The 114863-nt window shown below is 36.4% G+C and overlaps 1 protein-coding gene across 2 annotated transcripts; it reads right to left on the bottom strand.

Annotated features, from left to right (window-relative positions):
- Nucleotides 1-12115: 12115 nt before the first annotated feature.
- ARSJ (arylsulfatase family, member J) lies at nt 12116-89825 on the bottom strand. 2 transcript variants are annotated; one of them, XM_011980157.1, is made up of 3 exons: nt 88131-89825; nt 13289-14658; nt 12965-13192 (listed from the first exon to the last, which is right to left on the bottom strand). In XM_011980157.1, the coding sequence occupies exons 1-3, from the start codon at nt 88526-88528 to the stop codon at nt 13167-13169; spliced, it is 1794 nt and encodes a 597-aa protein (XP_011835547.1). In that variant the 5' UTR covers nt 88529-89825; the 3' UTR covers nt 12965-13166. The 2 variants fall into 2 exon arrangements, with proteins under 2 accessions (XP_011835546.1, XP_011835547.1); XM_011980156.1 differs by having other exon boundaries at nt 12116-14658.
- Nucleotides 89826-114863: the final 25038 nt, after the last annotated feature.

Raw genomic sequence — 114863 nt, forward strand, 5'->3', positions numbered from 1 at the left:
AAAAAAAAAAAAAAGAAGACATCTATGCAGCCAACAGACACATGAAAAAATGCTCACCATCACTGGTCATCAGAGAAATGCAAATCAAAACCTCAATGAGATACCATCTCATGCCAGTTAGAATGGCAATCATTAAAAAGTCGGGAAACAACAGATGCCGGAGAGGATGTGGAGAAATAGGAACACTTTTACACTGTTGGTGGGAGTGTAAATTGGTTCAACCATTGTGGAAGACAGTGTGGCAATTCCTCAAGGATCTAGACCTAGAATTACCATTTGACCCAGCAATCCTATTACCGTGCATATACCCAAAGGATTATAAATCATGCTGCCATAAAGACACATGCACACTTATGTTTATTGTGGCATTATTCACAATAGCAAAGACTTGGAACCAACCCAAATGTCCATCAATGATAGATTGGGTTAAGAAAATGTGGCACATATATACCATGGAATACTATGCAGCTATAAAAAATGATGAGTTCATGTCCTTTGCAGGGACATGGATGAAGCTGGAAACCACCATTCTCAGCAAACTATTAGAAAGACAGAAAACCAAACACCATATGTTGTCACTCATAGGTGGGAATTGAATAATGAGAACATGTGGACACAGGGCAGGGAACATCACACACTGGGTCCTGTCATGGAGTTGGGGACTGGAGGAGGGATAGCATTAGGAGAAATACCTAATGTAAATGACGAGTTGATGGGTGCAGCAAACCAACATGGCACATGTGTACATAGGTAACAAACCTGCACATGGTGCACATGTATCCTAGAACGTAAAGTATAATTAAAAAAAAAAAAAAAAAAATTCCAAGCAAAAAAAAAAAAAAAGAAAAAATTCACACACACACGCACATACACACACATACACACTGGTTAGAATGCTCATGTGTGTTTCCAGTGTTTATATAAATATGCAATATATTGAACAATCTAAATTATTTGAGACATACACTAAAGTTTTGATCAATTATAGATACTTTATAGAAGTCAATTTCTCTTTTTTAATGGAGATTATAATTTTGACACAGACATATGTAAACGATGAGAAAAATACCTGACTTTCAAGGTGAGAGTTATATTTGAATTAGTTAAGAAAAATAAAATGTCAGCAAACTGAAGGAAAAGAGGATAGATTTACAACACCTTGTAAAAAATAGGCAAAATAAGATGATGGAAGCTTCAGAATGCTTACATTTTATAAGCACAAAATCTCACAAAAGTGAGATTATCTGAGAATATAGAGTTAATTTGACCAGGTAGAGTTAGGTTTTGAGGAAGTGAATTGTACATTTAGGTTGCCCTGGCAACAGGGGTATCTTCTTATGCTGACATTATAATTGGAAAAACCATTTGAAAATTAAGTAAACTGTAATTAGAGTGGCCTGATCTCCCTTGGAGGTACAATTGGAAAAGGGTTTGGGGCAGGTTTATGCCATCCACAAAAATGAAGTCATGAGAGAGAACAGTTGAGTTGTGCTTAGAAGAGAGAAATTGGGCCTTATACTCAAGAGTATCTGAGTATGGCACAAATCTTTTGCTTTTTTCCCACTGATTTCAGTTGAAGTTGGGGAAAATAAATAGATTGCATAGATGTATGTTTACATTGTCTCAATTGCTGTATATTAGTTAGAATCACTGCTGGAATGGAACTTTGGACTTGGAAACAGTGGGAACTCATTGTTTTCTGGATGCTTGTGAAAGGCGGCTTTTGACTCAAGGTCTCACAGCAGTCTGTGCTCTGGATGCTTCTCTAGCTCTTATTAGCACGTGGAGACTGGATATATTCCAGGCTTACAATGATTCTACTTCTATTACATTTCTTTCAGTATGAGGAAACACATTGTCTTCAGAGGCCACAACATTCCACTAAAAGCTGCACTTTTGCTAGAAAGTTCTTTCTTATTCTGAGCTAAAATTTACCTCCCAGTAACTTTAATTGATTAGAGTCACCTATAGCAGTTTTAAAAACATTTTAATCTACTCATGAGCTTTAATGACTTTAAGCTAATGCCTCTTATACAGTAACGTGTTTAACATGATGTTTAAATATGTCTGTTAGCAATTGTGCTTTTATTAACTATCATAAATAAGAATAATATATTCCTATTATTAGCAATAATATTCTATCATTACTTGCACTTACGTACTTACCACTTTATATTTTTATAAACACATAGGTACAGCAATTTCCCTGCCTACGAGTCTCTCCAGGCTGGAGAATAAGTGTGAGGTACTGAGAGGAGAGGAGAAGTAAGGTTGAACTCATCATTTGATTGATTTCAGGCTTTTTATTCTTTGTTGCTCTGTTAACCACCTACAGCCAAAGGATGAGGTTAGTCTCAGGTGGTACTCAGATGGGATGCATCAAGCTTGAGGGGATCAGTGACATCTATTTTTAAACATTATGATTTGTGAAAAATCAATTTTGCCTTTTGCTCCCTTGTTTTGATTTAGTCCAATTCTCTCTTTTTGTAGAAAACTAAGCCACTGTACAAATGGCTGGTCTAAGAGCATCACAGCTTTCCTACAAAGTTGTCGTTTTTCTCATCTTAAAAAAACCCCGAAAAATCTGGTCTGACTGGTAAAACATTGGTGTTTTGTTGTTGTTGTTTTTCTCTGTAGAGGATACACACCAGCAACGTGAAGCCTCTAGCTACCTATTTTGGTTTCTCTTATATATCAAGATTGCCTGTTTGATCCAGAGAAAGGGAGCACAATAAATGAAATGAAGTCATTGATGTTTTTATGTAATTGGCATTTTCTCTCTTTTCACACACAATTAGATGGAGTTCGTTCTGTAATACTGGCTTAATCCCTGCTACTAGAGAATTTCAAAGACAACTCATGCTGTGCATGTGAGGTGAGAGCTAGGTGAATGATTAAAATAGGGCAAATTTGACCCTATTGCTATTATTTCTAAGAGCTATGGTAGAATTGTATCTTGAAGGATACTTCAAAGTTCTCTAAAGAAAAAATAAATAATAATAGGAACACTACTAACAGTACATTTTCTAGGATAAAGGCACGTTAGATCATTTGAGAATAGTTAATTGAAATGACAGACTTTAGAAGTCAGGTTTCAGAAATGTATATTTTGCATGCAAATAGTATAGACAATACTTTTTAGCGTAAGAGAAAAGACAGCAACTACTGGGTAAATTTTCAAGGATTTATTTGGCAGTATTTCATGAGCATGTACAGCATCCAAATAAGCTAATAAAATGCTTCAACTCAGTAAACAGCTGCTTACAAAAGGATTTTAAAGATAAATATCAAAAGAGAAAGATGCTTTAAAGGTTAAATAAATTATGGAGTAAATTAGCATTAATAACAAGTTATAAGGAAATTAGAATATTTTTCATAATGTTCACTGTTTCATAATGAATTGTTCACAACAAATAAATCTTGATGAAAAGCAAGATTTGTTTATGAATTGTAAAGAAAATGAAATAATTTATAGTAGAAATAATGGTCAAAAGGTGGTTAGAGGGAAAAGGAGAAATACAGTATATTAATAACCTGAAGTTTATTAAAATTTTTACTTTGTTTTTAGTAAGAATGAGTAGGTGAAATTTACAAGTGAAGTTAGATAACAAAAGAGCTATTGTTTCTTCAAATTCAGTTATCTTAAGACAATTGAAAGTAATTCAAAATATATGCTACAAAAATTCTCCCATAACACAGTGTTAATTAGGTTATATGACAAACGCATCAACACCTTAAAATTAATGGAATATGATTTAATAAACTACTTTTTGCTTGAGAGGATTAGTGTAGTTTAATAGAAAACAGTGCTACATCTCTTTATTCACAAGTATTCAAATTAAATTTTATATTAATTTTATTACAAAAATAATCATGTATATAAAATAGGAAAAATGCAGGCAATCAGAAAATGATATTCACTAATATAACTCACAATTCACAAAGCACAGCCTTGTATATTATTTTATTGTGCAGGGTAGTAACATGAATTCACTTAAACTGACATCCTGTCAGTATTTGCCTTTTTCCACTAGGAAACATAACAAGACAAATGTTTGAGCTGCAAACACATTTTCTCATTTAATAGCCACTAACAGCCATAATTAATTCTTGGAAACTGTAATTCAATCAAGTGTGATTATAATTAAACATATACACACAAAGATGATTATGAGTCTTTCTGGCAATAGTAAATAAAGTTATCTATTGTTGAAATATGATCACTATTTTTGACTATCGGTAAAAGTATTAATTTCTGGTCAATAGTCATTTTCAGTCTTAGATTAGGCTGGAATATAAGTGGCTATGTGGAAATATGCATCCTAGTATAAAAGTTTGCCTAAATATTTTTTTAAAGATAGGTACACAGACTCTAATTTATTAAATTTCAACATATGAGTTTGGTTAGTTTTTAAAAATATTAAAGAGATTATAATTACAAAGAGGGAGAAGGGAAAATAAAGATGACAAAGAGAAAAGAGCTAGAGAAGGAGGAGAGTTGAATAGGCAGAGGAAATAGTGGTGGGGTGGAGTGGAGCAATGCAGAGAAATACAAGGATAGTCACTACAAAGATAAGAACAATAGAGAAGAATTCAAGGGGAATCATGTTACCTCAGTAGAAGACTCTATAATCAGAAAGCCATAAATATGGGACCCACTATTTTTTAACTTAAATTATTTGATAGGAATTGAGGTTAGACTGTAATATTGGACAGGACTCAATTGTGAATTCAACGCATATGTAGATTTTATTGCACTTACCATTCAATATGATTATTCACATCACCTTTGTTTCATAATTTAATTTTAAAAAACTGGATTTAAACTATTAAAAATTATAAAATTAATTACATTCAGCCTCAACCTGTTGAAACAAACCTGCTAGCATGACCCCTGGTGGTAGTCATCTGTAATATGTATTAGGGCTGGATATTTAGGTCCCAGAAATTTCTGCATGCTGGTTAATATGATTAAAAAAAAATAGGGTGGGTAAATTAGGCCTTTCTGTTCTGTGTTTCATGTTAATTGAATATTACAGTGTGCAAGACACTCTGCTAGGCATGTATTAGTTTTATTCCTGGATTTGGGCAAATATCTGGGAGTGGAATTGCTATGATATATACATATATATCTCATATAAATATATATATATCGTAGACTCCAGTAGTGGTGAGAAGTATAACAAACACAGGGAAGTACATAAACTCTAGTTATATAGATTAATGAATTTTAGAAAACTGAACATATAACCACAAGCAGCACAGAGACAAAAATATTAGCAGAACCCCAGAAGTCCCTCTTGTGCCCCTTCTAGTAACCCCTCAACACGTCCCCCTCAATAGAATAACATTCCATTATATGAGAATATCACAATTTGTTTACTCATTCTCTTGCTGATGAATAATTAAGTGTGCTTTTCAGTGTTAGGATACTATAAAGAGTGCTTCTATGAATTATATCTTTACATGATTTTTGGTGAATATCTATACACGCATTTCTCCAGGGTATATTCCTAGGAATAAAATTGCTGGGTTATAGGGATATAAATGTTAAACTTTCACTGATACAGCCAAAACGTTTTCTGATGTGGTTATATTAGTTTACACTCTCACCAACACTTACACTCAGTTGTTCCATATACTTAACAACACCTGGTACTATCTTTTTCATTTTAGCCTTTCTGATACAAATGTACTGGCATAGCATTATGATTTTAATTTACACTTCTCTAATGCCTAATGATTTTTAGCACATTTTCATATATTGACTGTGCATTTGTGTGTCATCTTTTGTGAGGACTCTTTCCATTATTTTCTTTTATTGATTTGTAGGAGTTCATTATATATTCTGGAGACTTTTTGTTGTTATATTTATTGTGAATAATTATTCTAGCTACTGGCTTGCATTTAGCAGCTTTTTTGAGGAATAATTTACATGTCATACAGTTGCCCATTGTAACTATACAGTTCAGTGATTTTTTTTAGTACATCATGCAGATGTACAATCATCCCTACGATTCAGTTTTAAGGTACCTCCTTCACCCTGAAGTTTCCCTCATACCTGTTTTCTGTCAGTCCCTGCTTCAACTTCCATCTGCAACCACTGATCTATGTCAGAAAGTGAATATTCTCATGTTTCTGCATAGTTAGGACTTTCTGACAAATGTTACTGGCACCTGGGTCAAAGGACAAGCTCGGACGTTGAAGTGTCTTACACGGGGAATTATCTGCTCTTAAAGAGTAATAAAACTTATTTCTGTCAGAGCCAACTGTTTGCATTTTGGGGTACTTTCCCCTCTCTTTTCTTCAGAACATTTATTTACAGTCCAAAGGACTCTAAAAGACCAGGGAGCAAATGTTTCTCTCTCAGGAAGGGAGGGGGGGGCATTTTATTTATATTTTTATATGTATACACACACACACACACACACACATATATGTGTGTGCATATATATATATTTCCAGATTCATAATTTTAGGCTTCCTCTCCTATGATGCGACCCCTGTACATGTAGTGCTAAACATGTGGCTTTCCTTGCATCACCTATGTGACACTGCTGCCCTTGCTGTAATGAACAATGATGACTCTGAGTTCCAGAAACTTCATGGTTGCATTCAGGATAACAAGGAATAAATACAGATCATAAAAACTTACCAAGTTTACTGACAAGAATGGGATCCTGTTTGAAACGTGGTTTTCTGAAAGAGATAGAGGATGGCCCCCAGGCTAACTAACAGGATTTGAAAGAAGACAGCAAGAGCCAATAGCAGACAGATTGAAAGGACTGGAAGACAACTGTTGGTCGAAGGCTGGGGGTAGGTTGGAACAAGCAGCCCAAATGGTTTTAGGTTTTAGAGAAGGCTTTTAGTTTTTGCCTTCTCCTAGCAAGAGAAGAAAGGGTCCAGGAATTCCCAACGTTGGGCTTTTGGTGGGTGGGTAGAGAATGTTAGAAATCTATGTTGTTCGCTCCTCTATGTAAGAAGAGAAGAAATACCCAAGGTAGGCTTTGGATAGGTTCCAAATAGAAGTTAGAAGTTACCTTATTCACTGCTCTCTCTTCTGGGCAGAAAGAGAAAGCATTAATTAATTCCCAAAGCTGAAGCGGCTTTGGACATTGCAGCTGCTAAACTGCTTGGACCTGAAGGGAGAGGTCGCTCACTTACTCAGGTGGGAACAATTTGTTGGCTTCCTGATTGCTCACTCCCACTCTGATCTCAGCTCCTTGAAGATTTAGGGGTGGGGCTCAGGTCTTCTTGTCACCAGAAGGCTGAGATAGCTCTACACATTCATCCCTTTATGCTGGGAGAACTTTGGAAGGGAGGAATTCACTTGTTGATACCTCTGTTGTGTTGGACATAGCTATAATGTGCCTAGTTCTGTGGCAGAAACGGATGTGGGACTTGGGTATGGAGAAGGGTGCCAAGAAAGGAAAATGCGGAGTTATGGTTGCATGTGAGTTCAGAAAGAAATAGCCCTAGCACAGCCGGGATGCTGAGAAGTGCAGAGGCAAGGGGCCAAATAAAAAGGTAAGGGGAAAAACCTCTCCACCCACCTCACCTAGTCTCCACTGCCACTGCAGCCGCCATGGCTCCCAGCTGGGAGAGAGCAGGATTCCTCAGAAGCTGTTACCTTAATCTCTGAAACACTATGTTAACTGTTAGGATCTTGAGCAAAACTTGAAGAAAAGAAAAAAAAAGTTTAATAAAACACTGTATTGTTTTGTTGCTATTATGTCTGACTGTATAGTAGAAATAATTGCAGGACTTTTTATGCTTGTAATTCCCCACCTCATAGGTGCTAGAGGAGATTATTTAATCAGGAATAACTAAAAATAGAGAAGTTTTAGTGGTATCTGCCTTAGAGACAGAATAACTCGCTGACTGAGGACTTAACGCTGTTTGCCCAAAGGAAGCCTCTGGAAATTCTGGTGATGATGACATAAAAAATATGATTTCAGATACTAAATTAAATCAAGACTTTTTAAAAACCTTGGTTATAAAAAGTTTTTTTTCTCACAGTTGTTTAGGATTTAGAAGGTCAGCTGAAGGTATTCCCTCTTCATCCTCCATTTTCAACCCTGGAGTTGAAGGACTTTAATTCTTAAAGCATTGTTTCTAGAAAGATTAATATGATGGAAGTGATATTAAAAATTATTTTTGGATTTTTATACTGAAAGACAAATTTTACTTTTGTTTGTGCAATAAGATGCTCTCTATTTACAATTATCTGCTGAATAATTTCTACAAAGAGTGGATGGGTAGACATTTCTAATATGCCTTTGCTATTCTGTTGTTTGTTTTTCAATTATTGGGATTGATTTTACCTGAAATTGCATAAACCAACTGGCAAAAAATGTTACAGGATTGCAGTAAATTTGAATATAAGGAAATTTCAAATCATAGATATGAAATTGAAAGTTAGGTAAATACGTTCAAATCTACCTAATCCCCAAAGGCAACATTCAGGTTCTGTGCTTTAAATAATACCATGTTTAACCAATGAATCAACCAAATTCATAGAGATGCTATGACTAGTAAAATATTTAAGAAAAATATATCTTTAAAAAAGCAGAATTTCTGCTTTGCCATATTGGAGAGGTTTGTAATAGAATACCCAAGGATGTGAGGTATATTCCATTTGGCTTTATAATTCTATGAAGACATAGAGGTTTATTTGCTAATTATATTTTTTTCCTTTCATGATTTGGTACAAAAAGTTATTGACAATTTAAGCCCTCATCTCTTCTTTCTGGGAACTCATTTAAGCTAATGTATTCTGTAATATTCCAAGTAGCGTTAGAATAATCATGTTCTATCCTGTTATGTAATAAAGATGGTAGATAAAATTTGCTCTCAATTTTGTATAATTTTTGCTTTGCTTTTGCTGTAACAGCATGTTCCTATAACTATACAATATTAGAGTTAGTTTTTTATAGTGTTAGAAATTTCTGCATTTCATATCATTGCTGCTAAAGGTATTAAGGATGATTAGTTCTATTTTTCAACAATGAAATCCCTGTACCAGAAATAGAAGGTGGAAACTTAGGCAAATGTGGCTGAACATATGGATAAATGTGATTATCTTATTTATTCACTCAAAAACATTGAGTGCTAAGTATGAGTAGGACACCATTTTATATACTGGCCATGCACATGTAAACAGAACTTATAGAAATCACTTTTCTTAAGAAGCTTATATTCTAGGGGAATGAAACAGACAATAAGGAAAACTTGTGAGTAAAATCTGAAGCATATTAAATGCTAACGAGGAAGATCAAGCTGGAAAGTGGGATAGCCATGGTGGCAGGATGGCAGGGATGAGGTGTTTGGTTATTGGGTTCATGGCTGCATCTTCTAGGAGAATGTACACTAAAAAGGCAGGGGCACACCCGAAGGCAAGGACTCTGCGTGATGTCACTTGCCATCACATCCCATGCACACCATTACACGGGGCACTTGACAAATGCTGAATGAATGGATGGATAAACTTGGTGTAGAGTGAATCCTCCCGTTATGCTGATCTACTCTTTTTTCACACTACTTTATATAGTATATAATGTTATAATTAGTTGTGTTTATTATTTATTGTCTGCTTCACTCAGCTGGAAGATAACCTGCCCAAGGGTAAGAATTTTTATTCATTTCATACACTTATATATCCCAAGATCCTAGAACATTGCCTGAGAGAGTAACATTCAGCATGCATTTTGAGTGAATGGATTCTATGAAGTCATTGCATGAGGAAATAAAGTAGCTATTAGTTTACCATAGAGGAATTGTGCTGCTTTTGGCAAGGAAACTTTTTCCTGCCAACATCACACATTCTGCTACTGACAAATTCACAATTTGTATGTTCAAAAATGGTATGAATAAAATGCTTAGGAAGCTAATCCTGATGCGAAATTCATGTGCCTTAGAAAGTCAAGAAACACCTGCACATGAAAATACATAGCATTTTTAGTTATATTAGCCTTAAGCTGGAAACAACCCAAGTGTCCATTAACATGTGAAAGGATAAATAATGGCATATCTATATAATAAAATACTGTTCAGTAATATAAAGAAATAATGTGGAGACATGCACACTAATATGGTATATTCTCACAGAGGAATGTTGAAAGTACAAAAAAGTATAATTATTCAACTATCAATGACAGTGATCCTCTGTGCTTAAAAATTTTAAAAGGGGCCTGGTCAAGAAAACAAAAATATCCATTCAATTTTTAGAAAAATGAAGAAAGAGTATGTAAAAACAGATGAAACAAGTTCTTTAGTTAGACCTGACAGTTGACAGACCTGGGGTAGATGTTTTCCCTGGCTGAAAGGTACTACAAATATTTTCGTTGTTGATGTTCTCATTGGAAGAAAATGTTTTTATATCCGCTCTCAACCCAGAAACACAGCCATATTCAAAAATTATTTTCTGACAAAGCTAATGAAGTTTCTTTTGAAGCCCTAAGAAAGATCAGAGGTTTGAAAGAGGTGCAGTTTACACTTGAAAGAACCACAGGCAGCCTAGAAACGCATCTTGAAGATCACAGTTTAGGAAACTAACACCTGAGAATGAATTCCCCGTATTAACATGGCATCAGTGATTAGGGCACAAAACTCAAGGACACAGTGTTTTCCTTCCTGTCCATCTTGAAATTCCTAGTGATTTGCCAACAGCATTTTTAGAAACATTTTTGTTCATGACTTATATATGACTATTAGAAAGGATTTTAATTTCTTGAGGGCAAGACACTGAGACTTCTTGTAAACCACATCCTGCCTAGAGCCCTGGGCAGGTGGCAGGTACTCTTTAAAACAGCAATCAACATCCATGAAGCCATTTCCAGTAGAACCCTGTGGGCTAAATTATTTTCACTGAGAAGATTATAATCATTTATAGAGAACTTAGAATTACACCACAATAGGTGATACCTACTGGTATTTCATAATCCTAATTTGCCTCTTTGCTTCTTTTTTTGTCTTTCTAGGAACTTCTAGAAGATTCTATTTTTACACTGTGTTTCCAATAACAGTATAGTTCCTCAGAATGCTAGTCCTGTGCATTGTGCCACAGAGAACAGTTTTGTGGTGAAATTATGAAATACTGTATAACATTTTCCTTCTGTCAGGGTTACAATGCAAGCTAAGATTTAAAAAATTCTAACAAACATCTGCATTAAAGTGACTCCTTTGACTTTCTTTAACCCAACATCTCCGAAACTTACTTTCTTCAGAATTCTTTTTTAGTGTAAAGATGTCTATTTTTTAAAAGTGTATAAGATACCATCTATTTTAAGACATGTTATTTATGTGCCACTGGGAAAGGAAAACATGAACAATATGCCTTTATTTTTAAGACTCATTTAAAGGATACTGTCGACAAAACACAAACTTTAGGAAATACAACTTTACACTATAAAATAAACTGGAGCCATATATTCTAGAAATAAAACATTAAAATTAAAATCCTTTAAATCATCTTATCCAATTTAGTAATTTCAGTACTAGATTACAGATTCTTTAATACATTTTCAGAAATTGTGAGTTGTGATATAAATGTATTATATCAGTCCTTTGAGCTGTGATATAAATGTGTTTAATGGTATGCTGTCATACCACCACACACATTTTCTTGTCACAGTTATAACTTCAAAGCTCACAATTCTAGCTATCTGTGACTTTTCAAGTGTATACCGCGAGGCTTCGAGGCCTCTGTATTAGGAGAGGGCACTTCAAAGAACACACCAGGGTCTACAGGAACCACACCAATCTATGCTCATTGGTGACCCATGATAAACTTCATTACTGATAATACTCCTTTATCCTCATGACGTTTGCATGTGTGGTTTCCAAACAAGATAACTTACTCCAGGCAGGATCCATATATTCCATTTCTCTGTATCTCCCCACAGCGTCCACTTTGTATAAGAGTAAGGTTATTACTCTTAATGGCAAAAACTGCAACTACTTTTGCACCAACCTAATATAAATGTTAGGTTTTTATATTTTATAATAATTAATAATATTATTAATATGGGAACATCTTTCTCCATGTCATAGCCAAGTGGAAGCATCTATCTGTAAAATCATATTACTGTGATTGTTAGCAAACCATTCCTTCAACTGCCTATTAGTAAAGATCTTTATTTTTTAGGATGAGTGATACAATTTTATCTAGAAGTTAGATCAGAAAAGCCACAGTAAATTTTCTAGTGCCATAAAATAAATCATTTTAATAATTAAGATACATAAATAGTTTATGATAGAAACAATAAAGTTGTCTCAACTCTGCACAAACATTGAATTTCCAAGTAATTTTTAAGGAATATATTCATCTTATTACATTCAAAATCATGGTTGAACAATGATGATTATAATGTTTTCTGAATGATGTTTTTATAGTCTATGAATTCGCACAGTATTACAGTAATTCATAGTATTACAGTGCTTGGTAATTTGAAGAAATGAAATAAAACTCTTCTAATGGTATGCAGGAAATAAAAATAAAATAATTAAAGTCATTTGCATAACTTTTTATGACAACAAAATAGTATTTTTCTGTAAAAATAAATTAGGTTTTTTTATACTGAAATGTTCTTCTATTAAAGTGTTTAGAAAATAGTTACATTCATTGTGGGCAGTGTGCTCAAACATTCTTATTTGCCATTCCCTCATGCATGATAAAATGAGGTGCAAACTGTTCACATGTGTAAAAACAGCTTTTCACAGGAAAAGAAACATATATATATATATATGAAATAGAATTAATTTAGAAACCCAAGTGTCATACGACAGAGATACAAAAATTCAAAAAGAAAATATATTCTTCAAGGCCTTTGAGGTGACACATCTTTGACTATAATTTATCAAAGGTAGTTTTAATCATGCTACCCTGTAACTTCCATCAAATTAGCATGCTTGCGGATGGTAGGTTATTGTACTCCTCCTATAATTTAAAGCAGTGTTTGGTCAGTTGACTGAAGCACAGCAGTCGAACTCAGGACTCACCACGTTTTCTAAAGGAGCAAGAGAAACAAACATCTCCACTCTAAGCGTGGTTTGCAAGAGTAGCACCTTTGGCACTGAGCAGAACAGTTTTCGGTGTGGCGGCCAGGTGACAGAAGTCTCTGGAGTGGCACAGCATGAAAACAAGCCTGACGCTTAGGGCAGCGATATTATCGAGCCAAATTTGCTGGTTTACCTAGGAAACAGATGAAAGATAAGAACTGATTAAAGTTTAACCAAACAGGAAATATTTGCGCTTATCCACAAGTAACACCTGAAAGGCAAGTTGAACCTGAGACTGTTTTCTGTTGTTTCCTCTTCTTCTTTATTTTGCTTTTCTTTTGCTTTTTCTCAGCCCGATTTTTGTTTGACTTCTTTTTCTTGGTTTCCTCTTTATACCATGGCCCCCAGACCCCTCCATTGAGCCGAGGGTTACTTCTGGGGTCTTTGGGGGGATACCTGACCGGCACTGCAGTTTTGTTGAACTGTGAGAGCCTCCGTAGGAGCTTCTTCACGATTCCTGGATACCTGTTAGATAGGTCCACCCTCTCATATGGGTCGGCTGTGATGTTGAAAAGCCATACACTTTTGCCAGTTGACAAGGTAATCCGTTCATTGTGCCACCGGTTCGGTCCCAGGTTGCTGAAAGACTGAGGGGGCACCCAGTCGCTGTAGCCAGGATTTCCTGTGAGCAATTTCCAGTGCTGCACTCTGATGGCTGACTGGATTGCAGTGTTCCAGATCCCATAGCCTGCTGCCCAGGAGCCATTTTTTGCCTTGGTGTATATGGGGTCAATGTTATGCAAAATATCTACTCGGGGTGAGCGAAGACCCTCACTTATGGTCTCCCAGATATCATAGCCATCTAGTTGAATATCCTCATCAATCTGTCCTTCAGCCAGTGAAATCAGAGTAGGGTACCAGTCAGTGATGTGCACAAGTTCCTTACACACTGTTCCCTTGTTTTTCAGAAGTGGGCTATGCACAAAGCCTACAGCCCGGATCCCTCCTTCCCAATATGTTCCTTTGCTACCTCTGAGAGGCCAGTTACTCCCTCCTGCTGTAGGCTGGCCACCATTATCTGAAGAGTAAATGATGATGCTGTTGTTATAGAAACCATAAGTCTTTAGAGCCAATGTCACGTTGTTGATTGCTTCATCTAAGCAGGAAAGCATGGCAGCATATCTCCTCCTGTTTATGTTGATAATGGATCGGTAGTGTTCAAAATACCTGCCAGGAGCTTGCAGTGGTGAATGAACAGCTTGATAGGCAATATATAAAAATATAGGCTTTGTGGGGTTATGGGAAGCTAAGATTTGCTGTACTCTCTGAGTGTACATCTGTGTGGAGTATATGCCATTGTCATAGTCCCAGGCAGCATTGTCGTTTTCATACAAGTCATAGCCACACATCCCAGGACTGTCACATTTGTAGTGTGTATAGTAATCCCCACTTCCCAAAAGGGAACCAAAAAAGGTATCAAATCCTCTTTTGGTGGGCATGCATTCTTTTCTGTAAAAACCCAAGTGCCATTTGCCGACCATATGCGTTGAATATCCAACCTCCTTCAGTTTCTGAGGTAGGGTGGCATTGTCCAGAGGTAAACAGTTGGGTTGAGTAGGTCTTATGATAGAATGTTGAAGTCCGGTGTGTATCTGATACCTTAAGAAAAGAGAAAAATTTTATCAGGGCAGGATAAAAGAGATATTGTACATAAAACAGTGATCCCTAAATTAAATAATGTTTCTATGGGGATCATTGTGAAATTATAATTGACCCCAATGATAAATGACCAATTCAGCGTTTCTACTCTTTACTCACAACTCTTACTCTAATTAACATCCTATTTAACATTTGAAATACATTTCAATCTAAACCAGTACTTTTGAAACTAAGTTTTTGCCACTTATCTCAAAGTCTTTTTGAGACGGAATCTTGGTTTTCACCTAGGGTGGAGTGCAGTGGCGTGATCTCGGCTCACTGCAACCTTCACCTCCCAGGTTCAAGCAATTCTCCTGCCTCAGTCTCCACAGTAGCTGGGATTACAGGCATGTACCGCCACACCCAGGTAACTTTTTTGTGTGTTTAGTAGAGACGGGGTTTTACCATGTTGGCCAGTCTGGTCTCAAACTCCTGACCTCAGGTGATCTACCTGCCTTGGCCTCCCAAAGTGCTGGGATTACAGGCGCAAAGCCACGGTGCCCAGCCTCAAAGTCTTTTAAAGTTCTTATAATGGAATTAATTTGAATAAACTTTAATCTCTTAATTATATGACTGAAAACTGACAAGATAGGAGAAAAGATATATAGAATCAGAGTATTATTATTATTATTGCTTTTAACCTAGGAGCCTTCTAAATCATTAGCTCCTGAATAGTTTCCTGAAATCATTTATTTCAAGCTAACTATGAATTATTAAAAATACATGGAAAAATTGTAGAAAAATCTCCTATTTGATTGTCAAACAATAGTTCATTCTTAATAGCTAATTTGTTAGATCTGTGAAATGAGAAAGAGGTTTTTGACTACACAATACATTATTGTTTAAAAATCATTTTAGAATAAATGTTTTAGCTAGTGCTACAAATTATATTTTTCAAAAAATAACAGGTAATAAGTCCTTATGTATGTTTCCCACAGTGTCTCTTTTTAAAAAATTATAATCACTTATAGTCTAAGAAAGCATAACACTTTCTACTATGTTAAAAATTAAGTGAATGTTAATTTCTTGCATTTTTCTCTTTCCAGTGGTATTTTGCAAAGGGGGTTTTCCAAGAAGGGGTTATTATTACACAAGTGTATGAATTTTCACTTGGGCCAAGACATACCAGTTCGTTTCTGACATTTTGAAACTGATTGATTCTATAGTTATAAGTACAAGAACACTTTTAAAATAGAATATATAAAAATGAAAATAAAATTAAGGTTGTAGAAAATTGTCAGGGTAAATATGTAGATATTCTTGGAATCAAATTAAAAAAAAAATTGAGGTCAAAAGCGACCTTTTTCACAGGTATTTCACCTGAAAGGCCAACATGTTATACATGCCTTGGATGAATAGTTCTATTTATTTTTAATGTTTTAATAATAGCATGATGAAACTATGAGCTTTTTGAAGTGTTAATTGCAACACACACTGATGTTTCTGTGGGTGCTGGAGTGATATCTGATCACTATTGCAAAGCAGCATTCACGTGGACCCTATTTACTCTGCTGATCATTTAGCTGTCAGTTTTGCAATAGTCATGGTCATGGTAATTTAAAATGTAAGAAACTCCCAAAGAAATAGTCATTTCATAAACATCATAAGTACCAAGTTTAGAAGGCATTGTTACTGTTCTTGATCTTTTTTTTTTTTTTTTTTCCAGACAGAGTCTCGCTCTATCGCCCAGGCTGGAGTGCAGTGGCATGGTCTTGGCTCACTGCAACCTCCGCTTCCTGGGTTCAAACGATTCTCCTGCCTCAGCTACTCGAGTGGCTGGGATTACAGGTGTACACCACCACACCTGGCTAATTTTTGTAGTTTTAGTAGAGATACTGTTTCACTATGTTGGCCAGGCTGGTTTCGAACTTCTGACCTCAGGTGATCCACCTGCCCCGGCCTCCCAAAGTACTGCCACTGCAGCTGGCCTGTTCTTGAAAATTTTTAGTCCAGTCCGGGATCCAAAACATTCACTTGTGAAAAAACTAATTTTAGACACAAATGGATGTTTTCTAAAATTAGAAAAGACTAATTTTTCACACAAGTACATGATAAATTAGTAAATACCCATTAATGGAAACTTGGAGGAAATTAAAAAGGAAGACATCTATATGGGTAAAATTTTTGGGAATCATTTATGGGGATGAGTTATTAACAAAATAATTATGTTATGCAGAAAATGGATTTGACTGGGATGGCTATTCAATTCATCAAATGGTAAACCAATTAAGCATTTCTAATTATATTGGTCATTGTCTCACCTATTGACAAAGGCAACAAGAAAAGAGGCTTATGAAAAACATAAAATACAGGAAACGTTTGCAGAAAATAAAAGAGAAGGCAAGAAGAGGTTTGCTGCTTTCAGAAAATGGTGTAGCATTCGCAGATAAATAGGAGTTCAGAGCTATTAATCAACTATGAGTTTTCTGTCTTCTGTAGAAAGTAGAATGGTTTTTAAATTGGAAAATGTGGAACCAGCAACATAAAAGTTTGACAGCAGCTTATAACAGGGAAGAGGTATTCAGGGCAGCTCCTGTTTCAATGAGTTCCAGCCTCTATGGTGGAATAGGAGGAAGTTTCACGTAATTTGGGGTGTGAGTTAAGGGTGTAGGTTTTGGAATCAAACAGACCTGGGTTTGAATTTGCTCCACTGCTTATTATCTTTGTGGTTTTGGGAAGTACTTAATCCCTCTGATCCTCAGTTTCCTCATCTGTAAAATAGGGATAATAATACATATTGGGTTGCTGCAAGCATTGGAAGGGAGCAGAGTCTAGTAAGGAGGGTACATTTCATCAGTGATAGCTTTAACAATCATCCCAGAGTGCTGAATTGGGTGTCACTAACATTTGCATAATGCTTTTTTAATTTATAGATTTTTATTCATATGCATTATTGCATTTAAGTTTCATTACAACAGTGAGAAGTCAGATTACTTAAGTTCATTTTATAGATGGGAAAATAGAGATGTAGAGAAGTTGTGGTTTTCTCCCCAACACCTCAACTTGCCCCACCCAGTTGTGAAACTGATTCTTGATCAGCAGTGGCAAAGTCCGATGTTCTCTCTGTTCTTGTTAAGAGTTAATATCAGTACTTTTTGAAAAATCAAGGAGCAGAGGAAAGATGCCAGGAGTCTTGAGAAGCAAATCTGTTCTAACTTTCCAATTAAAGAAAGGAAGGATTTGTAAACTGGATAGTGAGACTTACGTTGATCCCAGAAAAATTTGAGAATGATTTTTTTTAAAGTACATGATTTGTGAGCACTTCAAAAATAACAAATGAGACAAAGTCAAAAAAGAATAGTCCTGCCAAGTTAGCTTCATTGTCTTTTTAAAAAAAGATCAGCATTAGGTAAATAGCTTAGGAATGATTTAGCATTTGAAAGGGCTGCCCATTATTCTTTTTTAAAATAAAATAATGAAAAATCAACTGTATGTTAGCACTTTAGTTGGAGATAAGAATGATAATCTTACACTTTAATGAAAGTCAATGTAATATGATTTTTTTTTTTACTGATATACTCTCCTCTGGCCCCCACAACTCTGTGGAGCAGGTAGGAGTGTTTCATTTAACAGAAAAAAAGAAAAGAAAGAAAAACAACTCAGAAAATAAGCCCTCACAGCACTACTCAAAATAGCAAGACTTGAAATCAACCTAAATCCCCATAAATAGGAGATTGGATAAAGAAAATATGGTACTTATAACCGACAGAATACTATGCAGCCATAACAAAGAACAAAATCATGTCCTTTGCAGTAACATGGATGTTGCTGGAGGCCATTATCCTAAGTGAATTAACACAGGAACATAAAGCTAAATACCACATGTTCTCACTTGTAAGTGAGTGCTAAACTTTGATTGCACATGAACACAAAAAAGGGAACAAAAGACACCAGGACTCACTTGACAATGGAGGGTAGGAGACAGGTGAGGATTGGAAAACTACCCATTGGGTACTATGCTCACTACCTGGGTGATGAAATAATCCGTACACCAAACCTCCGTGACATGCAATTTACCCATGTAACAAAACTGCACATGAACCCCTAGAACCTAAAATAAAAACTGTAAGGAATTAAAAGAACGAGACTAAAGAGACATGACAATTAAATGCAATATGTGGTTTTGAATTGGAATAGTTTCAATAAAGAACATATTTAGAGAACTGGCAAAACTTAAATGGGGTCTTGGGATTAAAATGAAATAACAATGTTTTCTGATTTTGGTGGTTTTGTGGCTAACATAGGAGAATACTCTTGTTTGTAGGAAATACTAAAGTATTGAAGGTGATAGGACATCATGTTGGCTCTTAACTCTCAATTCAGGAAAAATGCTATTTGTGCTGTACTTGCAATTTTTCTATAAGATTGTCTCAAAATTTAAAACAAGTTGTAAGAAAATCTAACAGGGATAAATAAAAGATATTTTATTTAAAAATCAATTTTTTACATGTTAGCTGTATAAGACTATATCAATGGATCTGAGAAGTTAAATATATCAGACTACAAATTTAATAAAAAGCAAAAGAGAAAAATGAGAGCTATAATTGTAATTAATCTTTACATTATATAAAGGCAGTGTGTAAATTCTGATGAGTAATAATCTCATTATGTTAATTAGAACACATCTGAAAAATAGTATTCAATGTTTAAGCATGTACTCCAATATATGTACATTTACTTATTTATAAATTACACTCAAGCATATTGTATTAATTTAGGAACATTATAAAACTTACACAGAATAGAAATTAAAAGGGATGAGATAAAAATAAATGTAAGTAGAATTTCTTATATTTCTTTTTGCATCCTAATGAATCATCTTGCATTACCCTTTGGTGTATGTACTCCAATTTGGAGACCACTGGTATAGAAAGTAGATTTTAGAAAGATGAGAGTTGAGACACAGATGGTTTAGAGAAGAATTTTTCTAAACAATTCTTCTAATTGTTTAGAAGAGATTGTTTAGAGATTGTTTAGATTTGTCTAGATCAAAGATGATGGTGGCTTGGACTACCATCTAGTGGCAGTAAAAATGGAAAGAGGTGGATGGATGAAACGTATATTTGGATTTAGAACTGATAGGACTAAATCAGTAAGAGAAGGATAGAAGGAGTGGAAAAGAAAAGAATTAGGAATGATTTCTAGATTTGTTTTTATAACCTGGAGAGTGGTAGATAGTTCAACTCCTCTCTGTTTTATTTCAAAGTATAGAATTAGGACTAATGGTCAATATTATAAAGAGGCTGATTTCAACTCAATGTGAAAAATAACATTCTAAAAAAGAAAATAAACAAAAAAATTGTAAACAGGCTAGATAAGCATTTGCCAAGGATTCTGTAAAAGAGATTCCTGAATTAGAAATGAAGTCCTAGATGACCTCTGATATGGTTTGGCTGTGCCCCCACCCAAATCTCATTTGAACTGTAGTTCCCATAATCCCCACATGTCGTGAGAGGGACGTGGTGAGAGGTAATTGAATCATGGGGGCAGTTTTCCTCATGCTATTCTCGTGATAGTGCATAACTTCTCAGGAGATCCTATGGTTTCATAAGGAGCTTCCCCCTTCGCTTGGCTCTCATTTCTGTCTCCTACCGCCATGTGAAGAAGGGTGTGTTTGCTTTCCCTTCTGCCATGTTTGTAAGTTTTCTCAGGCCTCCTCAGCGTTGTGAAACTGTGAGTCAATTAAACATATTTTCTTTATAAATTACCCAGCCTCAGGTATATCCTTATAGCAGCATGAGAACAGAGTACTACACCTCTAAGTTTGTTTCTAACTATAAGAATCCATGAGTCAAAGACTATTGCTCAATGTGTCAATAAAAGGTCTCCATTTAACATCAGAACAGCTTCACAATACCAAGTTTATAATATAATTTACAGATATTTCATAGGGAAGATTCCACAAATATCAATGATATATTTAACATTTATTTGTATAAGATGAAATTAGTTTAAAAATAGAATTTTTATATAATACATTTCAAATGTTTGCATTACCTTTGCTAAAAAATAAAATAATTTTGAAATTTAGTAGATTTTTTTACAGTCTGTCTACCTTGTGAAGAAAATTCCATATGAATAATAGTAAACCTAGAGTTGTTGCCAAATCTGTTAAAAGCAATCGCCATCATTTTAACTTTACTGCCAACTTAAAAGAAAAATGCTAAGTAGACATTTCAGCTTGGCATTAGAATATGTGAAGGTTTATAATTTTTTATATTAACTTGTATTACTGGGTGCTGGATACTACAGTCTATGAATTCTCCTTTGACTGAAAATATTGTCTAAGGTAACGCTATTGTTTTAACCTAATTACATATTTAATGTACTCTTGTAAGTGGGATAAAATATGAATACTAATAGTTTTATGCAGACTTTAAAGTCCAGAATAGTTAGCAAGTAAAAAATAGGCCAATAGTGGAGTAGAAATTCGTATTTTGAAGGGAAGGAAATAAGTGCAAGAGACTGTACTTTACAAATCAAATATCACTCAGATATTTATGTAGGAAGAATATAACTAATTTTCCGTATTCTGAAAGGTGTTTGCTTATGGCTGCCTTCCAAAAGACTCTCTTGTCTATAAATACGTTCTATTTATGGGCCTTAATTTTATCTTTCAGTTAATTATATCATCTGGAAAGGGGTGAAAGAGGGGCAGGCTGTGGCAACAAATCTATGCCTAGTTGTTTAATCTCATGAATGAGTGAGTTAATTGCTTGTTTAACACTCCTTCTATACTGTGCTAGCTTTGGGGATTATAACAGGTGAATAGGATGGTCTCTGCTCTCAAGGAACTCAGTGTAATTGGAACAGACAAACCATTAGGGCATTATTATGATAGGACTAAGTGTTACAGTAGAGAACCACAGCATTTTATGGGTGCTCATAGTAGAGTCAGGAAACCTCTCAGAAGAGGCCATGTTTCATTTGAGTTTCAGTGCATTCAGGAGTATTTGGGTGAGTGTGGAATGAAAGCAGGTAGTGCGAGCAGCTGAAACAACTTAGACAAAAGAGCATTCACAAGGGAAGGTAAATCTGATATGATATTTGCAGGAGGAGCCATCCAGGTGAAGAGTTGAAGGGAAGACAAAGAAAGTGTTTCAGTAAGTGTAGAATGTTTGAATGCAAAAAGTGAGAGAGAATTTGGGTCTCTGTAGATCAACAATTTATAATATTAGAATATAAGGGTAGAGATTCAGACATCTTGATGGGAGACTAGTCTATAGAGGTAAGTAGGTGTTCAATGACGGGTGCTGTATTAGAGGATAGAGCTGTACTAAGGTTTTCTTAGTTAATGTGAAGGTCACAGGAAGTCACAGAATACTTTTGAAATGAGAATGACACAATTGAAGCTTTGCTTTGGAAAAATCAACTCTGGTTGTAGTGTGAAGAATAGATTGGAGTGCAACAAGACCTAGGCAGGAAGATGTGCCCTGATCTAAGAGATAAAGGGTGACATCCAAGACTGAGATTCGTTACAGTGAGGATGCAGTAAAGGGAAGATTAGATATTATAAAGAGAGACATTTGATAGGGTTACAGACTATATGTGGGAAGTGTGGGAGAAAGAAATGTTAAAGATGAGTCCAAACTGTCTGGTCTGGGTGGCCGGGTGAAAGGAAATCTTTGCATTGAGTTAAGAAATCCAGAAAAAAGGGACAGGAATAAATAGGAAGACAATGATTCCTGCCCTGCATTTAGTAAGAGGCACCTGTCAGATATCCACTTGGAGATGTATAGGATAAAGTAAAATAAATAATTGATGAATACATTTTAGCTGCTCCTGCCACACACATGCACAAAAGGGTAACTATGTGAGATGATGAATGTGTTAATTTGCTTCACCATAGTAACTAATTTAGTAGTTATGGATAGCCCATTATATCATACTGTATACATTAAATATACACAATAAAATTTATTTAAAAGAAAATAGTGGTATGCTACCCAAATTAGGTACCATAATGTTTTTCACCGGCATTAAAGTTAAGATGATATGTATTTCTTAATGAAAAATAGTGGAAAGCAATGTTACAATAAAAATGCAGTTAATTTAATTATGAAATAGAGATCTGAGACTCATTAACTTTTAGGTGGTAGGTGAATTCATGGGAACTCATGTCATCATCTAAAGACAAAATGCAGAAGGCCATACATGGAGCCCAGGCGATACCATCATTTAGAAGAAAAGCAAGGAGCAGCATTAAAAGAGTCTGAGGTAAATCAGCTACCCTGTGAGCTAGAGCAGTGGAGAAGAGTTTTAGAGTCAACTGCATCACTTACTATAGAGAAGCCAGGGAAAGTGAGAATTGCACAGCATCAACTGGATTTGGCAATAAGCATGCAGACCTTATAAGCTGTTCTCTAGTAGAATGGTGTGGGAAGAAACCGGATTATAGTGGATTGAGACATGAATGGAAAGTGAAAACGTATAGATGGTAAGCATACACTATTTCAAGATACGTAGATGAAAAAATAAAAGAATATGGTGGGACGATAAGTGCTGATGTAGAAAAGTGTTTATGATGTATTATTAAGTAAAAGGCCATCTGGCTATGGCAGAATATCTATTGTATTATTACATTTTTACAATAATGTATACATTTTAAAAAATGTATAGGTTCCATGAGGGCAGGAAGTTTGTTCACTGGTATATCCATATCACCTGAAACAATACATGGCTCATAACAACACATCAATTGTTGAATGAATAAATGAGAATGTGTATGTGTGTGTTCATAAAGAGATAAAGATGAAGAAAAATGTAAACATATATAGCAAACTGTTGAACATGATTATTTCTGGGAACATAATAATTGTGGGAGGAGAGAAGCTTTCAACTTGTTATGTAAATTTATAAATAAATAAAATTTAGATGATTAGGTTTCAAAAACAATAGCTTATTATACTCAGACAAATTGTATCAAGGCAACTAATTAATTTGAAATAAAAAAGATTAAATCTAAATGCCAAATGAATGAATACACTCACTCATCTCCTGTTCTGCCTAGCAGGGACATCTGCTCAGGAGATTACCTTCGGTCTAGACAATAGGGGATGGAATGAGCGAAATAAATTCTGTAATTACCCCTGAAATCCAGAAAAAAATGTCTCCTTTCACTACACAAGCAGATGAGGAAACGTGTCAAGTAACTTTTAAAATTTCTGCCTTTGGATAATCTTTCCTAGTCTCTGCTATTTGTCCTTGTAATTGCCTTACTCATCCATTGTCGGTGAACCTTCAGGACACCAAAGCTTTTTCTACATTGATTATAATTTTCCTGGTCTCTTTGGAAACATAGCTACAAATAACACGCTATGTGATTGTTTTCTGGAAATAGTTTTCATCCAAAAATAAGTTTCTTTCCTACTAAATGGTCTTTTCTTTGACTCTTATTATCTCATGTTCTTTTCTCTTTTTTGGAATTATTTATTTGAAGACCCATGCTTCAAAAATTAAGATTTAATATATAAGTTACAGACTACCAAATACCTATTGACACGAATATTCACTGATGTAATTAATGAATCTCTCATTTATAAAATTACTTACAGAATAAAATTTAAGAGTGAACTCCAGGGGTACATTTTAGAATTATCTAATTTACAGAGACTGTTTCAAGGATACATACACTCCATAAAGCAAGTGGACTCACACTGTCAAAATAATATTTATATTTTTCTTGCTATTTTCAATATGTTCACAGAATAATATAAAATTAATTTTTAAAGAAATGTACTAGTTTTTATCTCCTGTATTGTAAGCAGAAATTGCACTTAGATGAACAGACTGGGGAGTAACTTAAATACAAAACTATTCCTGATACTACTAACTTTGCCCTATAGACAGAATGTGTTAAGGAAGATATCCTTAAGAAATATCATAGTAATATTAGTTAGAATCCTCAATGTAAGGTATAGATTGCTTAAAGAGAATTTAAAATCCTTTCATTTTAAAATATTTATTTATTTAGTTTTTGAGATGGAGTCTTGCTCTCTTGCCTAGGCTGGAGTGCAATGGCGTGGTCTCAGCTCACTGCAACCTCCACCTCCCAGGTTCAAGCGATTCTCCTGCCTCAGCCTCCCGAGTAGCTAGGACTACAGGTGCCCGCCACCATGCCTGGCTAATTTTTGTATTTTTAGTAGAGATGGGGTTTCACCATGTTGGCCAGGCTGGTCTCGAACTCCTGACCTCGTAATCCACCAGCCTTAGCCTCCTAAAGTGCTGGGACTACAGGCGTGAGCCACCGCACCCGGCCTAAAACCTTTTAAATATTTTGAAAATATGATCTCTCACTCTGCTTTATATGAATTGGTCCATTAATATTTAGTTATTCTCATATGGGCAGGACTGCCATATTTAAGAAGTTTAACATTTTCTTTGTGCCTTTGACTTTGAAGAAAGAAACATTATCGAAATTTTCGTATTTATGTTCACCAGGTGGCTTTTCCAGAAAACAGCCCAGCAAAAAAGTGATAATGTTCTTCCATTCTTGAGGAGAATTGCTTTCTTTTAGCCATGGTTAGGAAATATCTGGCAAATAACTGAGTGTCTTTGCACCTGCAGTTAGCCACATATAGATGAAAGTATTTAATGTCAAACTCATATGGACATATCGGTGTCTTAGTTGCAAGCCATGTGACAACAAACTGAAATTCAGCATAACTTAGTAGAGAAAATGGTGTAGTCTCCAGAAAAAAAATCACAAATTTATTAAGTACCCACACTATTCCAGGCACTGTATTGTGGAGAAACATAAAGAATAGTGAGAGTTTATAAGAAATAACTCTGTAAGAAACATTGTAACATACTATATATCCAAAGTAGACAAGAAATTTTATGATTTAGAGAAAGTTGAGAAGATAATATATTTGCTTATTCTTCAAAACAGTTGAGTTTGTTGTACTGTCCGTTGATTATTTATAAAGGACATTTATAATTCTGTGTTATAAAGCAGTTTCAGCTGAAAATAAAGAGAATTATTGAGTAAACACTGCATTACTTTGGTATGACCAGACTCTCAAGGCTAGAGGCATCTGGGTATCATTGTAGGCTACAGTGATACCTGATTAATACTATCAATGTAGGCTACAGGTATCATTAAAAATAGTATATATGCTTAATTAACAGATATTAGATATTTTCCCTAAAATATAAATCTCTGAACTTGTAATCTATCTGTGACTTTGCCCTTTTATTAGCATCTTTTCTAAATTCAATAGTAATGGTTATTGGCTCTGTCTCTAATACAGATATTGAGCTATTTTGAATAGTTGAGGATTTATTATTATGGCAGTATTATTAAGCAATTAGTCCTGGCAGATCAAGATATGGAATTAACATTTTATATTCTGAAGTGAACTTTATAAGTAGCTTTAAATGAGAGTAAGAAAATTAGCAAATTAAAATGGACTCCTTGCCCTGATATTTATTATAGATCATCTTTCCTCCTCTATTACATGTACAGTAGCATGGTTATAGCTGACTTAATTTTATATCATTCTTTTCATTTAATTTTCTTCTTTATGTAGAAAACTATGCAGAGTTTTTGTTTGAAATATATTGTAGGGATAATAATTTTTAAAACCAGAAATAAAAAGAAAAAATAAATACACCCTGAAGATCTCTAATAAATAAAACTTGTTGCCTCCAGGATGAAATTCTCCCCACTCTACCTCTGGATCAGAACATCTTTATCATAGTTATCCTTCATCTGCTGCAGGTAAAATACTTGCCTCATTCCTCTCATCACTGCATATGAAAAGCAGATGGTCTACACTCTTTCTACAACAATAGAGATCATATTTTTGTTCCCAGAAAAGACATCCCAAAGTTACAAGTGAGAAGTGATCACTGCCTAGGCAGACCGTTTTCCTCCAGTGAGGGTTCACTGCTTATAGACTGGAAAGGACACTAACTGGAAAACTCGCAGTTTTAATCTCACATGCCCTCTGGAAACTCTTTTATTTTCTGCCAAAAGTGTGCCCCTCATGGTCAGGGTTGAATCCATAGCCCAATGTCTCCCAGGGTATTTCCTGGGTGGTATGTGAGAAAATGAATATTCTATATTTATTATAAATCTGGTGGGTGGAGAGATTGTTAGAGGGCTCACTTTATCTCTGGACATCTGCTTAATGACTTGACATCATAGGAATTTCTCCAGCATGTATTGTGGAAACAATCCGGCCTACCTTTTCTATTGAGAGAACCCACAATATTAGAAATCAGAATGCCTGGATTTGAATTCTGCCCTACAGGCTGTGTAACCTTGAGCATGTCGTTCAACCTGAACCTCAGTTTTCTCATCTATAAGGGAGATATTAATGACAGCAGCACACCAATGCCACAGGATTCTCTTTTTCTTTTTTTTTTTTTGGTTGGTGAGGTATATAATAAAATGAAATAAAATATATTAAACGTATTGCAAATTGCAAAATTTTATAAAAATGCTAGTTATAACTAATTGTTACTACATGTTCTCTCTTTTTTTTTTTTTTTTTTTTTTGTCCTCTGGTCCATCATCTCTTCAACTCCATGTCTTCCTCCCCCTTCTGCTCTATTGTGTGCAAGTGGTGAAACCAAAACCAAACCAAAGCAAAACATGATACCATTGCTTGGGTCTCATGAAATACTATCTTGCCCACTCTCTTTCTTTTTCCTGGTAGTCAGATTGGAATTTCCAATTGTCAAACTGAAGTTCAACCCATGAAGTTGCTTTCTGTTTTTCCTTTTATTTGACTAATGTGTCAGTTATTTCAATATCTATGGAGGAATGCAAATAAATAATTCACAGTGCTCTAGAGGGAGACACAAGTTAACTTGCCAATTAACTTTATTTTTACAAAATAATAAGTATGTGGAACAGAAACATTTTGTAATAAGGAGGATAGGTGCTGAACCTAAAGGAATATTCATGGTATGCTGAGTTGTAATTACTTATACTCAAAAACCAACTGATGGATACATCTCAGCTGGGATACTCCATCCAATTTTTTTCTTATTCTTTACTCATATCATAACAGATACGTTTCCAAAACATTATCCAAATACTGCATCTATTACCCTGGGAAAGCCTCCCCATTTTCGACCACAGGTTTCTCAGCTGATTGTATTCTGGGAAGCACCCAGAAAGTACCATTAAAATTCACTGCAGTCAAAGCTGTTTTTCACAGTGTTGCTTCTCTTAGTGCCCATTGCCCCCTTTCCTGTACCAATGAGAGGAATCATGTGTCCTCATGCTATGCCTTGCCTGCCACCTCCTTTCAAAATTTGTGTTATAACATCCAAAACTATCACCTTCATATTATTGAGCTTTTGCAATCCTGGAAAGCAAAATGTTGTTTTAGCTGTCTTTTTACCAAGATACGAGACACAGATTCTCAAAGTTAATTAAAGGGTATTTTATAATAATATAAGTGAAAATGCATGTAAAAGTGCAATGATTAGCTAAAAATTATGTTCAGAAGCCATATTAATGAAGTTCTTATATGTCACATTCAGAAAAAATTGTATTAGAACAGAAGCTAAAAATAAATCATTCATCACAATATAGTTAGAGGAATATTAAGAGAATAATAAGTGATTTGACCTACTAAAAGAGAATTACATTATTTCCCTTTGAAATTTACCAGCATATTATTAGAATCTTCAATATGATTCTTATGAATCTTCAGTATGATTCTTCAATATGAATACTTACCAATAACTCTGAAGTTCTATTATGCATCCTTTATATTAGGTTTATTTTACTTTGAATTGTTATCCTGTAAAACAATATAACTGAAAATCAAAATGGCAAAACCATTTCAAAGAATTTCTATGTCTCAGTTTCCTAATTTGCATGAAATGGGATTAATAATAACACTTTTCTCACTGAGTTACCATGAGGATTAAATGAGCTAATAAATGTGAGGTATGCAGAATAATGCCTAACACATAGAAACATAGTATTTAAAAAATTACAGAGTTCCATATGGTGGTTAGAATTTTATCAACCTTACATTTCCCAACCTATTGGTTATTATCTGCTCTCACCTAACCAATGAGTAATAAGAATCTCTAATAAACCACCACTTGTCAACTTTTGGTGCAGTAACAAAGAAGAATATCACAATTATCAGAAAACATGACTCAGGCACACCTTCCTTTTCCAACTACATATCTCCACAAGGCTGAATTGTCCTCATATACTTCAACAGAAACAACAAATAGCAATGAGAAATCCAGCTATCTTCTATTAGAGTAGACATTAAAGAGATTTGAAAAAATGACAAATAATGCTACTTTTCAGTACTCATCTTTTATAGAATATCTTTATATTATAAAATATTTATGTGTAAAAGACTTGTTATTACTTTTGAATGAATAAATAATTTTCAAAATTTTTCAGTTTTAGTTTATATTATGGTAAAAATCAATAGATGTAACTCAGATAAACGAAAGTTGTTTGGGGTCTTTAGAGATTTGTAAGAATACAAATGGGTCCTAATGCCAAAAAGTTTGAGAACTGCTAACGTCTAAAATTTCTTTAAATTATTTTATGGTTAAAATTTTCTGAATAGATATATTAATGCCAATTTATGTCAAACATTCTTTCTTTAGATTTTAAAAATCTCACATTATAAAATCTAAATAACATGATTTTATGATACAGTGTTTTGCAGTAAAAAGAATATGAGATTTGGATTTTCAATTCTAATACTGAATCCGTTACTAATGCTGTAGTAAGATAAAAAATGTTATTATTATTTTGAGACAGGGTCTCATTCTGTCACCCAGGCTGGAGTGCAGTGGCATGATCACAGTTCAGTGCAACCTCAACCTCCCAGGTTTAAGTGATCCTCCCACCTCTGCCTCCTGAGTAGCTGGTACTACAGGCACATGTCACCATGCCTAGAACATTTTTTCTTTAAATTATCTTTAATGCCAAAATATTAGGCTGATCCTGGCATCATTGATGTCAGTGGTGAAATTTTTCCATATTGCTTTCTTCAACTTTTAGAGTATTTGGCTCTGGTTTTTACAAAAAGTTACAAATAAATAACTATATTAATACCATTTTTTTCCTATCTAGGTTGCCCTGAAGCTGAGATATGCGTAGTCCTAGACTAGAAGATGAGATTCAGCTGAGACCAAGGGCTCAGTTGCAGAAATAAGTGATCATGAGGCTGTGAAATCCTAATAACAAACTGAAATCCTTGAAAGACTACTGGACTACTAGAAATAGAAACCAGTCTTACATAGTGAAATCTCAAAGAAAAGGCCAAACCAAGGTGACAGCAAAGTTACACCATAGACTTAGGTAAGTCAATTCTCTATGTATTCACATCTGATTCTGTAAAGTGGATCAATACTATTTATCTCACAGGCTTGTTTTAAAAGATTACATGTGTTAATGTAAATGAAATATCTACATAAATTACAACGTGCTCAACAAACTGTTATTGTTGATATTGTGAAAGTAACCAAAGGAGCCCCGAATGTAGTCAGACCACATGACTTTCAGGTCACGTTCCATCATTTGGCTCTTTCGCTTATCCTTTCTAAACCTAGATTTCTCTATCCATATGAAGTAGAAGGGACATGTGTGATGGTGTGGGCTTTGGGAAGGGGCAGTGTGTGAGGTGGGGAGCCAAAGAGATGGCAGAAGCTTGTTGCTATGCAACACAACCCCATGTTTTTAGAAAAATTAGTAATGCCTTAGAAAAGCACTGCGAATCTTGTGGAGAAAGGAGCTCATGACTCAGCATGACAAGGAGAGGAACTTGAAAGATAGGTAAATGCAGGAGGGCAGCCTGAAAAAGGGTAAGAAATGTTGGGTGTTGAAGTAGTTTTGTACCTAGCAGGAACCCTGCTTGTAAAGTGAGTATGGTCAAGTTTTATTAAAGATTTTTTTTTTTTTTTTGGCAGGAGCTAGAAACAAGCTGCTTCTATAGAAATAAAGCACTTCCTTCTTGTGTATTGGGTAGACCATGCTGTCTACCCCTTCACATTTTAATGAAAGAGAGGATCAATTAATATTCTTTCATATATTTGTTGGAGTAGGAACTTAGAGTTGACAGTTACAGTTTCTGAGAGTTAAAAAAATTAAAAACACTGTTTTGCCAAAGATCATAATTGTTTTCTAACTCTTATACAAGATGATTTTGGTGAGGATAAAAAGGTTTCCACAGAGTATTCATGTTTGCATGAGTGTTCAAATGTAAAATATTCTATAGAAAAGCATCAATAGGTAATAGATGCAGATGAGCAGATTCAAAACACACATTCATAAAACACAACAAAAATCATCCAGATCACTTTGCAACATCCCTGTACATTGTGGACAATAATATGTTTTCAGAAACAAGTCCAAATAACTATTGGTGATACCCTAAAGAAGCATCCTAGTCAACATTAAGAAAACTCTTCAAAACACTAACAAAATTTCTTCTATCAAATAAGGAGTCTGAAATTAGGGAGCCTCAAGGGGGTTTCAGTTCTAACATTCTGTAAGTCAATGACTTTTACTAGCCACTAAAAGCTGAAATATAGACTAAATTCTCCTAAAATTAAACATTTGTTTAAAAAGACAAATCATAAAGAATTCAGAAGGCTGTAAGTCTCTTTGGAGGCTGACAGAAGTGTGGCATGTAGTTATTATCGAAGTCCATGAGGGGACAAGAGTTCTGAGCATTGTCTATTTTGAGTGTCAACTATGAGAAAGTCAATCTGGCAAGCATTTTATATACATCATCCTATTTTAGAGTAAAAATGAAGTTTTAGAAGTTTTAAGTATTAATGAGGCTCAGGAAACCACAAATGTCACATTCATATTCTCGAACAATTTAATCTGAAGCACTGACAAGCATTAGAAGACATTAAATAAAGAGAAGTGGCATTAATAATAACAGCCTGGAATATTAAAGCTGAGCTTGCTACGTGACCTGAGATAGCTGGACTGTATAGGTGCTGCATGGAGTTGATTTAGATTCATCCAACAAAGACAGAGTGAAGTATATTGTTTGTAATTCCCTGAAACACACACACACACACATACACACACTTCAAATAATTGTAATTGTGAAACCAAAATAAAGAACTAAAAATCATAAGCTTCAAACTTAAATAAAACCATGGGCCATAAAAAATTGATTACAAGCCTTGAGAGAAAAGAATCTTGCTGACATATGTGCTTTGTAACTTCCATAAACTGTGCTGAGTATTACTCATTTCAGTAACAGAAGGAAGTGTACAAAGAACATGTCTGTTAGGACTTTGGGGTGGGATGTGTGTTAGTAAAAGACTTAGTTAAGTTTCCTTAGTTAAGATTCTTTTTGCTTATATAAGCTCTTTTTCTTACTATCTTGGATGATAGCTTTTCCGTTTTAACGTTGACTGAGAAGGGGCAAAGGCTCTCAAAGTTATTCACCTGAAACTACAAAATGTATTTAAAAGCATAAGGAATGTAACTTTTAACCAAGGCTCTGGGCTCTAGATATCACAAAGCCAGTTAGATTCAATGGCTTGTTATGGTGAATTTTATCTACCCAGGCTGTAAACAAAGCCACCAGGTTAGTGAATATTAATCCATTACTTTAGGAATAATCTCGCTAGCCTTGTGTTAATTCAACTTGTCACATAGCCTAGTTTCTCTTCTTAGTCAGATTGCTACTGCATTTTGAGGTCAGCTTTTTTTTTTTTTTTTTTTTTTTTTTTTTTTTTTTTTTTTTTTTTTGCAAACTACTGAAATAAAGACTACATCTAGCAGTTTCTCAGCCAAATATGACATACAATTTCATCTTTCACAATAGCCACATGCAGGCAACCTGGGTACAACAACCAAGAATGGAATACCTTGGTGAAAACTTCAGGTGGCCAGTGAGTCTAAATAAATGGGCAAATAGTTTAGACTATATGTAAGGAATTCTCAAATAGTTCTAAGAAGAAATCAAATAATAGCCATCATGCTTGAATGACATGGACAGGGCAGTTGTTTCTTTCTCTTGTGATCCAGCTTCCCCATACAAATGTGAAAGAAAGCAGTATCAACATCATAGTTTGTGAGGAAGGTGAAGTAATGTCTACTACAAGAAAGAACATTTTAAAAATCAAGGAAGTATCTCTGTCTCTAATTCTCTTCCCAAGGGACATTTTCTGATTAAGTAAAATCTCATGCCTTAGTGAAAGATAATATGTTAGAAAAGTGCTGTGCTGAAATTCATGGTGTGAAATTACAGACCAGCCCAAATCAAATATTGTTATTCAATTTTAAATAGCTTCAATTACTAAGAGTTTGTAATCAACAAAGATATATAATTTAACACTTAATTTTCATATTTGATATGTGAATAGGAGGATTACTAACAAATATTCTAATTATTCTTTATGATTTACTATTGGTCCATGTTTAATTATGAAATGTGTAACAAGATATCATCCCATCAGCTCTATTGCTATGCACTATATTTCCTGCAAATATATTAGACATGTTCTATAGTTGATGGACATAATGGTAGATTCAACTCTGATCAATCACTATTATATTTTCACTACCTGGAAAATGACAATATTTACAGCTGTCTTCATGCTTTTACTTATACATTATAGAAAACAAGAAAGTGCTATTTGATAATAATTAGATAGCATCAAACAGATTTTAGAGTAATACGAAACAGTGTAACAATTTAGAATGCTCTATCTGGTGATTTGTTAAACATGCCAATTTTGCTTGGTTATATGAAAGCAATTTTCTTTAGTATGAGTCAGATTCTTTCCAGGGTACTCCATGGAACAGTGCAATTTGTTGTACTACATACAGAAATGTTAAATGACCTATGTAAAGTTTAATTTTGTATGTCAACTTGGCTAGGATATGGTAACCAGATAGTGTTCTAGATGTTTCTGTAAAAGTATATTTAAAGATGAGATTATAATTTAAGTCAGTTGACTTTGAGTGAAACAGATTACCCTCATAATGTGGATGGGCCTCTCTGAATTAGTGGAAGGCCTTAATAAAAAAAGACTGATGTCTCCTGAGGAAGATGGAATTCTGCCGGCAGGTTGCCTTAGGACTTGAACTGCTGCATTGGGTCTTCCTCCCCTGGGTCTCCAGCCTGCTGGCCTATCCTGTAGATTTTGGGCTTGCTAGTCTCCATGGCTGCATGAGCCAATTCCTTAAAATAAATTTATTTCTGTCTGTTTATATACATCCTACTGTTCTCTTTCTCTATAGAAGGCTAATGCAAACTATTTCTTGGAATAATAAAAGATACCTTTAAAGTGTCTTAGAAATACATTATTCTTGAATGCCTTTGATATTTCTTGAACTTTCAGGGAATAAAAAATAATATAGAAGCAAAATTTTGAGGAAAATAGCTCTTAGATTTCAGCCTATGTAGATCAGAGTAAACTGAATTCTACTTGTTCTTCAGAAGAAAATATGAGACAAAAATTAAGAAAGAGGAAAAAAGTTTTATTTCACACTGAAAATTGTAAACAAGTTTCTCTAAATTAGCATTAGATTTTCTCTATTGCTCAATAAAATGGTAAACAGGAAAGTTTTTGTTCTTTAGTTTCTTTTAAAATTTTCTTAGTAAACAAATATTGTCAATGGTGTATACATTTCCAGCATCCTTTCCAGCATCCTATTTGCACTGCCATTGTCCATGTTTAAAATTAAGGGAGGTGGTAGAATGCAGTGATTTAGAATTAGGCTGCAGATCTGCACTGTTGAACATGGGAGGCACTACCTACAAGCAGCTATTTACATTAAAAGTAATTTAACTAAATAAAATGAAAATTCAGTTTCTTAGTTATATTAGCCATATTTCAGATGTTCAATAGCCATTTGTGGCTAGTGGGTACTGTATTGAAGAGTGAAAATGTAGAACATTCCTACAAAAATAAAATGATCCTTTAAAATAAAATTTCCATAAAAATAAAATTGCTATAAAATAAAAGTTCTGTTGGATCATATTTCTCTAGTGTAAGACTGCATAGGTTCAAGTTTAGTTCTGGAGCTAATTATCAAAGTGAATTTGTCTTCTCTGTGCTTTGTTTTCTCATAGATAATATACTAATAATAGAACCTATTACCTTGGATTATCTTGAGAATTAAATATTATAATGTTTGTAATGCACTTGACATTTTATAAGTGTATTAGAGTTTTCCAGTGGGACAGAGCTAATAGGAGATATATATATATATGTATATGTGTATACATATATATATGTTAAGTATTAACTTACACAATCACAAGGTTCCACAATAGGCTGTCTGCGATCTGAGGAGCAGGGAGTGCCAGTCAGAGTCCCAAAACTGAAGAACTTGGAGTCCAATGTTCAAGGGCAGGAAGCATCCAGCATGGAAGAAAGATTTAGGCTGGGAGGCTAGGCCAGTCTCTCCTTTTCACGTTTTTCTGCCTGCTTTGTATTCACCGGCAAGTGATTAGATGGTGCCCACCAGATTAAGGGTGGGTCCGTCTTTCCCAGCCCACTGACTGAAATGTTAATCTATTTAGGCAACACCCTCACAGACACACCCAGGATCAATACTTTGTATCCTTCAATCCAATCAAGTTGACACTCAGTATTAACCATCACAAGTCCACCCCTTGTCAACTTGAACCCATACACATCTCCTGATAATCTTCAAATAAGACAATAATAAGGTCATAATTACACCTAACATAATACAACTATCCTTCATACAACCAGAAGTGCATCAATCCCCACTCAAACACTATTACATAAAGTTTTAACAATACTTAAATTACATAAAGTTGCAATGTAATTATACTTTATACAATTACACTATTACATAAAGTTTTAACAATACTTAAAAGCTTAAAAAACAATACTTAAAAGTCAATAAATCTTATGACACATGATAAAGGAAAAGAAAAGAAAATGAAGATATTTTCTTAGCATAAGTGTTATACATGCACAAACATGTTCTTAACAAAAGAGGGAGGAAGTACTCATGACAGTTACAGTCCTTGTTTCTGCAGCTGGTCACGTGGTCCTAGCTGATATTGACTACCTTCTTCTACTACACATTCTGCATTACCTTTGCCCTCTGCAAGCACTTCAGCAGGTTGTGTTTTTTGTTTTTTTTTTTTTTTTTTTTTTTCTGGTGGACTGACCCAAACCTTCATTCCTGAGGGGTCTGGAACATTTGTAGTTCTGCCTGGATTGGGCTGTTGTAGTTTCCCATTGACCTTAATCACAGGGCGTGGTAATACTAAGAGACAACCTAATGGACCTCCTGTATCCATGCATACTCTTCCTTACCTCCATTATGGAGTAGTAGACTAATTTCATCTTGATAGTCCGGGTCAATCACCCCAGCCAACATTAATTCCTTTCTTAGCCTGTTGACTTAAAGGTAGGAGGAACCCAAAGTGTCCAGGTGACACTCTTAACTTCCAGTTTAATAGAATCTTTAAGTCTCCTGGTGGCAGTGTTCCTCCCTCTAGAAGTAAGATCTCTAGGCCAGCAGAAGGTAATGTCGCAGGAACAGGGAGCAAAAATTTTGCTAGTGGATCACTAGGGGTGATGGCGAATGGTACCTATTCCACTCCCACCCCTTGATTCCTGGACCCGTGAATCCTGGCTATGGGAGACACAGTACCATATATTGGACACTGATTCAGAGCATACATGGCCTTCTGGAGAACTTTGCCCCAGCCCTGCAAAGTATTGTCACCTAGTTAGCGTTGTAAAGGTGATTTCAAAAGGCCATTCCACCATTCCATCAATCTAGCTGCTTCAGGATGATAGGGAACAGGGTAAGACCAGTGAATTCCATGAGCGTGAGTCCACTGCCACACTGCTTTAGCTGTAAAGTGAGTGCCTTTGTCAGAGGCAATACTGTATGGAATACCATGATGGTGGATGAGGCATCCCACCAACCTACAGATGGTAGTCTTGGCAGAAGCATTGTGTGCAGGATAGGCAATCTGGAATAAATGTCTATTCCAGTGAGGACAAACCTCTGCCCTTTACATGATGCAAGAGGTCCAATATAATCAACCTGCCACCATGTAGCTGGCTGATCAGCATATCGAGGGCTCAGTGTTGGTCTCTGCTGCTGGCAAACTGGGCACTCAACAGTGGCTGTAGCCAGGTCAGCCTTGGTGCATGGAAGTCCATGTTGCTGAGCCCATACATAACCTCCATCCCTGCCACCATGGCCACTTTGTTCATGGGCCCATTCGGCAATGACAGGGATGGCTGGGGAAAGAGACTGAGTGGTGTCTACAGAATGGGTTACCCTATCCACTTGATTATTAAAATCCTCCTCTGCTGAGGTCACCTGTTGGTGAGCACTCACATGGGATACAAATATCTTCACAGTTTTTGACCACTCAGAGAGGTCCATCCACAAACCTATTCCCCAAATTTCTGTGTCACCAATTTTCCAGTCATGCTTCTTCCAAGTCCCTGACCATCCATCCAAACCATTGGCGACAACCCATGAAACAGTATATAATTACACATCCAGCCATTTCTCCTTCCATGCAAAGTGCACAACCAGGTGCACTCCTCAAATTTCTGCCCACTAGAAGATTTCCCTTCACCTCTGTCCTTTGGGGATGTCCTAGAAAGGAGCTAGAGTGCTGCAGCTGTCCACTTTTGGGTGGTTTCTGCATATTGTGCAGAACTACTACGAACCAGACCCTAGTCTTCTCTTCCTTTATCAAGTGATCATAGGGAACTCCCCATAAGGCCATTGGTGCATGCTGGGGAGAGAAGACAGGGTGGCAGGAGTGGAGACCACTGGTATTTGAGCCACTTCCTCATGTAACTTACTTGTGCCTTCAGGACCTACTAGAGCTAGATCATGTACATACCACTTCCATTCGATGATGGAATGCTGCTGTGCACAACCCACTTTATGGGTAGATGGGTCAGAAAGCACCCAGTTCATGATAGGCACTTCAGGTCACATGGTGACTTGATGACCCATAGTCAAATGTTCAGTTTCCACCAAAGCCAAGTAACAGGTCAAGAGCTGTCTCTCAAAACAAGAGTAGTTATCTGCAGAAGATGGCAGGGTCCTGCTCCAAAATCTTAGAGGCTTCTGCTGTGATTCACTTACGGGAGCCTGACAAAGGCTCCAAACAGCATTCCTATCTACCACTGCCACCTCAAACTCCATTGAATCTGCTGGGTCATATGGTCCAAGTGGCAGAGCAGCTTGCACAGCAGCCTGGACCTGTTGCAGAGCGTTCTCTTGTTCTGGACCCCACTCAAAACTCGTAGCCTTTTGGGTCATTCAATAAAAGGGTCAGAGTAACACACCTAAATGAGGAATGTGTTGCCTCAAAAATCCATTAGCCGTGGTTGTAGGAGGGGCCAAATGCGGCAACTTATCCTTCACCTTAGAAGAAATATCATGACAGACCTCACTCCACTGGAGCCCACACCACTGGACTCATAGAAATTTTACTGAGGTAGAAGGTCCCTGAATTTTAGTTGGATTTATTTCTCATCGTCTGACACACAACTGTCTCACCAATAAGTTTAGTGTGTTTGCTACTTCTTATTCACTGGATCCAATCAGAATAATGTCATCAATGTAATGGACCAGGGTGATATCTTGCAGAAACAAGAAGTGATCAAGTTCTCTCTGAATAAGATTATCACACAAAGCTGGAGAGTTGATATACCCCTGACATAGGACAGTAAAGGTATATTGTTGGCCTTACAAGCTGAAGGAAAATTGCTTCTGGGGGACCTTATGGACAGGAATGGAGAAAAGGGCATTTGGCAAGTCAGTGGTTGCATACCAGGTACCAGGAGATGTATTAATTTTGTCAAGCAGTGAAACCACATCTGGTACAGCAGCTACAGTTGGAATCAGCTACCTGCTTATGCTTAGGAGAATCCATTGTCATTCTCCAAGATCCATCTGTCTTCTACACAGGCCAAATGGAAGAGTTCAATGGGGATGTGGTGGGAATCACCACCCCTGCACCTTTCGAGTCCTTGATGGTGACACTAATCTCTGCAATCCATCCAGGGACACAATATTATTTTTGACTCACTATTTTTCTAGGTAGAGGTAGCTTTAATGGATCCCATTTGGCCTTTCCCACCATAATAGCCCTTACCCTATCAGTCAGGAAGCCAATGTGTGGGTTCTGCCAGCTGCTAAGTATGTCTATGCCAGTTATGCATTCTGGTACTGGGGAAATGACCACAGAATGAGTCTGGGGACACATTGTACCTGCTGTGAGTCAGACCTGAGCTAAAATCCCATTAATTATCTGACCTTCATAAGCCCCTACTTTAACTGGAGGACCACAGGATGTTTTGGGTTCCCCGGAATTAATGTCAGCTCAGAGCCAGTGTCCAGTAGTCCCAGAAATGTCTGATTATTTCCCTTTCCTCAATGCTCAGTTACCCTTGTAAAAGGCCGGAAGTCTCCTTAGGGAAGGATGGGAGAAAGATTCATTGCATAAAATGTCTGTAATGTAGTGGGGTCCTTGCTCAAGAGGAACCAGCCTCCCCTTCATTCAAGGGGTTTGGGGTGTGTAAACTGGATAAAGTCTGGAAATTGATTGAGGAGCTGTGATTCTCTGTTTTTAGAATTCAAAATAGTCTTTTGTCCATTCGACCCAGAAGTTTCTCATTATATAAATTAAGTAGGAATGCAGTAGGCTTCCTATCAATTTCACTTCTAGGAACACTGTGATTAATTAGCCAGTGCTAGAGGTCTACACGAGTCAGGCCATTCTGATTGCAGCTTTGTCTCTGCTGTCCATTATGGTGGCTACACCCACCTTGCCTTTGATGGTTGAGTGCTGCCACTTGGCCCCTGCCACCTCAGGATCCAATTATTCCCATTATGTTCACATTTTGTAGTTGAGTGACTGTGGTTCCCACTGTTAGATCTGACATACAGAGAAGAGCAATTACAGGGCTCTTCAAAGATGCAGGTACTGCCCTCACAAATCTGTTTTGCAAGGCATTGATCAAGGGTATGTCTTCTAGACCCTCCCAGCTGGGATGAATAGGTTTAAAGTGACAAATCCACTCCACCATCCCAATCTCCCTAAGCCTTTGGATCCCTTCCTCTACATTAAACCAGGGGAGATCAGGCATTTCCACTTCGCTCACAGTGGACCATCTTTAAATTCATATTTAGCTAACCAAACAAATAAACAATAAAAACCTTTTTTGACTCCTTGAGCTGTAATATTCAAAGCAGAGTCCCTACTTAGTGGGCCCAAATCAAGAAATTTAGCCTGATCCAACTCTATGTTTCTTCTACCATTATCCAGTACCCTTAATATCCATTCCCATGCCTCTTCTCCAGATTGCTGTTTATATAAATTAGAGAATTCAAAACATACTTTTCGAGTGTAGCACATCTCCTCATGGGTTACTCTCTGAAACTCACCTCTATGGGCCCACTGGGACTTTAGTCTAGTTATAGGTCTAGAAAGAAACAGGGGTGTTGGGGTGACTCTTGAGGAGAATCATTATCTTGCCTGGCAACTGCCTCAGAGGAGGCCATCACTGTTGCCTCAGGCAGCACAGGGTTTATCTCCTCAGACAAAGGTGGAAAGGCTGATGGCAGCATGGGTTGGGGCGGGGGGGATGTTGCCACTACTGGGGATGGGGAAGTTGTCCCTTTCGGCAAAAAAGGTTCATCAGAGTTTACAAACTCAGTGTCCCCAGCTTTATCAGGGTCCACACACACGTCCCCATTCCAAGTTGTAGGGTCCCATTCTTTTCCAATCAATGCCCTCACTTTAACAGTAGACACCTGGTGAGGCTCTGCATGCACCTTTTTTGGCATGTCAGCCACTCTCATGATAAGAGTTTGTGTCTGTTTTTCCACAATTTCAGCTCTTTCTCTACAGGAGATAAGACTCTCACTCAGGGCAATCTTAGCAGAGTTGAGGCTCAGTATCTACTTCTGAAGCCATGGGACAGAATCTCTTAGTTCATCATTTTCTTTCATCAGTTTGTCAACTGAACTTAGAAACAACCAACCAGCTTAATTATGTTCCTTGGTTCTCCACATATGGTCAAAGGTATTATGTATAAAGTCACTAAACTCCTTGCCTCTCACAAGTAGTGAGTGAATCAGGAGTGTCAAATGCATTGTTTTTGCACAACTGTCTAAACAGTTCATGTCAAGGGCTATCAGTGTTCTCTATGCTATTAGAAGTAGAGTCCTTAGCATTTTGGGGTCTAATCAAATTAAGGAGCCAACTCCAGAAACCCCAAAACCAATGAAAGAACTCTATCCTTAATATTCTACTCATCTAGAGCCATCCCTGGTACCCAAATCTGTATTAGTCAGGGTTCTCTAGAGGGACAGAACTAATAGAAATGGGAGTTTAGTAAGTATTAACTTACCCAATCACAAGGTCCCACAATAGGCTGTCTGCAAGCTAAGGAGCAAGGAGAGTCAGTCAGAGTCCCAAAACTGAAGGACTTGGAGTCTGATATTTGAGCACAGGAAGTATGCAGCATGGGAGAATGATGTAGGCTTGCAGGCTAGGCCAGTCTCACCTTTCCATGTTTTTCTGCCTGCTTTATATTTGCTGCCAGCTGATTAGATTGTGCCCACCAGATTAAGGGTGGATTGCCAGACTCAAATGTTAATCTCCTTTAGCAACGCCCTCACAGACATACTCAGGATTAATATTTTGTATCCTTCAATCCAATCAAACTGACATCCCATATTAACCATCACAATAAGCATTCAATAATTGGTAGTTTTTATTATTAGTAAATTATTACAGCCCCCAGTTTGAAAGTGAACTTTTTTTTTATAACTTAATTCTAAAATTTTGAAGTATAAATAAATGTACATAAAAGGCTACCCTTTTACTTTGGTTGACATTCTACATTTTAAGCAAGAAGAAAAACAAGAATAGAATATTCCTCTTCATTAACAACTTTACTCTCCTCTTGGACCTACTGTGATCCAAGATTAAGTGAAAAGAAGAAGGAAAAGGAATTAATGAGATAACCACAACATAAAGGGTACAGAAGAAGGAGGCTATTTGAGCTATGAAAGGAGCAGCCATTGTTTCCATCTGCTTACAGTAGAGTAACGCCACCCTTAACAAAGAAGATGTAATCTCCCATACTCCATGCCTCATTTTATGTTAGTAGTATTTCTATAAAAGTGAATGTCTTCAGTAAACTAATTTTACCAGTTATGATTAAAAATACATTTTAAATTATTTTGGAATCTGGAGAGGTTAAATATGTTTCTCCTCTAAGCAAGCAAGCCTTACATGCAGGCAGGACCTCATGTCAAGGGGCTCAGGGTATTTGCAAGAAAAAGGTAATAATTGCAAGACCAAATAAATAATAGATATAAAAAATAATAATAACAATTAGAATCGAATGGAAACACAAGAAATAGCTCGATCCAGGAGACACTAAAATGTAATTTTAATACCTGAATCAAAATAAACCAAAATGTAAACATAGGTGTAATGAAATAATTAATCCCAATCAGTAGAGAATGATGAGAATTCATAACAAATAAACAAACTATGGCTGGAACTGTATACTTCCATGCTGCTTGCAAGAAACCAAGACTTCAACTATAATGACCCACATAAACTGAAAGCAAAGGAATGGAAAAAGATAGTCCATGCAACTAGAAACTTAAAAAGACCAGGAGTAGCTATACTTTGTACACTTATATCAGATAAAAATAGACTACAAATCAAAGACAGTAAAAACTGACAAAAAAGGTCACCGTGTAATGATAAAGTGGCCAATTTAGCAAGAGACTACGACTGTAAATATCTATGCACTGAACACCAGAGCTCCCATGTATATAAAGCAAATATTAGTAGATCTAAAGGTAGTGATGAACTGTAATGTAATCACAGTAGGGAACTTCAACACCCCGCTCTCAGTAATAGACAAATTATCCAGATAGAAAATCAACAACAACAAAAAAGTTAAACTAGACATTAGACTAAGAGCCCTAATTGACATATACAAAATGTTTAACCCAGAATACATATTATTTTCATCAGCAAATGGAACATTTTCCGGAATAGGCCATATCTTAGGCAACAAAACAAGTCTCGAAAAATCCAATACAGTAGAAATCATATCAAATATCTTTTTTGACCAATATGGAATAAAACCAGAAATCAACTGCAAGGGGAACCTTGGAAACTGCACAAACACATGCTCCTGAATGACCAGTGGGTCAAAGAATAAATTAAGAAGAAAAATTTAAATTTTCTCCAAACAAATTAAAATTGATATATAACATACCCAAATCTATGGAACACAGCAAAAACAGTATGAAGAGGAAAGTTTATAGCAATAAATGCCTATGTAAAAAAAGTAGAAAAACTTCAGATAAACAATCTAATGATGCACCTTAAGAAATAGAAAAGCAAGAGCAAATTAAACTCAATCTTAGTAGAAGAAAAGAAATACTAAAGGTCAGATTGTAAATAAGTAAAATTGAGCTAACAAAACAATACAGAAGATCACTTAAGTGAAAAGTTGGTATTTTGAAGAAATAAACAGAATTGACAAACTTTTAAGCTAGACTAAAAAGAAAACAGAAAAGACCTAAATAAATAAAATCAGAAACAAAAAAGGAGACATAACAAATGAGACCACAGTAATATAAAGAATCTTTAGAGACTATTACAAACAACGTTATGCCAACAAGTTAGAAAACCTAGAATACATGGATAAATTGGTAGATGCATACAGCCTGCTAAAATAGAACCATGAAGAAACAGAAAATCTCAGCAAACCTATAGGTAATGAGATCGAAACTGTAATAAAATGTCTCTCATCTAAGAAAAACCCTCATGGCTTCACTGGTGAATTTTATCAAACATTTAAAGAGAAACCATTACTAATTCTACTAAAAATCTTCAAAAAAAAAAAAAAAATAGAAGAAAAGAGAATGCATTAAAGCTCATGCTACCAGGCCAGTGTTGCTCTGATACCAAAACCAGACAGACATACAACAAAAAAGGAAAACTACAGGCCAATATCAGTGATGAACAGGGATGCAAAAATTATCAACAAATCCTGGCAAACTCAATTCAACTCCTCATTAAAAAGGTTTTCACAATGATCAAGTGGGATTTCATCCTAGGGATGCAAGGATGGCTCAAAATAAGTAAATGAATGAATTACTTATTATATTAAAAGAACAATTATCACAATAAATTATATCACATTAACAGAAGCAAGGAAAAAACCCATATTATGATTTTAATAGATGCTGAAAAAACTTCCGATAAAATTCAACATATGACAAACCTTCACCAAACTGGGTATGAAGGAACATACTTTAAAATAATAAAAGCCATATATATGATAAACCCATAGTCAACATCATACTGAACAAGGAAAAATTAAAAGCTTTTCCTCTAAGATCTGAAACAGCACAAGGATTCCTGTTTTTAGCATTTTTGCAGAATTATGTTTATTAAACATAATAGTGGAAGTCCTGGCCAGAGCAATTAGGCAAGAGAAAGAAAGAAAACGCATCCAAATTGGCAAAAAAGAAGTCAAATTTACCTTGCATGCAGACAACATGGTCTTGTATTTAGAAATGCCTGAAGACTACCAAAAAACTGTTGGAATTGATAAAGGAATTCAGTAAAGTTGCAGGACACAAAATTAAGATACACCCCAATTAAAATGACTTATATCAAAAAGACAGTAAATAACGGATGCTGGCAAGGATGTGGAGAAAGGGAACTTTGTACACTGCTGGTGGAAATATACACTAGTACACCCACTATGGAAAACAGTATGGAGGTTTCCCAAACAACTAAAACTAGAACTACCATGTAATCCAGCAAATTCCATGGCTGGGTGTATACTCAATATATTGAAGATACATCTGCACTCCCATGTTTATTGCAGCAATATTTGTAATAATCAAAATATGAAATCAACCTAAATGTTCATTAATAGATTAAAAAATGTGGTATATAGGTATACACAAGAGAATTATTCATCAATAAAAAAGAATTAACTCCTGTCATTTCCAGCAACATGGATGGAATTGTAGGTCTTTATATTAAGTAAAAGAGGTCAGGCACAGAAAGATAAATTTTGCATGTTTCCACTCATATATGGGAGCTAAAAAATATCATGTCTTTGAGATTGAAGTAGATTGAGAGTAGATTGGTGATCACCAGTAAAGTCAGTAAGGTGACTATAGTCAATATTAATTAATTGTACATTTCCAAATAGCTAGAAGAGAATAATTTGAATGTTCCTATTACGAAGATGAATATTTAAGATGAATATCCCATTTGCCTTGACTGGATTATATGAGTGTATTTTATTGATACCTATTAGATGTGCATATTTTCAGGCTACATGAGATAATTTAATATAAATATAATATAAACATAAATGTGATACTTTAATATAATTTCACATGCACCCTGAAAATATATGTGTCTACTAGGTATCAACAAAAAATTTCTTAATTAATAATTTTAAATTGTGTATTCTAAACCTTGGGATTTATCTTTTACTACACTGGAATATGAATTGACCCAAGAAATAAGAGCAAACTAAGCCACTTTTCCAGTGCAAATCTGAATTAGAAATTAATCTATTTTCTTAATTTGATGGATTGGTCAATCATTTCTCTACTTTCCCATTTAGCCTAAGTATATACTATGATTCTCAAACTTTCCCTAAAATGAGAATTAACAATGTCTGGATTTCAAATTACTTTCCTTCTGAAAGTCTGTATAAAACTTTAAAATGTATTTTAAACATTCTTTCAACACTGAGGTAATTAACTAAGGATAGCTAGTCAGGAAATTAAATGTCAAAACCAAATAATTGGAGAAGGTACTGTCTGTTATATCCTTGTGATAATTTGCAATGTAAATAAATGCAAAATACGATGTTTTCACCTACAAAAAGCACTGTGATCATTTGGGCAACAGCTCTGACTTAGTTTGATCTTTTCCTCATTCATATAGTAAATATTTACTGAGCAGCTTCGGTGAGTAAGGCACAGTTTTTGCTGCCGTGAAGAATGTCAAGCAAGATATATAAAAAGGAGCTAAATAAGAAGGACAAGACATAGAAATGTACATGAGACAGAAAACCCTTTGGGTGTTCTAAAGAGGAGGAAGCTAGTGCTGGCTGACTAGACAGAAAAATAAGGAAAGGGTTCACGTCATGTGGCTTATAAGCTAGTAAAGAGTAGTATCTGAGTCTTACCATTGTGGCTGTCCCCTTTATACATACATTCTGAAATAAAATTATCACTTAAAAGGTCATTGAATGAATGAGTAAATAAGTAGATGAATGCATTTTCTGTGTATGTATGTCCATGGAACAGGCTGCCATTCAAAAGAAAAAGGATGTATCTGCTATCCCCCCAAAAAAGACATTTGCACGTTGTGGTAACCAGAAGTGGGTCAGATGTATTCCAAGGGAGAATCTGATTTAGCAGTAAAATATGAAATGAAGACTACTTGAAAAACACATGTATGACTTCCATTAGGTAGGTGCTTCCCACACTTCATATATAAACACTTGAATTAGTAATTTCTGGTGTACATAATAGCTATTCAACAAATAAATGTATAAATACATGAAGAAGTGAATGTTGAATGTTAAATAGTATTTACTATCAAATCAGCTTGTTCATTTCCATTTTAGCATATTCTAAAATGATCATACTGTTGTTACTTGCCCCTCATTCACTGCCCACTAGGATGTCAGGCTCCATGCAGCCAGGGCCTTTTCTGGCATCTTTATCACTGTGTTGATGTATTGTATAGTGCCTGATGCACAGTGTAACCCAAATGGTGCAACATTAGTAAAAGCATTAATGTAGAAGCATGGCAGAGTGGATAAGACAGTAAAATTAACTATTATAAACAAGTAAATTTGCCTTGAAAAATAGACTCATCACTGATAAGTGATATTTGTTGAATTTTTATGTTTCATGTGTCATTGGGCAGGACACTATATGGGATTTAAGTACTAAAAACCAGAAAAATAATACAAAAAATTACAGATTTTGTTTATAATTCATGTTCATAAAATGAAGACAACATAATCTTCTCCACTATAACCCATCAAGACAGAAAAATATTTTTTCATTAAACATTTTGATTTGACTAGAGAATGTTGCTATGTAAAGAAGACAAACTTTTAACAGCTAGAATGAAAATGAACTAAGTTTAAAAAAAAATTCAGTTCTACTTTTTTACTACACTAAAATAATCTAACCACAAAATTAGTTATTAAAAATATTTTAAAAGGCAGCATGCCTCCCTGTCAAATCAGAATCAGATTCATTGTAGGCTTTCCTTAATCTAAAAATAATTAGAAGGGCACTGTCATTAATCATAAAGGTGATGCTACTTTATTATAGCTCAAATACCAAAGTATTTTTATTTTGGAACTCATAAAAGCAGAATAATAATGAAGCAAAATGTTAAAAAAAATCACCTTTGAGAATACAATAAACATTTGGTTATTTCAGATAAAATATTAATGTGTCTTTAACATCTGTTCATATGTTCACGTCCTTGCTTTTCGTTATACTGTGCTGAGTCTGAGAACACAAGAACATTACTGCAGCTAAGAGCACGCAATCTTGTAAAATTCAACACATACACAAAACTATTTTCAAAGAAAATTAACCAATATAGAAAAGCATATACTATCATTTATTAATAAATATGTTCACTCAATAAGTAATATTCACTGATTATGAACATATTCTGGTTATAATTTCAGTGGTACTGGGAAGATTCATTTCCTTCAATATCTGCTCTATGCAAGGGCCAGAGATTCTCAATGTTCACACATTATTTATGTTATACTTTTTCCACCACTTTTGACCATGAATAATTGTTCAAATCATGCTAATGATCCTGTAGTGACACACAAGAACACGAACCCTTAGGAAGAATTAGATCCTGCTGAATCAAAGCCACAGAAAAGCTCCAGATGCCTAGAAAATATGGATAATAAAGTAGGTATTGATGGAGCATACCTCAAAATAATGAGAGCCATTTATGACAAACCCACAGTCAATATCATACTGAATTAGCAAAAACTGGAAGCATTCTCCTTAAAATGGCCACAAGAAAAGGATGCCCTTTCTCACCACTCCTATTCAACATAGTATTGGAAGTTCTGACCAGGGCAATCAGGCAAGAGAAAGAAATAAAGTGTATTCATATAGAAACAGAGGAGGTCAAATTGACATGATCCTATATCTAGAAAATCCCATCATCTCAGCCTAAAAGTTACTTAAGCTGATAAGTAACTTAAGCAAAGTCTCAGGATACAAAATCAATGCGCAAAAATCACAGGCATTCCTATACACCAACAGCAGAGAAGCAGAGAACCAAATCATGAATGAACTCCCATTCACAATTGCTACTAAGAGAATAAAATATCTAAGGCTACAGCTAATAAGGGAAGGGAAAGACCTCTTCAAGGAGAAATACAAACCACTGCTCAAGGAAATCAGAGAGGACAAAAACAAATTGAAAAACATTCCATGCTCATGGATAGGAAGAATCAATCTGAAAATGGACATATTGACTAAAGTAATTTGCAGATTCAATGGTATTCCCATTAAATTACCATTGACATTCTTCAGAGAATTAGAAAAACTACTTTAAAATTCATATTGAACCAAAGAGGAGCTGGTATACCCAGAATAATCTTAAGTAAAAAGAACAAACCTGGAAGTATCACGCTATGATTTCAAACTATGCTGTGAGGATACAGTAACCAAAACAGCATGGTACTAGTACAAAAACAGACACAGACCGATGGAACAGAATAGATAACTCAGAAATAAGATCACACATCTACAACCATCTGATCTTCAAAAAACCTGACAAAAACAAGCAATGGGGAAAGGATTCCCTATGTAATAAATGGTGCTGGGAGAACTGGCTAGCCACATGCAGAAAATTGAAACTGGACCCCTTCCTTAGGACATTTTATACAAAAATTAACTCAAGACCAATTAAAGACTTAAGTGTAAAACCCCAAACCATAAAAACCCTAGAAGAAAATCTAGGCAATACCATTTAGGACTTAGGCATGGGTAAAGATTTCATCATGAAAACATCAAAAACAATTGCAGCAAAAGCAAAAATTGACAAATGGAATCTAATTAAACTAAAGAACTTCTCTACAGCAAAAGAAACTATCATCAGAGTGTACAGGCAACCTACAGAATGTGAGAAAATTTTTGCAATCTGTCCATCTGTAATGATGTAATATCCAGAATCTACAAAGGTAGATTACAGAGGTATCCAGAATCTACAAAGGTAGATTACAGAGGTATCCAGAATCTACAAAGAATTTAAACAAATTTACAAGGAAAAAAAAAACAAAACAACAAACTACCCCATTAAAAATGGGGTAAAGTAGATGAACAAACATTCCTCAAAAGAAGACGTTTATGTGGCCAACAAACATATGAAAAGAGCTCAACATCACTGATCATTAGAGAAATGCAAATCAAAACCACAATGAGATACCATCTCATGCCAGTCAGAATGGCAATTATTAAAACATCAAGAAACAAGAGATGCTGGCGAGGCTGTGGAGAAATAAGAACACTTTTACACTGCTGGTGGAAATGTAAATTAGTTCAACCATTGTGGAAGACAGGGTGGTGATTCCTCAAAGACCTCGAACCAAAAATACTACTTGCCCCAGCAATCTCATTGCTGGGCTTATACTCAAAAGAATATAAATCATTCTGTTATAAAGATACATATGTTCATTGAAGCACTATTCACAATAGCAAACACATGGAATCAACCCAAATGACCATCATTGATAGACTGGATAAAGAAAATGTGGTACATATACACCATGGAATACTATGCAGCCTTAAAAAGGAATGAGATCATGTCCTTTGCAGGGACATGGATGGAGCTGGAAACCATTATCCTCAGCAAACTAATGCAGGAACAGAAAACCAAACAGTGCATGTTCTTACTTACAAGTGGAAGTTGAACAATAGGAACACATGAACATAAGGAGGGGAACAACACACACTGGGGCCTGTAGGGGGTAGGGGTTGTGGGGAGGGAGAGCAACAGGAAAAAATAGCTAATGCATGCTGTGCTTAATATTTAGGTGATGTTTTGACAGGTGCAGCAAACCACCATGGCACACATTTAACTATGTAACAAATCTGCACATCCTGCACATGTACCCCGAAACTTACAAAAAAAAAATGTGGATAAAGACAGAGTATCCAAAGAAGGAGGTGGAACTACCAAAGTCGGATTTCACCCACTCTAAAACTATGTGTAGAACTGGCTCTAAGAAGAGTTACATTAAAGAGTAAATTCAAAATGGGTTAAAATTTTAAAATAAGATAATTTTTTTTCATCTTGAATTCAAATTTTTTTTACAGGCAACATGCATACTTGTGGAGTCTGGGCATATGTGTTAAGGCAAATTACTCTTAGAGTAAGGTCTTAGAGGTCCTTTACACAACTGATTTCTTTATTCTCTTCCATTTTCTTCAATGTCCTCTCTGAAGTAAACCTCCAGGTTACAGAGAAAAAGAAGGTGGTCTGGTAGCTGAGTAGCCTTCAAAGAGTTATGACAGAGAGCAAATAGATCTTTTGATTTGGTTCTATATCTAAACTTCTGCACTCCTCACAGACCTGGAAACATTGTAGAAGCTACAAATATATTTCTACAGAAGGTGAATGAATTCTTTCTAGATATAAATGTGATATATGCAGCAACATGAGAATACACTCCATATTCTGAAAATACAATGCACTTTTCAGTTTCTAAAGACATTGCAAAGTTGCAAAACAAAACAAACACTTTGCAGTTACATACTTGAACAATCCAAAGTGTAGTTTTTTTGTACCTCCAGTAATTTTAAAGCATACAAGAGTCACTTCTTTGTGTCCATGTTTTGATTCAGAAAATGTTTATTTGGTTTCTACCACATGGAAGAAAATTTACTAGGAATTTAATAGGATAATGCAAAGACGAGAAGGCATGGCTATATGCCCTCAAACAACTTGTGTCTAGTATCAGTGTATTGCCAAGAAGCCCCCAAAAATCATAATTTAATAACATTGTAGAACATTTAAGAACATTATCAAAATAATAATTTAAGATAGATGTGCTGTTACAAATTACAAAATGTCATTAAATTCAAAATCAAAACAGGAATTAAATATATAATGTATAAGGCACCAAACCAAACTCTGCAGTAGAAACGAAATAAACACATAATTTCCAATGTTAATTAAATTATGATCTAGATAAATCACTAATTTATATATGCAAATTACTGTCAGCAAGGCAAAATGTTAAATTAATATTGCCAAGTTAAGATGCAACAATTCAAAACAAGAATGCTTAAAAATCTTTTCATTCATTATCTACTTTAGCAGAATTCTGAGGAAGATAACATTAATTATTACAGATTAGAAATTGGAGATTTAGAAAGTGAAAACATGTAAGAAGGACATGTTTCCAGAAAGCAGAGGTTCAGGGGTAGAGGGTGGAGGAGGTAACAGAAGTATCAACAACTTGAAATCCTTGAAGTATGACTAGACTGTTTAGAATGTTAAGATACCTAGGAAGGCAGACTGGATTCCAGTTACAAGGAATCTTCTTAAGTAAATGAGATGAATTTGAAGAGTGCAAGAACAGCCAAGTTTAACTGGAATGTAAAGAATGAGTAGTGAGTGATAAAGGCTGGAAAAGCAACGAAAGGTCAGATCGTGGCAGAACTTAATAGTCTCTAAATTTATGTTTCCATTCCTACTTCTCATTTCCCATGTACTTCTGCTCAAATTAATTTAACAAACAGCTTCCAGATCAATATTATATAAGTAAAGCCCAATGATGTAATCCTACTGCTAAATAAAACCAGTTAACCTACAAAGTACTCAAAATATAGATATCTCAGAATACTAGACTCTTGAAATTATGGCTGCAACCTTTTGCAAACCCAAGTCACAAATGCCCATTTCCTCTCTGTTCCAAATAAACCCCAAACAATATCACTCCTAGGACTTTAGTTGGACTAAATCTTTGATCTGGAACCATTTTCACATTTACAGGCCACTTCGAATGCCATCTCTGTCATGGACTTTCCTCTCCCCTTTAAGCACAAGGTAGAATACAATCAACAAGAGCTTGGAATGTTCTTCAATTTCAGCATGCAGTGGTTCTGAGTGATCTTTCCAGATTTCCTTTTTAACTTGGCGTATGTACAACAAACAGTGCTGCTAGAATTTCAGAGGTTTTTCTTAAAATGGAAAAGTGATTTTAAAAAATATGAAGAAAATTTACCACGTTTCTTTTAAAATTACTAAATAGAATGCATGATGTATGTTCTATCATAACTAAGATAATTGTTATCCCTTTGGTGCAGCTAATAGATATATGTGAAGAAAATATCTTGCCTTATGAGACAGAAATTTACCTAGCTATTAAAAAAAAGTAACAACGTGCAGTGCAAAACATCTTTCTACTAAGAATTCCAAGATATTAACTCATAAAGGTAGATTTTGAATCTCTTTGGTGGATCCCAATACAGCTCAAACCCAATCAGTGTCAGGGTTTATATGGAAGCCACTAACCTCCTTTTGGCCAAAGTGCATCACTGTGGGCTGAAACTTGCTTAGACAACTTTAAAAGTTAAGAGTAGCCAGCATGTGCCATAGCCTCCAATTTCAACCCTCTTTGCTCTTGTTTTTTCTCTTGGGAATCATATGCTCTTGAATCAGTGCTTCATATCTTAGCTCATATCTTAAGATCTGACTTGTGTCTCCTACTCCTACATTATCTGCCCCAGTCCTGTGCAGGAATCCTTGCCACACTTCTTGCTCTCCTGCGACACAGGGCCCTAGGATCATGACTGCCCTGAGTACCATTCTGTGATATTCCGTCACATGACAGGAAGCAGTTTGGATTCCCCAACTGAGCAGAATTCCTCTGTAAATATCTCAAATACATTTTCCTGGGATTGACTTCTCCTTTCTTTTAAAAACTATTAAGTGAACACTACTTTGTGCCAGGTACTAGTATAGATGAGACAGGGCTTCTCACTTCCCACAGGGGGAGCCAGATGATAGAAAACAATTAAACCACTTTGCAACCAAGAAAATTCAGCTAGTGATAACTGCTATGGGAAAAAGCAAAATAAGCTAATGGCAGAGAGTGACAGAAGGCAGTTATATTAAAAAAGGTGGGAAGGGAGACTTCTTTGAGGGTGTAGCTTTTGAGCTGACACCTGAATAATGAGATGGAGTCAGTCAAGGGCAGATATGGGAAAAGTCATTCAAGCAGAAGGAATGGTAGACATAAGGATCCTGAGCTGGGAATCAGATCAGTATGTTCATGAACAGAGAGAAAGACAGGCTGGAGAACAGAATTAGGGAAGATGGCAGGCAACAAGGCCAGGGAGGTAGGCAGGGATTAGAGTATGTCATGCCTTGTAGGCCAAGTCATGCAATTTGTATTTTATTCTCATTGAAATGGCAAAGACATTAAAAATTTGGGGAGAAATGTGATCTAATTTAAGTTTTACAAATCTCTCTGGTTGACTTAGAGAGAATGGAATTTTGGTAGCAAAGAGGAAACAATATGAATGCTGCTGCAAAAGCAAGTGATGTTTGTGGTTTGGGCTGTGGCTTCGAACCAGGAGACTCTGAGAAGTGATCTTTAGGAAATAATTTGCAGGTAGATGTGACAGGGCCAAATAAGGGATGCATGTGTATAGGTGTGTGTTTATTTATGAATCTGTATGGATCTATGTGTTTGGGATGCGGAAGATGAATATACAAGAGGCAGGATGACATGTGGGATTCCAGTTTGAACAACTCAGCCAATGATGAAAAAAAAAAAAGAGAGAAACGAATAGCTCTCTTAAAAGTTTGAGAATACTACATTAATCTCATAGTTCCTTGTCAGGTAGGCAGGTATCTTAGTTTTCCTCAAGAAAAATGATCTCATAATTTTAGACTCATCTAGTTACCAAAAGAGATCCATTAACTAAAATAAGATTAGTTAAAACAACATGTCCAATAAAATTACATGCAGTGTCGAGAACATATTGTCCAAGATCTAGAAACAGGCCAAAGAGATACCTGGGTTTCCTTTCAGGAAAATGCCAAGAGGTAGAGTGTTCTAACAGCTCTCAGGGGATCATCAACTCTATAAGGGTGTGAGTCTTATGATTGACTAGATTGTTTTACAGCTTAATAGGTGTAGAAGTTAAGTGGTAGAAGATTGAGAGTAATACCAATGATTTTTGCCATAGCAATGGAAATGAATTTTGTTCAGGAGAGGTACAACTGATTTCTACCCTCTAGAAAAGATGAATCCTAACATTATATTTTGTTGCTTATGATTATTAACATTTTATAATTATTAACAAATTCATTTTAACATTCCTGATTGCATATATATATGTGTGTGTGTGTGTGTGTGTATATATATCTGTATATCTATATCTGTATGTCTATCTACCTGTCTTCAAATTCTCATTTGAATTTGTACTGGCATCTTAATTGTTCTGTCCTTAATTAATGACTTAAATAAATAAAATATTTGACATGTTTATATATGAATAAGAATAATTTATTTACCTTTTGAAGTTACATTTTAACAAGAGTAAAAATAGTGCAGATATTTTTGAAGTCCAAGTAGAAACTCGTATGCTCTTTGTTGGTGTCTCTTTTTAAAAATATGTAGACATATTTTAAGAGACAGGGTCTCTGTCACCCAGGGTGGAGTGCAATGGTGAAATCATAGCTCACTGACCTTCTGGGTTCGAGCAATCCTCCCACCTCAGCCTTCCTAGAAGCTGGGACTATAGGTGTGTGCCACCACACCCAGCTAATTGTATTTTTTGCAACAAGGGGGTCTCACTATGTTGCCTAGACTAGTATCAAACTCCTGGGCTCAAGTGATACTCCCACATCAGCCTCCTAAAGTGCTGGAATTACAAGTAAGAGCCACCATTCCTGGCCCTTTTGTGGTGTCTCTTCAAATGCTAATTCCTGACAATGACACAAGAGATGACAGAAGTAAGTAAACTTTTAATAGTTAGGATCAACATTGATTGGTAGAGTTATGGATAATATTAGAGTACAAATAGAATTGATCCTAAGACATTCATGCTATAGGGGAATTTTTTTTGAGGGAGCTCATTATTTCAAAAAAGGCATTATAAACAACTCTGAGAAAACCAGCTTAACTGCTATCATAAATGCCATTGCTACATTTACATGTTAAAATTCTCAATGCAGTTTACTTTTATGTATCTGACATTTATATAAATAGATATAACAACCATTATTTAGAAATACGCTGTATACTTGTATTTTGTCTGTCCTTTGATTTCTTCTCACTTGCTTCCTGAAGAAAAGAAAAATAATTCTCCCAAGTAATTCCACACAACTTATTTTCTGATTTGAACCAACAATCTTGGTGGTTGACAGGATTCTTGGGGGCTTACAAATGTCAGTTTGTTCATAGTTTCAGGCAGAGTGATCTAGGAAAGCAATTTCTCATAAAATACTTTCCTTCTCTTTAAACATTTTTTTTCCCCCTCTTAAGAATTGCTTTTTCTTCTTGGTATAAAAATAATTTGCTTTGTGGTTATTTGGATGTGAGTCACTTCTGTAAGTCACTTTTAGCTATGTTCCCCTGGCTGGGTGAAACAAAGTAAAAAGAAAGCCAGAGTTTATCCCTCCACCGTTTTCTAGCTGTCTTTTGCATCACTTTTTCATCTGCCTGCTTTATGCTTTTCTTTAACTGTTGACAATAGGGGCTGTGCTTTCTCTCCAAAATTAAAATGAAAAGAAATCCTAAATGTAGCCACCATTTTTTAATGACTTGCAAATCACCATGCATGAAAACAATGATGCAGGCACACATTGAAATTTCACACCAAGAAGACTCTTTTGCACATCAAATGGCATTTTTAGGTGCATAAAAAATGTGCCTAAAAGAAAAGAATGTTAAGATCTTAAAGATAATTTTAAAACATCATGTTTTACAGTGGACTAGGAGCCCTAATTTTGCACATTATCTCCAATGAGCATTTCAAAGTAAAAAAAAAAATCAATAAAAGTGGTTTTACCTACACACCATACACACACACACACACACATCAGTAAATATGATTTATATATTTGATATGCCAAACTCTCCAAGTTCTATTTTAATTTACATAAATCTACATTTCTCCTTGACCTCAATAATAGTAATAACGCACCCATAACATTTTGCATAAATTGTACAATTTATTTTCACACATGTTGTTATAACTGAGCTCAGTAGCTGTTCCATCAGGAAACAAAGGCAATATTAAAATTATTTTGGTGACTTGAATTACAGCTGTTTTGTTTTTCTCTATAGTGATTTCTAATTCCTTATTTTCTCTTCTAAGATTTGTTTACTTTATCAATTATAAAAATGTTAAGGATATTGTAATAGTTCAGCTTATGTATATAATTTGGAAGTTATGATGTTTAAACCTTCATACATTGGAGAAGAGGCATCAGCAAAATGAAGTGGTATCCAATATATCCAACCTTTGATGATTCACTAAAAAATAATTGTAAGTATTACCTCTCATCAATTCAATAAACTAGGTAAAAACCATTATTTTAAGTTTTTGTCAATAAGATATTTTGTAATATAGACATATATATTCAGATATTTTAAATTGTGATATTTAGGTCCTCCAATAGGGATTTAAAATTGAAAAATAGGCCAGATGTGGCGGCTGAGACTTGTAATCGCAGCAGTTTGGGAAGCCAAGGGAGGAGGATAACTTCAACCCAGGAGCTGGAGATCAGTCTGGGCAACATGGCAAACCCCGTTTCTACTAAAAATACAGAAATTAGCTGGGTGTCTTGGCATGCATCTGTGATCCCAGCTGCTTGGGAGGTTGAAGCATGAGAATCATTTGAATTTGGCAGTTGGAGGTTGCAGCGAGCTGAGATTGTGCAGCTGGACTCCAGCCTGGGCAACAGAATGAGATTCTGTTTCAAAAGACAGAAAGAGGGAGGAAGGGAAGGGAAGGGAAGGGAAAAGGGAAGGGAAAAGGGAAGGGAAAAGGGAAGGAAAAGGAAGGGAAGGAAAAGGAAGGGAAGGGAAGGGAAGGAAAGGAAAGGAAAGAGGGGTGGAGGGGAGGGGAGGAAAGAAGCCTGAAGGAAGGAAAGAAGGAAGGAAGGAAGGAAGGAAGGAAGAAAGAAAGAAAGAAAGAGGAAGGAAAGGAAAGAAGGAAGGAAGGAAAGAAGGAAGGAAGGAAGGAAGGAAGGAAGAAAGGAAGGAAGGAAGGAAAAAATTGAAAAATTGAAAACATTGAAAAATAACTTTTATCTTTATTGGGTAGAGAATAATCTACCTGAGCAATTAAATTTTTAAAAGTATATGGACTATGTTATATAAGTTATTTCATAAATTTTACCCTTTTTTGTTCATTAAGCTTACTAAGTATAGTATGGTAAAACATATTATCCAATTTGTCTGAATATGGATATTTTATTTAATTATGGCATTTTCAAAAGTAAGTCTTTAAACGTTTAATCAAAATACATTGGCTGGGCATGGTGGCTCATGCCTATAATCTCAGCACTTTGGGAGGCCAAGACGGGTGGATCACTTGAGGCCAGGAGTTCAAGACCAGCCTGGGCAACATGGTGAAACCCCATCTCTAACAAAAATACAAAAATTGGCAGAGTGTGGTGGTGCACACATGTAGTCCCAGCTACTTGGGAGGCTGAGGCACAAGAACCGCTTGAATCCAGGAGGCGGAGGTTGCAGTGAGGCAAGATTGTGCCACTGCACTCCAGCCTGGGTGACAGAGCAAGATTCTGCCTTAAAAAAAATTAACATAGTATTTTCTTTATTATATTAGGAAGTAATGGGCTTATGAGTTATTTATAGCTTCAACCCACTGTCTTATTTATATTAGCCTGAGTAGGAAATTACCTGTTGAAATTTATATTGACTCATAACTATGGATCAGTAAATCCAAATGGTTTACTGACATCAACAGGAAATTTGAATCAGGAAAACTTTAAAATTGTTATTCTTTTCTTCAGAAATTTCCTTAGAGTTAACAAAGATTTGAGTATTCTCTGGATCCCTAAAGGTATATTAAGTGCCATATTTTATAGTATGTAGGCAACTTTATTTTAAAACTAAATCACTTATCCTTTATTATGCTTTAATAATAGTTGCAAGCATGCTATATTCTAGAATTTTTTCCAGACATATTGTTAACATTATCATTAGTCTCGAGTTATTTATTATGCTTCACTGATTTTAGCTATATGTATATGTCTAAGTGATCATACTTTAGAACCAAGTTTCATAGCACATATTGGAAAACCTAACAATTATATTAGTGCAGGAGCTTAAAGGAAACAATCCAGCACCGTGACATGGAGGAGTTGGCTGTAGCCATTCCACATCCTCTTCTAGGCCTCTTGGTATTTGGCTTTGTTTTCAGAATTTTCTGTATCTCTTCATTGCAACAGATGCTCAAAGAGTTTCTTAAAGTTCACCTCTAAGAAATGTACTACATCCTTTTCACAATAGCAAAGACTGGGAACCAACCCAAATGCACATCATGATAGACTGGATAAAGAAAATATGTCACATATACACCATGGAATACTATGCAGCTATAAAAAAGAATGAGTTCATGTCCTTTGCAGGGATAGGGATGAAGCTGGAGACTATCATTCTCAGCAAACTAACGCAGGAACAGAAAATCAAACACCACATGTTCTCACCCATAAGTGGGAGTTGAACAATGAGAACATATGGGCACAGGGAGGGGAACATCATTGAGGCCTGCGGGGGCTGGGGGTGAGGGGCTAGGGGAGGGATAGCATTAGGAGAAATACCTAATGTAGATGACGGTTTGATGGGTGCAGCAAACCACCATGGCACATGTATACCTAATGTAACAAACCTGAACATTCTGCACATGTATCCCAGAACTTAAAGTATAGTAATAATAATAAAACAGCAATAACAAAATGAAATATGCTATATCTTCCCTAGCACTTTTTTCTGGCTAGAATTGAAGATCTGGTGAGTACCAGAGACCATCTCTTTCCTCTATGCTTTACTTTCATCAAAGGAGGTAAAAAAGCCTCATGGACACAACTTGAGATGGTGGACACTGAACCTTGCCATTTCCGAAAGAAGTTAAAGAAACTGAACCCAGTGAACAAGAACTAGCCTTTCATCATTCCGTAGGTATTTACTGATGGCTCCCTTAAGGCCCAACTGAAACGTAGACGGAGATGATGTTACTAGCCGAGCGTTATTGAAGATTTCGTCCATGCCAGTCTCTGTACTAAGGACTTAACCTCCCTTTCCTTATTTGCTCCTCATTGCCCCATGGAATAGATATATTAGTGTTGTTTAGATATGAAGAAACAAAGGCAGAAAGAGTGAAAACTGATGATCTCTTCACTGTTAACGCATTTTTGCGATCTGTACTCCACTCCAAGTATATTTTATTAGATCCTTACATCTTCCAACACCCTCGGGAAGTAGAAGACCATTGCTATGGCACACAGTTTGTCTTCTCCTTACTTTTAAAAGCTCTTTGGTGGACATAAAAGAGGTGTGGGAGATGTTATTTCCTCTAGTTTCACCCCACTTTTAATCTGGAAATGGAGGCAGACACTGGAGAAGCCCAGGCTCTGTGGGTTCATAGAAATGGATGCTATTCAGATGTAAGCTATATGGTTTCTCAGGAAATAAAATGAAGTTCTAATGAAATGTACTGAAAAGTGATTATATGGCACTAATAATGTGGGACTGTCTGAAAGGAGAAACCTGCTTCTGAAAGAACGGCTTCTCCCTTTCCCTCCCTTTGAAGTGATTTCAGCTGTCCAGAGCTGCCTGAAGGAAATCCATCATAGAAAAGAAAGAATAGTCCTATAGTCCTATTCTAACCCTCCCCCTTCGTTTTATGTTCCCCTAATACTTGCCCCTCCTGCAACCTCATCATTGCTTTATGGCTGACTGGTGAAGGGAAAAGCTATTCCTAGCACAGCAGATGTAGGAAGCCCCAGCCAGATGAGCCCTGGAACTGGCAGTAAGTTTGGTTTGGTAATAAGGAAACAGCTCAAGAGAAGCATGGGAAAGGGGCATTGAATCGTTCACTGAGAAACATTATCCAACAGTTGTGAGATAAATCTTGAAAGAGAGAAAGAGGGAAAAAGGTGACTATGAGATGAAGGAAAGGGAAGAAAGAGAGGGAGAGGAAGAGGGGAGACAAAGTAATTTTGCTTCAAAGGGCCTGCAAATTCTGGAGGTATATAAATCCTATTTGGTTCTGTAATATGAATATGAAAATGTTACACATCAGCCCCTTAAATTTATGCTAAAGTGACTGTATTCTTTTTATTTTTATAGCTATTAAGTCTTGCACATTAAGAGGGTATGCTTTCCTGATTATACCGTGACTAGGCATAAGAATGGGAATTATTTTCTCTGGAGTTTGTTATGAGACAGCACCCTATTCTTAAAGAAATTTGCATACATTTGAAGCACTGGTATACTGGTGTGGTGTCCTGTCTTTCTGTTTATGGCACCAAACACTGCCAACTCTGATCCAAGACTAAGAATGGGAGAAAGGATTGGAAATAAAAGGAAATAAATGGAAGTTTTAAAAATGCTTGAAGAAACAAATATAAAAGAGAAAAAGAAACCAGAATCATAAAAGATAAAGATTTACGAGAAGGCATTAGAAACCCAGAGTAGTACAGCTATAAAGGCCCATGCTTGTTACTTAGTACTATAGCTGTCAAAAATGCTTCCAGTAGGGGCAAGTTCAGTATATCACCAGACAGCTCATTTTATTTCTGAAGCATTTACTGATAGAAGGTTCTCATTTGGATTAATTCAGGTTCTTCTTGTCTGGAATCTTAATAAATCTGGAATCTCTTCTATGTTAATGTTCTTCAAATATGTGAAGACAGTTACCACGTTTCCGAGTCGTCTCAGTTATTTCAGCCAATCCTCATGCTCTCTGGTTGCCAGATCTCCTTGGCACACACTTCACTGTGTCAGTGTCCCTCTTACAATCTGGCACTTTGAATTGAACATAATCCTTCAGATGTGGTCTGGACAGTGTAAAGTTCAATGGGACTACTCCCTTTCTTGATTTGAAGTCAACACTTTATTAAGACTCACACGAGCTTATTTGGCAGCACGTCATACTGTTGGCACACGGTGAACTTGTAGGCAGCTAAAACCCCAAGTTATTTTTTTTTCCATATTCACTATTCTTAAGCCAGTTGTCCTCTGTCTTGTAGAAGAGGAGTTTACTTTATGAATCTACAGAGAGAATGTTTTGTTTCTTGATGCTTTATCTCATTGTTCCTGCTCTTTAAAGATTTAGAAGATATTTAATTTTGTCCTTCAATATGTTAGCTATCCCTCCTGTTAATTTTGGTGAATAATGTGTCGTCATCTGAATCATGTGTTCAAGAGTTTGAGGAGACAGAAATAACTTAGAACAAAGCCTTATCAATTGTTATTGAATAACTGACCTTAGGTTAACTTTGATTTGTTACTCAATTCACTTTGAATGGCACGTTCAACATTTTACTTACCATTCAGTTTATTTTTTTCTGATTAAAAGGACTGTCTTTTCTACAAGCCTTGTTGAAACTGAGATATAGTATATGTATAACCTCCCCAGATTTTGCATGCTGGAAGAAAATCACTTTTCTTTTTCATTTTTTAAGAGATAGGGTCTCACTATATTGCCCAAGCTGGAGTGCAGTGACCATTCACAGGTGCATTCAGAGTGTATGGCAGCCTTAACTCCTGGCCTCAAGCAATCCTCTCGTCTCAGCCTCTCGAGTAGCTGGGACATAGGCATGCACCACTGCAAGAAATTTAAGTGATATATTTTGGGCATGAATTATTTTCAAACAATTTAAGGCCACTTCTAATAATCACCAATTCCTGTAGTAACTTACTGAATAAAAATCAACTTCCCAGCCAACTTGATTTTTTAAAATCAGGAAACCATAATCAACCTATTAATTAGTTTTATTTCTAAAATCCAGACTTCTCTCTTTTTTGACATTGAGATACTACATGTTTTCAGTATTCTGGTGTCTTCAATGCATGCTTTAAAATATTTCCATACACATATCAATATTTAAAATATGGCATATAATGTAATGCACTCTGGGTTCTCAATTTAGCTAACTGTTCTTACAGTCTGTTAACCCATGAAACCATTACCTCCCTGGGTGAGGTAATGCTGAAAGCAGTCACTAGAGGGAAATAGAGGGCTGAAAACTAGGTACAGGAATGGTCGACCCCTGGTTAGGAGGACCAAGAGAAGGATAGGCTGGAGAAGGCTAGACCTCTGTAGAAGAGGTTACTCTCAGGTTTACCCCGAAATTCCACTTTAGATATGGTTCACCTAAGGACAGAGATAGAACTGGAATGCAATCAAGACAGATCAGCCAGTCAGCACTCAGTTGGAAGACACATCAATGACAACGTTTTTTGGAAGTTTGATATCAATCCCAGAAAATGACCTTGAAGCAGGAGTCTTGGTGTCATGGTTGAAATCTGTAGTCAAAGCTAAGATCAAAATTGCATCAGTTCAGCAACAATCGTTACAATTTATTGACTGTCTACTGTATGTCTAGCAATGAACCAATATTATGTCCCATTCTTGGAATAAGCTTTGGAAAGTAATATTTTCCCCATTTCACAAAAAGAAAACTGAAGAACAGGATTTAAGAAATTTAAGTGGCAGAACTGGGATCTCAACAGAGATTAGTTGAGCTGCAAGGCATGTACTCACTATGCTGAAAGGCTGGACAATACCGTATTCTGATTCAATAATTAGAACTCTGGGAAGAGAGCTCTATAAAAGCTTGAAACAATTTTCTCCTCAACTCTAAGGCCTTCTCTCTTAGAATTTGTGGAGAGTGGACACATCTTCTCACTTATCATAGGCTTCTATTTTCTGTAATTAAATTTCATCAGTCCTTCACAGATTTGAAGTTCATTCTGCTTTTTTTAGGATCATGCAAACAAAATATATCCTATTAATACATTTTATTTTCTTTCAAGTCAAGGCAAATGAAAACTTCATAAACATAATGTATGGCTTTTTAGAAGTTATATGTAATGAATACAAACTTAGTACAGTGAAAATTCTCAGTGACAATTTGAATTTCCAATAGGATCTGCACCTCTTGGCCCAAATATTGGCCACATAAACATGGCACCAGGTCTATCTGGTAAAAATGCATATTAAGTAGTTAAGGGAGCAAATGTTTATAGGGGGTAAAATAATTTTCAGTTTTAGTATCTGTAAAGCCAAATATTAGGTGAACAGGTAAATGAATTTGGGGATAAAATGATCAGTAGCAGCATAATAAAAGGATTTTAAAAGCACTGAACCTTAAATAACTTAATGGAAGTAAAGAGAAAGTTCAAAAAATGATTCACAAGATAGCTCAGGCAATAAGATCCCTGATTTCAAAGATGTATACAGATGTTTGAAAAAAATTGTCTCAAGAAATCTGAGTTTCAAAAGGCAATATTTCTAAACATACTGGAAGCATTCTAAAACAAGCCAGAGTACTATACTAATAAGCATGGTTCTTTATAGTTTTCCTGTTCTGGGTTTCTAATGCTTTTCTCAAGACAGAGGTAATTAAAATAATATATTACCATCAAAATCCATGTTAGGTCTTCCGATGGGACTTCCTGTGGTTTCCTCAAGTCACCAACATCTCACCACATGTTTGAATATAGCCATTACATATTTCAGTGTGTTTAAACCTATTAACAATGATCTCCCTCCTGTTTGTCTTCTTCCTCCAGAACATATACAAATAAAATTTGTGTAAAATTTCTTCCTTGAACTTAATAGATATGTTTTCTTAGCAGATTTCTCTGGTCGAAAAAACGTAATTTGCGAGGAATATGAAATAGAAAACAACTTCAGGTTTATAGACTAGAGACCCATAATTCATATTATTTGTTTGAGTTTTCACCTTTTCTGAAAATACAGATTTTAAATACTTGAAAAAATAAATGGGATGTTTGTTTTAAATTCTGCCTCAATCCAAATACTTGGAAAGCCCTGTATTTAAAAAACTTGAAATTTCATTCTAATTTTATTTAAGGTTAAACATAGAAGTGTCCTTTGAAAGTTCACATCTATCTCCCTTAACTTGGGCTGCACAAATTGTCCCAAAGATGTACATAGTTATTATGGCATGTTTTGATGCACAAGTAACCAATTGGTGATAATTTATCTCATAGCAGCAGGATAGATGAGCCCAGCTCACACTGGGCACTAATTGAACAATGTCCTACTTGCTGAAAATGGAAACTTATAGAAGTTAGGCTGTTTCTAAAATGTCTATGGGCATTCTAAACCTATAGTCTGAGCCAGATGTCTGGAAGCTCTTAGAGATGATATTTATTTTTTCTAATATAGTCATATCTTTCCCTTTGCTGTTTTCTTTGCACTTATCTGTCTTGTCTTATTTTGGTTCCTTCTGTCCCTGCCGTAAACAGAAGTATGTTCTTTGCTCTCTCTCTCAATTTCTTGACTTTTCTTTTCTTTTTTTTTTTTTTTTGAGCATATGTGAGCATACAGCATCTGTTTCCAAGCCTATGCCAGATGGATGAAAATAATTATTGGAGAAATCTGAGAAAAGGAAGATCAAGGCACTTTTAACATCAGCAGAAGATAATGAAAGGGTAGAACAAAAACTGAAAACCAGAGACACTGTCAGGAGTAAAGTAAAGTCACTTCTCAGAGTTTCCATAGATCCAATGGCACTGCCATAAATCTAGATTGAGGAAGTCCATTAGCAGTTATTGCAGATACACTTACCTTCCCCCCCCCCAATTCTAAATAAAATATATCAAAATGAATGGACAGATTGGTTATTATTTAAATATTAACCTGTTTACCAGCTTCTTTTAGGTCGTAAATTTACATGGACTCATGGTAATCCAAATGACTGTATAATCAGGATATTTAGGAAAAAAAAAAAAAAGAATCAGTGGCAATACTCAAGCCCAGGTTCCGTGCCATCTGCAGGGGCTGTGCCATACTTTTTATTATAAAAGCAACTACTATTAGGATGCTGTCGGACTGGTTTTTCCAAGCACCAAATCCGTATGGGTAGAACTCAATAAATACCATGCAAATAATAATTACTAACATCTGTAGAGTGCTTTCCGGTCTACATGTTGCTTTGTTTAACCTTCATAACTGTTATAATCCTCATTTATAGCTCAGGAAACCGAGGCTTAGGGAGGTAAAGTGATCTAGTTAAGAGCATACAGCATAAAACAGTGTTTTAAACCATAAATTTCAACTCTAAAATGAAGTTTTTTGATTCCAAATCCAGAGCTTCTGCTACCTCGTGGTGCCTCTCTGAAAATGTTTTAACAACCATAATGTTATGATTATACCTTTTAATGTAATTTTTAGAAAATGTTGCCCTTCAATATCTTCCAGCCACAGTAGCTAATATTTTATGAGATCATAGTTCTGAGTTATTTGTAATATGGAAACTGAACATTGGAAAACATTATTGAAATCTATTTAAAAACTGTTATTTGGTTCATTTGTGAATCTCAACCTCCTTGGCTCAAGTGATCCTTCCATCTCAGCCTCCTGAGTAGCTGGGACTAAAGACATGCACCACCATGCCTGGCTAGTTTTTGTAGAGACAGGGTTTTGTCATGTTGCCCAGGCTGGTTTCAGAGAGTTTGTAGTGATTTGGAAAGCAAGCTAGATAAAGCCTACTTTATGAAACATGTGCTTAGAATAAAATAGATTAGGATTTAAATCCATAAGGATAAAGAGCCACTTCTCCTTATAGGGAATATTTAATATATTCCCCTAGAACATAAAGAGTAAATTGTTAATCACTTAACAGGAAGAATAGAAGAAGGGGTTCTAAGACATTAAAAACAAAAATAGGAAGAAATGTTTTAAATAAACTAGAAATCAGTGGGACCACACAGTCACTTAATAAATCTTTACTGGCCATTTACTATATATCATATAATGCCAAATACTTGGGGAAATTTAAATTTTATAAGACAAAGCCTATCCTTTTGAAGAGCTCACAGTGCAGTGGAGAAGAAAGCAATGAATAAAATGTTTGAATTAAGAAGGAGAAACTTGTCTGCAGGAATAAGCAAGGGAAGTAAAATTAGATTTGAGTTCTGAAGGATAAATTGTATCTTCACAGGATGAGAAATGGGCAAAATGCATTTGGAAAGGAGCAGCTCATGCAATGGCATGAAAGTATGAGAAAGAGATGAAGTTTATGAAATGGTGACATGATCAGTGCAAGTAGATCACCGGGTACTTGAAGGAGTGGTGAGAAAGGAGTCTGAAAGACTGCAGGGGCCGGTTTGTGAGAGGTCTTTGATGACACAACGAAGTGTAGTGACTTTACAGGCTCCAGGGTGCCAATAGCCTTATGCTTTTCAGGCAGGCAGTAGCACCATGGAATGTGCAATTTAGAAAGACAATTCCAGCGGCTTAATGTGGGAAGAGACTGGTGACAATGCAGCATTTTACAGGCAGTTGCAATTGTAGCAGCAAGCTCGGCCTATAGAATTATAGGTCCTAAATTAGAGGGTGTATTTTACTTTAGAATAATCAATGCCATTAATAATTGCAGGCAGTTCATAATATAAAATGTTTTCAAGCAAGGATAGGTTTGGGGAGGAAGGCCTTGAGGCAGATTCATCATATAGTAAGCTAACAGGAAGGAAGGCTTCAATGTGATGTCCGACGTCTTAGGATGGGGACAGTTCTTTTAGTTTTAGCTCTCCAAAAAGTATTTCCACCATTTTATTTAAATATCTCTATTAGCATCCTTAAACATTAGGGATTTCTTCTTCTTTTAAAAAAGTTAATTTCAGAGACCTCTCCTGAGAAAAAATAGAAAGATAAACTATGCTTGCAAAACTAATAAGCAATACATTGTATTGGGAAAAAATATAAAAATAAGTAGAGAATTGTTTACTTAAAAATGGAAGTGAGTCTTTAAAGTCATTTTTCTGCAACAAATATGGTCTTTTGTTACATTGAGTGGGAAAATCTTAAATCAAACTTTCCAGGATAGAACATTAAAAAACAAAACCCATCAACTCTGAGCTCTCTCTCTACTGTTGAGCACAAAAACCAAAATTACAAATGTACAACATTTATTTTCAAAGTTCACGGTGACTGATTTGTGTATTGAACACAACGATTTGCTTCCTTTGTGCTTCTTTAAAAAAAAGTAACATTAACTTGCAAAAAAGACTCCAAATTGCTTATGTGGGAACAAACTTAAAAGTGAGACAGAGTTTCATCTACAAGACTAAAAAACGTCTCTTAATTGTTATGATGTAATGGCAGTCTAAAAATTTTCGTCAACAAACAAAAAATCGGTCAAGCACACAGACCGTCTGAGACCATCTTGTCTGGATAACATCTTCAAAGTTAGGACTCAGTGATTACTAGTCTGAGTTCTATGCTAAGGTGCTCAAGAAAAACAACTTCATATTGAGTGACATATACAAGTGCAGCAAATCTTTTTAAATTTGCATGTTGTTTTGGGAGGCTTTTTAAAAGAAACTGTAAGCCAGCATATGGAAAGTTATAAATGCAGCCCAAATTTGCTTGGAATCTAATTAGAGAAGCCTTCCAGCTGTTGCCACTGCCTGGAGCCTCTATTTCCTCTTACTCTCTCCTTCCAAACAAACCATGGAAAAGCAAGCTGAACACCAGTTCTCCTGCCTGATGCAACATGAACTGAATTAGGCAGTCTGGTAAAAAGGAGATGAAAAAATCAGCCTCCTTATTAAATGTTGCTGTACATAAAGTGTACAATGAAAATTCAGCTGAATTAAGGACAGAGGTATAGAAACAAAATTAATGTTAAAAAATTTAAGTGCATTACCAACAGCACAAAAGACATTATCAATATTATGACTAAAGACAGAATGATGTCTAGTGTTCACCTATTTGTAGAAAAATGAAAGAATCTGTTAATTATTTTTCTATTTGCACTATGTTCTCCAAACTAGACAACTATGATAACCAAAGGCCTTTGAACCCCTAACTTTGATAAAGATCAGGTTCCTACATCATAGATTGGTTATTTTTCCTACATCATAGATTGGTTATTTCTCTGAAATTATTCTCTATGGATATTAACCTGCATATTTTGACTTTAGCTGATACATATATACAAATAGATACATAACAGAGCTTAAGGCATGGAAGGTTGGGAGAAGGATGTATCATTGATGTACCTCTTTGAAGAGAAATAAAATTTCAATATTTCAATATAAAATTTCAAATAGGCTGAGAAGAGAGTGATTGTGGTATAAATTTACCTCTCCTATTTCTTTAATCTTCTACTTTCCACTAATTTCCCTACATTTTATCCTCAGCCTTTACCTTCAAGCATATGTCTCTCTCTATCTTGAAAATATCCTCTCTTTGAACCTGCCAGTTTTTAAATTGCCACAACATTTCTCTCTCCTTTGTTGCAAGGTTAAAACCCGCACACAGGCTACACCCACTCTTGCCATTTCTACTCTACCAATCCTTCTAATAAGCTCTCCAGAATCAAACCATTTGTGTTTTGGGAGCGGGATGGGGGTGGTAAGATAGAAATGATGACTTTCTTCTTAAAATAGCAATTTAAAAGCACGATAAAATTTAAATAATAACTAGAGCTGTCTGAAGAGAACATTTCTTTTCAGGCAAATGTGAAATTAAGTAATCTGTTTCATGTTGCGGTAGATATTTTTCTGAATGGCTCACACAGAACATAAACCTCAAAAGCCAACAGCATACTGTTGGGGGGATAATTTCTGTTTGCCCTCAGTTCAGTGTTCTGTCCCGTTAACAGCTCTGCCTCTAAATATGCATGACATTTCCTTTCAAAAATTTTCTGTTTAATGTTTCAAATGCACACACTAGAGCTGACTTAGTAAACCAATTCCCTAATAATGAGTCATCTGGCCAAACATGAGTCAGAGTAATAAAGCTCTGGAGACACTTCACTGTTTGAAATTTAGGGACATATATAAACCTGTGAACAATTTCACAGCCTCAAGAAAGAATTTTTAACTGTTATGAGAGACTGGGTAAGAGAGAACCAGCACTTCCCTGTTTTCATGTCTTATCTTTTCTGAATTTGTAACATTGATTAGGATAACCTCTGTTCTATCATTTTTTATTTACAGAGATTGCAATGATCATGTGTAGCACTAAAATACAAATTTCATAGACAGTCAGTATGTTTTACTTTATGTGTATTAAACATGTTTTTTTCTTGAACATTTGGCAACTATAATCAACATGAGATTAACTGTTTCATCAGAATGTGTTTACATAGTTGCATATTATCAAATGGAATTTGGTTTCTGAAAAATGGAATGAAAGTATGGAACCAAATGGCACAGCTAGAAGTTAGAATATTACCCACCTCGTATTTTAGTTAATTTTACTGTGATCTATCGGCCACCCAAATAGATTTTTTTTTTTTTTTTTCTGAAAGTCTTCTAGTTTCTCTTGTCTTCAAGCCTATGTTCATTGGGGCATTAAGTAATGTACCTTCTATCATTGCTTCTCTCTTGAATTATTGTTCTCTTTCCATTCTTAGTGTTATCATTATGTTTTTTTTAAGTATTTTGTTTCTCATCCAGACAGCTTCCTACTGGTTTCCCTGTTTTAGAGTTAGAGAAATAATAATGAGACATTGATAAAATAACAATTAGGCAATGATAAAATGATAAGAAAATGAGGCATTGACAATGAGTTGTAGTGGGTGTTTTACAAAATTCACATTGATGGAGAATAAATTCTATGTGTGGTTCCCTACACCTGTTCTGGTATGCCTAACTACAACTTAGTTATTGAACAATAGTTTCCTTATATGCTTTTCTCACTACGGGTCTCTTGAATTTGATGACAAGTGAAAATTTTGAGAGTTCAAGATCATCTGGAAAAGCTTCTCTACTTTACAAACATTGCTGTTTTATAATTATTTTCTGTGTACCTCCAGTATCCTGGTTTGGATGTTAAAGTATTTCATGCTCACCTCCATGGTAGTGTTATAATGCCGCAGGATTATTAGTGAACTGCCTCAACTTTAGTAGCTATAATTGATTCTGGTGTATTCATCAGAATGACAGCCACAGTTTGTAGAAAAGAAAGAATCAAATAATTTTCTTATAAAAGATGTGTTTAATAGATCTGTAGCTTTTTATTGTTGCTGCTGCTGAGTCATTATTTTTATATTTTATAACTTGATGCTGGTACTTCTTGAGAATGATTGCCTTATTAACATATTACTTATTTGTAACATTACGTCAGTAACTTATTTTCTTGATATGTTAAGAAAATTCCCTCAGAGTAGATTGAATAGACCAGTGTATTTCAAACAATGACCCAGGAGCCCTGGAGATTGGCAGAAGTGTCCCGAGCCTGCCTTAGAACGAAGGGGTTGAGGCTGGAACCTGCACTAGCAGCTCTACTTTCTTTTGTTTTATATGCTGGGCTTCTTTTCCATCAAGAAATTCATTTGACTGAATAGTGCCACAGTGAAAAATGTCTGAAAAATTATAGAATAAGTTGCAAGTCCAACAAGGAAATACACCAATTTACCTATGGCAAACACAGGTAATGTGAAATGGGCAGCTCCTCTAGGTGAAAAATAAGGAAAGGGAGAGACAGACTACAGTGCAGATCCTGAGCAGACACCATGGAGATGTGACATGCACACTCTGATCACACCTGGAGGAGACATCCAGCAGGTGGGAAGTGAAATAGCACTTTCCCGATAACACAACCTGGCTTGCCTAAAGTTTTACACTTTAAGATTTAAAATAAAGGGACTTAGAGGAGGGATTTGAACTTGTAAAAGATTACTAGACTCTGCATTCTTTAAAAAATAAACAAGCACAAATGTTCTTTTGCAGGATATGTTCTGTAGTGCTTGTTCTTAAAATCTAAGAAAGGGAATGTTTGGGCTAACATGTTACATCAGATGGAGGTTGGACGTTTTGATTTCAATACTATGTGTGGTAACTAAGGTGAATGCATTAAAACAAACATTCCTCTCAATGAAATCTTTCTCAGTGTCTGCACAGCTGTTAACTCTTTGGCCCAGAAAACTGCAGCAAAAGCCAGCAGTAATACAACTTATTCAGGCTGGCCCATAAACTGTTTAGTGAGTACTTTGCTTTTGGAGAACAAAAAGAAGAGATCACCAATGTGGAAAAGTTGTAATAAATGACTATATTCTATAAATTAAAGTAAATGACCTATTTTTAGCCATTTTAAAATAAGAAGCAAAATAGGTGAACTTTAAGTTTTAACAAAAATCTTGCCAGATGTAAATCCTTAAAAATTATAATTCTAAAAATGTAAGTGCAGGACCACCAACTGCTGCTCAGACTCTTTTGTCTTGACATTAATCCAAGAGAAAGGGAAAAAACATGTATGTGTGGCTGTGTTTCTCTCTCTCTCTCTCTTTCTCTGTGTGTGTGTGTGTGTGTGTAAACACTTGATATTTGATGCAATCAATAGTCTGGAGTAGGAACATTTTCATTTTGATGAAAATAGAGAGGGAAGTTGAGTTCATACATTGGCTCTTTGTGTTGATTTCTTTTTATCACCAACCATCTGACCATATGGATGCACTAATAATGTGCAGAGTTTTGGCTACAAGTCCAAAGTAATGAAGTAAGGGAGAATGGTGAATTCACCCAGTTCATTCTACTCTGGGACAGAGGTAAGGTCAGACAAGCATGCTTGCCCTAATGCAGCACCCTTCCCCCACATTCACCTGTGCTGCTTTTTCTTTCTTTTGAAATGTTAGTAAGTGGCTGAGCCAGAACTCAGATGCAGACCGTCTGATACCACTTACTATGATAAATGAAAAAAAAAAATCTATAACTGCAATCCTTCAAAATATAAAACCTAAGGGAGTCAGAAAGAGAAGGGAGAAACAAAGACTATTACTTATTGTTAGGCTTTGAAATGTGAAATGTAATTCTCAAAGAGATTCCTGTAACTTGTGACACATGCCTGCTTGAGCAAACACCTTTTTTTTTTCTTTTGCTAATAGTTGAATGAATAAACTTGAATTTGTCCTTGACGCCTCCTTTTCTTCCTGTTGCATTTGTAGTTCATCAAAAAATCTTGTCTGCTCTATCTGCAGCATATACTCAGGATCCATCACTTTCTATCACCCCTCCCTCCATCCCACTATCTGTCACACAGGTTTATGCTATGGTCTCTTTAACAGATCCACCTGCTCTCCATCCAACCTGCATGATCTATCCTCAACATAGCCACTAAAGCAGTTCTGTTGAAAACGAAGTTAGATCAGGTTCCCCTTCTGCTCCAAGCCTCCCAGTGGCTCCCATTTTAGTCGAGTGAAAGTCAGTGCCCCTGCCTGGGCCTACATTACACTATAGGATCAGGGTTCTTTAACTGCTTTGAACTCATTTCCCCTTACTCTCTCCTGGTCTGTCTCTGAACTAGCTTAGTGGGGCTGTCCTGTAATGGTAGTTGAACATACCAAGGGGGTTCCTGTTGTAACACTTATGCATTCACTCTACTTTCTGCCTGGAAAAGCTACATACAATGACCCCTTCCTCGCCTCCCTTCTTATCAAGGCCTTCTGTGACCTTTGTAATATTCTCCTCTCAATTTCTGTGACTCCCAATCCTCTTTCCTGCCTTATCTTCTTTCTTAGAGCCTGTCACCCTCTAGCATACTATATAGTTTTATTTGTGTCTTCTTGCACTAGAACATGAACAACATGGAAACAGGGATTTTTATAGGTTTGTCAACTTATATGGTTCCCAGTGTATTAGTCCATCCTCATGTTGCTATAAAGGACTGTCTAAGACTGGGTAATTTATAAAGGAAAGAGGTTTAATTGACTCACAGTTCCACCTGGCTGGGGAGGCCTCAGGAAACTTACAATCATGGGGAAAGGGGAAGCAAACATGTCCTTCTTCACATGATGGCAGGAAGGAGAAGTGCCAAGCAAAAGGGGGAAAAGTCCTTTATAAAACCGTCAGATCTTGTGAGAACCCACTCACTATCATGAGAACAGCAGCATGGGGTTAACACCACCGTGATTCAATTACCTCCTGCGGGGTCCCTCCCAGGACATTTAGGGATTATGAGAACTACAATTCAAGATGAGATTTGGGTAGGAACAAAGCCAAACCATAATCACTGGTGTCTAGAACAGCACCTGGCAAAGAGTAGGTTCTCAGTGTTGAATGAATGGATGAATGAATGATGGATGAATTTCAGGGAAATAAAAACGACACCACTTAAATCAAAGGCCATTACTTAATGAACCATTAGCTGGTAATGGAGTGTCACAAGGGTTACAAATTAGTCGATGAGTAGTTTTCTTCCTTTCAGAATTTCTAAAGGTATACATTTAACCTTGGGAGTTTCCTTTATGTAATTAAGAAATAATCACGCTCAGCTACATCATAGGTTTGAGGTGAGGATTAAACGACATAATCCAGTGTATTAACATAGATCTTGAAACACTATTTTAAATTACTTATGTTTTTTGTTTTATTATTTTGACATCTGGAATCATTCAGAGACACAGTGGAAAAGAAAACGGATCTAAAAAGCTCTATTCTTGGAAACGAACCACTGAATTATTTTAATTGTAGCAAATCTCAGACTATTGATCCAATTGACCCAATTTTCTTTTAGAGATAATGACAGTGAATTCCCTAGCTAAGATAGCTATAACGCTTTAGAAAATTATGATATACGGTATATGCACATACTCTGAAACTGACGAAAACCAGATAAAATTCATAGCTTCCTGATTTAAACAACACACTGAAATAAGCATTTGTTTTCTTCAGGTTCACACTGTGGTAGGAAAGGAGCACATAAAAAAGAACTATACTCCAAAAGGTTTACATCTCCTAGTATCTTTACTTCCATGATTCAGTTTTCAGAAACTCATTATTCAGTTATCAGTTGCTTTTTGATCTTGAACCAATTACTAAGCCTAAAATAAGAATATATCACTTATTTTATGGGAGAACAGACACACATTAATAGGGATGTTTCTTCCAAGAGTCAACTCTATGAGACTTTAAACAAGCTTTCAATTGCAGACTTTAGGAGGAAAAACACAAGTTAATTGACTTGATTCTAAGACAGTACTTAAATTAAGTAGTCATATGCATATAGCAAGTGTTAAATAGATGGTGGGGAGAAAAAAAAAAGAGACAAAGGTGGCAATAAATCACCATGGAGCATTAAAAATCAAAACTCTACCACAGTGTTATTCAGTACGGTTCCCAGACCAGCAACTTCACCTTCACCAGGGAGCTTATTGGAAATGCAGAAACAATACCCCCACCCTAGCCCTTCTGAAATATTAGGGTAGGACCAGAGGCATACGCATACAGTTTTAACAAGTTCTTGGAGGAATTCTTATACATTGCTCTATTATATACATCTTACAGTCCTAAATATCTAATTGTTAATATTTGAGAGGTTGTTAGGATCAACAATATATGTGGAAAATATTATAAAAACTTTTCACAGTCAAATTTAAACAAAATATTGTATAGGAACTAGACATTACTTCAAAACACAGTAACAAAAATAGAACTGGAATTACATTATGTCTTGTGGCATCTACAGTTATCGAATATTTAAGTTCTTCATTTCATCTCTCAATAAGAGAAAGCATAGTTTGATTAATAGGTTAAGTATTCTTAGAAATTCTGAAAGGTAATATTGACATCATTAATTTATACATGAAACAAATACAAAACAAGAACTTCTTGCAACTTCCCAAAACAGTATGGGAAATAATTTTGAATAAGAGTTTCTGGTTTTTAGAATAACTGTATCTACTTAGCCTGCTGTTGCTTTACTTTAATAATGAAAGATATTTATTGTTTTCTGCTCTAAAGAAAGTTGTGCAGGCATAACAAACCCATCCTGTCAGCCATCTGAATAATGTCATGGAAAAATCATAGTGTTGGAGTTGAAATCCTAGCTTCATTACTTACATGGGACCTTGGTCAAGATACCTTACTTCTCTGAGCTTGATTTCTTCAAGTGTGAAATGTGGATAATAATAATTACTCTAGAGTTATGAGACTTGGAGAATATATAAAAGAGATACAGATATAGATATACACATATATAGAGAGATAAATATATTTTTTAGAGATAGATGTACTAAGAATATATTAGAGGGTAATGTACATAAGGTATATTTCTTAGCACATACATGCCAAATAAATGGTAATTGCTATTAACAAGATTTTATGCTCAACTAAATCTTTTAGTTAGGAAAAATGTACGACTAAACTACAGAGTTACAAAGATAGCCAGACTAGGAACAAAGTAAAAAATTGATTTCAAATGTTTGAGTTTATTTGATTATTATTGGAGATTATTTTCAAAATAATCTTCAAAATAATTTTCAAAATTATTTAAAAAATATCTAAACCAAATTAAATTTTAATTAGAGTTCAAATCACTCCGTTCACATACATTCATTATGATCTTATCCTGTGCAAGAACCTGGTGTGTTCAAAGGATATAACAGTCTTTAACCTCATAATGTTCAACCCCAAAGGTAATTTTTAAAAATCTGATAAAACAATGTAAAAATTCTTTGGTTTCAGATTGAAGATTAGGGATAATGTTTTAAATAAATTTCTAATACATTATAAATTTATTTTAAAATTTTCAATTATAGTATAGATTATAGTAGAGATGAATTAATATTATAATACAGGTATGCTATCAAATTTACAGTATGTATTAATATATTATAGGTTAATAATTGAAATGGAGTTATATATATAATTCATGAATTTTTGCTAGGTACAAGTGCAGAAAAATTGAATCAAGTAAATTGTGCACTTTGTTTTAGTTTATTTTTAGATAGAAGGAACTTAAACTCATTTATGTGATGGTAGAAGTGCTTTACTAGAGATAGAAAATGACAAAGAAAGAATGTAAAATTGTAAAAACTAAGTCCTTCAGGAGGAAAAAAGTGGCTTGGGGAGGCATGGGTCTTTGACTGATGCATGTGCCTTAATGCCTACTTGAAGAGGAAGGCTGCACATATGCTGTCAATGCTGGTAAGTTGGTAAACTTGGTGTTGGTAATGAAAGGGCTAATTTATTATTGCTTCTAATTCTCAATGGAATTTTGAAGTAAGGCAATGAGCTGATGAAAGGATATTAGCAGTTTGAGGAGATGAGAAATTTGGAAATAGTAGTTCTGAAGAATGGGACACATAAAATAAGAAGGTAAAAAAACTGCTGGCATATTTTAGTGCCTATTTTAGATTTGTGGTTATGAATTTAATTTAATCAAGGGTTGGTTGCCACCCAAATTTTTGCTGCTGTGTCCAACTGCTGGCTGGACCTTCTTGGACACTGAATGTTGCCAAACCATGCCTATCAAGCCCATCTGGGCTTTGTGCATGGAACAATTCAGCACTCTGACAGGGTCCAGTCAGTTGCCACATCCTCTTTCTCATCTATGGCTGGTCCTTACCCTCTCTACTAAGCTTGAGAATAACCAAGTTTTAAGAAAAGCATATCATGGTATCTCCTCAGGAAGGGGACAATGGCCTAGTGATTATTTTCTGGCATGTCTCACTAAGAGGCCCAGTTGGTTGGTAGATTTGGTGTTGGTGATAGGATACAGAAATTTTATTATTGATTAAATTCAGTCAGTGGAGAGAGAATTCATTGTTATAAAATGAAGGTTTTGGGAAAAATAATATTCAACATCTCTTTGAACTCTAAAAATTCTATCACTCTTTGTTGGCTGCCACATCTTATTACACCCAAGAAAAAGTGTGTAAAGCTTACATAAGGTAAACCTAAAAGGTTTGTAAGTATGCTGTCATTTCTGATATGGATTCTACATATGCCCATTTGGAACAAAATTTATTAGAGTAGTTGACTTCGAAAATACTTTCCCCTTTCTATTCAAAATAAGTTCCCTGAAAGTTCAGTTAAATCTAAAACTTAGAATGTATCGAGCATTTATTATATGCCAGGTAATGCTCTATGTATTTTCTCCCTTATGGTCTTATTTAATAAGATAAATATACCAGAATGAATGGTCTGTTAAGTTCCTACTACTCTCATTTGATGAGGAGATCTACAGGCTTTAAGTAACCTAAGGTTTCACTCGAAGTGTGGAGCTGGGGTTAGACATAGGTATCCAATCCTATGCCTCCTGCTTCTCAGATAACTTCCACTTAAAATAACTGCTCTCTCTGAATATGACATAACTTAAAATTATGCTTGAACAATTACTAAAGTTTGCTACCAATCTGAATATCTATGTTCATCCAACTCTATCAAATATGGCATCATATGTCAGTTGATGAGCAATGGTAATATGATGTTAACAATTTTTTAAATGAAAACATTCCCTTAGATTTTAAGCTATTGTACTAACAGATGAAAAATATGAAAGCTCCTAAAATTCAGAATGAATATAAAATGTCATTCTGACATATTCAATGTCAGTCATAAAACACTTAATGTAGTTTTTGAATATTTTCTTATTCAGAGCTTTTCACTTGGTTTAATTATTGCATAAATGTTTATTGAGAGTCTGCTTATCAGCAAACATTCATTAACTATTTATGGGTTAACTTAAAGTTTCCCAGCCTGGAGGTAACCAAGATTATCAAGTTATATGGGTTTCTATGTGGCAGGCTCTGTTCTAAATGCTTTAGGTACACAATTCTACTTAATCCTCATAATAAACCCCATGAGGTACTATAATGATCATCCCCATTTTCCCATGAAAAAACTGAAGGATAGCTAGTTGAAGTTATATGGCTGATGTCACATAAGTTCTTTGCTTTTAATCACTGTGATATATGTATATATACACACACACACGTATACATATACATATATGTATATATACACACATATATATACATATATGTGAGAGAGATTTGTATATACATATAATATTTATGTGTTTTTTTAATTAGACTATGTGAAGTTTATAATTTAGTGTATTCTTGTACACTTAGGGATTAAGAGGAAAGAGGTAACTAAGTATAAAAACTGAAACAGAGGAATGCAGAAAAGACTATAGGAACAGAGCAGAATGCACTTGACTCTGCTTGAGGTGGGGTGAGAAAATGATCAGAAAAGCATTGGTGAGGAGATGAGGGTGGTAGAGGGTCTAGAAAGATGCAATGATGTTTTCCCAGAGGTGAGTGAAGAACGTTCTACCAAAGGAAGCCCTGCTTAGAAGGAAACAGGGTGGTATGAGGATGCAGCCCTCGTGGGAAAGTACAAGTACTCTGGCACTGATAATCCAAAGAAGGTATAAATGGAAAATTGTTGGGAGATTGCAGCAGAACCTTAGCAGAGGCCAGATTTTGAAGGCCCTTATATGGAATGCTTAGAAATTATGCTTTAGTCTCCAAGTAGTGGAAACTTCTAAAAATTTTAAGCGGGGAAGTGTCATTATTTCGACTATTGTAGGAATTTTACTTAGGTCTTATTGTAGAGGTGGATTCAGATGCTGTAAGCAATATAATAATTTAGGAGGTTATTGAAACAGTGATCATAGAGCACAGATGTTTCAATCCCTATGAAAACTAGAACAATATATTAATTCAAAACCATTGTGTACCTTCTGACTAGTAGTCCCAGGGTGAGCTGGAATTCAAAGCTGGACAAGATATATTAATAATATTCAATAACATGTTTTGACATTTTTCATTGAAGGAATTCAAAGTAATTAATTACTGGCCTTTCCATTACCCTATTTTCAATGCCTCATTTAGTGTTATACTTTTGACATCACTGTTTAAATATACATTTGCTCTCACTTGTCACAGGCTTAGCAGGGTTCCAGTAGATTCTGCCAAGCATGACAACCAACAACTAAAGCAGTTTGCAAGTGCAGAGACCTTAAAAAATACACCCCAGTCACCTTTTTTGGACATCTCAGAACCAACAATATCATGCAGAATACCATGCCAGATAAAACATATTAAAATTAAAACATACGGGGTTTAATTTTAATCCTTTTTTAAATCAACAGATTAAAGTTGGATGAGAGCTATGACTATACTTACAGAAAGCTTTAAAAAAGAATAAAAGCCACTTCTTGTAAGGTTTGTATATGATTACAATTATGGAGACATAACTCTAAATTTAAAAGAATGCTTACTTTAAAATTATGTAATATGTAAAATTCTCTAAGTACTTTCACATATGTTATGTCAGTTGATGAGTGGAATAACTTTTAAGATTGATAAGTAAATAATATCATTACTATGATTCTATAGATGAAAACAATGCATCTCAGAAATATCAAAAAATGTATTCAAGGTCAAAGTCAGTAATTTGTTGAATCAGCACTGTACTGTAACTCAGATTTCCTTAATATAAATTATATGCTACTTCTTCTTGATGATATTGACTGCCAGGGGTAAATAAATAATCATTTATTCATCTATTCATTCATTCATTCATTCATTCTTCACACATTTACTTAGTGCCTATTAGTACAAAACACTGTATTGGGTGCTGTGAGATTTATGGAGATTATAAATCAGCTTTGTTGCTTAGGGGACCAGCAAGGGAAATAAGAGGTTCAGTAATAGCTGTGAAGGAGTGGAAAATCATGCCTAATGAGACAGTTACAGAAAGGAATACGAAAGCTCATCATTAAAATAAATGATTTCCGGCTAAGGAATCATGGAAAGCTGTATAAGCAAAGTGGTATTTTAGGTGAGTCCTAATGAGTGGTTGGGATTTGGGCAAAGAGAGATAGGGTGTAAATTCCAAGGAGTGAAAACAGAATGAGCCAAAGAAGAGAGGAAATCGAGATGTTCTTGAGAAACTGTGAATCATCCATTTCTCTGGTGTAGAGTTTGAAGGTAGAAGGAGAAAGATAAGGCTAAAAATATTGTTTAATAACTGGACTGAGGTGTTCATAATTTTCATAGGAGGCAGAATGGGGTGATGAAAAATAATAAAGTCACACAAGTTAAGGTTCAAATAGCTCTGCTGCTTAAGAAACTGTGTGACCATGATCAATTTATGTAATTTCTCTAAAATGTTCATATGCCATCCATAAAATGTGGACATTTGTAAAATATTTGAGAAATATTTTTCAAATAAAAAATTTTTACCTTCAGTGTGAATGTGAAGATCAAATAACAGGATGTCTGAAAAACAAATGGCACAAGAAGGCCTTCAGTATAAAATTATTTATTTTCCTATTCTTTGGAGTCAGTGGGGGAACAGGGAACATGTTTGCTGAGAATGGTGATGTCATGAGAGTCAGTTTTAGTAAATCAAATGTGTTGGGTAAATTAGAGGAGACAGGGGCTGGGCAAGGTGGCTCATTCCTGTAGTTCCAGCACTTTGGGAGGGCAAGGTGGGTGGATCACTTAAGCCCAGGAGTTAGAGACCAGCTTGGGCAACATGGTGGAACCCTGTCTCTACAAAAAATGCAAAAATTAACCAGGCATGATGGTGCACATTTGTAGTCCTCCAGGTACTTGGGAGGCTGAAGCAGGAGGATGACTTGAGCCTGGGAGGTTGAGGCTGCAGTGAGCCATGATTATGACACTGCACTCCAGCCTAGGTGACACAGCAGGACCCTATCTCAAAAAACACTAAAAATAAATAAATAAATAAATAAATAAATAAATAAATAAATAAATAAATAAAATAGAAGAGAGATTAAAAGATGAGAAGCAGAAAGTCTTTCATTATTATTATTATTATTTTTTACAGTAAGGCATGGAAAAAATGCCTCAATGAGGTAACACTACTGGGAATATATCTAGAATTATAAAAGAACACTGAAACAAACTCTAATTATATCAAGGTAAAGTACTTACAGGAAAAGAAGAAATCAAAATTAATTTTAGAATATTGCCATAGGAAAAAACTGAATGAAACCAAACTTTGAAATAAAAAGACTTTTATACTGAGCTCATATTCAAAACAGGGGCTCTAGGTCTTTTGGTCCTCTTATCTTTGATTTCTAAGACAGGTCATTTGGATGACACAAGATATTGTCAGCCTTCTGCAACTGGATAATTTCCACCTTTAAGTACAGCTATTTAGGAAACTCAACAGAATTACCGAATAGGGATTCACTTCAATGGCTTTTTAAAAAGACTCTTGAAAATTATGGACTTTGAGCTTAAGAGTGTGCCAATAGTTTACTTGACCACAATTCTAGTATCCGACAACCCATATGGTCAAATAGGAATTGGCAGCTCTTTGTCAAATGGTTTGACTATTGAGCCATTCTTTTTAAAATGGATGTGTGAGGTGTCAAAGCCACCCTCTCCATTTGTTATATTCATTTTACAGAGTCAAAGTAAGGCTTGAAGGAAACTCTTGTTTTTCCTGAACTTCTAACAGTAAACATGTAAATTTTTCTAAATGTTTAAGTATCAACTAAATATTTATGAAAGTAATGACTGAACTCATATAACTAATATAATTGATATTTATTGAGTATTGTCTGGGTGTAACATGCTGCTTAAAACTAGGCCTTGAATAAAAGAAGTGGATGGAAGAGGAAGCATGCGTGACTGTGATGTTTACTATAAGCTGATGGGAAATGAGTGTGTGTGTACATACATGCCTATGAAATGAAATAATCAAACTCTATTCCCCTAAGCTTACTTGACTCTTTCTCCTATCAGAGTGGCTGAAAGAATTCAGTTACTTTTTCAGGGTTTCCTACACTAGGACAATTCTAACTTGAAAATTTAATATCTAAAAGCAATATTTTGTAAACTGGAAGACACGTTCCCCCGCCTTGACAGGCCACTGCCATCCACAGAGGAGGCCTATCTGGACCCTATCTTCCTAGACCAAACTAGGCCACCAGAGCTCCCAACTGAGTGGCTGACTATACAGTGTGGCTATAGCTGGCAAGGCCCAGCTGAGTCAATCTCCAGAAAGAGGCTATAATTAAAACCAGAAACTTACCACTTTCTAAGAGATTATCTGGAAAAAAAAATCCCATCATGCTTTTCATCCCTGTTTATTTAAGTCTTTACCAAAACTCCAAACTTTCCAATATATTTGGTTCATTCAGATTCTAATATCTATATGTATATGTCCCTCCTGTACTCTCACTCAATCCTTTCCCCATCCCAACTCCCTAACACTTTCCAATATCCCCACTGTTACTTAGCAAAATCCTCCTTAAAACTTCTGTTTTCTAAGAGATGGGGTCTTGCTCTGTTACCCAGGCTAGAGTGCAGTGGCCCAATCATAGCTCTTTGCAGCCTCAAATTCCTGTGCCCAAGGGATCCTCCCACCTCAGCCTCCCTAGTAGCTGGGACTACAGGTGCATGCCACCACACATAGCTAATTATTTTTAATTTTTAGAGACAGGGTCTCACTATGTTGTGCAGTCTGGTCTCAAAGCAAAATCCTCTTTAACTTCATCTCTTCCCTGGACAGCCCCTGTACCTTTTTGCTGTAATTAATTGCTGGCTGTCCCTGCCATATTTTCAAGTTGGGGCTGGGTTTTTACCCACATCCCAATATTCACAGAACCTGGAGCAGGTATGCGTGCCATCTTAGTTTCTCACTGGCACTCATTCATAGATGATCCCAGCACTGGCTCGCTGTCCTCTTTGCTACTATTTCTCTTTTTGTTCTCAGTGATTTCTCAATGGATATCCATGGGAGTGATTATTCAACACTCTGTACTTCAAATACTTTGCCTTCCTTACTTCCAAAGATGTTTTCCCCCATCCAACCTTAGCACTCATTTCCCTGTAATTTTCAAAACCTGTACTACATAACTAAATTTTGATCCCATGCAAATACTTTCTCAATCACTATTATCTATGTTTTCAACTTTGTAAGTTTACTGTAGTGTTCTCATTTCAACGACATACAGACAGTTAATTTATTGACCCCAGCACTTTTTAAGAGAACATAAGCCCCTATAATATTCCCCCTTTCTTTGCAAAGAGTCCACGATCCACCATGCTATTTATTTGGCAAATCTCAAAAACTAGTTAATTCCACCTCTTCAACTATACTTCTGCACACAAGCACCAAGAAGGGTGGGAGAAAATCAAACAAAAAATGCCTGATGTCTGTTAAAATTTATGACCACAAATCTCAAGTGGGCTCTCATTACAGCCCAGTATTTTTACTGCATTTCTTTACCCAATTCACTTTCTCACTCTCCTAGCAGATATTTTGTATCTCTCTCCGTCACTCGTTAAACCTTCAGATCTTCATTCTCAGCTAATTACCTCATTTATTATTTTACTTAGAAAGTAGGATAATTCAGAAGAGAACTACTTCAGAGTTCCAAAACCAAATCTTCCAAGCTATTTGCATCTGTACATCTATACTGTCTCTTCTTTCCTAGGAAAATTAATGAACTGGTAAAAAATAGCCAAGGCAATTTTGAAGAACAGGCAGGAGGATTTACATTCAAGATATTAAAATTTACCCGGGCGCGGTGGCTCAAGCCTGTAATCCCAGCACTTTGGGAGGCCGAGACGGGCGGATCACGAGGTCAGGAGATCGAGACCATCCTGGCGAACACGGTGAAACCCCGTCTCTACTAAAAAATACAAAAAACTAGCCGGGCGAGGTGGCGGGCGCCTGTAGTCCCAGCTACTCGGGAGGCTGAGGCAGGAGAATGGCGTAAACCCGGGGGGCGGAGCTTGCAGTGAGCTGAGATCCGGCCACTGCACTCCAGCCTGGGCGACAGAGCCAGACTCCATCTCAAAAAAAAAAAAAAAAAGATATTAAAATTTATTAGAAAGCTATAGTAGTTAAGAGAACATACCATTGACACAACAAATAGCTAAACAGTGAAAACAATGAGAATTGGAATGGAAAAGTGCAGAAACAGACCAAACATGTGCATTCATCTGACTTATGAAAAAGTGATGCTGCAGTGTAATGGAGACGGTATGGTCTTTTCAATAAACAGTGTAGGTCAAATGGGTATAAACATGGAAAAACTAATCTTGAACTCTCATTTACACCATACTAAAAACTAATTTCAGGTGAATCGTAATCTAAATATAAAAACAAAACAATAAAACTCTTAGGGATAAAAGACCATGGTCATGATCTTGGGGTAGAGAGAATATCTTCAATAGGACATAAAAAGAAAAAGATTATAACATGGATTACAAGAAAATTAAAACCTCCTGTTAATTAAAAAAAAGAAAAAGAAAAACAACTACAGAAACCAAACACATCACAACCACTAAAAAAAATACACTAAAAAACCAAAACACTGTTGAGGAGAATGAAGAAGCAAGCCACAGCATGGGCAAAGAGACTTGCAATACAAATCTCTAACAAAGGAATAGAATATATAAATAACTACCACAAATTAATAAGGCAGAAACAATCATCTAAAGAGAAAATAGGCAAAATATTTGAAAAAATACTTCTTTAAAGGGGATATAAAATTGATTCATAAAAATGTGAAAAGATGCTCAACTTTATTAATTGTCAGGAAAATGCAAATTTAAACCATAATGATGTAGCAGTGAATAATGACCAGAGTGGCTAAAATGAAGAAAGATAATAATAAATGTTGACGAAGATATGAAGCAAGTAGAATTTTCTATACAATTACTGGTGAGAGTATAAACTGGTAGAATCACTTTGGGAAACTTGAGCAGTATCTACCAAAACTGAATATACACATCCCTTTAACCCAGGATTTCCACTTCTTGATAGATATCTAAAAGAAATGCATACCTATGTTCACAAAGAAACATACACAAGTATTTTTATGGTAGCACTGTTTATAATAACCCAACTATGGAAACAACCCAAATGTCTATTAACAGTAGAATGGGTAAATAAATTGTAATATGCTTATGCAAAGGAATACTATTCAATGATAGTGAATAAATTATACATACAGGAAACAACATTGAAAAATTTTACAAACATAATGCTAAAAGAAACCAGACATAGAAGAGTATCCTCTCTGTAACTCAATTTGTATAAAGTTCAAAACCAGGCAAAATTAATTTAAGGTGTGAGAAATTAGGAAAGTGATTATCCACGGTGAGGGGTACCAGTTGGGTAGGGGGTTGTTTTAAGCACAGCGAATTTATCAAATATCCTATTAGAAATAAACATTATTTGAGTCACCTTTGCATTTGTTAACAGTGATCATCATGGTATTTCAAGTGGGATAAATGAGTAACAAAATAGTAAAAACACAAAATTACTATCAAAGATATGAATTCAATTCAGATTGTCAACCTTTCCTTCTCTAAAGTCTGCATAAAACAAGTCTAGGTTTTGCAAAACTTATAATTCTCTTTATGAAGCCTTCACTATATTCTCTTTTAAGAAAAGAAAGATATTTTTAATCCATATCTTTATTTGCAAAACTATAAAAACAAAAGTGAGTAAATTACTTTGAAATAAATCAAACACAGGCAGTCACTTTCCCAATCAACCTTTTATCTCATCAGGACAACTGTGAACACCTAGAATGCTGTTTCTCAAAGCCCAGTGCATAGAATCCCTACATGACTACCCCTCTTGGAATCTGTTGCCACATCAATATAAAATGGGCATAACAATAGCAACTATCTAAAGTTGTTAGAAGGATTAAATGAGACAATGCACATAAAATTCATTAACACAGTGACTGCTCAGCAGATGGTAACATTTAATACTAACAGTCTTAATTTATTTTTGATAATGTCATCATCATAATAACCTGACATGCTCACTAAATCACTATTGATTTCTAGACTCAACCCTGGACCTAACCAAAGCTGAAGGGCCCAGAAATCTGCATTTTAACTAGCATTTGGACTGATTCTTTTTGCACACTACAGCTTGAGAACTACTATCCAGAGATTAGGGCTTACTTCTTGTTTCTTCTTCATAGCTCCAATGCAGGGGTCTGTACCCATGAATGCTTATTGACAGGCTGGCTGATATTCAATATTGCCAGACTAGTATGATGTAAATTATTAAGGGAATCTGCAATTTGTTATAGATTTGTGTAGTAAAAGAAAATAGATTTTTAATTTTTGACTCCAGAAAAATATAAAGGGAGGGCTGTTTTGTTAACAGTATCAAAAGTAACTTCAGCTTCAATTATGTAAACTCTTTGTCATGTGAAGATATTTGAATCATGTCACACTTCTCATAACCCATTTTATTTCTCTTTAAATAGTTTAGTTCGTTTCAGTTTTTTTATTGCTTCCTTTTTTTTTAGAAGATCCACAAGGCATAGACATGTGTTCACAGAGAGAACAAATGACCATATTCTCTGGGACCTGCATTATTAACTCATTTATGCCTAGTGTTCCATTATTGGAATTCTAAGCATGTGGGAGTTATTTATATACTACTGCTCAAGATCATTACTAGAGTCTGATTGCAAAAATTCAAAAAATTGCAACCTCAGGCATAAATGGGTTAACGAGTCCAGAACTGGGCTTCCATAACTGCTTTATTTCTTACATCTGTGTTCATTTAAAGGAAGGTTCCACTAATTTGTCTAAAAGGAGAAATTGCAAGTGAAAAGGTATACAAATGTTTAATTCAAATAGAAATTTAAATCAAATCACAGTAGCTATTTGTACTTTTTGCCTATAAAAGTTATACAACCTGTTGCACTGAATGAAAATTTTTAATGAGAAAAGAAATCTCATCAGATGTTTGATTGCATTGAAATTACAGAGAAGTTAATCTTTCACCAAAGAGAAAAAATTAGGAAATATTTTCAGCTTAGTTCCTGTTTCATTTTATTAAGTAAACATAATGGTTAAAAGATAAAACCTACATATTGTTTCAATGCAAGATAATGTTTAAGAACAAATTTTCTTGTTTGGTGAAAAGTCTTGAACATACGCTTTATTGTGAAAAATAAATTCATATAGTTCAGTGACATATTTTCAACCACTGTTGGCTATCTGTGTAAATCTAAATTCTATAAGTTACTTGAAGAGGTCCAGTGAAGCTTTGTGAGACATTTATTTCATGAGCCAAATATAAGCGTGTTTGGGGTTAAACATGAAGAACTTGACCTCTAGGCCACCAGATGGACTTATTATTTTCCAGCCAATAATCTATTCCTTTATAAATATCAAATACCCTTGATTTTCTGATGCCACAATTAACCTTTAAAATGACTCTGAAGTACAGTGAGACTTTTCTCATTCTCAGAAGAGGGAAGGATAATAATTTTTTTCTTTTCTGGCAATGATGCTAAGTTCTGACAGTTTGCTAAGCAGTGGAAATCATGCTGTAAGCAAAAGTCTCTGCAAGACAGAGATTCTTACAAAATAGTCTTTATTTTTCCAATGGATACTGGCTACTTTTATAGGATCCAATTCCAAGAACAACTTCACAGAAGCAAGGGTTCCCTGTCCTGCAACTGAAATCACAAGACATAGATTGAAATGGCTAAGGCTTTTCTTCTACCTCTGTCCAGCTTAACCCCTGCCCTTCCTAGTTTATCTTTGTTCCACAGGCTGAATTTGTACATCCAAATCAATTACAGTAGCCTATGTTCTGATAGGATACAGTAAAAATATGAAAATGCGTGAACATTTTAAGTAGAAGATTTAGCTATTTAGCAAAACAGCAACAATATGAAAAGCACTTTACTTAAACATACAAATAGTCTGATTCCTGTTGGTTACTCAGAAAATTCCAGACCTGTGGAGAGCAGCAGAAAACTGCAGATGAAGTTTGACTCCTCTTGAGCACTTACCATTGTATTTCCTTGCCTTTTGAGAACTGCTTTGGTAATTAAATATGGCCTTCATTAGAGGGTCTCATAAGAGAAAATGGCCCATCAAAGACCAAAGCAGAGTCGTACATAAACTGGTCATATTTTACATTATATCTGTTTCGTTGGCTCATTTTCTCTGATAATTCAATTCTAGATTTAAAAATGCACCAAGAGTAAAATAAAATTTTGATCTTTCTTATCAGTGATGGTGAGTGTGAATTTTAGTATGACATCTGAAACAAAATCTGAGCATGCTCAAAAGTAGAATAGATTTGGAATAGGAGACCATTTCTGGAAATCTCTGGTTGGTGGGTATTTATACATTCTCATCTCATTTAAAAACTTACAATTGACTCTGTAAAAAGGAAAACTAGACTACACTCGTGACTAGAAAATTAAGATCATTAACATTGTATCCATTTTAACACGGTACCCCAATAACATATATCATTCATTCATTCTTCATTCATTCAGTTGTTCCGCATATTTTCTGTTACTCCCTTAAGTTTGGAGCTGGATCTTAATTAAATGCTTAAGATTTCTCCAAAGAATAAATATAAGAAGTAGGAACACTTACTTTCCAGTAATAAACTGACTCCTGGATGGTGTGCAAATAGGCTGGACATAGTAGTTCTCCAGTTTAACTCCTTCGGCAGCGAGCTTGTCAAGAGTGGGCGTTTTAATCTCAGATCCGTGGTAACCCACATCTCTAAATCCCTGATCATCCGCTAGGATGAAAATGAGATGGGGCTGGGAGGTGGAAGTTGTGCTGGGCTCTAGTCTGTCTCCAGCTTGAGCTAGTAAGGCCCCTTCTTCCTCCTCTTCTAAACCCTGGCCCCAGGACAGGTAACCATAAGTGAGGAGGCAGAGGATCCAGAATCCTGCCAGCGCCCCCATTGCTAGCATCTTTCCAGGACAGACCCAGGCCTGTGGAGAAGGCGGAGGCGGATGCCCCGCACAGCCCCTGGGAGCCATTCACTCGGGTCCCAGGTGAGACTCCACGCGGAGAACCACGCGCAGAACCACGCGCCCCGCGCTGCTGCGGGCGCACACATGCACCCAACAGACGGTGGAGACTCTCCACCTGGCAAGAAATCCTCCTCTCCTGTCAGCTGTCACCATGTCCGACAACTTTAATCTTCCATAAGAGATGGCTTAATGGATGGGACTCCGGAAGAACAAGGAGGGCTCGCTCTTCTCCAGCATATTTCACTTTCTCCTCCTCCTCCCCACTGCCTAGAGCAGCTTCCACATAAGAAAAAAAAAAAAAAAAGTTAGTATCTCCCCCTAAAAGTTCTCTGGAGAAAAAAAACAAGCAAGGAATTGAGAATCACACTGGACAGGAACTTTTCGTGGCCAGAGCGCCCTCGACGTTGGGGAGCAAAGCTGACTGTCCTGGCAGTGCTGGTACGGAGGGCAGTGGGAACGGCTGTGTGTCCTGCGGTCCCCACACCTGGAAAGAACTGCGAAGTGGACGCGTCGCGTCGGGCTCTCATCGGACAGATAAACTGCCGTAGTGGACGGCCTCCTGATCACCTTCTCCACTTTCCCAGGGCTCTCTGTTTTCCCCAGTCCTTTCCTAGGCGTTTGCCAATCTCCCCAACACTCACCAGGCGGCGAAGTGAGGAAAAAGCCGTTTCCTGATCTCCCTCCACCTCTGCAGAAACTCCCGGCAGCAATGCCTTTTCCCGGCTGCTGGGGAGCCTGAAGGCCAAACCCGGGTCCCTAGTCCCGTGGCCGGCCAGCGCGGAGCCCGTTTGGCCTTTGCGGAGCTGGCGCACCCGGCGCAGGCGCTACAAGCTGCGTGCGTTTTCTCAGCTAACTTATTTAGCTTTGGCACTCCGATTTCTTTTGCCTCCTCCCTCTTTTCTCTCCAGTGAATCACAGAACGGTACTTTCTTCCTTAGCTCCCCCGGGAAGAGGGGGAGGGGGAAAGGACGGTTTAGAGGCTCGATATTTCCTTTTTCTTTTCCGGGAGGTGGATGGCCAAGGCAGAGGAGGCTTTGCCAGAAGGAGAGCTGCGTGCTGCTCGAGCCTGACGGGATTCCGAGGTATCCGGCTGAGCTACCGCGTCCCAAGAGTGTTGCCTCCTGCCCATCACCCCGCGAGAGGGAAAGGACGGCGGCGGCGCGAATGGGGAATGGTGAAGGCGCTTCTTTTCGTGGGTCTGTTGGTGAAGAGCCCTGTCTCCCATCCCTAAAGTTGCGCTTGCAAACTTTTTCTGGCTTCTGGAGGGAGTCAGAGAGAACGAGCAGGAGTAAAAACAAAATGCGTAGGAAACTCTTTCCTCTCTCCAACTTCCTTTTCAGGTTTTCCTTTATTAGTTCCCCCACCCCCATCATTTTCTTACTCCTTTTGTCCCTACCTCCTTTTTTTTTTTTTTTTTTTTCTACTAATGATGACAAATTTTAAGTTTTATTTCCTCTCCCAATAGTTGGCTTTTACAGCCTTATTCTTCTTTACCTTTTCCCTATGTGAAGATACTGGAATTGCCCGCTCCCTCTTACCTCTACCCTAACTTACCCACAGGGTGTCTCCAGCCAAGAGCATGGAGAGGAAGAGTTATGCGTTTCTCCTTCAAGAACCGCGAAGCCAGTCTGCTTTCCTGCATTAAAGAAGCCAGTGTTTCCCATCCAGTAATTCAGGAAGCTTCATCATTTCTTTCTTTCTTTTTTACTGTGTGGAGTAAAACCATTGTAAAAACTTGTCTTGGTTGTGAAAATACTCTTGATTTTACTAGACTCTTAGTTTTAAAGCCCTGCTCAAAGGCAGGAGAGGGATGTATAGTACAGTCTCTCTTTATAGAAGAGGCAATGGATGCCAGGAGCCACTGAGACATTTTTTCTAGCACCAAATTTATTCAAGTTACTTACTGAACACCTACTGTGGGCTGGCACATTACCATGTCAGATTCTCTCAATTGACTGAAACATAAATCTAGGTTTCATTTAGTCATTTATTTTTAATTCTCTCCTGTTCCTGCTGAGTTCCCAGGCAAAACTTTGTGAAATAGGAACTTTGAAAGGCGCGATGGTGCTCCCTGAAGTTAACTTTGCTAGCTGCTGTAGGCCTTCTAGTCTCTGCTCTTCCCTGTAGCCTTTCTGGCTAATCTGGGGAGAGACAGTGAGTCTTAGAAGACATGTTCAGAAAGGTGAGTTTAGCAGTTCTGTAAATTAAGTCACTAAGTATGTAATGAGAGTACTGAGTGTCAGGGGATTGAAAGGCACTGAGAGGTAGGGCTCTAGGCCTAATGGGGCTAGCCAGGTGCTTGAATGGGAAAGATGCAAACACTCTGATCAATCTAGCCTTTTATTTGGGGAGATAGTGACTTCTTGTGACATAGCACAAGAAGTATCCATGTTCTGTATGAGAAGGAGGCACATTTTCAGTTGAGGTTCCAAGCCATAATAATAATAAAAAATCAAAATGTTTGGAATACTTACCATGTACTAACCATAGTACTCTATGTACTGATACATACACACATATACAGTTGTATCTATTAGGGATTAGTTTCAGAACCCTGAGGGATACCAAAATTCATGGATGTTCAAGTCGCTTATGTAAAATGGTACAGTATGTGTATATAACCTACATACTAATATATCTTCTACGCTTTAAAACATCTCTAGATTACTTATGATACCTAATACAATGTAAATGCTATGCAAATAGTTGTTAGAGTGTATCATTTTTATTGTTGTATTGTTATTTTTTATTGTTTTCTTCTTTTCTCAAATGTTTCCAGTCTATAGTTGGTTGAGTCCCATAATGTAGAACCTGGGAATACGGAGGGCTGACTGGGTATGTTTGTTTATATAGTGCTGTATACAGTTTATTTCTTTTCCTTCTATATCAACCTTATGAGGCATTCTTCCATTCAACAAGTATTTGGGGAGCTGGGCCAATGCTAGAGGATGGGAAGGTAATGATGAAATAAATCAGTCTCTGCTCTGTTGAAATATACACCAGAGTGGAGAAGAAATACATTCATCAATGAATCACTCTACAACTCCAATAGTTAGTTACTATATTACTTACTATACAAATGTTCTGAAAAAAAGGAACATTTTCAAAGAAATTTTAAAACACAAAAAACAATATAGACTGGGTACAACTACTGGGTGGGGTGGTTCAGGGGAGTCATCTTTAAACTGAGGACGTGTTATTTTGTTTGTCATTGTCTTTCTACAGAAAACTTAGACTTAGAAATCTGACTTCAAAGCCGATGGTTTACAAAAGATATTCTTCCTACAAATGGGCTTTAAAGTATTTGCCAGCCACATAGCACAGAGATAAAACAGCTGCCAGAGTTAGAATTCTAATCCCCACATGAGGCATGCAGACACTCTATGCTCAGGATAGAAGGACAGAATTCAGGTCCTAAAAGGCCATTTCTGGATTAAATAGCACTAACACTAAGAAAGACTAAGAACTACTTACAATTACTAATAACAGCGAAGAAACAAGAATGGCCATGCCACAGTAGGCCAAATGAGATGTGACTCAAAGAGGAAAATCAAAGGCAGCTGAGTGCCCTACCCACAGTAGGTAAGACTTACTTCACATCCCTAAGGAAGACATGGAGAATGGCATCAGAGACTATTGAATGCCCTAAGCTTTATAGTGCACATACTGGTATTATAAGTACATATGCTTTGCATTTCTCATTATAGGATTGGGTTTCATGTGCTCTAAGCAACAGTTTTAGCATTCTCATGAAGTCTCCAGTTAAAGACCCTCTGTAACTTACTAGTTCTTTCCTGATTTTAGAATCAGCATTTTAGTATTCAGGCATCAACTGCCCTTACAGACGTTCATCTTAGGTTTATTTAAGCTTGAATATGCCTATATTACACACAAACTCTGGTTATGGAGTGGTTATATAAAAATTTAAGCTGTTATTTGAGTCATAAAAAAAAAAAGAAAAGAAAAATAGAACTGCCTAGAAACGAAATCTATATGGACTGAGTCTTCAAGTGAGGGTTAATCAGGAGGTGAGATGAAGCTATGCCTTAAAGTATGATAAAAATTTGGAAGTAGGAGAGAAAGTTAAAGAAAGGACATTTCAAGTTAAAGAAAAGAGAAAGTCAGTTTTGCTGAACACATTTGGATTGGAAGATTATGGGAAAAAAATGTTAGGAAGTTCAGGTGACACCAGATTTGAGAGACTTTGGAAAAGTATGAAGAGCTGGAACTTGATTCTGAGGGCATTAGGAGGAATGAAATCCTTTGAGTAGAACATAACATGATAAACTATTTTAGTGAGGTGATTTCTGGGATAGATTTATAGGGATAGAAGTTACAAATGAGCTGCTTCAGTTCATCAAAGTTTGAAGAGTTGTAACTTTACTCTGAAGGTACTGAACCTATTGACTTCTTAGTGGGTTTTTGTTTTGTTTTGTTTTGTTTTTATCTTGATTAGAGTAAGACATGATGAAAAATATAGGAAAAGAATTCCCAGGGCATTTTCAGGGAGAGACTTGAGGGAGTAAAGACTAGAATCACACAACTGCCACTGTGTGTAAAAATTGTGCAGCAAAATATTCCTTAGGTTAAAAAACTATGCTTTGGTTTTGTTACCTGATGGGAGAAGAGCATTTATTAAATCAACTAAGAGGGGGGCAAAATGGACAAAAGAATAAGGGACCCAAGATAGGACCTTGTTTGACTGGATAATAGAAAAGAATGAGTAGGTTAAATTGGGAGAATGGCCGCCAACAAAAAGGGATGGTATGATTAAGGTACCGCAGGGTGCCTGGGGTTCCTCAAGGGGCAGACGAAGGGTACTGGATGCCCAGAGGTTGGAGAGTGGAGTGAAGGATTGGGTTTAGGGAGCCTGTCAGTCAACATAAAAGCTAAGAAAATCACAAGCAAGCAGTAAAATAGGTAGCTAAACATTATTTCTTTGAAACATCCATGTTAAATATCACCATTAAAATGACATTTCCCACAGGCTCCCAGTATGCATGGACAGAATAGCTTATGAATTTCATACACCTAAAAAAATATTTGAAGGGATGCCTAGTAGGACAGCACACCTGCCACACCATTTCTGTTTCTTCTGTAGGTACTTATTTTCAACTAAACATATACTCAAATTTCAAAAAGAATCAGCTAAATGTAGGTTTAAAAATAGTGAAAACCGCCAATCCAGAGATTTACGGACTATTAAAAAGATTTAAAACCCAATTGCTGCTTGGTTGCATTTATAAGTACATTAACTACTCAAAATGAAGGAATGTCACTGTATTTAAATTAATACACAAATAGTCTAAAACAGATGTTTACCCTAATATGATTGTTTTGACATGGATGACATATAATAAACTCCTTATTAAGTATTATTAACTCTTTACTAGGCTATGGAACTTAGGCTGCTTTGAGCCATTAAGTTATCACAAGCAACATTCACTTTCTGACCAAGACCAAGTAGGATGGTTAACTTTCTGGTTTAGTAAATGTTAAGTTGAGTTTGCTTCTGATATGGTTAGACAGTGTGCCCACACAAATCTCATCTTGAATTGTAGCTCCCATAATTCCCATGTGTCATGGGAGGGACCTGGTGGGAGATAATTGAATCATGGAAGAGGGTCTTTCCCGTGCTGTTCTCATGACAGTGAATAAGTCTCACAAGATCTAATGGTTTTATAAAGGGGAGTTCCCCTGCATATTCTCTCTCTCTTGCAGTCATGTAAGACATGACTTTACTCCTCCTTGGTCTTCCACCATGACTGTGAGGCCTCCCCAGCCATGTGGAACTTTGAATCAATTAAACCTCTTTCATTTATAAATTACCCAGTCTCAGGTATGTCTTTATTAGCAACATGAGAACAGACTAATATAGTAAATTGACACCAGAAAAGTTGGATGTTGCTGTAAAGATACCTGAAAATGTGGAAGCAACTATGGAACTAGGTAACAGGAAGAGGTTGGAACAGTTTGGAGGACTCAGAAGAAGACATGAAAATGTGGAAAAGTTTGGAACTTCCTAGAGACTTGTTGTATGGTTTTGACCAAAATGCTGATAGTGATATAGACAATGAAGTCCAGATTGAGGTGGTCTCAGATGGAGATGAGGAACTTGTTGGGAACAGAGTAAAGGTCACTCTTGCTATGCAAAGAGACTGGCGGCATTTTGCCTCTACCCTAGAGATCTGCAGATCTTTGAACTTAAGAAAAGTGATTTAGGGTATCTGGGGGAAGAAATTTCTAAGCCACAAAGCATTCAAGAGGAAGCAGAGCATTAAAGTTTGGAAAATCTGCAGTCTATGCAATAGAAAAGTAAAACCCATTTTCTGGGGAGAAATTCAAGCCTGCTGCAGAAATTTGCACAAGTAACAAGGAGTAGAATGTTAATCACCAAGACAATGGGGGAAATGTCCCCAGGGCATGTCAGAGACCTCTGCGGCAGCCCCTCCCATCACAGGCCTGGAGGCCTAGGAGTAAAATATGGTTTCCTGGGCTGGGCCCAAGGACCCCGTTTCTGTGTGCAGCCTCAGGACGTGGTGCCCTGCGTCCCAGCTGCATCAGCTCCAGCTGTGGCTAAAAGGGGCCAACATACAGCTCAGGTTGTTGCTACAGACAGTGCAAGCCCCAAGCCTTGATGGCCTACACATGGTGTTGGGCCTGTGGGTGCACAGAAGTCAAGAATTGAGCTTTAGGAAACTCCATCTAGATTTCAGAGGATGTATGGAAACGCCTCAATGTCCAGGCAGAAGTTTGCTGCAGGCATAGAGCCCTCATGGAGAACCTTTGCTAGGGCAGTGTGGAAGGGAAATGTAGGGTTTGAGCCCCCACACAGAGTCCCCACTGGGGCACTGCCTACAGCAGCTGTAAGAAGAGGACCACCGTCCTCCAGACCCCAGAATGGTAAATCCACCAAGAGCTTGCACCATGTGCCTGGAAAAGCTGCAGACACTTGATACCAACCTGTGAAAGCAGCCAGGAGTGGGGCTGTACCCTGCAAAGCCACAGGGGTGGAGTCACCCAAAGGCATGGGAGCCCATCTCTTACATAAATGTGCTCTGGATGTGAGACATGGAGTCAAATGAGATCATTTTGGAACTTTAAGATGGAATAACTGCCCTGTTGGAATTTGGACTTGCATGGGCCTAGAGCCTCTTTGTTTTGGCCAATTTCTTCCATTTGGAACTGTTATATTTACCCAATGCCTGTACCCCCATTGAATGTTGGAAGTAACTAACTTGCTTTCGATTTTACAGGCTCATAGGCAGAAGGGACTTGCCTTGTCTCAGTTGAGAGTTTGAACTGTGAACTTTTGAGTTAATGCTGAAATGAGTTAAGACTTTTGGGGGCTGTTGGGAGGAATGATTGGTTTTAAAATGTGAGGACATGAGATTTGGGAGGGGCCAGGGTTGGAATGATATGATTTGGCTGTGTCCACACCCAAATCTTATGTTAAAGTGTAGGTCCCATAATTCCCATGTTTCACGGGAGGGTCCTGGTGGGAGGTAATTGAATCATGGGGGCAAGTCTTTCCTGTGCCGCTATCTCATGACAGTAAATAATTAGTCTCCTGATCTCTGATGGTTTTACAAAGGGCAGTTCCTCTGGATACACTCTCTTGCCTGCTGTCATGTAAGACATAACTTTGCTCCTCATTCACCTTCTGCCATGATTGTGAGGCCTCCCCAGCCATGTGAAACTGAGTCCATTAAACCCATTTCCTTTATGAATTACCCAGCCTAAGGTATGTCTTTATTAGCAGCATGAGAACAGACTAATACAGCTTCCTTCTTTTGGAAAGTCTCTGTTGAATAGTAACAGTAATAATTTGTCAAGAAAAGATGAATGCTGTGGGAGAATTAAAGTTCCAACCATGTATAAATGTAGTTACTCAAAAGTAGCAAGGTATTTGACATCAGAAACTCAGAAAATTTAAACTGTCAAAAAGATCTTTCTTTCATTCAACAAATGTCTTTACCCAAAAGCAGACTTTTAAACAAAATTTTTATGATAAGAAAATCCTAAAATTTCTACATTTTAAAAATCCACTCCTATTACTTAAATTGTAAATAAAATTCTATATTCTTTACATAGAAATTTTCTGTTTAGACTATCAATTCCTGAAGTTACCTGGCCATTAGAATCCATTAAGGATTTTTTTTTTTTTTTTTTTGAGACACAGTTATGCTCTTGTTGCCCAGACTGGAGTGCAATGGTACGATCTCAGCTCACTGAAACCTCCAACTCCTGGGTTCATGTGATTCTCCTGCCTCAGGCTCCCCAGCAGCTGGGATTACAGGTGCCCACCACCATGCTCAGCTAACTTTTTATTTTTAGTAGAGACAGGGTTTCACCATGTTGGCCAGGCTGGTCTCAAACTCCTGACCTCAGGTGATCTGCCCACCTCAGCTTCCCAAAGTGTTAAGATTACAGGAGTGAGCCACCATGCCTGGCCTAAGGATCTTTTTTTAAAAAAGAAAATTCCCAGACCTAAGACCGAAATCAAAATACCCACAGTCTGCAACTATTTACGTTACAGATAGTGCTGCAGATGATCCTGTGTGTGTTGAGTTTTGAAAACCACTGATTTACAATCTAAATCATGAAAAAGTTTTAATGGGACTGCTTACTCGGTAAAGTTGGAGTCATTTACCAAATGCAATATGGGAAACAGCTGAAAAACAAATGGGAAAGTCTGGAGTTGGAACATCTGAGGGCTGAGCACCTAATTTCTGTCAGATGGCAGGAAGAAGCAAGGTTGAGATACGGCCAAGTCACCAGGATCAAGAAAAGAAGGAAGAGGCATTAAAGCCTAAGTGGGTGGATGCCAGAGGCAACAGTCTGTGCAGGCATTGCTGGATTCAGAGTACATTCAAACAAAAGACCAGGTAACAAGCTAAATTATAAATCCAGCTCCTCCAAAGTGAAGTCTTTAGGCAAGATTCCTGGCATTCTCCTTGTGACATGGGCCAGAGGTGGGAGATACTGACCTCTTGAGATTGAAGTGGGCTGCTGTCTAGTTTCAATGGGTCTAGACAGATGTGGAATCCAGGGTCAGGCTAATCAACAAGAGTTAAGTGCCTGATGTGGCATCCAGGAAGCAGTAAAAAATAATGTGAATTAATAAGATACCCAGTGATAAAATCAATAGAATTTGGTGATTGGAGAATAAAAATGAGGGAGGAATAGACGATTATACTTAGTTTCTGGTTTGGGTAACTATAAATAGTGGTGCCATATATAATGGTAGAAATCCTGAAGGAATTTAGCAGATTTGGTGAATAGGTGGAAAAAAATTACTTTGATTTTGAGGTCTATGAAGCATCCCAATAGAGGGGTGCAGTAGGGAAGTGCATATATGGGCCTTCACCTCAGGAAAGAGGGCAGGATGAGAAATTCCACTGGCCTCTAGATAGTTTAGGCAAAATTTCCAGGGAAAGGTGGAGAATAAGTAGTGAGAACGGGGTCTGGGAGATAACTCTTTAAGGATAGGGAAGATGACATGTTGTCCATAAGGAGACAAGAAGTCATGAGAGAAACGTAACTGTAAAGATAGCAGCATTTATTGAGCTTTACTTAGTAATGGTATGGTTTCAAACTATGCTAAGTGGTTTTATGCGAACTATCCCCACATTCTTTGTAACCACCCTATGAAGGTAGGGACATATGAGGAAACCAAGGTTGAGTTACACCAGGTGACTGTACAAAAAGTAGGAGGCAGAATAGGAACATCATAAGAGAGCAGGATATCATATAGCCAAGGGCCAGTAAGCCGGCACACCAGGGAGTGGGAGAGGTTGACAGAGTCAAGAGTGATCAAGAAGACCAGTGTCATAAGGCACATATTCTAGCAAGTTTTACTTTACAAAGATATGGTCTCTGTGAATAGCTAACTAATGCCTTTTTCTTGTGTGGGAGTTCACTGGTATTGACAAAGATAGAGTTCTAAAGTGTTAAAGTATTGATAAATGAAATTAGCTTGAAAAGAAGACAAGGTTTTACCCTGAAATCTGTATAAAAGAACTGATAACCACAAAAAAATATAAACATTAAAATAAACAAGATGAGACATGTGGTTGCATGGCGTGGCTCTTCCTTTTATGTCTTTGAGATATATGGCAATTCACTTAACTTTTCTGAGCTTCAGTGACCTCAAATTTAATATGTACTTCATAAGAGTATATGTTTATATGGGGAGATGAGAGAATTTGAATAAACTTGTTTGAATAAACTTTTTTCAAAACTAAGAACTAAATATTATAAAGATAATTAAGAGCATAGACTCTAAAGCCATCCTCCGCTTGCTAGCTAAATGATTTAGCCTCTCTTTGCCTCATTTGTCTCATCTCTAAAATAGGGATAATAATAGTATCTACTTCATAGTGTGTCACGCTCATTAGCTATTGCCAAATAATGCTGCTTAGCAAATCATCCCAAAACTCAAAGCAACAATAATTTATTCTTACAAATCTAAGCATTGGGCCAGCTTGGCCCCAAGTGTTTCCCATGTCCTCCTGAGATTAGTGATGTAGACACCTGTTCTTTCATGGCAATGGCTGAAGTATAAGAGAGCAAGCCCCATCAAGGAAGCACATATCAGACTCAGAGTATCTGCTTATATCCCATTGGCCAATGCAAAACACATGACCAAGCCCAGTGTCAAGAGATGGGAAATACATACGTCCCAGAAGATGTTATAACTAAGCTATGGACATACAAAACAGGGAAGAATTGGGACTGATAATTACATCTACCATGGTTGTTTTGAGAATTATATGAGTTAATATGTGAAAAGCACATAAGAACAGTGCTAGGTCTATTGTAAGCACGATTAATGTTTGTTTTAATTTGCTATTCCTATTATAATTCTTCATAAATTAATTTATAGCTTAACGTCATGTACATCAAAACCTCAATCTGATGACAATAATTTGGAACCTAACACATGGTAATCTCAAAGCAGTAACAAGAAGGTCCCAACCTTATTATACAGTAGAACATAATATTATACAAGAATAAAAAATACTGGTTAATGAAAGAAAGGAGAGACACAAAAATAAATCTCATGCTGTAAGAAAATAATACGTGAACATAAACTTTTCAAAATGAAATAAAGGGTAAGCATTCTGAGGAATAAACACAACATTTGAATAAATGTGTTGATATGTGTTGCATAATTGTGTAGATTTCAGGGTAAAACCCTGTTTTCTTTTCAAGCTCATTTGTACTTATCAATACTTTGACACTTTGGATCTGTATCTTTGTTAATGCCAGTGAATTCATGGATAAGAAAAAACCATTAGTTAGCTATTTTCAGACACCTTATCCTAAAAATATTGATCCACATCTTATAGCACATGCCAAAAGAAAAACATATCTAGCTGAAATTGGAAATCTAAATGAAAAAATATTAAATTAAAGAAACCCAACAGAAAACTTAATTGAAAGATATGTGGGTAAACTGTTCTATTTTCAGTTTCTAAATGATACAGAAATTTCAATAGCACATGATTGATTATAAAATACATTAAACGGACTATTAAATCAGAAGTCTTAACTGAGGTGCCAAGATTCAGTGCTGTGATTTTCCAAAGAAGTGTGCCAGAACAAGGTGCCAATTTTCAAAGATTATTAAAAACCAGTTGGACAACTCTTAAAATTCCTACCCATATCAAGGTAATAAAAGGGTCATATCACAGAAGATTTATGAGACATTTTTTAAAAGTTGATGTGCCCTGAGTACACCTACACCTGCCTACATAGTCCAAGATGGAAGGTGCTGACCTGACCCATAAAATTCAAGTGGCATCTGGCTTCTGCTTAGGAAAGCCTCAGGACAGGAAGGGAGGAGGTTATAGAAGCTGGCTAGCTCTCCGCGAGTTTGTTGGGGTGAAGGATACTTGAGTATTTCCTGGAAACCAGGTATGGGCCACATATGAAAAAAGCGGGCCTGGGGTTGCCCTCGGTCCTGTGCAGGAGGGCTTCTTGTAGTCATGAACAACCCTCTATAAAGAGAATCAAGGGTAGTTCTCCACTCTAAGGGGTTGACTCCACAGAATATGCTTGGAGATACCTTGTCCCATTTCAAGGGAACTGTAGATAGGAGATGCTCAGAGGTTGGTGGGGAGCCTATATTCAAAAGATCACCTTTGTACACCTACCAGCCCCAGACTGCACCATATTGGTCACTTAAGAACTTTTGTCTCTGTCTGCATATTGATCCTGGAGGAGGAGAAGTTCAAGTTAACAAGCTAGGAAATACTAGGAAAGCCTCAGGACTGGCTGCTGATGAACCAGAGGAAGAGAGGCAGTTACAGAAGCTGGCTGGCTCCTCATGAGGCTGTCAAGCTAGGGAATAAGGAGGAGCAATACTAGGCAGAGAAAGGGAGACATACTCTAGTTGTCCACATTGAAGTAGTGCTGACCTAGGAAAAGAACAAAAGATTTACTTTAGCCAAACTCTACAGTTTTTACAAAATGTCTTTTTCGACATCCGAATTCTAAGTTGAGATCAGGTTTTGTGATGTTCAGCACTCATGAGATCATTTGTTGGGTAAGAGTGACTCCAGAAGTCTCAGAGGTCAGAGAAGTCAGGCCCACAGAATTTAGTGTGACATTGAGAAATAAAAGCACAGTTGCTTGAGTAACTGGTTGTGCTTGTTCAATGTAACAATTAGATATAAAATTTTTAGTTGTATGAAAATTAATTTAAAAACTAAACCTAAAAAAGAAAATAAACTAGAAAAATATTTCCAGGAAATTAACAGAGTTTAATATGTATTTCATTAAAAATTCATTTAAATTTATACGAAAAATAACCACCAATAATAAATATGTAAAGAGCTTGAGCAAACAATTAATGCAAATAGAAATGAATAAAAAAGTAAAAATATGTATCTTATTATAATTAAAGAAATATAAAATAAGCAAATTTATGGCATATACTTATATCTACTAAGTTAGTAGAAATAATGGTGTGTGATATGTAATACTGGTAATATTGGAGTGAAACTGATAATTTACTGAGAACATTGGTTTGATACAGTCCTTTTAAAAATAACATAGCAATAATCACAAATAATACAAACATCTCTACACATTAGCTTAGTAATAACATCCTTTGACATTTACCTCAAGAAAGTGATTCAGCAGAATTCAAAGGTATATTCATGAATGTGGTCGTGATTGTACCATCTATAACAGAAACTACAGAAATAACCTTAATATTTGGTAAACATTAAGAGGGGGGGAAAAAAAAGAAGTAACCTTAATATTAAATAATAGGAAATGAATGAATTTGATGTGATGGTATGACCATTAGAAGTGATCATTTTGAATAAATAAACCTAAAATATGCTTATAATGTAATACATGTGGAAACTGAAAAAGATATTTTGTATATCAGAACTATAACATATATTAAATATATGCTAACTATATAAGACATATGTATTTCTTTCTACATAAGATATATATAGTTTCAAATTGGTAATTTTGGATAATTGACAGAGACAGTGTTCAACAGAATAGTGGGTGGTATAAAAGTAAGGAAACGATAATAAAATTCACTGGGTGGGTAAAGTGTTTCACAGGACACAGAAAAAAGGGAAACCTGAGAATTCTAAATCTGATATGGTTTCATGGCCCAGCTCTCTATTTTATGTCTTTGAGATACACAGCGATTCACTTTACTTTTCTGAACTTCAGTGACCTCAAGTAAATATAAAGAGTTACTGAATTCCAGCCCTAAAATTATATTCTTTGATTTGATTTCCTTTTATATTCCTTTCTCTCTCCTTAATAAAGCAAAGTGCAGGATTTCTAGGGCAGAAGCCAGTTGGACTCCAGTTACATTGATGAAGTCAGAGAGATTTCAAACAGAAGCCAACTGAGAAATTGATCTTTTCAAAGACTGACACACTATAGTCTCATGGTAAAAGGACATATATGTATTCACTTACATTTACATACCTTGTTTTGTTAACAGAAACCTTCACATTTTGTAAAGCTATTACTTATTTCCTTAATTGAAAAATAAAAGGGTTGTTGAAGACCAGGTTCAAATTCTAGTTCGAATTAGATAGTATGTTTAGAAGAAAGGGAAGGTGTATTTCCCTTCAGAATGATGTGGAGGCCTGGTTCAAGATTCAAATTCCTGGACTTGCTGGAATTCCACATCATGAGTTGGTGGTACAGGTGGTTGGGTCAACAGCCCAAGCTCACTTCTTTCTCTTTCTGTCCCTGCTCTGCATCTCCTGAGGCCTTCGGATCCAAAGGAATACATAACCTAACCACATGTCTAAACTTTCCTACCACTCCACCATCCCTGCCCCAGACAGTCCTTTCTTGTTCTCTTCTTGATCCAGGGAGCAGACAATAGCTGTGTGGTCCCTCTCAGGGGGCAGACCTGGAAAAGGGAACTGTGTATAAAATATTGGAGTCTCAGATATTGAAAATGTGATCTAGAAGAGGGTGTTTACTCTGTGCTCTTTGTTCTCTGTGGAGAAACAGGACTGGAGGAGGGACAGAAAGAAGCCCCTGTAAAGGGTGGGACATGGGGCGAGTGTCTCTCTTGCCCAAGTCTAAAGTCCTGTTCCTGGATCCTTAATTGATTAACCTCTTTAATTGCTTAACCTCCTACTTAGCTCTACTTTAACCACCCTTAGGCTCAGTTTCACTTTGGGCCTCCTAATCTCTCAAAATGAAAACTCTTTGCTCATGCCTTTCCTCTACTTTCATTTCTGTCAGAACAGTGGATGATCATTTCCTTTATTAACTTATGCAGGCAGGCCTTTCTGCTACACGTTCACCCAACGCAGCCACACCCTCCCCAAACTCTCTCAATCAATTTCTGAGATACGCTCCTGTCTTCACTTTGTTCTTTTCTTCCTCCTACCTTGCCCCTCATTCTACTGTTTCCATTTAAGGTCCACCATGAGTCAGTCATTGGAGATAAATACAGCAGGACAGAAGACAGACATGGCCCATGCCTTCATGGAGATTACAGTTTACTGGGGGTAAATTGTACACCAATACTGGATATTGGGTGATTAGATACAATTCTGATGAGTGCTGTGAAGGTGACGTATATAGTTCTATGAGAGTCTAAAACAGGATCCTAATGTAATGTGGGAGCAATTGCACCTCAAGTTTAGGTAAGCAACTCTATTTCCTTTACTTTGGTTTCCATGCTGCTGCGTGTTCCTTGATTTAATGCTAGTTAATCACAGCTGGGTCTTCCCTGCTACTTAATGATTTTGAAGGTTCGCTCTCATAGCTTTTGAAAGAACTAAAGAAAGGCTAAGGCCGGGGGCAGGGGCTCACCCCTGTAATCGCAGCACTTTGGAAGGCCAAGGTGGGCGCATCACCTGAGGTCAGGAGTTCGAGACCAGCCTGACCAACATGGAGAAACCCTGCCTCTACTAAAAATACAAAATTAGCTGGGTGTGGTGGTGCATGCCTGTAATCCCAGCTACTCAGGAGGCTGAGGCAGGAGAATCGCTTGAACCCGGGAGACACAGGTTGCAGTGAGCCGAGATCACACCATTGCACTCCAGCCTGAGCACCAAGAGCTAAACTTCATCTTAAAAAAAAAAAAAGAAAAAAGAAGGAAGGCTAAAATGTAATCAACGTAAGATAGGCTGTGATGTAATTCATGCTTATATGCATGTGCTAATCTCATACCAAAAGGATATAGCTAAATTGAATAAAGAAAACACATAGATTAGTTTTTCTCTTCATTTTGGAGACTTGCTACTCTGAGCTTCTATGTATGCTTAGTGAAATATCTCCTAAGAATCATCACATCTACTCGTCTTGATTTATTTCATACAAATTGACCGTTTGTTAGTATTCATAGTACAAGGAAAATAAAAAGCGGTTACCTTCACTAGTGTATTAGTCTGTTCTCACGCTGCTATAAAGAAATACCCAAGACTGGGTAATTTATAAAGGAAAGAGGTTTAATTGACTCACAGTTCCACATGGATGGGGAGGCCTCAGGAAACTTACAATCATGGTGGAACACAAAGGAGAAGCAAGGACCTTCTTCACTTGGCGGCAAGAGAGAGAAGAGTGAAGAGTGAAGGGGAAAGAGCCCTTGATTAAACCATCAGATCTCATGAGAACTCACTCCCTATCACGAGAACAGCATGGGGAAACCGCTCCCATGATCCAGTCACCTCCCACCAGCCTCTCTCCCTAGACACATGGGGATTATGGGGATTACAATTCAAGATGAGATTTGTGTGGGGACACAGCCAAACCATATCAAATAGAAAGTGCAATCTGTCTGGCTACTGAAAAGATATATCCATTACCAAATAATAAATTGGCATTCTGATTTGCTTTTGTTTTTTAGAGACAGGGTCTCACTCTGTCACTTAGGCTGGAAAGCAATGGCACAATCATAGCTCACTGAAACCTGGAAATCCTGGGCTCAAGTGATCCTCCCACCTTGGCCTCCTGAAGAACTGAGATTATAGGCGTGAGCCACCACACCTGGCCCCATTCTGATTTTTAAAATCACTTTCTTATAGTTTTAGTTAGTGTAAATTGCTTACACATACATTTTTTTACCCACTCGTGCTTATATGAAATAATACAATAGAGCTAGAGCTTCTGACCCTAAAATACTAAGAACGTATCATGAATCCATGTTAATATTACTGACCTGTAAAATTAGCATGAGCTATTAAGTTTTAGGTTTACTCTGAAATTGCTTCTTCTAAAACTGTATCAACTATGGATACTAAGAAAGAAGAGAATAAGGAGTGGGGAGGAGGAAGAAGAGGGAAAAAAGGAAGAGGGAGGAGGAGGGAGAAGAGGAGGAGGATAACTAAAGAGAGTTTCTAAGTAATGAAAAGAAGTTGTGCCTAACTTTGCTCCACATATAATTTAAAACATCAAGATACTGTGCCATCATAAGTATAAGGAAATTCAACTAAGTGCAGATTTTTCCATTATAACCACTTTAATGCTTTTTTGAAATATCAAATATTTAATTTTCCCTTCAAGATTTGTAACATCTTGTCTTTTTTTTTTTTTTTTGGCTTTGTCTCCCATGCAAACTGGTTATAAATTCTTCCCATCTCTGTGTGCAGCCCCTTTGCAAAACTCCTCCCGTCAGGAGATGGCATTTATTTTTCCATTTCTTGAATCTGAGCTTGACCATTTGACTCATTTTGGCTGATGGGACATGAGTAAACTTGCAAGTAGAGGCTTAAAACGTTCTTGTACTTTGAGATTTGGCTTCTCTGTTTTTGTGTTTCAGAATCTGGAGACAACTGTGGGTAGAAACCAGGACTAGCCTGTGGGAGGATGAGAGACAACATGAGGCATAGATGAGCTGTCCCTTGTCTCAGAGATGAGGCTCATTAGGCCTAGCCAGCCTGCTAATGGCTATGAATGAAGCCACCGCAGATCACCATCCCAGCTGAGTCACTAGGTGACCAGAGAGATTCAGCAAGTTGGCCCAGGGTAGAAGAATTGCCCTGCTTACTCACAGAATCACCATTTAAACTGGTAGTTGTTTTATGCTACCCAGCTTGGGTGGGGTTGTTACTCAGTACCCGTCCTCCTGCTGAGTGGGAAGTTTGGCTCTGGCTGTGCCCAGGTTACAACACCGACATCATACCTGACAGCAAAGGGTCAGCATCGGTGGAGGCTCGTCCTAAAGGAGGAGCCTCCTGAGGTGAGAATGGGAAGACCAGTGAGAACTAATTCCAGGGACCAGAGTGAGGAGAAAATAGAGTGGAATAGTTTCTTTGAAAGTAGATGCAAAACTCCTTTGAAAGAAGATGCAAAAAGAACTTGTAAGACAAATGAAAAATCACATCCAGAGAAAAGGCTTCTGGGAATGGAAGTAATAACATACTGAACTGGAAAGAAAGTTTGTTCTGATCTTTGTAAAATAATAAAATGGTCCTTTTAGAAAGAGATTCCTTTAATATGATATATACAGAGTTTCAGCCCACATCTGCCACATGGTGGCTATTTAGTAAATATTTGTGGAAAAGAAGTGAATTCAGTGGACATGTTTCTACTGGGATACTCCAAGATTAGTAATAGTATATTGTGCAATAGTCTCCATTTAAAAATATTGTATATCATATTTATTTGAGTTGGAAACACTATGCAGTCTTCGTAATATCTTGCTTTGAGAGAGTTCAAATTACCATATCACCTTTTTTTCCCCCAGAGAACACTAATTGGGCATAGGGAATGAGATGCAGTTGTAAAAGCATCATTCACAGTACCTGGCAAGATGTGATGTGCTCATTGTACCTCTAACAAGTATTGAATGGCTTGTTGGTGCCAGGGACTGTTTTCTTTGTGTTATGTATATATTAACACATTTAATCCTTGCATTAGCCCTAGGAGTAGGTAATATCTTTACCTCCAGTTTACAATGAAGGGATCTCAGCCAGAGGGAAGTTATTTACACAGCTAATGTATTGGAATAGGGATTTCAACCCAGTCAGTGTGGCTTCCAAGCCACTCCTCAAAAACCAACAATTTTTTAGTACTTCTTATTTCAGGAATTTGCTAGAGTTTTAATGAGTAAAAGTCAAATCATTCAATTCTCGTAATTTCTCTCTAAGGTACTATTGCTATTTGCACATTACAGCAGATGCTGAAAATGTGCTGGTTGTGTGCCTTGCCTTTTTCTTTTTGTCCCTTGCCCATATTTGCCCTCTCTGTTCATGATTCTGCGGTGACTGAAAGAGAGTCTGTCTCCCCGGATGCCCAGCCTCGATCTTTGCACACTCTCACCTGAGCTGCCTGGCGCCATCCTGTGTGGTTTCCGGCTTGGGCCCAATGCTCTGTGGTGATCGAGCCTATCCCTTTTTGCTACATACAGGCCCGGCCAGGCCTAGCGGTAGGAGTGTATTTATGTAACATAGGAAGACCCCACCCAGACTCATTAAACCTGGAAACAGCTGGTAACTATTTCCATATATCTGCTTCAGGATAAGCAAAGGCAGGCTAGGAATTGTTATGTGACTTTCTCGAAGTACGTAGCAAATCATTGCCTAAGTGATAATAAAAGTCTGGGCCTCTTGCCTTGGCTTTCATGCTTGCTTTTTCATTATGTCATAGTCTTGATTATTATTATTTTAATGTATGTGTCTTCCTCCTTGTTTTATAAATTAACCAGAAGAGTTTAATCTAGGAAAATTTTTAAAACACAACATTTTATAGGTAAATTATTAGGTCAGTTCTTACACTTAGTTCAGAAGGAATTTAATTTTCAAAAAGCAAGTTGAATTGTCAAGGAATATTCTTTCTATGATAATGAAAGTCTTGGGGGGTACCCCTCCTTCCCTTCTCTGTTCCTTCCCTCACCCCAGCCTCTTAGGAAGCATTTAATCTTAAATCACTGGGTCAACTGAACCAGTAAGACTGTGGTTTGGCAATACTAAAACAAAAGCAGATGTTTTAGAACATTTCTTGTCCAAAATAGGGAATTCTTATTTCGTCGATAAGGTTTTAGAAATACTTTTTAAAACAGCATTTCATATTTTAAAATGTGGCTTGTCAAATTTTTATATTAAAATAATCTCATGAGAAATATGTTGATTACTTCATTGATTTAAACATTATTGCAATTGATATAATTTCCTTTTAATATCAAAGATCCGGCTCATAGAAATAAATTTATGGGAAATGTTTCCCCTTGTGATTATCTTGTGTTTTCTTGCCACAATAAATAAGAAAACAGATTTTCTGCAGATGTTTCTATCAGCATATTTAGTATTCTGAGCCATAAAGTTTGACTTAAGTTTAATTAAAAATATCCACCTTAAAAACCCTTGGGAATAAACTGAAAGTATTTCTTCTGTTTCTTTCAGTTTAATGCCACACAGAAACTAGTTTTGTAACTTTCATGAATTTCTTTTTGTGTGAAATCATTTAAGAAACCTGTACTTTCTGTACAAGGGTATGTTAATAGTTTTAGCAAAAAAAATTACATGTAAATATACATTTAAATATATAGTCTCTTCATGGGGAATCATCCAATTATGTGTATTTGAATTTAAAATAAAATAATCAATAATTATATGTGTATTGCTAGTGGGATGGGAGCTTTTCAATTTCATAAACTATTAAGTGGAAAATTTTGATTTTGGTGAATTATTCTTTTTTTTTTTGCACTGCTCTCAACTTTGATGATGTTTGAAATGAAAGAATTTTTTTGCTCAAACCTTGTGAAACAGTAAAAGACCAAAGTGCTAGGAAAATAAATACTTTGTGATGCTTGAAGCCTTCTTAATTCAAGACTGGATAGGGAATGGTAAGCAAAGGTTTTAAATAATTCTAGGTTATATAGGAAAAGATAAAATTGAAAGAATACTGTAGATGGAAAGATAAAAATGTGATAGCTGTCTTATTATACATTTTGAAACATGTTTTATTTAAATAACTTTCAATAAAAGCATAACATTTTCATATACTATTTTAGTTTTGACATTTCTACATCATGTCTATCAGTTGCATTTTGTAAACCAATGTTATTTTCAGGAAATAGCTAGAGGAATCTATTTTATAGAGGTATATATTGTATTGCAATTTCTTTTAAGGATTCATGTTGTTGACCTAATTCTTTGATTCAGAAGTAACAAACAACTAGTTGAATCTGGTCTCACTGGGAACTATATTTAGGAGCAAATAATTAGAACAAGTTTTAACAAAGGATATTTGCCTACCACCCACTCAGTCCCTATTCCAGTTAAGACATGCATGAAAAGATTATATAATAACACATCAAAAGCACTAAGAACATAGGAAAACTCTGCATCAACATTGCCCAATTTACTGCTTTCCCACATAGGATATAGTTTGTCTTACAAAGTTTCAGACAAGTGCACGAGTTTTCTTCTATGTATATTTTTATTAACCTAATATAAAAGTCAATCCTCTTGCAAAATGACATCAGAACATTTTACTACTTACTGAGGTCTGTAATTATTTGACTTTCCTCCAATCCATTTTCTATAATCAGCAATTACGTTTTTTAAAAAATCATATATTTGACCATGCATCAGCTCTGCCCTTTATTTTCTCCATGTTTCTTTTCTTCACAATGTTTACTTCAGTTTATACAGATAGTGTAGGTATTTGATTAATTCCTGTCCTTACTCATCCCTGCCAGCACACACACTAGAGTAAGGACTAGGTCAGTTTTTGTTCACCATTCTAGTCCCAGGGCCTAACACCATGCTTGTTCAATAGCAAGTGCTTCATAAATATTAGCTGAATCAAAAGGGACCATGGAAATTGATGTTGCGTGAAACAGAGTCCTTCCTACATTGTCTAAGTATCTTCAGCAAATATGAAAGTTCTGGCATGTTTCTTATTGCTTCTTAGCTTCTAAAAATGCCTCATTGAATAACCCCACTCTCCCACTTTTGGAAATGAAAGCTTGGTTGGGAAAGTCTTGTTGCTATTTCTTGCTGCTAAATTCTACCAAATGTCTGGCTGAAAAATGATTGCTGTTGCCTTTCACAAGAACACAAAAATAACATAACTCTTGTATTCATTATTTTTTTCTTCTATTTCTATTCGACAAACATTTAAGAAGTATGTCACACCAGCCACTAGAATAAAGGATAATAGAGTTTTGACCATTTAGCCAAGTCCGCTTTCACCAATGGCAATATTGTAGCAAAATGCAATTACACTTTGGCCCACAGGCCACCTTCCCTGATCAGAGGTTGTCTTGCCTTGGAGGACTGTTTTTCCTTTCCAGAAAGGGTGGTTTTAAGAGTTAATGTGCAATTTTCCTGGTACAGCAGATGTTCTTTTCTCTTTAGGAATGTGGGGCCCATGTGGAAAAATAAAACAAAACCTACCACACACATGGCAGAATTTCCATCTCCCTCTGGAAGCTTACAGTGAAGTTCTGTTCAAACCAGCTTCAGTGGAAGACAATGCATTTGCTTCCTATTGCACACCTTACCAAGCAAGTTGCTAAGAGTTAACCCCAAGAGACAAGGTTTTTGTTAGGAATGTCAACCCTAACAAAGAGGATGGGAGCTGGAAGCCCGCTTGGGTGACTGGCGGAAGAGTGCTCCTTCCTGCCAAAGGTGAATATCAGCATCATAAACAGACCTGAGAGAACGTTTGAGAAGGGGAAAGGGCTTAAGGAGCACTTCTCCACACATCGCACAGCTCTAGAGATTGGAGAGTTGTTGGAGTTAATGGAGGAAGTAAAACCGAAAAACAAACAAACAAACAAACAAAAACAGAATGTGAAAACTTCAATAACATGAAAGGAATGCAAATCTGGTAAGAGCAGATTTTAAAGAAGAGAGGGGTGAATGCCCATACAACCGCAGCAAACACCTTTGGCCTCATGTCAAAGCATGGTCAGATCCTGGGCATGAGTGGATTTCTCGCTCTTCTAGTATTTTTGCTTCATATCTGAGAAAAGTTTGGAGCATCGGTGGGTTTTGTTTCTGTCTCCCAGCAGCAGAACCTGAAGTTTGGATGGGCTTCTCTAGGTATTCCTGTTCTTCCCTCAGTCTTTGGCAGGTACTAAAACTTCGCTACCAAGGAGAGGATCTCTCAGGTCTCCTGCCCTGTCCCCAGTCTTCCTTCTGAGCACCTAAAGGAGGTTTGTGGAGCTAATGAATGGATAGGGACTCTCCTTGTGTTTGGGGCTCCCAGAGATTCTAAATGCTCATGCTAGCCAACCCTCAGTTTTTAATAATTTGTTACAATTTTTGCAGAGTTTTTCTTAACTGCTTTTGTGACTGTCACCTCTTCTTTCCGTACTCTGCCAAAGGTAAACAGTTCATGTGTCCTATTTCTCCTGAGTGGCTTGGCACGCTTTGGAATGGAGTTCACCTGATTGCCTTGAAATGTAAGCTCTCAATTAAAATGACTATTTTACATAATAGATTATCCAGGTTTTTCTCATTGTTATATTGACAGTGATGCTCTTTTTGCATATTTATACATCCTAAGTGGAAGTGTGGCCCTCTTCCTTCACTTCCATTTGATATTATCTTGCTCTCTGGGGAAACACACTAATTTGATTCTTCCTAAACTGTACTCAATCTCCAACTAAAAGTGATCATCCCATCAGAAGATACTGATCTCCACAGCCCAAGATTCTCCACTTTGCATTTATTTTAAAGAAAGCACAGATGATATAGATTAATGTGTTTGTTTTTTTGTTTATTTCTTGTGTTAAGTAAAGTTTATGGCCCACTGGTAGGCAGTCAGTGTCAGCCAAGAGATCAAGAACTGATTCAGAAATTCGCATCCCCTCTTCATTTCTTATGGAAAAAATGGCTTGGGAATTCTACAAACTCATGGTTTAATACAACCAAGGATGATTTAGTACAGCAAAATGAGTTACTAGGAATAATAAAATTTTGTTTTTCATGAGCCAAACTGGCATGGTTCCACTACAGTTAACTAAAGAATCTAATTTAGTGTTTTATAATGATGTCTGGTGAATATTTCCTGTAGCTGTAATAGCTATCTATTGCTGCATAACAAATTACTCTAACACTTAGTGTTTTAAAACACTTTCTGAGTACAAAACCCCAGCATGCCTTGGCTGGTTGCCTGTAGGTCAAGGTCTCTCAAGAAATTATGGTCTTTTGATTTTTTTTTATTTTGATGTTTTAATGTTGTTTCAAGACTTGCCTGAGGTGGAAGTTGGGAGAGATTGGAGCATGGGAACATTTTTTGCTGTTCCCTTGAGATTTTAAGACTGCATCCTGGAATGACATTCCATCACTTCTGACATGTTCTGTTTGTTAGAAGAGAGTCAATAAGTATAGCCCTCATTCAACGGTGTAAATGAGAAGAGGTAGGATCATTAGGGGCCATCTTAGGGGCTGCCTGCTACACTAGCTGAATTCCTACTTTCAGCATTCCCATGTAGGTGGCTGCAATTGCCACTATTTTCAGGACGAATCCTGTATTATCATTGCAAATGCAGTATTGTCTTGAGCTAATTATGGTTTAGATGTTCTGAGATATATGCACCATTAATGAATGCATTTGTAGACTTGACCTTAAAATTTACTTATTGATCTTTTATTTTTGTGTATTTACTACCTTTTGACTATTTTTTAAAGGCATTTTCTTTTAAAAAAATTCTTTGGTATAACTGGGGTTCTCCCACTGATATGGTTTCGCTGTGTCTCCAATCAAATCTCACCTTGAATTGTAATAATCCCCACATGTCAATGGTGGGGCCAGGTGGAGGTAGTTGAATCACTGGGGCAGTTTCCCCCATGCTTTTCTTGTGATAGTAAGTCTCATGAGGTCTGATGGTTTTATAAATGGAAGTTCCCTTGAACAAGTTCTCTTGCCTTCCACTATGTAAGACGTGTCTTTGCTCATTTGCCTCCTGCCATGATTGTGAGGCTTCCCCAGTCATGTGAAATAGTCAACTAAACCTTTTTCCTTTATAAACTACGCAGTCTCAGGTGTGCCGTTATTAGCAGTGTGAGAGCAAACTAATATACCCACACTTTCTTTGGAAAAGAGACCTGTAATGATTAAGAACAGGTGGCAAATAAATCAGGGAATTTAATGCCGTATTCAGTTTAGAGACAAGAACAATAAACTATAGTTGACAGTTTGCACCCCAAACATCTTTTCCTCTAACTTAGCAAATATTCTTCATCAATATTAGCATGAAGTTCCTTCTTTTTCAGTTCTAAAATTTTCTGGTTATAATCAGGCAATGTATCCCAGTTTCTTCTATGGATAAGAATTAAAGGAGACAGAATAAAGCCAAAGTAGATAGCAAAAAGAAGTATCTAAGAGCTGATTTATTCACTTTCTCATTTTATAGATACAGAAAGTGAATCCCTGAAAGTCTCAGTTTCAAAGATATTCAAAGATATTTAAAGTGTTAATAGTCTAAACCCAAATCCATGATATTCCCTTACAAAGATGTTCCTCATTTCAGTTAATGGCAAGATACAGGTCTCAGCTGACACTCTCATTAACTACATATAATCCATCACAGGACTACTAAAGGACCACAGGCTAATTCTGAAATCCTGCAAAGTCTCTTTGCTGCTTCTGCTCTTGCACCTTTCTAATTTATTCTCCACAGAATGGGCACATTCATTTCAAAATGAAAATCTAATCATATCAATTCAATTCCTCTGAAATACTGCTGGCTTTATGACCAAAATCACTAAGAAGTCCTATTAGGTCCTGCAAGATCTGACTTCTCCTGTCCCTTCTGGAACCTCTATTCCACTTACCTACTTTAAATCACTCTCATCCTTACTTTAAACCACTCCGCTGGCTCAGGGCCTTTCCTTAAACTCTTCCCTCTGCCTGGACCAGCCTTCCCTGCTCCCTACCCCACCTTATCTCTCATGTCTCTGGTTAGATAACACTTCCTCCAGGAAGCGCTTTTTAACCTCTCTCAAGTTCTTCTGCATTATAATGCCCTTATCAGATTTTTTAGTTACATTTTTATTTGTGATTATGTGATTACCTCTTGCCTTCCCCATCAGACTGTTAGTGCTATGAGGGCAGGGATCATGAAAGCATTGCGCACAATTATTGTTGCCAGTATCTGGCACAGAATTTGAGATATAGAAACACTTATGGAATATCTGAATGAATGAGTGTGCTTTAGACTCAGGTTCCTTACCCTCTTGTCCGCTACTACTTCTACCGCATTTTGCTGCCTTTTCCTCTCTTCTAAACACTTCTATCTTTCAATTAAAAATGAAAGAAACAAAATAATTTTAACTTCACATTTAAAAATTTGGGGTGAATAATAATTGAATTGACAACAACTAAATTGTTCAAAATGAATTGTGTAAATAGAAAAACTAAGAACATGCATCTCAGTGCTAAAACATGCAGATGAACATAGAAGCACTGAGGGGAAAATTAAGGAATTTTCACCATTATCATGGTAAAATAAAAGTAGAGACTATATATTTACCTATGTTGTGAGTTGGTTCAGTGAAGAGAGCAAGTTACGGGAAGACAGGAGCTAGAAAAAGAGCCCTAAGTCACACTACTGTTGGCAGCATACCTTGAAAGAGATGGGCAAATGGGGGCTTCTTTTTTCACAGACTGTAACTCTTTCCTAGCTAATTATGAAAAATGAATCATGTTGACATTTGATTATGGCATTTCCCCCCACCCCGCACCACCAAAAAGATCAGCTTCAAGTAAAGGAAAAAACATTTCAACGACCTACTAACCTAGTTAGATTGTTAGAGTCAGCCTTTGGCCACAAAATGACTTCCTGTGATTCACAGTCGGCTCTGAGTAAATGTTCTAAAACTCTTGGCAGTAGCTTTTTAAAAATCACTTTTTTTTTTTTTTTTTTTTTTTT

The sequence above is a fragment of the Mandrillus leucophaeus genome, unplaced genomic scaffold (assembly GCF_000951045.1).
Source record: "Mandrillus leucophaeus isolate KB7577 unplaced genomic scaffold, Mleu.le_1.0 Scaffold2089, whole genome shotgun sequence".
Lineage (NCBI taxonomy): Eukaryota > Metazoa > Chordata > Mammalia > Primates > Cercopithecidae > Mandrillus > Mandrillus leucophaeus.

Coding starts and splice junctions, on each gene's coding strand:
- ARSJ (XM_011980156.1), bottom strand. CDS start 88,528: ATGGCTCCCAGGGGCTGTGCGGGGCATCCGCCTCCGCCTTCTCCACAG. Junction 14,659..88,130: donor AGTCAGTTTATTACTGGAAA/GTAAGTGTTCCT, acceptor TCTTTTCTTAAG/GTATCAGATACACACCGGAC.